Raw genomic sequence first — 140560 nt, forward strand, 5'->3', positions numbered from 1 at the left:
AAGATCTAACAGGGTATTGCACTGATCTAAGGGGTTAGGATAGGTGTTAAAATAGATGCTCTGTTTTGGTTTAATTAACCCTATTTTCTTTAAAATCTTTAAAAACATTTTTATTGGAGTGATGCCTAATGGAATGGAGTGCTCTACCCGGGAAAAGATGGCATTTGGCAAAGTGGGCAATGTGGGAGAGGGGTTCAGCACAGGGACAGTGGTGGGTGTGCCCCTCTAGCCCTCTTCCCAAAGCCACCCTACTCAGTTTCTCTCTGTGTGGCTCCAGTTTGCTCTAAGCCACCATCCCTTCCTGGAACCCAGGGCAGTGGAGGAGGAAATGGCTGGTCCTAATCAACTCTGTATTTGCTACTGGACAACCAAGCATGTAGCTGTCTGGCTGAAGGCTTCCTTGAATATGTGGACATATTATGCAATAAGCACTGACTTGATGGAATCATGTTGCTAACATTGCCTGTATATGATCACCGATTGCCTCCTCTGGAAATCAGAGTCTTAGGGGACATTAAAAGGTTAATGCTTTCTGTCTGAAAATTGCAGAAAGTACATATCGATGTTTTAGAAGAGATGGGATATAACAGTGACAGTCCCATGAGTTCCACCCCTTTCATCAGCGTTTCTCAGAGTGCAGAGTGACTCTGTAATGGGGAGCCTTCACATGACTGTGATGGACTCATCATTGATTTGAATTCTGATCAATACCAGTACATGAAGGGTAAAAACAAACATTCTGTTAGAAGATTGGAGCCAGAGTACTGGGAGACCATATTGAGTTGTATATATGTTTTTATAGTATTCGGATTTACATCTTTCATTATGGTTATAGCCCAGAGATAGTTCCTGACATGCAGACCTATACACCACTCCCAGATGTATTTTTAGACAAATAATTTTTGTTTCTAGTTGCCAAGTTAGTAGAATAATGCTATAATACCAATGACAAAAACATCTATATAATAATAAAAGAGCAATATGAAAATCGACTGAATGGCCAGTGGAACAACCCTCTGGACATTCTTCTGGACGACGTTTCGGATGAAGCTGGGCTGTGAGGGCCAAGGCAGTCGCCAGGCTGGGGCAATGAAGACCTACTCCTGCATGAGTTTCTTGCATAGGGCCTCTAGTGTTTACAATAACTATTATTGTTCTTTTGATTGATATATACTTTTCATTTGCTTTATCTAATAGTATAGAAAGATATGCTTTGAAATTACCTCTTTCTCTTAGAATAAACCAGACCTTAATCCTAGATGAGTGGGAGAGACCACTATTTAATTTATTTTTCTATAACTATATTATAGTTCCCTGGGCACTTCAGATTTTAAAGCATTTCCTAGAATATTTGTAATAGATGAAATTTGGTTACTTTTCTTAATGATGACTGGAGTTCTGATTTTCCAAAAATATGGGGAGGTCTCCTGTATCACTAAACAAATTTGAGTTATCACAAATTTAAAAAGAAGAAGAAGGAGAAGGAGAAGAAGAAGGCTCCCTAACCGGTTTGGTTCAGTGGATAGAGTATTGTCCTGCAGACTGAAGGGTCCCAGGTACCTCGGTTGCAGGTACATCCCCAGTAGGGGGTGTGCAGGAGGCAGCTGATCGATGTTTCTCTCTTATCTCTTCCCCTTCCTCTCTGTAAAAAAAAAAAAAAATCAATAAAAATATATTTAGTAGAAGAAGAAGAAGAAGAAGAAGAAGGAGAAGGAGAAGAAGAAGAAGAAGAAAGAGAAAGAGAGGGAGGGAGGGAGAGAGAGAGTGAGAAACATCAATTTGTTGTCCCATTTATTTAAGCATTCATTAGCTGATTCTTCCCTCCCCCCCCCCGCCCCCAGAGTTTAGAACTTTTAATTTGTCTCATAGCCACTGAAGCAAAATTATGATAAACATTCTGCTTTCCTTTCTACCCCAACACAGACACAAGAAAACTATCTGTAGGGGGGAAAAGCGTTGTACGTGGGAAGAAATAATATAAATTCAAAACTTACCTATAAGGGTTAGCTCTACCATTCATCTCTAAAAAGTTTATACAAATATCCAGACAAAACCAACAGAGTATCTCTTTTGAAATATTACCTAAATGGATTTCCAAATAGACCACAGGACTGGATACCATCTTGGAATGTCCTTAGAAGGCTCTGTCACTGATCAGCTAACAGAGTGAAAACACCAGAGTCCTTTCTTTCAAATGGAAGAAGGAAAGACAGAGATAGAAGAAACTATTCAAACTTCGTCTTCTTTCCTTGTGGCTTATGGTCTCCTCCCCCTCCTCTGCCTCCTTGAAATCTCCTCGATTGCCAGAACCTCCCCAGCCTCTGCCACCAAATCTACCTCGGCCGCCTCTGCCTCCAAGACTCCCAAAGCCACCTTCACCCTCAGGCTTGACCCAGTCCCAATTAACTTTGTTTCCATTAATTTCACCATCTTCCATGCCTCTTTGCTTTGGCATCTTCCTCACTGTTGAAGTTTACAAAACCAAACCCTTTGGAAGAGGCCATCTTCCGATCGATGACTATCCTTGCCTAGATAGAGCCATCAAATGACTCCTTCAATGTCTCTTCTGTAGTCTCCTCAGACAGACGTTTGACAGAGTTTTGGCTGGCTGGCTTGCATTAGGTGATCCTCTGGGTCATTGCAGTTCCAGCCTGATTGCTCTGCCTCGATTTATCTTTTTATTTCAGGAATTTAAAGCTTCTTTAGCACCTTCAAATGAAGCAAATTCTATAAATGCATACGCTTTAGATTTGCCATTTTGGCTCTGGAGCACTTTGATAAAAGTTGCCTTCTCAAATACTTCCTGAAGAGTTTCTTCTGTTGCACTGTAGGAAAGGTTGCTTAAAACCAGAGTTTTTGATTCACCACTCCAAGTGCTGTTCTTTCCACCTCCGTGGTCTTGGTTTTGACCTTTCTCTCAGTATAGTACAGAGAAGGGGATCGCCCATCTATTTCTGTTCCCCGCTTTTCTTACAAGGTTTTCCTGCGTCAGCTTCTGTCTGAAATTCAATATAAGCAATCCCTTTACTCTTCCCATCCTTGCTGACTAATCTGATCTCCATAGCATCTTCAAACATTTCTTTTAATTCATCCTACCATATAAGGCAGATTTATTTATTTATTTATTTATTTATTTATTTATTTATTTATTTATTTATTTATTTTTTTGCCAAAATTGTTCTTGCATCTCAATCTTTTTTACTGTCTTTTCCCTTTGGTTTTTCTAGTTTAATTTCACTGCCAAAGACTTTTAAAACAGTGAGTTCTAAGGCTTTTTCCAGGTCCTCAGCAGATTCAAAATCCACATAGCCAAATTTCCGGGACACACCAATTCTGACATCCAAAGCAGCAAGATCATTTTTAGCAAAAACATGACTAATGCCCATTTTTAAACAGGAGCAGTCTTGCTGAAGTTCAGGTTTCCAACAGAGATTGAAAGCCATAGTTGGTTCTGTGGCCTCCACTTTCTGTTTCTTGGCCGTAGGAGCAGTTTTCTGTTTGGCCATTTCCTTCTTTCATTTTCCAGGTGCTTCTTTGACAAGCTCTTCCTCCTCCTCTTCGTCGTCCTCCTCCTCTTCCTCATCATTATCCTCTTCATCAACTTCATCGTCCTCCTCTTCAGCTTCACCCTCAGCTGTACTCTTAGCCTTCACATGAACAGCTTTTACGGGAGCTTCCTTGCCTTTGGCTGGTGCAATCTCCATAGGTTCTTCTTCAGAGTCATTTTCTTCTTCATCCTCATCTTCATCACCATCTTCTTCATCATCCTCATTATCTGAGGCAGGAGCAGCAGCAATAGTTTTCATCACTGCTGGCTCAAATTCATCTCCCTCCTCTTCCTCCTCCTCCTCCTACTCCTCCTCCTCCTCCTCCTCTTCCTCCTCTTCCTCCTTTTCCTCCTCCTCCTCCTCCTTCTCTTCCTCCTCCTCCTCCTCCTCTTCACTGTCATCATTATCTTCCTCATCACTGTCTTCCTTCTTGGCATTCTTGCCATTCTTTGCTCCCTTGACTGGGTGGCTGCTCCCTTCTTACTAGAGGTTGCTACCGTGCTTTGCTTGGTGTGCCTCCCTTCTTACCAGGTGTGGCTAACACTTTGGCTGTAATTACTGCCTTTTTGTGAGGGGTTTGCATAGCCACTGCCTTTTGCCAGGGGTGACAACTGCTTTCTTGCCTGGTGTGGCAACTGTAATCTCTTTTGTTGGGGAAACCATCACTTTCATTCTTGGAGTTGTAGTAGCCTTCTTTTCTCTTAAATTTAAATTCTTTATTGTTTAAAGAATTAGGTGAGCCTAAACTGGTTTGGCTCAATGGATAGAGGGTCAGCCTGAGGACTCAAGGGTCCCTAGTTCAATTCTGGTCAAGGGCATGTTCCTTGGTTGCAGGCACATCCCCACTGGGAGGTGTGCAGGAGGCAGCTGATTGATGTTCCTTTCTCATTGATGTTTCTAACTTTCTATCCCTCTCCCTTCCTCTCTGTAAAAAAAAAAAAATCAATAAAATATATTTTTTTTAAAATAAATGAAGTATTAGGTGAGTCTCCTTTCCCTCCCATTGACCTCTCCCTGGCCATCCCACCCCCAAACACAAGCCCTCACCCCACTACTGTCTGTGTCCATTGGTTTTGCTCATATGCATGCATACAAGTCCTTTGGTTGATCTCTTACCCCTCACCTCCCGCCTTCTCTCAGAAGTTGTACAGTCTGTTCAATGCTTCTATGTCTCTGGTTCTATTTTTGTTCATCAGTTTATGTTGTTTCTTATATTCCACAAATGAGTGAGATCATGTGATATTTATCTTTCTCTGGCTGGCTTATTTCTCTTAGCATAATGCTCTTTAGTTCCATCCATGCTGCTACAAATTGTAAGAATTCCTTCATTTTTAAAGCAGTGTAGAATTCCATTGTGTAGATGTACCTGTGGTAGTTCTTCTTGCCTTTTTTTCTGAGGAAGGTAACCTTTTCTCTACTGCTTTCATCTTCTTTATCCGACATTTTCTCATCTTCACTGTCTTCTACCTCCTTTGGAGGAGGAGCCATTTTCTTGGGGTCACTTGATTTTTACCAGCCTTTTTGAGCTTCACCATGACGGCAGCTTATGGCGGTGGAGTGTGTGCCCAGAGGAATCAAAGGGCATCGATGATGGCCACTGGTACTGAAGAACTGGAGCACGTATGTTTAGCTACCAGCTAGAGCTCGAAACTTCATTGGTTAAGTCTTGTATGTGCCCTTACTGTGGATTGAACATGCAACCTTGGGGTATCGGGATGATGTTCTAACCAAGTGAAGTACCCAGCCAAGGCTAATTAGCTGTGTTTTTTTCTAAGATGCCTCTTATAAGCAAAGTATCTTAGAGTTGATGAGATAGGGTGTTTAAAAAGGCTAAGGACAGAGCCTATAGCACAGAAAGTGCCAGGTAAGTGTTAATCAGTGTCATTACTAATTGCTTCTTCTGAACACCTGAGCAGCATCCTTCACACTCTTGGGGGAAGGTCCCTCAGGAAGACAAGGTTCTCTCTCTCTCTCTCTCTCTCTCTCTCTCTCTCTCTCTCTCTCTCTCTCATTCCCTCTCTCTCTCTCTCTCTCTCTCTCTCTCTCTCTCTCTCTCTCTCTCTCTCTCTCATCTTGTCTGTCTTTCTCCCTGTCTCCTGCTGAACTCAAACAAGGAGTCATGTTGTATTGGTGTTGGCAGCCTTCCAACGACAATATGAGGATGAAGCTGAAGCTAGGGACCGCAGAGTAGGGAAACACAAACCTGGGCTGCCAATGACATCACTGAGCATCTGGACAGACCATCAAATCTCTGTATGTTTATTTGCAACCCAAAGCATTCATTGATGGAAGTTGTGTGTGTATGTGGGTGTACAAGTATGAGTGTGTGCGTATTTGTAAACATTTTCCCTGAAACACTGGTGGGTTATGAGAGTTCAGAACATGAGCTGTTTTACTAGTGTTTTTATTTGCCCCTGGCCCACTCTAAGCCACCTACGGGATAATTCTCCCAGACAGGCCTCTTTCCCACCCCATGCTACAAGGTGTCTAGGAAGCCCAGTCCAACAGTCTGATTGGTGGGTATCCAGAATGTTGTTCTTCAAAAGTGCTCAGAAGCGCCTGGTACCCCATCTCCTCAGTACCTTTGACATAGCAGCAGACTCTTCTGTCTCCAATCCTGGAGGGCTCTGACTTTATTACCTCTCTTCAGACAATCATTCCTGTCTTCTCTTCTATATCTCTAGGCCAGTTTCCCACCTTCAACAAAACAATCTCTCTGGAAATTGTCACCTATTTCCTCCCAGGACAGCATCTCCCAAAGAGTGGAACACACTAGTGAGATCTTAGGTGGTACAAAAAGGGAACATTTATTTATTTTTTTCAAAGAAAAAAAGTTAAGGAGTGATATAACTAAATTAAGTCTAAAATTGATTTAAAGAAGAATACTAAATAAATGATAGTTGAAGTAGCCCTCAAATATGGCTAAAAACCCCAAATGGTACCTGATCCACTGAGGTTCGGGACACTTGGCCTTAGAGAAACCCTGCACCATGTTTCCCCAGGTGATAGCCTCGATTTGTGTGCTTTGGACACAAACTGGGGTATCACCTGGGGAAACAGTGCAGATTTACCCTCCTTTCCTGGGTCTTCTCTTCATATGCACGGGTGTCCAACACCTAGCTGGCCCAAATGAGGGTTTATAGTGGTCACCAACCAGCCAGATGTCACTGTGAGAAGCATCCAAGAGATTATATTTTCACTGAAGGCCTGATGCGCAAGAGTAGGCCTTCCTTCCCCCTGCTGCCAGCACCAGCTTCCCTCTGGCACCCGGAACCTGGGCTTCTCTCACAGCCCCAGCTTCATCCGGAACGACATCTGGTCTAATTACCCTGTTTCCCCAAAAATAAGACAGTGTCTTATATTAATTTTTTCTCCCAAAGTTGTGCTAGGTCTTATTTTCAGGGGATGTCTTATCTTTCCATGCACTAGGTCTTATTTTCGGAGGATGTCTTATTTTTGAGGAAACACGGTAGCATATTACACTTCTATTATTGAAGACTGGAGACCCAGTGCACAAAATTTGTGCATGGGGGGCGGGGGGGACTCAGCCCAGCCTGCACCCACTCCAATTAGGGGCCCCTCTCACAATCTGGAACTGCTGGCTCCTAACCTCTCACCTGCCTGCCTGATCGCCCCTAACTGCCCTCCCCGGCTGGCCTAATCTTGCCCCAAATGCACTCCTCTGTTGGCCAATTTGGTTCTGATTGGTCAATTTCTATGCCAGTCAGCATCAAAAGCTCTACCTCCTAGGCAGCCATTGGCTACTTATATTCACCCAGATTTGGTTCTGATTGGTCAGTTTCTTGCCAGTCAGTGTCTCTGGGCCTATCAATGGGACCTGATCAGAAAGACAGGGCTGCTTAGCAGCCCCCATAGAGGCCTGGAGAGAAATGGAGGCTTGGTTGTTGGCCAGGAGGAGAGAGAGAGGAAAGTTCTGATCAACAGCTGCCACAGAGGCTACGGATCAGACCCTGCCTCTCTCTCTCTCTGCAGGCTTCTCTCCAGGCCTGATCCACAGCCCCCTAGGCAGCCAGTGCTAGGTTGGGCCAGTTAGTGCTGGGTCCCCATGGCAATGCAGCATTGAGTTCTAGTCTGGTTGAGCCTTTGGTAGTAATAGTATATAGACTATTTAATATATAGACTAGAGGCCCGGTGCATGAAATTTGTGCATGGAGGGTGGGGGGTGTCCCTCAACCTAGCCTGCACCCTCTCCAATTTGGGATCCCTCGAGGGATGTCCAACTGCTCGTTTAGGACAATCCAGAACTTCTGGCTCCCAACTGCTCGCCTGCCTGCCTGTCTGATCACCCTCTAATCACTCCCCTGTCTGCCTGATCAATGCCTAATTGTTCTCCTCTCAGGCCTGGTCTCCCCCAACTGCCCTCCCCTGCCGGCCATCTTGTGCCAGCCATCTTGTGTCCACATGGGGGTGGTCATCTTGGACCACATGGGGTGGTCATCTTGTGTGTTGGTTAATTTGCATATTACCTCTTTATTATATAGGATGATTCAAAGTCAGCTGCAACTCAGAAAACTTCTGGTGAAGTGGCACCTGCAGTCATGTTTCTTAATGCCCATGGGAGCATGGGGTGGGGGTGGTGGCTATGGAGTACTGGGTTAAGCTGTGGAATGCAAGACACCAGAGTTCAGGTCCAAGCTTTACCACTGACTACTTATGTGATATGAACAAACTACCTAATCTCTCTGACCTCAGTTTCCTCATCTGTAAAGTGGAAATGACTAATAAGGAAACATACTTTTGTGCTGTGAGCACTCAATGAGATAAGGAATATATAATGCTTTGAGTGCTTGTAATCAATAAGTGAGGATAGAGAGACAAGTTAGGTGACTCCAGGAGGAAATAATTGGAATGTGGGACATTGTAAAGAGCACCCATCCTGGACTTCTTCAAAAAGTCACCATCATAGAAAATAAATGTATGTCTATGTGGGAAACTGTTCTAAACTCAAAGGGAATACCGGTACATGACAACCAAGGCCACGTCTGAATCTTGATTGAAACGTGGTTGGGAAAACTTAGGAAGGGGGAGGGAGGGAGGGAGGTGAGGGAAATAAAACCTACTATAAAAAACAATCCTGAGGCCATTAGGGAAATTTGAGATGGACCAAGTAGAGGTAATATGGACTTAGGTGGGATGATAGCAGTACTTGAGTCAGAGAATGACCCAATTCTTAGATGTGTGCTTAAGTATTTAGGGTGAACAGTCATCATGTCTGCAACTTACTCTCAAATGGCCCCCCCCCCCGCAAAAAAAAACCCCACAAAAAAACAAAACAAAACAAAAACAAAACAACAACATAAAACACACACACACACACACAATAGGGCAAATTATTAATAATTATTAAATCTAGATGGAGGTAATAGGTGGTGTTTATGATACTATTCTCTCATTTTTCTGTATGTTTGAAACTTTTTAGTAAAAAAGGTTTTGTCAGTCAAAACATCCCTTGTGACAATAGATTCTCCTGACCCAAAGCAGGGCTGGAAACCCATTGGGGTGAGGGTGTGCTCAGAAGAGATGGGACTTCATTTGATGCTCAAAGTTTCTATTGATGGTAGATCTCCCTGCTGAACTGATGGGCATGTTGCCCGCCCCACAGCCAAGCCCTTTACCCCTGCCTTAGAGAGCCTGATTTTTTTCAGGTACCAGTCAGCAATATTCTCAGGGAATTGTTTTCATTTGAGGTTAGGATGTACAGGTCTGTGGGAAGAATGATGGGGGTGGGCTTTGGGAAGTTCCTCCTGCTTGATAAAAACTGAGTTGGGGTTCTGAGATTGGGAGGGGCATGATGAGGGGGATTTGTGGGTAAGGCAGGGCTCTATTTCTTGGTGGTTAAATGGGTGTATGCACGATAGTAATTCACTTATGCTGTATAGTTATGCACTTTTCTGTGTGCAAGTGGCAGAGTTGAGTGAAGATACAGTCACACAAGAAGCACTGGAGCCATCTTGGGACAATTAGGAGGCTGGTCCCAGGATGGATGCCACCATGCTGAGGGGGAGGAAAGAGAAAAATGGCCAAAGTTGTCCCTTGCTGCCATCGCTGAGGCACTGCACTAACCGGGTGTAGCCCTGCCTCTACCCTCCTCATTCTGAGGGTTGGTGTCCTTATCTTCAGAGCCTTTTGGAATTGGATTTCCTTTTGCCTCATCCCAGATCATCTTGGGCATCATGTTGGGGCTCTCCAAGACTGCCTTTGGTTTTGGTCATTCGTTAGGTGCACAGTTTGTTACAGTGAAAGGATCCAAAGCAAAACCAGCAAAGGGAAAAGGGGGAGAAATTCAAAAGGAACCAGGCACAGACTTTCAAGAGTCCTTTCCCAATGCAGTCACACTGGATATACCCAAGTCCCCCAGCAATGGCGTGTGGCAACGCATGCAAAGTGCTGTCCACCTGGGGACCCAGGAGTCCAGAGTTGTTGCGTGGTCTGCCACTCAGGCACTCAGTGCTTGAATGCCTGGCCACAGCGACTGGAACTCCAGGTCCCCAGAAGGAAAGCAGGTGTTCACCCACAAAGGACCTTGTTTGCACAAACTATCTAGACAGATGGTTGGTGTGATTTAAGACCCAAGCATGCAAGACACTTATCAGAACATTTAGAGAGCCTAATTCCCAGGTGCTGGCCAAGGGCCAGTCATGACAACAGGCCCTTCTTGAGAATGTGCAGGGTTTGAGCAACTCAGGTCTGCTGAGTTAATTCTTTTCCGCATAAGTATTATCAGGATCCTCATATAAAAATATTTTTTGTTGATTTCAGAGAGAAGTGGAGAGGGAGATGGAGAGGGAGAGCTAAACACATCAATGATGAGATGGAAATCATTGATTGGGTGCCTCCTGCATGCCCTGCTTGCCCCCAACTTGAGCACTGGTAATCAAGCCACACTGGCTGGCCATTATCCTCATTTTTAATTTGAGGAAATGGAGGTCCAGAGGAGTTTAGAGATGGGCTCAAAGTCACCCGGCTAATAATTGGTGGAGTTCTTAAGTCCTTGTGTTTCTGTTTCAAATGTCTCCTTTCAAGTTGGCCATGCCACCAGGGCCCACTGTCTGGTCAGAGTAACATGACTGTGGGCTGGCCTAGGCTCAGTGACCTGCAGCCTACATGCTTAGAACATCTGGAGATCCCACTGAAATACCTTGGAATCAAAGAGGGCAAATCCCCAAAGGGAAAGGAAAGGAGGAAGACCAGGCAAAGGCATAGACATGTCAACAAATTTCTGGAGGAAATGACTTGTTTGGGAGGCCATTGCCTCTGGAACAGTGAGAGGAGATCCTGGGCCACGGCCTGCAGATGGGCCTGCAGGACAAGCAAGATGAGGCCAGGTGGGAAGTGGAAGGGAGACAGGAAATCAGGGGCTTCACTGGCTAGCTGGCTGCTCATACCCTCTACCTTCCTGCTCCTCCACAGCACAAGCCCAGGCAGCCCAAAATTTGAACCCAGGACCCCAAAATAATGAGACTCTTTTCTACAGCAATGCTTTAGGAATTGTGGTAGAGAGGACCCATTCCTAGAGTGGCTGCTGCTCCCCAGGGGTGCTTGGGTTTTTGTTACAGGGATTAGGGAGAGCATGAGGAGGCCAAATGTCCCATGAGGTGGCCCATAGTGTCCCAGATAGTCAATCCCATGAGACATTGGAGGTAAATAACCTATCTCTAGTTACACAGACTCAGTACTGAGCTCCATTTTACTCATAAACAACATTTACAATTTTCTAAAATGCAAATACTGGTTAAAACAAGGGGTGTTTATCTTTAGCCAGTTTCTCAGTGGTTAGAGCGTTGGCCTGGGAACCAAAGAGTCTTGGGTTTGATTAACAGTCAAGGGCAAATACCTTGGGTGCAGGTTCAATCCCAACTCCACCCCCACCCCCACTCCCCACTGGCTCTAGGAGGCAACCAATCGATGTGTGTCACAGCCATGTTTCTCTCTCTCCCCCTTCCCTCACTCCTTTCTATTCTCTCTAAAAATCAATGGGAAAAAAATATCCTCAGCTGAGGATTAAGAAAGCCAAGGATGTTTGTGCATTGTTTACCGTTTTCTTCTTTGAATCGCCAATACAGTGTGCCTGGGTCTGTTTTCATTTGTGGCACTCCAGACAGTATTCTCGAAGATTCTGCCCCTAGTACAGACCCTAAACCCCATAATTATGTTTTGCAGTTTAATCAGGCTGAGCCTTTCATAATTGTGTTACAAATAACTTTACTGTTATTCTTCCTTTGTATTGCAATGAGAACATTATCTTGAATAAATTTCTTTGTACATGGGTAGATTATATTATCCATAAATTTCATTACAGGGTAGTAAAAAGAGCCTACAAAAACATTTATTATAACACTAATCTATGGTGATAAATATCAGAACAGCTGTTATCCCTGGGTGTGAGGGTGGGTGGTGAGAGGACTGACAATAAAGGGGCACAAAAGAACTTTCTGGAGTGATAGAAATGTCCTCTACCTTGACTGGGTGGCATACAATTATCAAAACTCATCAAACTGCATATTTACAGTGGGTGTATTTCATTGTCATACTAATGTAAATTATGCCTCACTCAAATTGAATGCAACACATACATTTTTAAAATACAGGAATAGAAATTTTTTAAAATACATGTTTGTTATAGAAAGGAAGCTTTGGACCTGCTAAGGCCTTGAAATTAATGAAGTGGATTTGGACAGGCACTTAACACAAAAGTGAGGAAGAACAGAACAGCCTACCTCAGCCAGCACTGCTGTGGACAATGCTGGCTTGGGCACCTTACATAAGATATATAAAAGTTTCAGCTAAGAAATAGATGTAGAGAGAATCCAAGATGGCTGCTCGGGTAGGCAACTAGCCGCAGCCGCACACAACAATTTCAATAAAATACAACTAAAATATAAAATGAACATTACCCAGAACTACAGGAAAGTCGACTGACTGGAAATCCTACAACAAGAAGCAAGGAGAACACCAGAAGGAAGAGCGGAGGAGCTGTAAAAGCCTAAGGTACGGAGACACGCAGCGCGCGGAGAGGACGGAGCCGGAGAGGAGGGAGGCCGAGTGCCTGGCTGGCGTTCCCAAGCGGGAAGCAGAGAAAAGCTCTGATTGTGCTGGGCCCAGCTCCAACTGCTCTGAACCCCAATTCTAGGCCAGACCCTGGGGACCCAGGCTCACCCATAGGGAGCTGGGCTGTAAGGCGGAACCCCAGGGAACAGCGAGAGGAGGTCCCTGAGGCGCGCACAGTGCGCGCAGAGAAGGGCCGGCCGGCTGTGCCGCGGGATTGCCCTGACGGGAAGGAGACAGGGGCTCCAGACTGCTCTGAACGCCACCTCCAACTCCACTTCCAACTGAACTGAACCCCAATACCGGACTCATTGAGGGAGAGCATAGACAGTTTGGCAGCAGGCGAAAATCGAGGGCACCTTTCTCTCAGAGGCGCTTGCAACAAGTACTGAAGGACCCTGTGTCTCAGGAGTCGCATAGGGCGGGGCTGACGAAAGCCAAGGCTGTAGGCTCCACCCTGAAACCCTGCCCCATCAGGAAAGCTGCCTGCGAAAATGCCTAAACCAAATAGATCACAAACAAAAGAAATGGAGGACAAAAAGCGACTGGATATAGAGTTCAAAACCACACTTATAAGGTTTTTCAAGAGTCTCCTAGAAAAGGCCGATAAAATAAATGAGACCTATGAGGATATGAAAAGGGATCAACAAGAAATAAAGAATACATTGTCTGAAATAAAAAATATTATACAGAGTCCTAAAAACAGAATAGAAGATCGTAAGAATCAAGTCAAAGATTTGGATCATAAAGAGCCAGAAGACACTCCTCTGCAGAAGCTAGAAGGCAAGAGAATCCAGAAAATTGAAGATGATGTAAGAAACCTCTGGGACAACTTCAAACGATCCAACATCAGAATTATGGGGGTCCCAGAAGATGAAAGAGAGCAAGATATCGAAAACATACTGAAAGAAATAGTGACAGAAAACTTCCCCCACCTGGTGAAAGAATTGGACTTACAAGTCCAGGAAGCACACAGAACTCCAAATAAAAGGAATCCAAAGAGGACCACACCAAGACAAATCATAATTAAGATTCCAAGAGCAAAAGACAAAGAGAGAATATTAAAAGCAGCAAGAGCTAAGCAGGTGGTTACCTATAAAGGAACACCTATACGATTGTCAGCTGATTTCTCAACAGAAACCATGCATGCCAGACGGGAATGGCAAGAAATATTCAAGGTGATGAATAGTAAGAACCTACAGCCAAAGATAATCTATCCAGCAAAGCTATCACTCAGATTCGAAGGTCAGATAAAGAGCTTCACTAATAAAAAAAAAGCTAAAGGAGTTCATCACCACCAAACCAGAATTATATGAATTGCTGAAGGGGGTTCTTTCAGAAGAGAAAGTAAATAAAGATAAAAATTATGAACAACAAATACGTAACTATCAACAAGTGAATCTAAAAACCAAGGAAACTAAAAAAAAAAATCTGAGGAACAATATTAACTGTTGAATATAATAGAATCAGAGGTATGGAAGGGGAGTGAACTGATGATTCTTGGGGAAAAGGGGAGAGGGAGATGTGGGAAGAGACTGAACATAAATTGTGCACCTATGGATGAGGACAATGGGGGGTGGGGAAAGGACAGAGGGTGGGGTGAGAAGGGGGGGGAAAGGAACATTTGTAATAATATGAACAATAAAAATTTATTTAAAAAAAAGAAAAAAGAAATAGATGTAGAGATGTGTGTGTGCTGAGTTGTAATGTAAATACTTTTCTGATTCTGAACCATAGGCAAGAAAGCTTGGAAACCACACTCTAAAATAGGAGTCACTGCATGTTCAAAATGATCAGCAGTCTTTTTACATCATACCCACTCAGGGCAAAGGTTTCAAATGGTGGTGCCTGTCTGTCACATAGTCTTCCTGATAATTCCTGATTCTTCCACAACGATGACAACATTAATGAATGTGACCACATTATCCCAGCTTTACCTGAGAAGCCTGCCAATGAGGAGCTTGTGTTTGCAAGATAATTTAATGTGTTTCCAAGATAATTAAATGCAGTAGCTTAAGTTCTCATAACAGGAATTACAGGGGAGGGAGAGAAAGGGTAGTGGGCTAAAAAATTTAAACCTTTATCTTTTTCTTTTCTTTTTTTTTTTTAAAGAATATTTTATTGATTTTTAGAGAGAGGATGGGAGAGGGAACAGGAGAAACATCAATGTGAGAGAGAAATATTGATCAGCTGCCTCCTATACTCCCCCTACTGGACATGAGGCCTGCAACCTGGGCATGTGCCCTTGACCAGGATTTGGACTGGCAACCTCCTGGTGAACCGAGTGACACCCAACCGAGTCACACAAGCCATGACTAAATCTTCATCTTTTATAGAGAAAGTCTAAATTTGGTCAATTCAGAATGAATACTACCAAAATGGGGAAAATACAAATCATATCACATACTAAGGGCCAATTTCCCTAATATGTATATAAATTTCCCACAATCAAGAAGGCACAATTCCATGGGGGGAAAATGCACAGAGAATATGAACAGATAGTTCCTGGAAAAGGAAATGAATGTGGCTCTTCACTATATGAGAAGATAGAAGACATGACTTGAAATAAAATAAATACAGATGGAAGCAATACTGAGAAATTGGTAAGCACATAAAGATTAGCAACACCTGTATTGGCAAGATCCTGGGGTGGGGGTTGGGGGATGGAGGGGGAAAGAGCACACATTGTTGGTGAGAATTTCAACTGACAGACAGCTTGCGACAGGATCAGAAATGCTCCTACTCTGACCCAGAAATTCATGTGTAGGAGAATGGCACATGCAGAGAGCACAAAAAGACGCGTGCAAGGGGTTCATCATCACAATACTCTGAAACAGCAAAAGATAGGTAACAACCTAAATATCCCTCAGTAGGGAATTGGTTACATAAGTCATGGTTCTCCCAACACAGCATGATGTGAAGTCATGAAAAACAAATCTATCAATAGTTTCTCACTGTCACCAATGACCTCTGTGTTGCTGAATTCAAAGTTCAATTCTTAGTCCATCAGCAGCATTTTTAAAAATATGACAGAGAATCATTGATCGGCTGCCTCCTGCATGCCCCATACTGGGATCAAGACCTCAACCCTAGCATGGGCCCTGAGTGGGAATTAAACTGTGTGCTCAACCACTAAGCCACACTGGCTGGGCCATAAAGCAGCATATGGCATGGTTAAGCAATCCATCCTTCTTTTTTTGTTTGGCTTTCAGAATACTACGCCTGTTGGATGTTCCTTTGATTTGGGATTTTTGGACTGGAACACTCAGTGTTCCCCTGGGCTTCCCCGGATTCTTTGTCTGTCGGAGTCAAAGAATGAAACCACGGACACAAAATGATATGGCAAAGGTGGCAATTTATTGAAGAACAAGTACAGACTCTCACAAGGGAGGGGGGAAAAAATCTCAACACAGACTCCCACATGGGAGGGGGAAAAGTCCCACCGAGTTCCTTTTTTCCTGGTTTATAATGACTGCAGTTTTTGTGCCTCAATATCCCCTCTGATTTGGCACTGTTCCCCTTTGATTTGGTCACTATAATAACTCCTGAGCTTCAAGGTAAAACCTCACATGAGACATGTGAGGCTCTCCTCCTTTGGCTACTCCCAGTTCCTTTATATTATGGAAATGTAACTTCTGCTGGCTCCCTGCTCCCTTGTCATCTCAGCAGCCTCCTCACTGGTCTCCCTGGTTCTATCTGTCTCTTTCTTGTGTCCGCCTGAGTTGATAAAAATAGACCCTTCCCATGATATATCACAGTAAAAATTCAGAATTCTGGAGACAAAAAGATTTAACAAGCTTTGGTATGTGTGTTGGGGGGGTGGGGGGGGGAAGGTGACAGATCATCATCATCAACAACAACAACAACAACAAATGATCAAAAAACAGAATGGATTTAGAGCTTTCAAGAAGAAGACAAGGAAAGCAATGCCTTCAAAATTCTGAAGGAAATTTCTTTCAGTTCCTGAATTTCTTAGCCAACCAGACCATCAATCAAGGAAGCTGACATTTTCTGATGTGCAAACTCTCAAAAATTGACCTCCTGAGAAACCTTCCTTAAGAAGCTAAAGGAGCCAAAACCGGTTTGGCTCAGTGGATAGAGCATCGGTCTGTGGACTGAAAGGTCCCGGGTTTGATTCCGGTCAAGGGCATGTACCTTGGTTGCGGGCACATCCCCAGTAAGGGGTGTGCGAGAGGCAGCTGATCGATGATTCTCATCCATGTTTCTAACTCTCTATCCCTCTCTCTTCCTCTCTGTAAAAAGTTAATAAAATATATATATATTTTTAAAAAAGAATGCTTATACTTGCAAACTTTAAAACTTAAAAAAAAAAAAAAGAAGAAGAAAAAAGAAGCTAAAGGATGTGCTCCACCAAAATGACAGCATCACCTAGAAAAGGGAAGGACTGGGGTTCTCACCACAGGACAGAAGTGAGCGGAGTCCCCAGGGTGATGGAAATTCCAGTGTGCCAGCTGGGTATCAAGGTTAGAGGTCAACCAGTCCAAATAGACCCAGATGACTCAACAGACAGTCATGTTGAGGACTGTCATCACCAGGAAGCCAACCACCATTGTACTGTCCTGTTTTGATTTTTAACCTGAAGAGATAATGGCTAGGGAAGGCAAACTACATTCTTTTCTCTACTTGCCTTATCCTGACCATGATGGAGACACTGTTCTCTCTCTGGATCCACTGAGGATGCTCACTTCTCCACTACTAAATGTGCTGCTTGGCTCCCACTTGTGAGAGCTTGTGGGAGGCTGGAGTGTTCTCAGAAGTGGAAGACACAGAGCTGAATACATTCCTGCTGGCCATGCAGAACATGGCCCACATTTCAGCCCTGACAGCTACTCTCATTTGTGGTCAGCCATGTGCTTTCTAGGATTCACTCATGTTCACTCATGTCCTTGCCCACTCAATTCACCAGAAAGGGTTTGCTAGACTCTCAAGGTAAGTTGACACCAGATTTTGACCTGGATATGGTCCAGCTCATCCTCTCCCAGTGACTTCTATTTAAGAGTGGACAGCCCCAAAACTCAACCATATGGTGGAAATTAGGTAAAATCTAGATAGTATGTAGTCTGATTAATAATAATATACCAACATAAATTTGTTAGTTTTTCCAAATGTACCATCTTTATATATAAAAGGTTAATATGCTAAGTGTCCCTCCCACTGTCTGACTGTTCGCTATGATGCACACTGACCATAAGGGGGTAGGTGCTCAATGCAGGAGCTGCTGTGCTGTGCACTGGCCGGCACCATGGGCATGGTACTGACAAACCAACATTCAGCTTCCCCCAAGTGGGACACAGGCTCTGCCATCACTCCAGAGCGACACCCCACCAAATTTCAGCCAAAGCTACCCAGACCCCATGGCGCAAAATGTGGCCCACAGCACAGCCAAGCCCAGAAATGATCGCTGTGGGCTCCGGGTAATGACGTCATGTAGCAATACCTGGCTTCCTCTCTGAAATATAGTGGCAACCATACTTTGGTAAAAACTGCTGTTTGAATTTTAGCTTTGCTATCTGACTTCGGCCTTTGATTACTTGCTGAGGAGTGGGAAATTACTGACCTTGCCTGGAGGGTAGAAAGTTACTCATCCCTCCCCCTCCTGGACCTGAAGGCCAAATCAACAGTCTGGGTTAGTCAAGGCTAAAAGAACAGAACGAACCAAGAAGGGAGATTAGGCCATCTGGCCGATACATACAACTGCAAGGTTAAGCAATATAGAAACCAGTCAGCTCCAGCCCCGTGGACCTGCACCCCCCTTTTTTGAAATGTATATAAAAAGCTGGATTTGTAACTGCTGGCTGCTGTCTCTGCCTGCTCCATCCTGGCGGCGGCAGCCCAGATTCGAATCTGTAATAAAATTTGTTATTTGACTCCGCAATTGGCTATTTGGAGTTGTTTCCTGGGTAGGGGTCTCTGCCTCTTGGGTGGTCTCTGCTCCATTCAACACTCTCCTTAACGACTATCCTCCTTGGAGTTTCTGGATATGGTCTAGCTTATTCTGAGGGGGGAGGGGAGGAATGGGAGGACATCTATTCAGCTCCGTGTTTTCCACTTCTGAGAGCACTCCAGCATCCTCAGTGGATCTGTAGGGAGAATGGTGTCTCCATCATGGTCAGGACAAGGCAAATAGAGAAAAGAATGTAGTTTTGTAGTTTACCTTCCTAGACCATTATCTCTTCAGGTTAAATATCAAAACAGAACAGTACAATGGTGGTTGGCTTGCTGGTGAAGACAGCCCTCAACATGAGCTCTCATTTGTTGAGGGTATATTCTGTCCCAGGTCTCAATCCTGGATCTTGTGGAGTCATCACTTCCACCCCATGGTTGCACAGTGTTAGGAGATGCTGCTGCACTTGAGGCCTGAAACCTAGGATAGCCAATGTCTCAGGCAGAGGGATGCATTGGAGACTGTGGAGCCCAGTGGTTAAGGCTGGAGGCACAGGGCCCTGGGGATGAATCTCAGCTCTTCGTCTTATTAAGTGTGATCTCAGGTAGGTGAGCTCAATTTCCTCTTCTAGAAAGTGAGGGTATGAGAGGAGGTGCATGGAATGCACAGTCACACTCATGGGACCTGACACAGTGAGTGGCTAACCAGCTGTCGCCGTGATTACAAGATGAGTGTTCAGGGGGCTGCCCTGGGTCGGCCACAGGAAGCTTCCATATCCAAGATGGTGAGTCACCTTTCCTTCCTGCTACAATTTGAGGCAGGGTGGAATCTCTCAGGAGGTGAGCTGTGCTCTGGGCATGACCCTCACCTTTGGTGGCTCACAGGTCCCCTGACATGTGACGTCACAGTCAGAATGAAGTAATGGAGCACAAATGCTGGGATGAGAGGAAATGGTTCTCTGCTTGCCTCTTCCTCCCAACCTGAAATGCTTCGACCCAGCATTTAGCTGGGTTCCTTCTGAAGCACTGGGGCCCTCAGGGGTGGGCACTGCTGTGTAACCTCAGGCAGGTGGTATGGAAGTTAAGATTAGTTATTATTATTCATGCTTTCAGTAGTCAGTAGGACTCATCCAATAGTTTAACAAATCTTTATTGTGCACCTACATGTGCCAGACAGAGTAGCTCCCTGACTTCCTAATGTTGACAGTCTAGTGGGGGAAGTAAGACAATAAACATAACACATAAGTAAATATTATAGTCAGTTGGGAGGTAATGATCGCATGAGGAAATACTGGGCAGGATAAGCTCAGGGCAGTGGTCAGCAACCTGTGGCCTGCAGGTCAAGCCCAGGCCATCATTGTTTCTGTACAGTTCCCAAGCTAAGAGTGGTTTTTATGTTTTTTAATGTTTGGGAAGTCAAGAGAAAAAGATTTCATGACACACAAAATGTACATAAAATTCACATGTCAGTGTTCATAAATAAAGTTTTATTGGAAAACAGCCAAGCTTATTGGGTTACTTATTGTCTGTGGCTGGTTTTGTGTTATAACCACAGAGTTCAGTGGTTTTGGCAGAGACCAGATATAATTCACCTAGTTTAAACTATTTAATATCTTGCCCTTCATAGAAAAAGTTTGCAGACCTCTCTCTGGCTTGGGGGACTGTGAATGGTATGTGGAGGTGGGTTGTAGTTTAGAACGTCAAGAATAACCTTACTGAGAAAGTGATGTTTGGGTAAAGCCTGAAGGAGGGAGGGAGAGAGCTATGAAGGCATCAGGGGAAGAATATTCCAGGTAGAGGGAACAGCCAGTGCAAGGCCCTGAGGTAGTATGTATCCTCTCTGTTCAAAAAACAGTGCAGCCGAAACCGGTTTGGCTCAGTGGATAGAGCGTTGGTCTGTGAACTGAAAGGTCCCAGGTTCGATTCCGGTCAAGGGCATGTGCATTTGTTGCAGGCATATCCCCAGTAGGGGGTGTGCAAGAGGCAGCTGGTCGATATTTCTCTCTCATCAATATTTCTAGCTCTCTATCCCTTTCCCTTCCTCTCTATAAAAAAATCAATAAAATATATTTAAAAAAAAAGAAAAAGAAACAGTGCAGAAGCCTCTGTGCCTGGAGCATATGAGCAGGGGTGAGTAGTGGGAGATAAGGACAGACGGTGACAGGGACAGAGCATGTGGGGTGGGCTGTGGGGAGGACTTAGGCTTTTCTGAGTAAGATGGAGCCATGGAGGGCTCAGGGCAGGGGAGGGCCATGATCTGACTCCGTGTTAGCAAGCCTCACTGGTTGCATGTTGGGGACAGACTGTGGGGGCAGGACTAGATCAGGGTGACTGTGAAGGGGCTGCTGAAATTGGCCAGAGGGAGATGATGAGCAGAGGCTGGGGCAAGGAGGGAAGTGGGCAGGTTCTATTATATTTGAAGGTGGAGCTGACAGTAATCCAAACGGGGGAAAAGTCCTTCCTAAAAGTGCTCACATTCCAGGCTTTCAAATCAGTCACACCAGGGTTCTCATCCCACCTTGGCTACATTCCAGCTGTGTAATCTTGGGTAAGTTGCTCAATTTCCTCATCTATAAAATGGGGTAAACAACTGGGGTGTATTATCAGTGGGATCATTCATGCACAGCACTTAGTATGAGACCTGGCTCAGGGGGAGTGCTCCCCACAAGGCTGCTATGATAATGAGGATCATTCCCCGGGTTGATCCAGGTCACCGTCCCTGAGGTGTATGTCCCTTTTGGAAGGGAGCTGTCACTCCCCCACTCATCTCATCAGGCTCCCACACTCCTCCTCTGCCCCTTGCTAAGTCAAGGGTCTCATGGTGGCACAATGAGGTGCTAAGCCTTGCTGAGCCTCAGTTCCCCATCTGTAAAATGGGTTTGTAAAATCTGCAGTACAGATAATCAGGGCCATTAGAAGAACCATTTCACATCCAGAGCTCCTGACGAACACCAAGTTCTCAGAAATCAGTAGCTGCTCTGTTTTCACCATGACCATCAACAACAGCTACACAAATCTCCTTAAACATTTCTTCAACGTTTTATGAAAATTTTCAAACACACAGGAAAACTGAAAGATTTTACAAGGAGCACACACATATACCTACTTCCTGGATCCTACCATTAACATTTTACTACTTCTGCTTTCTCCACTCATCTGTTCATTCCTCTATTTATCCATCAGTCCATTTTATTTTTTTATGATGAATTTCATCCTGAAATATTTTTATTAAGATTTTGAAGACTCAGTTTACACTAAGCACTATTTTTAGCATTTCTTTATTCATCTAATTCTCATAGTGGCTCTCTGAAACATATCAAGTATGCGTGTGATATTTTATCCCCATTTTGTAGACGAGGAAATTGAGGCACAGAGAAGCAAAGGACTTATAGCTACTAAAGACTGGAGCTGGGTTTGCACGTGGGCCATCTGGCTTCAAAGCCTTTACTTTTGTCCCTAATGCCATTCTCTTCTCAGGATTGCTGGAGTATGCCCACAGTGGATTGTCATGCAGCCAGTATAGGAGAATGTTTATAAGAGTCCAGTAAGAAATAACACTGGGCTGTGGTATGATCATGATACAACCCAGATCCTATGTCTAAAAAAAACAACAATGCTCCAAGGAGGGGCACTCACTGTTACTAGAGGTAGCTTGGGGGTAAATGGACACTAAGTGATTAAATGAAATCCTTTGTTAATAATAATGGTAGCTACTACTAATTGAGCTCTTTTTGGGCCCCACCCTGTTTTACAGGTTTTACATGCTGTATCTTTCCACGCACTTGTGAGGTAGGCACTGCTATACCCATTTTCGGTATTAAGACATTGAGGCTAAGTGCAGTGCAGGGCCCAGCCCAGGTTCCCCAACCAAGAAGTGGCAAAGCCAGCATTTTAATCCAGGCTTGTCAGTTCCCCAAACCATTAATCTCTTTGACTTTTCCTACTTTCCTATTTTTCAGTAATAAGAAAAAATTACTTTCATCATGAAAAAATACTTTTAAAAAAGAAATTTCCTTTAGAAAGTAGACTTATTTATCTTTATTTTATTAGCCATGTATGTTCATTTGATGAAATTTAAAGCCTTACCTCACAGCATACACAATTCCAGATAGATTGCCAATTAAAATGTAATGCAAAATGATAATGCTTTTGGAAAATAATGTAAGAGAATATCAGCATATTTTGGAGGTATGGATATATTTCTTATGCCCTGGCTTGTGTGGCTCAGTTGGTTGGGTGTTGTCGCATGCATAGAAAGGTTGCCAGTTTCATTCCTGGTTAGGGCAGATGCCTGGGTTGGGGGCTCCATCCCCAGTAGGGGGCATGCAGGAGGCAGCCAATGGATGTCTCACTCTCATTGATGTTTTTCTCTCTCCTTCTCCCTCTCTCTCTTTAAAAATCAAATTTTAAAAAACTATTAATATTTCTTAAATATTATGTAAAAGTAACTATCCTTTAGGAAAAATTGGACTATGATAAAGTTAAGACCTTTTCTGCATTAAAAAATGCCATTAAGCCCAGCTGGTGTGACTCAGTAGTTGAGCGTTGACCTATGAACCAGGAGGTCATAGTTCAATTCCCAGTCAGGGCACATGCCTGGGTTGTGAGCTTGATCCCCATAGGGGCCATGCAAGAGGCAGCCTATCAATGATTCTCTCTCATCACTGACTTTAAAAAAAAACCTTTATTGTTGAGAGTATTACAGATGTTTCCCTTCCCCATCCCCCAACCTCCCCATTATACCTCTCCACATGGTTCCCAACATACATCAGGCCTTCATCACCCTACTGTCTGTGTCCATAGGTAAGATCTTTGGTTGATCTCTTACCATTCCTTCCCATCCCCCATTCCCCAGATTCATCAGTCTGTTCCATGCCTCTGATTCTATTTTATTCACCAGTTTAGTTTGTTCATTAGATTTCTTGTTTATTTTGATTTTTAGATTCAATTGTTGATATATATGTGTTTGTTGCCATTTTGTTACTCATATTTTTTCTCTCCTTCTTCCTATTCTTCTTCTTCTTCTTACTCTTCTTAAAGAATAGTCTTTAACATTTCATGTAATATTGGCTTGGTGGTGGTGAACTCCTTTAGCTTTTGCTTGTTTGTGAAGCTCTTTAGCTGATCCTCAATTCTAAAAGAGAGCTTTGCTTGTTAGAATAATATTGGTTGCAAGTCCTTGCTATTTGTCACTTTGAATATTTCTTGCCACTCCCTTCTGGCCTGCAAAGATTGTGTTGATAGTCATATGGGTGCTCCTTTGTAGGTAACTAACTGCTTTTCTCTTGCTGCTTTTAAGATTCTTTGTCTTTTGCCCTTGGCACTTTAATTATGATGTGTCTTGGTGTGGGTCTCTCTGGGTTCCTCTTGTTGGGACTCTCTGTGCTTCCTCAACATGTAAATCTATTTCTTTCACCAGATTGGGGAAGTTTTCTGTCGTTGTTTCTTCAAATAGGTTTTCAATATCTTTCTCTCTCTCTTCTCCTTCTGGTATCCCCATAATGTGAATGTTGATATGCTTGAAGTTGTCCCAGAAGCTCCTTACATTATCTTTATATTTTTGGGTTCTTTTTTCATTTTGCTCTCCTAATTGGATGTTTTTTGCTTCCTCATATCCCACATAGTTGATTTGATTCTCAAGCCCCTCTACTCTACTGTTGAATCCCTATAAATTATTCTTATTTCAAATACTGTATTAATTTCTAAGTGGTCCTTTCTCATATCTTTGACATTCTCACTAAGATCCTTGAAAGTTTTATGAGGATCCTTGAATAATATTATAACCATGGTTTTTAACTCTATATCCAAAAGTTTGCTGCTTCCATTTCTTTCATTTGTCTCCCATTTTGGCTGCTTCCCTGTGTTTGTTTCTCTGTATTGGAAAGAGCTGCTGTGTGTCCTGGAATTGGTAGTGTGGCCTTGTGTAGTAAGTATCCTGTAGGGCCCAGTGGCTCAGCTTCCCCAGTCTTCTGAGCTGGGCACTCTGTGCATCCCTTTGTAGGCTGTGTGCACAGTCTTGTAGTTGAGCCTTGATTGATATTGGCATCACTGGGAGGAATTGACCTCCAGGTCAATTGACTGTGAGGGCAAGTTTTGGCTACAGTGGGAGAGCTGCTGTGCAGAAGATACCCTCAGGGAGCAGGATTTGCTTTAGTGGGGTTTTGATGTTCACTGAGTCTTGAAGGTGTCATTTATGGGTGTGTAGAGTTGTAATCTGCTATGATCTGAAGCTGTCCACTAGGTAACTGGCTCTAGGCCCTCCAGGGAGGTGCAAAGTCAGCCACTGCCTGGGGCCTCCCACATGAACTATTTGTATTACACTTGGAGGTGCCCAGGCGAGGTTCAATTGTAAAGCAAGGCAGGCTTATGCTAGTGCCAGGTCTTGGGCCTTTTATTGATAGGTTTGGGGCTACTTGACTCAGCCGCAGCTTGTTTTAGAGATTTTAGCAAAGTCTAAAGCCTGAGCAAGGACAGGCCATTCATATGAAAAATCAGTTGCAAATAGGTTGGATGGGGCTGTGAATTGGATGGAGTGGACTCTCAGAGAATCACTAGGATGGAGCAAACAGCCTTGGCTGCCAGTTAGCCCTTTGACCAGGGAGGTCTAAGCACAAGAACAATGCCCCCTGTGAACACCTCTGTCTGGAAGAAAGCCACCCCAATTCCTGCCCCAATGCCAGACCATCCAGTTCCTCCTCATATGTATCTGGGTCCCTCAGTCCCTCAGAGGAAGTGGGACCTTGTAAGTTCAGTTTATGCACTGGCCCTTTAAAAGAAAACCCTGCGTCCCCAGAAGCCTCCATGTCACTGAGCCCCAGTCCCTGCTAGTTTCTACAGCCTGAAGTTATGGGGGCTTCTTTTCCCAGCTCTGGAACCCTGGGCTTGGGATCTGGTGTCGAGCTGGGACCCCTTGTTCCTCATGGGCAGCCTCCACAGAGACAATCTTCCTTCCAATTGAAAAAATGGCTCATGTCGGTATTGATCCAGCACATCCCAAACTTCTGCCCCTCCTACCAGTCTCAGTGTGCTTTTTTCTTCATTTTTCTAGTTGTAGGACTTCCACTCAGCCAGCTTTCAGAAGGTTTTGACTAATGGTTGTTCTGTATTTTAGTTGTAATTTTGATGTGATTGTGGGAGGTGGGAGTACAGGCGTTTACCTGTACTACCATCTTGGTTCTTTGGCCACATCTTGATTTTTCTCTCTCTCCCTCTTCATTCCTCTCTAAAATAAAAAAATATATATATACTTTTAATTAAAAATTTTTTTGCAGTCCTCACCCGAGGATAATTTTCCATTGATTTTTAGAAAGAGGGAAATTCAGAAAGAACTATCATGAGAGAAAAACACATTGATTGGTTGCCTCCTGCATTGAGTCTGGACCAGGGTACATGCCTTTGACCAGAATTGAACCCAGGACCCTTTAGTCTGTAGGCCAATGCTCTATCCACTGAGCCAAATCAGTTGTTTCCTGCATGAGCCTGGACCAGGGCCCAGGCCAGGGAGGAGTCTGCAACTAAGGTACATGCTCTTGACCAGAATTGAACCTAGTACCCTTCAGTCCACAGGCTGATGCTCTATCCACTGAGCAAAACCTGATAGGGAAAAATATATTTTTAAAAATGCCATTAAAAGAGTGAAAAGGCAAGCCATAGAGTCGATGTGTATGGTATGTACAACTAACAAATGGCTGGTGTCCAGAATATATAAAGAACAAATCCATTTAAAAAATGGACAACCCAATAGAAAATTGGGAAAGACACTTGAACAAGCACGTCTTGAAAAAGGATGTCCAAAAGGCCATGAAAAGTGTTCAATGAAAAGTGTTCAATTCTATTACTCATCAGGAAAATGCAAATTAAAACTACAATGAGCTACATCCAACAAAATGGTTAAAATTAAACGTCTAAAATGGCCAAGTGTTGTGGAGCAATGGAAATGCTCTGGAGGGAGAAGAAATTATTACAACTGCTTTGGAAAGCTTTTGGTTGTATCTACTAAATACAAACACACATATACATATTCTTTTTTAAAATATATATTTTATTGATTTTTTACAGAGAGGAAAAGAGAGGGATAGAGAGCTAGAAACATCAGTGAGAGAGACACATCGATCAGCTGCCTCCTGCACACCCCCTACTGGGGATGTGCCCGCAACCAATGTACATGCCCTTGACCGGAATCGAACCTGGGACCTTTCATTCCACAGGCTGACGCTCTATCCACTGAGCCAAACTGGTTTTGGCTGCATACATATATTCTATGATCCAGCCAGTCTGGATTTCATACCCAAGAGAAATGTATATATATTCACATTATGTTGTGAATGTACTAGAACAAAATATGTACTAGAATGTTAAGAGCAAAAAGCCAACAAATAGAAACAATTCAAATTCCCATCAACGGTTTCTGGCAGATGACAGAAATTGCAGTGTACTCCACAATAGACCTTTACTCAGCAAAGAGAAGGAATGAATTGCATTTCCATACTCAACCCAGATGAATTTCACAATCATAATGTTGAGTGAAAAAAGCCAAACACAAGAGTTCATACTGTATAATTCTGTTTACATCATGTGGAAAGTAAGAAAAGGAAGCCCCTGAATTCAGGAAGGCACACTGTTACCTAAGTCAGTAAAATGGGCACCTTCATAGGGAGAGAGAAAGTAGTGCCTGGCAGGAGGCAGAAGGGGCCCACGGGAAGCTGGTAACATTTGCTTCTTCATCTGGGTGCTGGTGACACAAGTGTGTTCCCTTTGTCAAAATTCATTAAGTGGAACATGCATGTTTCAGGTACATTTCTGTATGTGTGTCATGTAAGAGAAAAAAAGATTCAAATAATGTAAAAATGACTTACTAGCCAGTTCGGCTCAGCGGATAGAGCATCAGCCTGAAGACTGAAGGGTCTGGGTTTGATTCCAGTGAAGGGCACATGCCGGGGTTGCAGGCTTCATTCGCAGTGGGACCCAAATGGGGCGTGTGGGCTGCAACCCATCAGTGATTCTCTCTCATCATTGATGTTTCTCTCTTCCCCTTCTTCTCTGAAATCAATAAAAATATATTTTAAAAATACTTTAAAAATGACTTTAAAAGTAGTTTCACCATAGCCTTATCTTAGAAACTGGACAAAACTACTGTCTTAGGTACAATAAGTAATTGGAAGGACTGTTTGTGGTATTTGCTCTGTTTAGCACTGTTCTAAGAGATCTACAGCTCCTATCTTATTTAATCCTCACAACAACCTTTGAGGTAGTTACTATTATTATGTGCATTTAACAGATGGGGACACTGAGGCGTAGTAAGGTATGCTCAAGCTAGATCTAAACACAGGCCACCTAGTCCTACAGTATATGCTATGCTCACCACAAGAGTCTTCACCGTGAACAGTGACATAAGAGCCCTGCGGCATAGCTCAGTGGTTGAGCACTGACCTATAAACCAGGAGGTCACAGTTCAATTCCTGGTCAGGGCACATGCCTGTCCTGTGGGCTCCATCCCTGGTGTGGGGCGTGCAGGAAGCAGCCAATTATTGGTTCTCTTTCATCATTGATGTTTCTATCTATCCCTCTCTGAAATCAATAAAAATATATTTTTTAAAAAAGAGTGAAATAAGAACTAGGGAAGTGGAAGTATGTTTCTCAAAACACAAAGGTATCTAAAAAGAGAAACTAGAAATCATTTGATGGTTATTCTGAGAGTAGGGGAGGGGCTATAAGTGAGCTAGGAGCCCTCACCCACCATGATTCCAGTTGGGCCTTTTAACCTGAGAGGTGCATGGAATCCAGGGTTATGTGAACTTGGATGGGAAAAACAATGACCTCTTTGCTTTCACTACCCTTTAACTTGGCAGTTTTCAAAATGTAGTTTGGAAACCCTGTGAGTCCCCACGTCCCTTTTCGGGGGTTAATGAAATTCAACTATTTCATAATAAGAACTGCTGATGTAATTGCAATTTAGCATGCCTCTCTGCCATGTGGTGGGGAAGTGTGGGGGGAGGGGAAGAGGATGGAGGTGTGTGGAACAGACCACAGGATTATTAGCAATCTCTAGCTTTGTCTTGAAAAGAAAGCACTTGTTTTCAAATCCCATACAGTCCCTGCAGGACTCTCAAACATTCTACACACTCATCAAAACTTCTAAATTAGCATGGTTTGGGAGCTGCCACTAGGACTTGAGGTTTAATGCATGAAAAAAGAAGCATATACTATGCTGCTGTACACCTGAAACGAATACAAAATAATATTAAATGAAAACAGTAATTGAAAGTAAAATAAAAAAGAAGCATATAATTCAACTATAGTTCAATGAGGAATAAGCTCAAATATAAAATCTCAAAAAAGAAGGAATCACATGTACTACTGTATCACATATTTGTTTAAAAAATACTTGTACATCTATAAACAGTATTTGTACATTTGTACTTTCGCTGCTGCTCGAGGAACCCTCAAGCGTCCTTTGTGGCAAGCCACCCACAGCCTTCCAACAGCGCACAGAGGTTTACAAAGTCTCACTTGCTTCCTCCGAGACCGCAGGGCAATGTCTGGAGTTCATGCATTCATACAGAAATAACCGCTGATTCTTATCCAGCCCTCACTCTGGGCCAGGCTGCATTCTTAGCATGAAATTTCATGTGGCAACTAGTTTAATCCTCACAACAGCCAATAGGGTACGGAGACACCCCCCGCTCCGTCCTCCCCCCACCAGTGTGGCTCAGTGGTTTGATTCCCGCTCAGGGCACATGCCTGGGCTGCGGGCTGGATCCCCAGTAGGGAGCGTGCAGGAGGCAGCCCATCAATGATTCCCTCTCATCATTGATGTTTCTATCTCTCTCTCTCCCTTCTAAGTCAATAAAAATCAATATATTAAAAAAAAGAATTCGAGGCCCATGGACGTCGAGTAACCAGCCCCAGGCTCAGAAGCAGCCAGGGCTGGTGCGGAATCCGGGGGCTTAGTCGGCGGAGGGGGAAGAGGAAGATGAAGCTGCGGACGGGAAGGGGATCCCACGGCCCCGGGCGCGGGCGCAGGTGCCGGCATACCTGGGCGCCGAGGGGTCCGTCCGCGGCGGGGGGGGGAGGGGGGGGGAGTCGGGTCCGCATCCCGGGCTCCGCGGCCGCGGGCGGGGCGGGGACCCGCGCAGCCTTCCCCGTCCGGGCGCTCCCCGAGGCCGCTCGGAGGCGGCGGCGGCGGCGGCCCCAACCTTTCTGGGTCCCCTTCTCACGCCCCGCCCCAGGGGAGGGGGGCGGTGGGCGTGGGACGCCCGGACCGGCCGGACCTGTGGGACCCGGGGCCCTAGCTGTCTGCGGAGCCCGTCACCGGGCCGGCAGGCTCTTCCGGGGCCGGACGGCGGCGGTGTGGGCGGCGGGAGGCCTCCGCGCTGCGAACCCATAAATACCGGGCGCGCCAGGGCCCGAGACGCGCGTGAGGCCGACGGCGCCCTCAGGGTGAGCCGGGTCCCGGAGGGCGCCCCGCCCCAGCCCCCCGCCCGGCTCTGCCCCGGCAGGTCCCGGGGGAGCTGGGACCCAACTGGAGCCCCTGGGAGGGCTGCGGAGAGGGGGGTGGGTATAAGGTGGAGTGGGAGGGCGGGGCCGGGGCTCCCAAAGGCAGGATGGGGTGCTGTGGGGGATGGCAGAAGGGCTGGGGCCGCTCCAGGTAGGATGGACTTCTGAGGGATCTGGGGATGGAATGGAGGATTCAGGTCACTAAGACCAAAACAGAAGGCTGGAGGATGGAGTCAAGTGATGAGGTCCCCGAGGGCAGGGCGGAATGCTAGGGATGTGGGGAATCAGGTAGAAGAACCTGGGGTTACTAAAAGCGGAATGGAATCCTGCGGGTGGGGTTGCCAAAGGGAACTCCTACTTGAGCTCCCCTTCTCCCCACCCCCACCCCCCACTCCCAAAGCTCTTGTGCTGAGAGTGAGCTGTGGTTCAGGGCCAGGGCTCCTGGGTTCCGATCCGGGCTCCATCACCTCCGAGCTGTGCAGCTGAATCACCGGGCTGCTCATTTTCCTCAGCTGTGACATGGCTGTTGATCACAGAGGCCAGCACACGGAGGAATGCTGCGAGGCTCCCAGGAGTTAGTTAATCTATGCAAAGTGCTAGGCACCGGGCGAGGAGGCTCTGATTGCGTTGGCTGCTGGGTAGTGATCATCTTTCTGTTTGCTCTCCAGCATCTGGATGACCGTCCCCCTGAAGACCTCCCTTCCGGCCTGCCTCACTTCCAGGGACACTGCCTGACCCCCTCCATTCTTCATCCTCCCAGCCCCTCCTACTGTCCCCGACGGAGTCTGATCTGCTACGGCCGCCATCCCTTCCCCCTCTCGGCCCCCTCCGCCACCACCATGCGCCCCTCTCTCCCCTGCTGGTCCTGCTGTTGTCTGCTCCTGTTGTTCTCCCTGGGAGTCCAGGGGGCCCCAAAGGACCCCAGTGCTGCTCCGGAGCAAGTCCACCTGTCGTACCCAGGTAAGTGTCTGTGACTCCTCCCAGGACACTGCCCAGTGAGGCCCATTGGGAGGGGGGCTCAGGAATCACACACTGATGGCTGTGAGACCGGAGCCTGGTGGCTGGCCTTCCTGAGCCTCCGCTGTCTGCCTCTGTTAGTGGGGATTACCAGCAGTGGCTCATTGGGCTTGTGGGAGATGATTCTGGTGCCCAGCTATAGTAAGTGCCCCCAAGAGGGGTTGCTATTGCTCTTGTTCATTGTGTCCCCACAAGGCTGTCTCCTGCTCCTTGATCACCCGGTGGTGGTGCACTGGTAGTAAGGTCTTGGGCCATGGACCCTTTGCATACAGATTCCCTGGGTTTGAATCCCAATTTTGCTACCTAGCTGCTGTGTGACCCTGGGCAAGCGACTTAATTTCTCTGGACAATAGAATAGCAGTAGTGTGACCTCAGAGTGAGGAATAGGTGAGATGTTACCTGTGACATGGCAAAAAGAAGAAACAAACAAAAACAAAGCTTGGTGTGTAGCAGAGGTTCTCACATGTGTTTATCTCAGCACAGCTACAATTCTTGAGAACCTCAAAGAGCTTTAGTTTATGTGAGTTATATCTATAGCATTTGCCACATTAGAAACCCAAACTGAGGCATTTAGTAATACTTATTGTCATTTAAGTGAATAGTAATAAACCCATCTGCATTAAGGTAATGACATTTTTCATGAAAAATAACTACACTTTACAAAGGAAGGAAATCTAGTGAAAAGAGTGCCATTGAGTTACATCTGTTTAAGTCACTTTAATGCCTGGAGAAGTTTGATCCTCCTCACATCTGCTTCTGGTTCAGACTGTTTTGATAACATGCTGCTTTGGAAGATATCTATGAAGAAAATTTGGTCTCACGCAGACATGTGGTTGAAACAGAGAAGAGGATTTAAACTCCTTAAAAGGAGTTTCAAATAATTGGGGCTATTCCTTTTTTTGCACCAAAACTCAACTCACCTTTCCTTTGTTCCTTCCTTCCCTATTTTCCTCCCTCCCTTCCTAATTATGGTAGCTTTTTATTTTGAAATATTTCTAGACTTACAGAGAGTCGCAAAGATGGCACACTTTCCATACATCTTTCACCCAGCTTCCCTTCCCTAAAATGTTAATTTCGTCTGTGTCCATAGTACCTGTATCAAGCTAAGAACTTAACATTGGTATCACATTACTAACTAAACCATGGATTTTTTTTTTTTTTAATATTTCACCAGCTTTTCCACTAATGCCTTAATTCTAATCCAGGGTCCATTTCAGGATCCCACGTTGCATCTAGCTGCTATGTCTCTAGTCCCCTCCTCTCTGGGACACTTCCTCAATTTTTCCTTGTTTTCTGTGACCATGACACTTTTAAGGAAAATAGTTTCTTAAAGATTAGTTGCAACGTGGAATCTGAAACTGCATGAATGAACTGGCTTTGGCATTTGTTGATCCAGTGACCTTGGACAAGACACTTTGCCTGGAGACCTCTGAGGTAAAAGGAACAACAGTAAAATCCATCTCACGGAGCTGCTATGAAAACCCAGAGATCACAGCTGTCCTTTTGCCCACAAAATGACAGTAGTCAACATACTCTTTGACTAAGTGCATCAGAAGGATAACTCAGTTGACCTCATTTGGGCCTTAAGCTATAGGTACTATTGTTATTCCCATTATACAAAAGAGTAAACTGAGGCTCATGGAGATAAAGAGTCTGACCCTAAGTCACACAGTCTGGAATTTGAACCTAAGCAACTCAAGAGCCATGGTATTTGTTTTAAGACTTTATATTTTGTACTCATTTTAGATTTAACAGGAAATTTGTAAAAATATGACAGAGTTTCTATATCCTCCTTCACCCAATCTCTCCTAATGTTAACATCTTACGTAACCATGGCACTATTTTTTCAAACTATATTTTTATTGATTTCAGAGATGAAGGGAGAGAGAGAGAAAGAGATAGAAACATCAATGATGAGAGAGAATCATTCATAGGCTGCCTCCTGCACGCCCCGCACTAGGGATCAGGCCCACAACCCGGGCATGTGCCCTGACTGGGAATCGAACCGTGACCTCCTGGTTCATAGGTCAACACTCAACCACTGAGCCATGCTGGCCGGGCTGGCATTATTATTAATACCAATTACTTTGGTGCAATGCTATTAACTAAACTACAGATCTTGTTTGGACTTCAGCAGTTTTTTCCACTGATTTCGTTATTTGACATTTAGTTGTTGTGTCTCCTTAGTATCCGCCAATCTCCCGTTTCTCAATCTTTCCTTACCTTCCATTATTTTTTGACATTTTTGAATACTGAGCAGTTATTTTGTAGGACATCATTCACTTTGTGTTTGTCTGATATGTTCTCATGATTGGAGTTAAGTTATGTGTTTTTGTGGCAAATGACCAAGGTGTAATGTTGTGTCCTTAATGCATGATGGCTTATTGCTGTTTCTGGTGATGCTGACTGTCACTGCTTAGTCCTTGGGTTTCTCTGTTGTAAAGTTTTTATTCTTTCCTTTGTTGTTAATAAAAATCTTGGGGAAGATTCCTTAAAACTACAAAGTCATATTTCTTTTCAAACCTGTCCACTAATATTAGTATTTATCATGAATCTTGTCTGAAACAATTATTAGCATGATATTCACCTAATTGTGATTTTGTAATCTTCTAATTCTCTCTTTTCATCTAATTGAAATTCTATTCTAAGGAAAGGCTGTCCTTCCCTCCTCCATTTATTTATTTATTCAATCATTTCTTTATATGAGTATAGACTCATGAATACTTATTTTATTCCATGGCTTAAAATTCTGTACTATCGCTATTTATTTTGTGGATTGTCCCTGATTTGGTCTTTTGCAATTCCTTCAGATTGGCCTCTGTGTTCTTTTATTTTCATTTTATTTTTATTTTTGTTAATTGTCGTCACTCAAGGCTGTTTTTTTTCCATTGAATTTTAGAGGGAGTGGAAGGGAGGATGGGGAAGAGAGAGAGAGAGAGAGAGAGAGAGAGAGAGAGAGAGAGAGAGAGAGAGAGAGAGAAACATTGGTGTGAGAGAGGCACATCGATCGATTGGTTGCTTCCCGAACGTGTCCTGAGTGGGCTAGGGATCGACCTGCAGCCCAGGTATGTGCCCTTGACTGGGAATCAAACCTGTGATCCTTTGGTGCTCAGACCGATGCTCTGACGACTGAGCAACACTGGCCAGGGCAGCTTCTGTTTTCTTTTCACAAAACTCCTTCATTTTTTGAGCACTTCTTCCCTCTCTGGCACCTCTGTATATTTCCTGCTCATTCTGTATATTTCCTGCCCATCGCTGTAATCAACAATTTCTCCAAAGAGCCCTGATTCCTTCCTTTGGAGGATGGGTAATTAGAAATCAAGTTCTGAGCACTAGCTGTGCTCATTGCCACTGAGTTCCTCAGTGATTGTCTCTAGTTCATCACAAATGAAGCTCGGCCATACACGTGGGTATACTTATTAGCACGTGCCACGTCTCTATTTCTGTATCTATCTGTGTATTTATTATGCCGTGGGATTATACTGATACCTCTATCTCAGTCCTACACCAAAGGTTTATTTTTCCTTCTTTCCTTGATTGTAACTTCTTCCTCCAACCCTGAGAACCATAGCTCCCACTATCTGCATACACTTGCTGGTTCAGTGCTAGTATAGACATGAAGTCAAAATTGTTTGCCCGAATGCCTGTGAGAACTCTTACTGGATGGTGGCACTTATGCAGTCCTTTTTCTCTGTCATCTTACTGCCCAGTCAAGACCTATTTCCCACAGTCACCTTTCTTCCCCCACCCTTCAGAGTGGTTACTTTATTCGTTTTTAAATATAGTTACATCCATTTGTTAGTGTTTATATTACATACCACCTTCTCCCTACATCCTGGGTAATTTTGTTAGTTTACTTTTAGGGTATATGAAGGAGAGATGAAACATGACTATAGCTTCTAAGAATTCAGAATTTTTATGCAAAAAAGATCAGAGAGGCATCCTCCCTCTTCATTCCAACTTCCCCAGTTCTCCGTTCTCCTACCCCTTTCTTTCTCATCTACCCCAGGTAAGTAATCCATCTCTTTAGTTTCTAGTATATCCTCCTTGTATTTTCTTTGTACAAAAGAGCTTATCATTGTGTATTGTCTTATTTCTTCCATGCAGAGTAGCTGACTATACTCTTGTATACTTTGCTTTTTAATTTAACTGTATGTCCTGCCATCATTCCATACCCTAGAGCAGGGGTCTTCAAACTACGGCCCGCGGGCCACATGCAGCCCCCAGGGGAGTCTGATCCTGCCCGCCAGGTTTTTTGGGCAGTGAGCGCAGCCAAGGTGTTACAGTAGGAATTAGTAGTTCATATAGTCCGGCCCTCCAGCTCTCTGAGGGACCGTGATCTGGCCCCCACTTTAAAAAGTTTGAAGACCCCTGCAGAGTTCCCAGAGCTTGTCCTCTTCCTTTTGACAGCTGCATAGTGCTCCACGTGCCCATGCTGTAGGGTTTATTCAGTCACTCTCCTACGTGTGGGCCTTTCAGTTGTTTCTGGTACACTGTGCTTGCACACAGTGTGGCAATCAGTCACCTTGTGCGAGTGCATTTTCACGGTGCTGGTGAAGCTTTACCATTGCTGTTGTGACATGAGGGGACAGGGAACCAGATGGGAGGTGAACACTTCACGTTACGCTGTACCTCAGGATATTTTTAAAACCTTGATTTGGTTGCTCATGTTTAAGAATTTGGAACAATCACTTAAAAGTCTGGATTTGTATATTTATCTATATATACTCGGGACATAAAAACCACAGTACAAAAATTTACTCTAAAAACTGACAGGTCTGGTGGCACTGGGCCTGCTTGTTGCATGCAGGTGTCCCCAGAACTGATCGACGGCTGCATCCCCAGAGCTGAGCGATGGCTGTCCTTCTTAGACGGGCAGGGTCTGCAGTTTACCACCCCTCCCCCAACTCCGTACTGTCTTGCTCCTGACAGCTGGCCTTTTCCCCACTTATTTTACCTAGCTGGCCTCTGGCCATCTGAGTTTTTAGCCCCTAAATGATATTATGTATGTAAGATGTTTGGCACAAGGCCTGCACAGAGTAAATAATAATAATAATAGTAATAATAGTAATATCCATTCACTCATATAACCCTAAGCATGCTAGGGCACTGTTTCAAATGCTTTACTTATGTTTATTAATCTACGCCTCATAACAACCCTGTGGAATAGGTACTATTATTATTCCATTTGACAGAAAAGGAAATGGGCTCAGAGAGGCAGAGACTTGCCCAAGGAAAGGACAGCTTGGAAATGGCAGAGCTGGGATTGAATTTAGAAAGTGCCACGACCTCTGTCCTTAACCATGGAGTCTTCAGGAGCTGTTAATCCTTGTCCGCTCTCTCTCCCTGCCCTGCCCGGCCTCACTGCCCGCCCCTCTCTGTTCCTTCCTGCCAGGGGAGCCGGGCTCCATGACTGTCACCTGGACCACGTGGGTCCCCACCCGCTCTGAAGTGCAGTTCGGGCTGCAGCTATCTGGGCCCCTGCCCTTCCGGGCCCAGGGCAGCGTCAGCCCCTTTGTGGACGGGGGCTTCCTCCGGCGCAAGCTCTACATACACCGCGTCACGCTGCGGGGGCTGCTGCCCGGGGTGCAGTACGGTGAGCGGGGCCGGCCGGTGTGGAGGAGGGAACGGGAAGGGAGTGGGACATGGATTAGAAGCTGCCGCTGGCAGGTGCTCAGAGACACTGAATGAAAATGAAGGCGCTGAGGTCCTGGGGTGAAATGGACAGAGGGGCATGGGTCAGACTCACTCAACCCCACTGCCTCCTCCCTCTGCCAGCTGAGGATGGCGGGGTGGAGGAGGCAGCTGAGGATGGCGGGGTGGAGGAGGCAGCTGAGGATGGCGGGGTGGAGGAGGCAGCTGAGGATGGCGGGGGCGGAGGAGACACACGGAGCCCCAGCTGACGGTGACCTCCCCTCCCCAGTGTACCGCTGTGGCAGCGCCCAGGGCTGGAGCCGCCGGTTCCGCTTCAGGGCCCTCAGGAATGGGCCCCACTGGAGCCCCCTGCTGGCGGTATTTGGAGACCTGGGGGCTGACAACCCGAGAGCCCTCCCCCGGCTGCGCAGGGACACCCAGCAGGGCATGTACGACGCTGTTCTCCATGTGGGTGAGGCATTGGCAAGGGTGCGCCTGGAGGAGTGGGGAGGGGCGGGAAACGTGGGGGGAGGCGAAGCCAGGACTGCGGAGGGGCTGGGGCAAGGGCCTGCGTGGTCCTGAGGGGACGGGGATGAGACTGGCCCTAGAGATGGTGTCTGGTTGCCGGACTTACCCGGCTAAAGTCCAACTCCCACCTTAGAGCTACCTGCACGGTTTTCTCCTCTGTTATTACCGGACTAAGACGCTCAGAATTCATGGGACTGTTGTGGTGGCTAAATAAGGTGGCATTGCCCGGCACATAAGTGCTAGTTATTGTCATGCTGTGTGACGTGAGGGACAGAGCCAGGTGGGAGGTGACGCCTGGGGCTGGTGTGGCTCGAAGCCAGACTCAGTGGCCTCCCAGGTCTTCACTAGCCCGCTCTGTGACCTTGGTGAGTGCTTAGCCTCTCCGGCCTGGCTTCCCTACCTGAAATGGGATAATAACACCCGATTCAGAGGGTGTTTTAAAGATTCTGATGACCAAGCATGTAGAGCCTTTGGGACGGTGCCTGGTGTAAAACCATACAGACTACATCCGCCGCGGCGTTCTGGAGGCACAGGATGGCCAGGGCTGCTGTGATCAGCACGGGAGACTGGCCCGGTCCCCTGGGGTCTCAGGGGCCGGAGGTTCAGAAACACTTCAAGTGCACACACGGGTGGTGTGAGGCGGGGCCAGGGAACCGGGCGGGCTCAGGGGCCAGAGGTTGCCCAGCCCACACCTGAGCAACCAGGCTCTCAGTTCGGAGAAAGCAGAGCTAGTTCTGGTCCTCACTCCCCGCCCCCCCCCCCGCCCCCCTCCCTAGGAGACTTTGCCTACAACATGGACCAGGACAACGCTCGTGTGGGTGACGAGTTCATGCGCCTCATCGAGCCCGTGGCCGCCAGCCTCCCGTACATGACCTGCCCGGGGAATCACGAGGAGCGCTAGTGAGGGCCGGGGCTCCGGGTGGGCGTGGGCCTGGCCAATGGGAACAGACAGGTCCCGGTTAGCGTCTCACCTGAGTCCCTCACGCTGCAGCAGCTCCTTTGTGGTCCTGAGAGGAGAGGCGGGAGGGTCTGGGAGCCAGACTTGATATCAGGGTCCTCAGGAGACGGGTGGGCATGGCACCCAGACCCTCCCCCTTTTTACTTCCTTTTTTCAGCAACTTCTCTAACTACAAGGCTCGCTTCAGCATGCCCGGGAACAACGAGGGCCTGTGGTACAGGTAACCTGGGGGAGGAGGGGGAGAAGGGGCGAAGGGGAGGGCACTGGGGACTGACCTCGCTGCCCTGAAGGATGGGAGATGTAGCCCAGACCCTATCTCTGATCTCTGCCTGTTGACCCCTCAGCTGGGATCTGGGCCCTGCGCACATCATCTCCTTCTCCACCGAAGTTTATTTCTACCTCCACTACGGCCGCCACCTGGTAGAGAGGCAGTTTCACTGGCTGGAGAGCGACCTCCAGGTAACGGGGTGGAGGTCCCTGTCACCTCTTGGACCTGCCTCCCCTCTCCTCCTACTGCCACCTCTCACCCTGGCCTTTCTTCCTAGAAAGCCAACAAGAACCGGGCCGCCCGGCCGTGGATCATCACCATGGGCCATCGGCCCATGTACTGCTCCAATGCGGATGTGGATGACTGCACGTGGCATGAAAGCAAGGTGAGGACCCCTCCCGGGCAGGGTGTGAGAGCCGGGAGGGGGTCCGCCGATCACCCACCCCCCACTCTGCTCCTCCTGCCCAGGTTCGAAAAGGCCTCTTTGGCAAGTTGTTTGGATTGGAGGATCTTTTCTACAAATACGGTAAGTGACTGGGGGGTTGGGGTGGAAATGCTCCCTGGCCCCAGTCACTTGGATGCAGGCCTGACCCCCAGTCCACCCTCGCTCTGTCTCAGGGGTCGACCTGCAGCTGTGGGCTCATGAGCACTCGTACGAACGGCTGTGGCCAATTTACAACTACCAGGTGAGGTCCAGGGAGGGCTGGGGGCTGCTGTCAACGGACCCTACTCAGACCCTCTGGCCTGGTCTGGTCTGACTCACCCCTCTCCCTTGTCCCCTTCTCCAGGTGTTTAACGGCAGCCAAGAGATGCCCTACACCAACCCTCGAGGCCCTGTCCACATCATCACAGGATCAGCTGTGAGCAGGGCGGCAAAGGGTGCCTCTGGCTTCTCTCCTCTTGCTATTTGTGGAGGGTCGAACTTGTACCAGCCAGGGTGCTGCGTGCTTCATACAGTCACTATCACTAACTCAACCTAGCAACATGCTCACCATACAGATGTGCAAACAGAGGCTCAGACAGTAAAATACTCATTGACAGTCACAAGTTCAATAGGTGGCAGAGGCTAGGCGCTTGCCCAGGTCGACTAGATAGATCCACGGGCAGAGGGCTTATTATTATTATCACAGGCCTGGTGCACAGATTCGTGCACATTGAAAAGAAATTAATTAGGAGAAATATTTTAGAGGCAGAGGAGGGACCAGAGGAGATTGGCTGGCTGGGAGGAACCAAAGGAGGGCTCTAGGGTGTATTCAGCTCTTCTCACGCAGTCCCTATCGGCCGGACCTCAGCAGCAAGCTAATCTACCAGTCAGAGTCTCTGCCCCCTGGTGGTCAGTGCACATCATAGCGACTGGTTGAACGGTTGAATGAACGGTCAGCTATTTAACATATTAGGCTTTTATTGTATGGGATTGTAATTGAACTCCAGACTTTATTCACATTCCACCCCTTTGTCACTAATGGCCTATTTCTGTTCCAGAATCCCACACTGTGTTTAGTTATTGTGTCTTCTTAGTCTCCTCCGACCTGTGACAGTCCCTCAGTCTTTCTTTTTCTTTCGTCATTCACATATTCACAGACCCTCGTGTTTGGTAGAATGCCCTCAATTCGGGCTTGATTAACATTTTCTCATGCTGAGATTCAGGTATGCATTTTGGGCAAGACAATCACAGAGGTGCTGTCATGGCCTCTTAGCACTTCAGACCAGGGAGTATGGATGTCAGTGTGTCTCTACCTGGAGGCGTTTCTCTGAACCACCAGCTTACGGAGGCATCTGCCGGGTTCTCCACCGTAAAGCTATTATACCTCCCTTTTAAAGTGATAGACATCTTGGGGAAGATCCTTTAGACCAGTGTTTCCCAACCTTCTCTCATGATGAGAATCACCTGGTGGAGTTGTTAAAACACAGATTCCTGAATCCCAACTAAGAAGTGCTAAACTAGAATTTTTGGGAACATATAGGTAAAATTGTATACTTAACTAGTGCTCTAAGACAGATTTTATATACAGAGCACTAAGTTAGGTATGCAATTTTACCTATATGTTCCCAAAAATTCTAGTTTAGCACTTCTTAGTTGGGATTCAGGAATCTGTGTTTTAACAACTCCACCAGGTGATTCTCATCATGAGAGAAGGTTGGGAAACACTGCTTTAGACCATGCACATGTCTTGTTTCTCCTCAAATGTTCATGTCTCCGGGTGTATATACTATATATGCACAAATTTTCGACTGTCAGTGGATCTGCCTGTGTTCTCCTGGGACCTTCCAGTTCCCGCCTTCCTCCCAGGTTTATTATAATCCTCTTGTGAGGAAGAGCTGTCCCTCACCCTCACTTGCTTGGCTAGTTAGCTATTGATTTATACTGAAGTGAACTCATGGGCAATTATTTTATTCTGTGGGTTGTGAGCCAATGCTGTTGACTGTGTTGCTGCTCAGGTTGCTCCAGCTCTGGCCACTGGGAGCTCTTCGGTCAGCCCCCTGTCCTTTCCTCTGAGCACTTCCCACTCTTCGGCACTACAGGGGCTCAGGATCATCTCGTGGCTTCCCTGCCCCCACCTTTGGATCAGTCACTTCTGCAAGGAGAGAGGCTCATTTTACTTATTTTATTTTATTATTATTATTTCTTCATGGCAAAAATGAGATTTTTAACAACACTCGCGAGAGCAGGCACCCATTGTACGGGAACACCAAAAGGCTCCTTTTAAAAGCTGACTCCTACAAATTAGTAAGAGCCTCTGGTGATGAAAACTCAAACAGTACTGCAGGCAGGAGGTGAACACCGCCATCTACACCCCTTCTTACTCCCACTCTGGGTTGTTCCCTCTCTTGCTAGCATTTAGGATATTCTCTGCATGGACAAGTGAGTAATTGTCTACCTAGAAATGTGTTACTGCGTCACCCACTTTTTTAAGAACAACTTGGATCATGCTTCATACCTTTGCAGTCCTCAACCTTGGTGCCCGTTAGAATTACCTGGGAGGTTTCAAAGCTCTGATCCTGGGCCCTCCCCCAGACCAAACACCAGAACCTCCTACGGATGGTCCTGGCACCTGAGTAGTCACTCCAGGAGCAGGAAACAGTGCAGCCAGGCCCACAGGTGATCGCTGTTCTGGTCTGTATTAGCACAGATTGGTTTTCCTCTCACTCAGAATTTTGAAATGATTTCACATGTATAGGAAAGTTGCAAAAAAATAATACAAAATCCCCTTGACCCAAATGTGAACATTTAACCATATTTGTTTTAGTCTCTCTGTATGTATACATGTGTATATATGCACATATATACATTTTATTATTTTAAGATCCAGTGAAGAATAAGTTTCAGAAATTATGCCTCTGTCCCTCTCTGTCTGTCTTTCCTAGAAAACAAGAACATTATCTTATCTCTTATCATTACCGTGTAATAATCAAACTCAAGTAGTTAACCTTGATAATATACTATTACTGTCTGTTCCACAGATCTTATTCAAATTTAGCCATTTGCCCCATTCCTATCCTTTAAATCAAAGCAGAGAATTTTTCTGGCCCAGGATCTAGTTTAAAATCACATGTTCTATTTCGGTGTCTTGCCTTTTTAGCTTCCTTTCATTGGAAACATTTCCCTACACTGTCTTCATTTTTTGTGACCTTGAAAAACTTGAAGAGTATAGCAAAATCATTTTGTAGAATATACCTCAGTCTGGGTTTGTTTGATGTTTGCTCAGGTAGATGGAGGTTAATGCCTTTTTGATAAGAATACACAAAAGTGATACCTTGCTCTCAGGGCATCCTCCTAGGAGCTCGTGGTATCTCTTTAACCCTTTAAGCCTCAGTTTCCCATCTTGTAAATGTGGTAGGGAACTGTCTCATTACTGAGGATGTTCACTCTGATCATTTTGTTAAGGTGTTGAGGCCAAGCAAATATCATGTTATACCTCAAACTTTCACCACTAGTTTTACCATCTCGAGGTAATTCTTGCTTCAGTCAGTTATTATAATGATGGCTGCAAATGGTAATTTTTAAAAATATATATATATTTTATTGATATTTTACAGATAGGAAGGGAGAGAGATAGAGAGCTAGAAACGTCGATGAGAGAGAAATATCGACCAGCTGCCTCTTGCACACCCCCTACTGGGGATGTGCCTGCAACCAAGGTATATGCCCTTGACCGGAATCGAACCCGGGACCTTTCAGTCCGCAGACCGATGCTCTACCACTGAGCCAAACCGGTTTTGGCCAAATGGTCATTTTCTTGAGCTCCCTCACTCACTTGGCATATTCTACTGTAAGAACGAGCATCCCTTTTTGGCAAGTTTAAAAAGCTTTCTTGGAATGTCTGCTGTTCAGTGAGGGTTGAGAGCCTCCAATTTCTTCTGCTTTGCCATTGCATTTTCCCTTTAATGACACATTCTGGCCCCTCTCCGTATCACCCTGCTTTGTAACGGTTGGGCTGCAATGTACTTCACTGAGCTCACTGATGGGCACTTGGTGGCTTCCAGCTTGGGGCCGTGGCAGAAAATGCTGCGTTGGAAGAGTCAAAGCCGTGCACTTTCTAGAAGACCCGGCACAGGTGCCTGGCTGGGTCACAACACTCACTTGTGAGCATTGTTGATGGCAAGTTCTGACTGACTTTCTCTCCATTGGGGGCAGCAGGGTCCTGGCCTGGCAGGTTGTTTCCGCTCCTCTGGGGTCCTCTGCGGCCGGCCGGCCCCGGTCTGAACAGCTGTCCTTGCAGGGCTGTGAGGAGCGGCTGACCCGCTTCACCCTCTTCCCGCGGCCTTGGAGCGCCGTGCGAGTGAAGGAGTACGGGTACACGCGGCTACACATCCTCAATGGGACCCACGTCCACGTCCAGCAGGTGTCCGATGACCAGGTCAGTGAGGGGTGCCCGAGCCACCATCCTGAGCAGCCGGCACAGCGTGCTCGGAGCTGAGAACTCTCGAGCCAGGAATCTTAGGTTCAGATCTTGCCTCTGCTGCTTCCAGCCAGCTGACCTCCAGGAACTTAACTTTGAGGCACAGGTTTCACATCTGCCAGATGGGGATGTTTAAGAGTTTCTGCCTCACGGGATGATATGGGGTTAGTGACTTATTATATATAAAGTACTTAAAACAGCTTTTAAAACCTGGTAAATTCTACAGCTATTTATCAACATGAAGCAGGGAAAGAAAAAGACAGGTGCTGGGAGAAGGGTAAGGGGAGCCAGTACCATGTGTGTGTGGTCCATATGGCTTAAGGTTAGATTACCCAAGTAAGCATGCCCACGTTTCTTTATTTTTGTCACTATAATTTTAAAATAATGATAATCACTGTGATTTGTTGAGTACCAGATTCTCCACACTGTAGCACTTTAGCCTCAACAATCTCATGGGGAGGACTTTTTTCCATTTTACAGATGAGAGAACTGAGGCTCAGAGAGAGAAGTAATTTTCACCCAGCCGGAGGGTGGCAGAACTGGGGTCTGACCCTAAAGACCGAGCTCTTTTTATGACACGTAACTACCATTTCCTGAGTGGCACACACACCAGGGCAGGCTGTTGTGCGTATTACTTTTTTTTTTTAATATATATTTTATTAATTTTTTACAGAGAGGAAGAGAGAGGGATAGAGAGTTAGAAACATCGATGAGAGAGAATCATCGATCAGCTGCCTCTTGCACTCCCCCCACTGGGGATGTGCCTGCAACCAAGGTACATGCCCTTGACCGGAATCGAACCCGGGACCTTTCAGTCCACAGGCCGACGCTCTATCCACTGAGCCAAACCGGTTTTGGCTACTTTTTTCTGTCCTCCCTAGTTCCGTAGTCGGCAAACTCGGCTCTCGAGCCACATGCGGTTCTTTGGCCCCTTGAGTGTGGCTCTTCCACAAAATACCACGGCCTGGGAGGGTCTATTTTGAAGAGGTGGCATTAGAAGAAGTTTAACTTTAAAAATGTGGCTCTCAAAAGAATTTCAATTGCCGTACTGCTGATATTTGGCTCTGTTGACTAATGAGTTTGCCAACCACTGCCCTGGTTAACAGAACATGGAGGTTCGGCTCAGAGTCAGGCCACACGCAGAGTGGCTGCGCTGGGACTGAAGTGAGGTTTGTCTGACTGCCGGGCTTGTGCTCTAACAGCAATAGCCTGCATTTACACAGCCCTTTCCAAGTCTCCCTTCATTCCCACCCCATCAGCAAGGCAGGTACTATTACGATCATTTCGCAGATAAGGAAAGTGGAGGCTCAGAGAGATCTAGCAAATTGCCCAAGGTCACACAGCACATCGGATGCAAAGCTGGCATTTGAACCCAGCGACCTGGCTCCAGAATCTAGGCCTTCAGTCCTTATGTCCTCTGTTTTTGTTACTTGCAGGATGGAAAGATTGTGGATGATGTGTGGTTGGTGAGGCCCCTGCTCCACCGGATGATGTACCTCTAGGGATGGGCCACTCCGAGCCTTGCGGCCTTGGCTTATGTAACCGGACGCTACGCACGCCCGGCTGGGGAGTCAGGGCAGGCCCGACTCCTCTGCCTTCCTGAGGGCCCATGTGGATGAATGCAACCCCGAGGGGCTGGGCAGCTCTCCCCTCCTGGAGAGGTGGGGAGTCCCCAGCGGCTGTGTTCGAAGGGCAGTTGCGGACACAGACAGACTCAGACGCACAGGAGGGTGGCACAGTCCTGCCACTGCCGCCCAGCACAGGGCCTCGGGAATAAAGAGGCTCATGGCTGTGGCTCCTTGGACTCTGCACTTCTGCTGGGGATGCCCGCCAGGGCACACCTCTCCTGCCTGCAGGGGTTGGGGGGCGAGAGGTGTGGCCAGCCCCAAGTCTGAAAGGTGGGCCCAGCCATCAGGACACCACTCTCCAGCAGGTGGCGACGGTGACTCCCCCTGCCCCCCAGGCCTAGCCTCAGTGCACCCATAGCCAGAAAGGGCTAATGACTGTCTTTTTGTGTCACAGTCCCCCAGTCTGGTAATGGCTTATCCTGGAAGCCTTCCAGCTGGGGTGGCTGACAGCCTTTAGGTGCTCACTGACCTGCTGCTTCCCTCCCCTTTTCCTCCTTCCCGTTGTCCTTCTTCCTGTCATTTATTCGACCATTATTTATTGAGCACTTACCATGTGCCAGACTCTGTTCTCCGTCCTGAGGACAAGGGGTCTCTGCCCTCGTGATAGGACAGGGGTCTCTGCCCTCGTGACATTCTATCCCGTGAAAGACGGCAAACCCAATAAATAAGTAAAATATGTAATGGTGTCGCTATTTAGTGATAAGTGTCAGAAACAGCAGGGAAGAGGGATGGAGAGTAGGGGAGGGAGTGAGGCAGGAGCCACCTGGGCCGTGTTCAAGGCAGAGAAGCAGCCAGTGCAAAGGCCCTGAGACACAAACGTGCCTGCCCTGTCAGAGGACCAGTGGGGAAGCCAGTGTGTCTGGAGCAGAGAGGATGAGGGGGGATGAGGTAGTGAGTGATGGGGCGGATGGGGCGGGGCCTGTGGGCCACAGGGAGGACTTCCTCCTTTATCCTGAATGAGATGGAGTCATGGGCGGGCTCTGAGCCGCTGGTGAAGTGCTCTGACCCCCGCAGTCCTAGGCAAAGGCTGAGGCTCTCCGGAGGGTGTCCGGTGACTCCCAGTTCTGCAGGCTAACCTCACATCTGTCCTTCCACTGCGCTCACACATCAGCCTCCTCACATCCTATCCCCGCCCCATCCAGCCCAGAGCACACTGGCTCCTGGCAGTGTCTTTTTTAAAAAAAAAAACTTTGTTCTTACTGTTGACACTATTAATCTGTCCCCACCCCCACCCCACTTTGCCCACCTCCACCCAGCCCCAGCCCCCCTTTCCTCTAGCCATGACCTCACTGCTGTCTGTGTCTGTGGCGATAATTATGTTCTTTAGCTAATCCCTTCACCTTTTTCATCCAGTCCCTCCCATCCCCCACCCCGCCCTCTGACCGCGGAGGGTCTGCTCCATGTCCCCGCCTCTGTTTCTATTTCGTCCCACTTCACCTTGAGCGCACACAGCGCTGCTTCCCCGTGGGGCCCGGGCACAGGATCTCTGCTCTCCGAGTGCCCTCCCCCCAGCTCATCCCGGCTGGCACCTCTGAGGCCTCGGGTCACAGCCTTCCCTGACAACCCAGTTAGCATGCCCACGCCCACTCTGCCCCGCCCTGTGTACTTCATTCCCAGCTCCAGCATTCTACGGTTCTCCCATTGATTTGTTACCGGATCATTGTCAATCCGCCCTGCTGGGCTGGGGGTCTGTGAGGGCCGAGACCAAGACATCTTGTTCATTCCTGGGTCTTTCACTCCATCAGCCTCTCCCAGACCCCTAACACCCCCACTTCAACTGCCCTTTCTGGGCCGGCACTGTCTGGGGGTGGACTATCAGCCAGGAGGGTGGTGTCCAGGCTCAAACCAGCCCAGCTCGCCCAGCACAAGACAGATGCTTAATAAATATTTGTTGCCTTAACGAAGGCTGCCACGTGCCAGATGCCAGGCAATGCTGGGACGGGACAGCAATGAATCAGCCTGTCGGGCCTGGCATGATCTGTGTGCTGAGTGAGGCTGTGAGCACGCCCAGGCGATGGGGCCCTCAGAGAGCGAGGGCCTGGCGAGGGCCTGGCTCGGAGCCAGACGGAGACCCTGCAAATCTCAGCTTTGCCACTTCCTGTGCGACGTAGTCTCCCCTCACTGAGCCTCTGCTTCATCTCTAGCAAAGAACGGCCATGCCTAGTGGGGTGCCTTGGGGTTCAATGAGTTGAAAGCTTTGATGGTGTTGTCCTGGACTCCTCTTTTTTTCATGCCCATATTCCATTACCTAATAAATTCTGTTGGTTTGTCTTTAAAAATTTATCTAGAATGTGTCTCCTCCCATTTGTAAGGCCACATCCTACTCCTACCCACCTTATCTCTCGCCTCCTGATTGGTCTCTCTGCTCCTGTTCCTGCCACCACCATCTGTTTTTCTCACAGCAAAGGCACCTGGGGACTCCGCCTCAGACTGTGTCTCTCCCTTGCCTGAGCCCCCTTGTGGCTCCATCACACTTGGGGCAAAAGCCAGTGTCCTCCCTGTGGACCGTGCCACGTGATCTGCCCCCAGCACCTCCCTGCCTCACCTCCCATAGCTGTCCTGCCCACTCTGCTGCACATCTATCAGGCTACCCTCCGCAGTTTTCACCGGCGGTTCCCTGGGCCTGGGACTCTGCCACCCCCCTCGCCCCGCCCCCTACTCACATGGCTCCCTGTCACTCCTTCAAGCCTCTGATCAAATCTCACTACCTCAGTGACCCTTTCCTGACCACCTGTTTGAAACAATATTCTACCCCCACCTCCCATCCCCTTCCCTGCTTTATTTTCCTTTGGGCCACTTAGACTTTGTGACCTACTATGTAAACACATGTTTGGTTATGTATTCTCTATTTCCTCCACCAGAATGTGAGCCAGGGCGCAGGAGTTTCTGCAGTCCCAGTACTCAATACACATTAGTTGCACATTGTAATTGGTGGAAGGAAGGAAGGAAGGAGAAATAAAGGTAAAATGCTTAACACAGAGCTGGCGCTGAGGGAGCAGGTAACTAATACCAGGGATGACAATGATTTAGGTGAATCAGATTAAAGCCCAGCCCTCAGGGCACCCGCTGCGAGGTGCACAGGAGACAGGCACGTACCGCTGGTTGCAACACCTGTGATATGTGACACGCACAGGAAGTGACAGGTTGCAGGGCCAGAGACTCCGGCTTCTGGAAGACAGAGCTGAGCAAGGCTGAGGGAGGCTGAGGGAGGACTGGGGTGAGTGCTCCCAGAAGCAGCAGCAGGGCCAGGGGTGGCTGGGCATCTGTGCAGAGATAGGGAGTGGGAAGCTGTGGGTGTTTGGATTCATTCATTAACGAATTTTATTTACTAAAGTCCTTCATCGCTCACATCAGCCAGAAATGGTTTCTGTTGATTGTAACCAAACACCGTCAAAGATCTGTGCACTTGCTATGATGCAAGTGCTGGAAGTACTGTGCTGGCCCAGATGCCCTTTTCCTCATTGTGAAACTTACGTTCTACCCAGGGAGGAAAAGGAACCCTGAAAGCATACCCTCAAGTGTAAGTCCAGTGTGGGAAGTAAATTGCTTTAGGAGAGGAGGTGACATTTGAACCAAAAGGTAGGGAGTTGGCCAAAGCAAAGACCTAGAAGAGTGTCCCAAGCAGAGGGGCCAGCGGGTGTAAGGCCCTGAGGCAGGACTGAGTGTGTGTGTTTAAGAATCAACCATGAGGCCAGGGTGGCTGCTGTGGATTGCCAGGTAACATAGGGATGCCCAGTTAAATTTGAACTTCAGATAAGCAATAAATACATTTTTAGTATAAGTATGTTCTGATTATTGCATAGGATATGTGTATCCTAAAAACATGACTTGGGGTTTCTTAAAATTCATTTCTAATTGAAATCCTATATTTTTATTGGCTAAGTTTTTATTGCAACCCGAGGCGTGAACAAGAAAGAAAGCTGAGGAGCTGAGGACAGAGGACATGGAGAGGACAAACGTTCTCCTCTGGCTCCTACGTGCACGCCTGAGGAGACAGCCTCTCTGAGGTCAATAGGGGTCCCTACTCCCCGGGCAGTGGTACACCTCCCAACCCCCCTCCTCCCTTCAAATAAATCCTTCCAGGTCTTTGCTGCTTAATTTCAGCAAATTTAAAAGATGATAATATCCTTATTTTTCTTCAGGAGAGAAAAATAACACACTCAAATTCAATCATGCAAAAATCTATGTATATAAAAGGCTAAGTGATCATCAATCAGCAGGTAGATATGATCCACACTGACCAGCAGGGGGCAGACACTCAATGCAGGAGCCGCTGAGCTGAGGTGATTAGGCAGCAGCAGTTCTTGGGTGACGCACCCAGAACCAGAGAGAAGGGAGCCCAATTCCAGGGTCTGTCACCCAAGAACCACCCTCTCCCAATCTGGGATCACTTGGGGGATGGCAGAGAGCCACCTTCAGACCTATCCCTGCAGGCCAGTCCAAGGGACCCCACCTGCTGAAGGGGCCCCGATCACTCTGCAGATGTCCTTCAAGCCACAGCATCTGGCCAGGGAGGGGGGAGGGACCACAGGAGGTTGGCTCCAATGTATGTCTGGCCCCATCCCCCCCCCTCCCCCCCCCCCCCCCCCCGTCTTGCTCAGTCCTGCCCCACCGGCCACCTCCTAATTAATATCCTTTCAATGTGCATGAATCTGTGCACCAGAGCACTAGTAAATAAATAAAATAGAACCAAAAAATTTCTGCCTGTCCCATTCCTAACAGCTTCTAACTTTAAACATTTAACTTTTTTTCATTACAACCCTGGATTAAAAAAAAAAAAAAAAAAAGTAGAGCCCAGCCTGTGTGGCTCTGTGGTTGAGTGTTGACCTATGAACCAGGAGGTCACGTTCAATTCCTGGTCAAGGGCACATGCCCAGGTTGTGGCCTCGATCCCCAGTGTGGGGCGTGCAGGAGGCAGCCAATCAATAATTCTCTCTCATCATTGATGTTTCTATCTCTCTCCCTCTTTCCCTTCCTCTCTGAAATCAATTAAAAAATATATTTTAACCGAAACCAGTTTGGCTCAGTGGACTCAAGGGTCCCTGGTTCGATTCCAATCAAGGGCATGTACCTTGGTTGCAGGCACACCTCCAGTAGGGGGTGTGCAAGAGGCAGCCTGTTGATGACTCTCTCATCAATGTTTCTAACTCTCTATCTCTCTCTCTTCCTCTCTGTAATAAATCAATAAAATATATTTAAATATATATTTTATATATATATGTATATGTGTGTGTGTATATATATATATATATATATATATATATATATATATATATATATATATTTTAAAATGTAGATTCGATCGAACTCGGTTTGGCAACACGTGTGCTAAAAGTCTAGTGATACAGAGATTAGCATGGCCCCATGTGAGGATGACACACACAGTCGTGAAGCGTTCCATATGTCTCATTTGACAATACAGTATAAACAAATATTATGTTGTACACCCAAAACTAACACAATATTACATGTCAATTATGTCTCAATTTTAAAAAAGAAGGAAAAGCCATAGCCAGTATGGCTCGGTAGATAGAGCGTTGGCCTGCAGACTGAGAGGTCCCAGGTTCGCTTCCGGTCAGGGGCACGTGCCCGGTTTGCAGACTCGATCTCCAGTGGGGTGAGTGCAGGAGGCAGCTGATCAATGATTCTCTCTCATCATTGTTGTTTCTCTCTCCCTCTCCCTTCCTCTCTGAAATCAATAAAAATATATTTTTTAAAAATAAGGAAAATACTAATATATTATATGGGTGAGTTTGTACCCTGCTTTTCTTTCCCACATAAAATAACATGGGCAGAATATCATCTCCATTCTGTTGTTGATTTTTTTTTTTTTTAGTTTAAAAAGTATACTTTATTTTTGAAACAGTTTTAGATTTACAGAAAATTTTCAAAGATAGTAGAGTTCCCATAAACCCTATAACCAGTCTCCCCTGTTATTAAAATCTTCTCCTTAGTGGAATACATTTGTTATAATTAAGGAACCAGTGTTGATATATTATTATTAACTGAAGTCCATACTTTATTCTATTGCATTTTAGTTTAAATATAACTTTATTGAGATGTAATTTAGGGGGCGGGGGGAAAGAGATGTAATTTAGTGCAATTAGCTTCACCCTTTGAAAGTGTACAATCTCAGTTTTGACATGTGCATTCCCATGTAACCACAATCAAGAATCAGAATACTTCCATCTCCCCACTTTCCCTTCTGTCCCTTTCCATTAATCCTTTCCCCTGCCCCCCAGCCTCAGGCAATAACCAATCTGCTCTCTGTCTCCACAGAATCACCTTTCCCAGAATGCTAGCAATAGGAGAGGTACTATGTAACCTTTGAGATTGGCTGCTTCCACCTCGCCTAACACATTTGTAATTCACCCAAGGTGTCCTGCTTACCAACAGTTCCTTTTTATTACTGAGTAGTGTCCCATGGAATGGATCTACTGCAATGTATTTATCTGTTAACCATTTCAAGGACATTTGGGGTTGTTTCCAGTTTGAGGCAATTATGAAAACAACTGCTGTGAACATTCCTATACTAGTCATGGGTATACAGGGGTGGGCAAAAAGAGGGTTTATAGTTGTTTAAATGGAAAAAGACATGCAGATTGTGATTATTACAATAGCTTTATTAACCAAAACAATATTACAATGGTACAGTCTCATAAGTGCTCAAATTGCCGGCTTTAATTATTTATATATTCCTGCAGTCTACTTCCTAAACTCCGTTTTGCGTACTCACAACTGTATACCTCCATTTGCCCACCCCTGTGTATGCTTTCATTTCTCCTGAGTAAATACTTAGGAGTGAGCTCATGGGGTCCTGTGTCTTCCCCATTCTGTGGCTGCATGGATATATTTCATGACATATTTTGAGTTCTGCTATCACCTTATTTTGTTATATTATTTATTTATTCGTGTGTTTATTATATATTTCTTGAGCATTTGTTCTCTGAAAAAGAAGAGAAATAGGAGCCAAAACCCTGAAGCTAGGCTGCTGAGTGACTTCAGAGAAGTTATCTAACCTCTTTTTGCTTCACATTTGTTGAATGGCATAGGGCTGTTGCAGAGATTAAGTGAAATAGTAAAGGGCCTGCTATACAGAAAATGCCCAATAAATGTTTGTAGTCATCATTAGTTAATATGGCTTGGCAGACAGATGGCATTCAATGAGTACATTTGTTGAATGAATTTGAGCCATTCTAAGAACATCAGCTTTGAAGTCAGACTTCCTGGTTAAAATTCCAGCAAAGCTGCTTAGAGGTGGTGGGACTTTGCTCCACTTCCCACCCTCTTCCCGTGCCTCAGTTTCCTGGACTGTTAAATGGGGCTAAGGATCCCATCTTCTAGATAAATGAGGAGACAGCTAAAATCATGTAGTGTTTAGAGAGGGTCTGGCATAGAGAACTGTGAAAAAAAATGGAAGCAACCTAAATGTGCAAGGAGAATTGTTAAGTACAGTATAATACACCAAATTAAGAAACAGAGAGAAGAGAGAGAGAGAGAGAGAGAGAGAGAGAGAGAGAGAGAGAGAGAGAGAGAGAGAGATATGGAGGGATCATACCTCCCGCATGTGCCTGACGGGAGCCAGAAATTGAACCCACGACCCTTTGGCACCAATATTCCAACCACTGAACTAACCGGCCAGGGCAAGAGTAGATTTTTTTCAAGCAAGACAACCTTCCCTTAGTGGAAGGCATGGGTGTCTTATCAGGCAGATTATATCACTAGTGTTGATCAATAAATTCCCAACTGATTGGTTTAAAACTCCACGCATGGGAGAGGCTAGAACTGCAATTAGGTTAGTTATTACGTTTTGTTTGGTGACTGGTTTAGCAAAAGCAACTCCATTTTGCATTAGTCACTTTGACTCCGTGGTTAGAGCGTTGGCCCTAAGACTGAAGAGTTGAGGGTTTGGTTCTGGTCAAAGGCACATACCTCAGGTGCAGACTTGATCCCACAAAATGCGTGGGAGGCAACCAATCCTGTGTCTCTATCACATCACATCAATGTTCCTCTTTCGGTCTCTCCCCTCCCATCCACTCTCCGTAAAGGTCAATGGAAAGAGCGTCCCCGAGTGAGAATTAACAAACAAACAAACAAAAAAACTCCATTTTGGCCCTTTCTTTCTTTCTTTCTTTCTTTCTTTCTTTCTTTCTTTCTTTCTTTCTTTCTTTCTTTTTAACAATAGCTAGCCATTTCATTAATTTCTTATTCGCCAACTCCATTTTTTCTTATCTGTTGTTTATATTTTTAACTTTTGTTCATGTCCTTTACCTATTTTTCTATTGTATGTTCAGCTTTCATATTGATTTTTAAATTCTCATTACAAATGATGAAAGAAAGTTTTGCTTGCCATTCATACGTTGTCACTTCTCTTTTTCCTTGATGATTTGAGATGGATCTTTTTATTAACCCGAATGTACCTCACCTTTCCTATTTCTATCCTTGAGGGTCACCTCTTCACCACCACCTCCAGGAAGTTTTCTCTCTAGAAGGCTCTTTGGAGCTGATCTTTTTGCTCCCAGAACCCCACAATAAGAGGCCCTGAGAGCCCATCCTGAGGAAGCCCCTGGAGCAGGTCTGTCACCAGGCTTGTCCCAGGGGTCTGACAGATTCCCAGCTAAGTTACAAGGATGCTTCCTTAAAAATGAGTTTTAGAGTCTAATGCCTTGCAATTTGTGCAGGGCATTGAAGAGGCAAAGGCTGTACCTGTCTCTCCTCCTATCACTGTGACCCAAATAAAGTGCAGACATTTCAGTTACTAGCTTTGTATGTGTGGGTTTTTGTTCATTTGTTTATTTAAATATGTTTTTATTGATTTCAGAGAGGAAGCAAAAGGGAGAGAGAATGATGAGAGAGAATCATTGATCGGCAGCCTCCTGCATTCCCCCCACTGGAGATCAAGCCTGCAAACTGGGCCTGTGCCCTGAACTGGAATCAAACCTGGGACCCTTCTGTCTGCAGGCTGACGCTCTATCCACTGAGCCAAACGGCTAGTGCTTGTGTGTGTGTGTGTGTATGTTTTTAATGGAAACTCTATAAGGATAAAGAGTTCAAAAGTGTACAAAACCAAGAATGTTTAATGCTGGCGAGGATACTTTATTTAAAAGGCGTATTTCCTCTGAATGCCAGTGGGAGTGTAAATTGGATCTGTTACACAATTTGGCAATGTGTGTCCCAGGCCGTGTGGAGGCAGCAGAGGGCAGTTAGCGAGTGCCTGGGAGTCAAAGCTGGGGATGAATCCTAGCTCTGCCCCTTAGCTTGTGAGGCTTTGAGAAAACAAAATTACTTCTGTAAGCCTCAGTTTCCTCCTCTGCGAAACAGGGGTAGTCATAGCTACTGTTGTTAAAAGTACATGGCCTAGCACCATGCACAGAAATGCTAAAACATGGAAACTGGTTACTATTATTAAATCTTAAAAATGTGCACTTCTGACCCAGCAGTTCCATTTGTGACAATCTATTCAAAGGAAATAATGGTAATAATTATTACTATTTTAATTTTTATTCATCGATTTGAGGGAGGGAGAGAGAGAGAAAGAGACTTGTTCCACTCATATTATATATGTGCCCTGATGGGGGATTGAAGCCACAATCTTGGCATATCAAGATGACACTCTAACCTACTTAGCTACCTGGCCCCCTGGCAATAATTACTGATGTGCACAAATATTTGGCTGCTTTGATTTATTTGTGGGGAGAGATTATTTATAGTAGTAAAATATTCATCACAGCTTAGAAGGTCAACAAGAAAAAGACTAATGATCACCTTGGCCCCATTGCTGAGTTGGTTGAAGCATCTGCCCAAACACCAAAAGGTTGGTGTGCAGTTCCTAGTCAGGGCACATATCTAGGTTATGGTTAGATCCTGGCTGGGCATGCACACAGGAGGCAGCCAATGGGTGTTTCTCACATTTCACATCAATGTTTCTCTCTGGGTGAGGATTTAAACACACACACACACACACACACACACACACACAAAAAAAAAAAAAAAAAAAAAAAAAAAAAAAACCCAAAAGCTAAAACTAATGATCTTGAAGAATACTTAATGGCATGGGAAGATATTGGTGATATTTATAGTCTTGTTTAAAAAGATGCAAAATTATTTACTATTTTTTACATATTTAAAAGTTTTCTATTATAGTTGACATCCATTATTATATTAGTCCAGATGTACATCATAGTGGTTAGACATTTATATAACTCACCAAACGATTCCTTTCATACATAGTTATTACAATATTATTGACTATATTCCTTATGCTATACTTTACATCTCCATGACTATTTTCTACCTACCAATATATGCTTCTAATCCCTCACTTTTTTAACCCAGTCCCCCAACCCCACACCCATCTGGCAACCATCAGTTTGTTCTCTGTAAAAAGATACAAAATTCTTTGTAAATGTGTGTTTATGGTTCTATTTTAAAATGTAGTGAAAAAATACAGAAAAAATGACTCATCATGCATTTATTCATTCATTGCTTTCAAAGACATTAATTAAATGCCTATTATGTGCTAGACACTGTGCTGGGGCAGGGGAGATGCATTAAACATTTAAGAGTATCTCTGAGGAGATGGAATTACAATTCATCCAACCATCCATTCAACAAATGTTTATTGAGCATCTAATCTACATGCCAATAATGCCAGGCGCTGGGCATGCACAATGAACAAAACACAAAAATCCATGCTCTCATGGAGCTGACATTCCAGCAGGGGAGACAACTAAAAATCAACAACTATGAATAGCTAATTATCCAGTATGTTAAAAGGTGTTTTGAGCTGCCAAAACCGGTTTGGCTCAATGGATAGAGCGTCGGCTTGGGGACTGAAGGGACCCAGGTTCAATTCCGGTCAAGGGCATGTACCTTGGTTGCGGGCATATCCCCAGTAGGGGGTGTGCAAGAAGCAGCTGATCGATGACTCTCTCATCGATGTTTCTTACTCTCTATCTCTCTCCCTTCCTCTCTGTACAAAATCAATAAAATATATATATTAAAAAAAAAAAAAAGGTGTTTTGAGCAACAGAAAATAAGAAGAAACAGACAAGGTAAGAGATTTACTAGCATGTAAGAGGAATATTTGCTGCTGTTGTTAGGGTGGGAGGAACAGTCCCATTGATGAGGTGTCATTTGAGTAAAACCCTGAAGGAGCAGAGCGAAGGAGCCGAAAGAATACCTGGGGAAAAGAGTATTCCAGATAGAGGGAACAGCCAATGCAAAGACCTTGAAGTGGAAGAGCACCTGATATTTTTCTGGAAGAGCAACGGCCTGGAGACCAGTGAGTGAAATCATAGAACACGTTGTCCGAGTTTAGTTTGTGATTTCTGGTGTGGTGTTTTGTATTTTTATATGTGCATATATCAAATTAATTACGATTAAAAGTTTATTTAAAAGGTTAAGATCAAATAGAGTCTTGGTAAAGTTCCCGGACTCAGACAGACAGACCGTCGTCCAAAACTCATTATTTACTTCTTGTAATCCCAAACCCCTCTGAGCCTCAGTTTCTTTATCTGTAAAACGGTTATCAATAATACAGCCGGGTTATAGTGAGTATTCAGCAAGACAATGCCTTACTGGGTACCTGGCAGACAGTAATGCTTACGAACTATTTCTGGTCGTTATTGTCCATTGCTGCCTTCCAACCCCTAAACTTCTTTCCGGGAAGGTGGGAAATGACTATTACACGGGAAGACTCATTTCCCCTTTAAGAACTAGCGTGGGCTGGGATCCAACCTCCGAGCACCTTTTCCAAATTTCCCAATCCCAGCTTGGCATTTTCCTCCCGAAGGTCTCCGATTGGACAACCTGCACCAATCAGAGGCTGGAGCGGGCGCTGCCAGGCGCTCAGCTCCGCCCCTAAGCGGGCCCTGCCCCCTACTCGGTCAGCCCTGTTGCTATAGGGACTGGTGGGCGGCGAAGGGGGAAAGCCCCGGATGTTCGTTGGGGAGTGAACATGGCGGCGGCAGTGGCCGCGGTGGCGGCGGCGCAAGAGACCTGAGGGCGACCCGAAGGCACGGAGTTCCGAGCCGAGCAGCTAGGCCGCGAGCGTCTGCGGCGTCGAGCCGGTAGGATAAGCAGTCTGGCCAGGGTAATGGGGTGGTCTGGGCGATGGCGGTGGGAGAAGGTTAACGTAAAGAGGGGGCGGGGCCGCTGGGGTCAAAGTTCACCCGTGGAGGGTAGGGCCGCGCCAAGTGTGGAGGGTCGCAGGTAGAGGAGGTGAAAGGTCAAACTTATGAAGGGGGTGTGGCCAGGAGTAGCGCAAAGTTCGAAATTTGAAGTGGGGGCGTGCTAGAGGGGAATGGGATGAGTGTCAAAAAGGGGGTCGAAATAATAATTTGAGGAGAGGGTGCGCCTCCGATGGTCAAAGGTCACAGTCTTAGGGGTATAGGGGGTAGGTGGAAGGTTAAGGCAGCAACCAGTGGAGCAGATGAATGAGATTTAGGTTGGGGGGCATCTTTTTTGGGATCAAAGGTGAGGCATGGACAAAGGAGAGAAATCATGTTTCCAAGGGTCAAAAGTTAAAACCCAAGTGGGACATATTGCCCGGGTGGAGTGGGGGACAGGACATCTAAGAGAGGTCAAAGGTGATTTTTGGTGGGGGAGAGGGGAGCCCCCTTCCACAAATAATGACAATAATAGCAGTTATAAAGCACTGTGTGTGAGACCCTGTTCTAAATGCTTTCTGCATTGAATCCTGACGACACCCTGAGGCTTTGGTGCCCTTACTAAAGGCCGACTTGCCCAGGGTCACAAAATGAGGAAGTTGTGCAGCTGGGATTCGACCTCTGAAGTTCTGGGCTGAGTTCTATGCCCTACTGCCTCTTAAGTAATCACAATATTGGTTAATATTTAATTTGGGTCAACACAGTGCTCAGTGCCCTGTGTGCCTGGTCGTCTTATACCACAATCTTGTGGAGTGGATACTAAATAGGCCCAGTTTACAGACAGAAAAGTGAGGTTCAGAGTCCAGGCTGGTCTGAATCCCAGAGCTCCTACCCCTGATCACTACATTGCAAATTGCTGAAGGTCTGTGTGTGTGTGTGTGTGTGTGTGTGTGTGTGTGTGTGTATTTCAGAAAGGAAGGGAGAGGGAGAGAGAGAACCATCAGTGATTAGAGAGAATCATTGATTGGTTGCCTTCTTCCCCCTCCCTGTTGGGGAACGAGCCCACAACCCGGGCATGTGCCCTTGATCAGAATCAAACCGGGGACCGTTCAGTCCATAGGCTGACGCTCTATCCACTGAGCCAAACTGGCTAGGGCTGAAGGTCTGTTTTTGGAAGCAGAGGCTGGGCAAGGCTGGGCCACTCCCTGAGCAGGAAAGGATTGTCCGTTTAGCCTCCATGGAAGGGTGTGATCTGGGAAGAGAGTTCCCCTGGGTTTATGGGATGGGGTGTTTGTGGGTGGCCTGGAGTCCAAGTATGTCTAATGGATTCTGGCTGGGAGGGTGTCCTTGGGTGGTACCCTGTACAAAATTGGTGTTTTCTGCACTTAAATCCCTAAGCTCTCATCATGGTCTTCAGTTGCTCCCACCTCATTTCCTACTGCTCTCCCCATTCCTCTCCTCAGTCCAACCACATTGGCCTCTGCTGTTCTCAACTCCGTAGACTTACACCTGCAGGTCTTTGACCTTCTTGTTCTCTGAGCCTGGAATCCTTACCCTCCCTGCCCCTCTCAGTTTGTCACTCACTCACAGCCCTACCAGGACCACCCAGCTCTCCCTGCCCTCAGACACTTTTTTTTCTCCCCAGCCCTCACCCTGTCCTTACCTTGGTTGTCAGCCCCGCCACTAAAATGTGAGCGCCTCATTGGGCAGAAATTGCTCATGTTGCTCTTTCCCTGAATCCCCACCTGAAGCTGCCTGGCTTGCAGAGGATGCTCTGTTGGTGGGGTTGAATGTTGGGTACTGTGCTGGGGGCGGGAACTGCAGCAATGGACCAGACACATGGAGCCTCTGGGGCTCTGTGTCCCTTGGTCTGAGAAGACATAATCTGGGAGGAGCCAGGAGAGTGCCCTGTGCCCCACCCTGGGCTGGGGACTGTGTCCTGGGAACACCCCCTGGGTAAGTTTGAAGGATGAGTAGGATGCATGGGAAACGGCAAACCAGGCAGAAGGAAAGTTCTGTTTGTGAGCAGAGGTCAGGAATGGATACGGGGCTTGTAGGTCACAAGCAGCCTGTGGGCTTACACCTGCAGGCTGTGTGAGACCACTAGGCTGCCCAGTCTGGGAGAAGGGTGGAGCGGAGGGGGATGAATAGCTTCCTGGGTCTGTGGAGCTGTGAGGCAATACTGGGGAGTAGTTCAGAAAGCAGACACTGGAGTAGGGATGCCACTTCTCACCCCGCTCCATCACTCACAGACTGTGTGACCCTGGGCAGCTTATCCTTTCTGGGCCTCAGTTTCCTCTTCTGAAAAATGGGCTTAATGATAGTGGCTACCTCACAGAATTGTTGTGAGGATGCACAGTGTACAGTGTGCCCAAGGCCTGGCACACAGTAGGTGCTGTGTATGCACTAGTCTTGATGTTGCTCCTGCTCCTGCTCCCTTAGAGATGATGGAGGGGCCTCTCTCTACCTGCCTCCAGGCTTTCTCTGGCAGCCACCCTATCCCTGGCTCTCTCGTGTCACTGCGTGGGTGGACTCTCCAGGCAGCTTTGTGAGGCCCGCCCAGCCCTGTGGTACAAGCTCACTCAGCATCTCAGGGCTCAGCACAGGCAAGGAGCGGTGGGGTTTGACATTGAGGACCCACGTTCTGGTCCCCACTCTGTCACTTACCAGCCGTGGGACCTCGGGCAAGAGATTTCTTATGTGCCAGTTTTGTTTCTTAGGATACATTTTAGACTATCAACAAAAATAGAGTTTTCAATATACCAGAACACCGACATCTCCAGCATCCGGCCTGGGACAGAATATGCAGTGGATGCAGTTAAAAGACCCACTCCTCTGCCCACCCTCCCAGTCCTCCCTGCCAGTGGCTGCTCCTGCCCTGGAATTTGGTGTATAGCGTTTCTCTGCAGGCTGTCACACTTTGCTGTCCTTAATTATATTCACAAATTCTAGAGCAATAGCTCTCAACCCCGGCTGCACATTGCTGCGTATTGTAGTCACCTGGAGAGCTTTCAAAACCCTGTTGCCCAGGCCCACAAAGCTGGCGTGGGTTCCTGGTCTGGGGCGGGGCCAGCAATAGTATGAGGGTCTCGTGGCCCGCCGGGGCTGACCACCACGGTTTTACAGGTCATGTAAATGGGTCACGAGGAGCAGTCTGCTTCTCCCATGCAGCCTTAGGGGTGGGTATTTCTTTGTGTGGATGTGTGTAGGTCTAGGGCAGTTATTCGTTTTCCTTGCTGTCGAGTGTTTCTTTTTGTGTTTCTTTTTGTGATTTCTGCCACACAGGGGTTCACTTTTCTGTGGCCATTTAAGTGATTTCCCATTGGGACTGTAACAAATAGCACTGCAGTGAACCTTCTAGAAAGGGTTTCCTTTTATTCTATCAATGGCCAGAGTCTGTCTTGGCACATGTCTTGCTTGCTTCCAAATTGCTTTCCTAAATGTTTGTACCAGTGTGCTTCCCAATAGGACTTGCAGGTTCCCTTTCCTCTGCGTCCTGCTTTGGTCACTTTTGTGGCTCTTGCTGAGAAGATTTATTCAGTCATGAGATGGTAGGTTGTATGGCCTCCCAGGCTGGTGGGGCACAGTTGGGGAGATGGTTCATGTAATGGGCTTAGGTGGGGCCTGACAAGCACCGCTGAACCCAGAGGGCTTCGACCTTTGCCTTCTAGGGCATCCAGGACAGTGACTGCAACTCTGACCCAGCTTTCCTTGGGGGCTTCTCCCGGGGCTGACAGTTGGGGAAGGAAACTATACTGCCTTGAACCTCCTCAGGAAGGAGGCAGGGAAGGAGAAGGTAAAGCTTGGAAGGGAAACCTTGCCACACTCATGTGTCTGACCATTGGTCCCAGTGGTGACCAACACAGCCATTAGCCCATCCCTCTTTCCCTGGCCCATTGTATTATAGTACAACTAGAGGCCCAGTGCACGGAATTCTTGCACGGGTGGGGTCCCTAGGCCTGATCGGTGATCAGAGCCTATCGGGGCTGTCTCTCCCAATACTGATGGGGGCCAGGCCAGCTGGGTCCTGCCGGCTGCCAGAGGGGTCTGCCAGATGGAGAGGGGGAGGGACGGGGGGAGATTGTCTGTGCGAGCGCATTGACCATGGGGAGGAGGGGGGGGGGGGCAGCTCCTGCATTGAGCGTCTGCCCCCTGGTGGTCAGTACACATCATAGCGATGGTCGACTTAACTTGCTGGTTATTCAATTGTAATGTCACTTAGGCTTTTATATATATAGATGAAAGAGAAAGACTTGTCCTCAGGTAGTGACAGCCCAGAGTGGTCGGGGCTGGGATAGGGGAGGCACATGGACTGTAGGAATCCAGAGGAGGTGCCTGTCACAGCCTGGGGAGTCATTGAGAACTTTCTGGAGGAAACATCTGATCAGCAAGAGTCAGACAGGCCTACAAAGAATACAACAGTTAGTGGGTATGGAAAGTCAAAGGCCCTCAGGTCCAAATTAGTTTGGGGTGGTCAAGTATCATCAAGGTGGCAGTATAGGCAATGAGATTGGGGAGGTGGGGAGGATGTGGAAGATAGAGCAGGTGCTTTCAGACTGAGGGAAGGATGGATTTCATTTTGGGTGTAATGGGGAGTCATTGGAGGGCTTGAAGCAATGTCTGATTTCCTTTCATAAAGATTTCTCAGGCTACCCTGTGGGGAACAGATCATGGAGGGCAGCGGCAGGGAGGCCCAAGGGGAGGTACTGTGATAGTGGAATAGAAGAGGGGGCATAGGACGAGAGTGGCGGTGATGGAGGAGAATTCTATGTGCTGGCCAAGATTTATACACATTAACTCATTTGATCTTCACAGCAACCTACAAGGTAAGTACTGTTATCATCTCCATTTTAGAGATGAGTAAACTGAGATCCAGAGAGGAATGTGACTTGTCTAAGGTCACAAAACAGGCAAGTGGCAGAGGCAGGTCTTAAACTCCACGCCTTTGGGCTCCAGAGTCACTGTTTGTTGTGGTTACTTGCAATGATTTGGAAGTGTTTTTTGTTTTTGTTTTTAAATATGTTTTTATTGATTTGGGAGAGAGAGAGAGAGGAAGGGAGAGGGACAGAGAGATAGAAACATCAGTGAGAAATATCTCAATCAGCTGCCTCATGTACAACACCTACTGGGGATTGAGCCCGCTACCCAGGCATGTGTCCTGACTCTGAATCAGTGATTTCATGGTTCAAAGGTTGACACTCAAGCGCTGAGCCACACCGGCTGGGCCCAGGCTGCTCTTTATATGGAAGCTCATTGGGAGCCTGTTCAACCTGCATAGTTTCTGGACTCTGGGTCCCTACCTCCCTCAGGGACGCCCACAACTCCCTTCCCTTTTTTGTCTCTCACCTCACCCCTCCTTGTCCTGCTGGCTCACAGTGAGCCAGACTTCCTGGCCAGACGCCGCTTGGGGTGTCCCCAGCAGCTGTTTCTCCCATCAGCTGAGCGGGTGGCCACAGATGCAGCCAGCAGGAAGCAGTCTCCTTCCAAGGCACAGTGAGGGAAATGGGACCCTTCCCGCCCCAACCACCCATCCGGGGCTGCGGCTCATTGTCTGCCAGCTGCCTTGGCCCACAGGAAGGGGGGGTGGGGGGGGAAAGGGGAGGGGACAAGGAGGGTCAGAAGGGGAGCTTTCCTAAGTCCCAGGAGCCAACTATGGCAGATTTGGCAGAAGCCACTTTTCACTGTAGCCTGTCCCATGGGTCCCTCTGGTCCCACCCTGACCTTCCCCAGGATGCAAGTGATCTGCTGCTGCCCTCAGGGGCAATAGCAACTTCTCTGCCAGGGCCACACAGGCCACACACACCCCTCAGCCTGACCCCACTTTCCCCAGCTGGGGCCCCTGAGGAAGAGACATTCGTAACCCCTTGGGAGGATTGGAGTGCTTAGCACATTGCCTGGCACACGGTAAGCTGGGGTAGGTGTCCTCCTCTGCTGCAGCCTCCTCCTCACCTGCTCCCAGCCTCTGTGACACCGCACTAACCCTGGCTCCCTGCTTACCAGCCGCTGGATGGTGCTTTATGGCCATCAGCACAGCGGCACCGCCCGCAGACCCTGAGGGGGAGGTGTTATTAACCTCATTTCTCTTTTCCTGCACTTTAATTTTAAGAAGACACATTTTTGCTCCATGTGCATGTATTATCTATTCTCCTAAGTAATCACTGAAACACTGAGCCCAGCACAGAAGGGCGTACAGTGACAAGGCCGTCTCTTCCATTCCGGCTGGCTGGCCCTTCCCAGAGGCAGCCATTGTTCCCAGTTCTCTTTTTTGTGGTATTTGTTCCTACATATGTTCTCCCCTCTTTGTTTTCACTCCAGTGGAGCCAACTTCCCATGTTTGTATTCTATCCTGCCCCCATGCATTTTTCACTTTTGTTGTTGTTAAGTATATTTTTATTGATTTCAGAGAGGAAGGGGGAGAGGGAGAGAAAAATAGAAACATCAGTGATGGGAGAGAATCATTGATTGGCTACAGGGGATGGAGCCTGCAACCCAGGCATGTGGCCGTTACCAGAATTGAACCTGGGAGCTTTCCGTCTACAGGCTGCTCTATCCACTGAGCCAACCCAGCTAGGGCAGCATTTTTCACTCTTAAGTTCTGAGTGCTTCCTTGTGCTCGCGGTGGCTGTCATGTCCCGGGACATGCAGATGGCCATTCAGGCCCTTGTGGGCTTTCCCTCCTCTGACCAGGACTGCACGTGCCTGTGAAAGAGCTGTGGATTCTGGAATTGAGCTGGGATCCAGTAGCTTGCTGGCGGTGTTCTGGCCTTCCTGAGAGCATGTGCCCAGTGGCTGGTGGCACCAAGGTTTCCTCACATGCTGGTCATGTGGACAGGGTGTTATCTGATGCTTCAAACTTTGCCTGTCAGATAGGTACCAAATGACTCTTGTGGTGGCTCTGATTTTCACATGAGTAAAGTCTGTGTTTATTGAAAGCCATGTGAGCTTCCTTTTCTGGGAGCTGTCTATTCATGATATTTTTGCTTTCCCTGAGAAGTGGAAACTAAGGCATAAACTGGAAATCCCACAGCAAGTAAGCCTGACTCCAGCTTGAACCCAGGCTTACCTGGCTCCAATTTGTAGCTCTTTTTCCCCCCCTTTCCTATTTGTAGCTCTTAACCTGTCTGACACAGTGGAGGTCATGGACTCTAGAGCTGGCTTTGCCGCTACTTGCTGTGTGACCCCAGACAAATTACTTCACCTCTCTGTGCCTCAGTGTCATCTATAAAATGGGATGTTAATGGTATCTTTTCATACCATAACCTCATAGGGTTGTCTTGAGGTTATAAATGCATAATCACCAGGCAGAATGCATAACAAGTGCTCAAAGACAGTTATCTGGTAGCATTATTACTCAGTATTAGTCTATATTGTAGCGTTCACAGAAAGTACTGTTCTTCTGTGAACTAGCATATTGGATCTTCCCAGCACCCTCAAGTTGTAGATGTTACTATTCCCCTTTCATAGGGTAGGAAATTGAGAACCTGGGAGACTTGCCTAGAGTCACAGAGCCAGCAGGGCTGGGATTTGGCCCCAGGCTGTTGGCTGCTCAGTTTGGCTCCAACCACTATGGCACACCACCTGTGCCTCCCCCTCAACTGAGCCTCCCTCCCGCCCCCTCTGTTGTGTCCTCAGTCCAGGAAGGCTGCAGCAGAACTATGAAGGTGGGGTCATCAGGCAGGGTCCCCACATAGGGCCTCCCTCTTGGGCCCTCCCTACTTCCTCTCCAGGTGTCCCAGCCTGGAAACTCCTGATAAAGCAGCATTGTGCTGTGGTTTCGGCAGGCTTTCTCAGTCTGGTTTCAGCCACTCCCACACCAGAGAAGTGGCCTGCTGTCCTGGGCCTTCCCCCACCTCTCCTCTCTCTGCCCTTCCCTCCTCAGTGCTGGGAATGGGGAGAAAGTAGGACATTGCAGGAGGGCAGGGCTCTTCTGTATATCAGCCCCCAGTGAGGATTCCCCCAGGGAGTTCTGCCTCCTGTCTCCCTAAGAACCCCTCCTCTGCTGCCTTCGAGGGCCTCCGCAGCCCTCTTCCCCTTCCCCCTCACTTCCACAGAATCCTGACTCTGAAATGCTTTCACCAGCTGTACATCCTGAATTCTGGAGTGCCACCTTGCCTGCTTTTGAACTTCACATAAATGGGATCCTTTGCATGTCCTTGCTTGTGTATGCCTTCTGTCATCCTCTGTCCCCATGATTGCATGTATTGTCAGTTCATTCACCCTCCTTGCTGTGTGGTATTCTACACTGTGAACAAACCATAACTTAGTTCTCTGTCTCCTGTTGTACAGGTGTGAACATCCTCTTTGAAAGTGCCCACTGGTGCGTGTGTGCACGTATCTCTCCAGGGAATGGGTGCAGGGTGTGTTGCTCTGGGCAGAGGGTAGGTATCACCTTTAGTGGATGCAGGTTTCAGAGTGCTTGTATCTGTGTACACGGCCAATCCTCACCAACACTTGGTTTTTTAGGCTTTTGAATTAATCTTGAAACATTTTATATTCTGTTCATCTGCAAAAGTAACGTGTGCATGCTATCATTGGATGAGTCCCTTGTGTCATTTTCTCCTCCCTGTGTTCCTGTCCATGCCGGCTCTTACCTGTCCTACCAACAGGAGTCAAGTGCTTATTCCTGGATAAGCCCTGTGCTGGGCCACGGGACCCAGAGTCGAACACAACAGGCTCTCTCACTGATCTCAGTCCCAGTAGGGGACACAGAGACAGGTAAAAAGCCCCATCTTCCCTCAGTGGCCTCATTCGGGTAACAGGCACCCCATCCATCCTCTTAATTGGGCCAAGAATCTGGTATCATCCTGACTCATCTTGCCCTTTTCCTCCATATCCACGAGATCAGGAAAGCCTGTTGCTGTCCTTTCAGAATAGAGCCTGGTGCCTTCCACTCTTCTTTATCATTACCCCCAATTCAACACACCCTCATCTCCCGCCTGGGCCATTCAGCAGTATCTTCCCTCCTCCCTTCCCCGCTGGCTCTGTAAGTCTGCCCTCACAGAAGCCAGAGGGAGCCTGAGTCAGATCATGACCCTTTCCTGCTGGGGGCCCTCCCGTGGCTTTATTTCTCTTAGGAAACGCCTCCAAGGCCCCACAAGATTCTTGTCCAGTTTTTCTTTTTCTTTTTGATAATCCTCACCCAAAGATACTTTTTTCCCATTGATTTTTAGAGAGAGTGAAAGGGTCGGGAGAGAGGGAGAGAGGGAGAGAGGGAGAGAGGGAGAGAGAGAGAGAGAGAGAGAGAGAGAGAGAGAGAGAGAGAGAGAGGGAGAGAGGGAGGGAGGGAGGGAGGGAGGGAGGAAGGGAGAGGGAGAGAGAGAGAGAGGAGAGAAGAGAAACATTGATGTGAGAGAGACACATTGATTAATTGCCTCTCGCACACACCTGACTGGGGCCAGGGGTTGAATCTGCAACCCAGGTACATGCCCTTGACCAGGAATGGAACCCAGGCCAACCCTTTAACCACTGAGCCAAACCCACCAGGGCTGGCCGGCTTTTCTGCTCACCATTGCTATACCATTCCTAGAGCAATCTAGGCTAGGTCCTGTCTCAGGGCCTTTGTTCATGCTGCTCTTTCAGTAACTTATCTCTCTCTTGCCCTCCACCCTCCCCTGCTTGATTTTCTCTGTAGCACTCATCATCACTACTTATATTGCATTGTAATTTGTGGTTTTGTTGGTTTATTGTCCCCACTGTCCATAACTTAGCCTACTATGTCCCTTTGCTATATTCTCAGAGCATGATGTGTAATAGTCGCTCAGTAAACACTGGTGGATGAATGTGAATGAATGAATGAATGAATGAATGAGCTATAGTAAGTCGTGAGTGTCATTGCCAGAATGTAGGATGGCGGACCCGCCCTGGGTGAGGAGTGCAGAGGAGGCTTCCTGAGGAGGAAATGGCACTTGCAGTTACCTTAGAGAGGCAGAGGATAGGGCGCTGGTGGCTGACGGAGCTGCCTGGGCAGGGTCTAGGCGGGAGCATGCAGGGGCACTTGAGGACCTGAAGAAAGACTAACAGCAGTGCCAGTTCTCCAGGTGGTCTGGATTCGAATGTTGACTGCTACTCAAGCCCCTCTGTGTCTCAGTTTCTTTCTCTCTCCAGACCTGAGGTTACTCTGGGTGTCCGGGCATCTCTGAAGTTCTGCTCCTAGCATACTTCCCCAGGGCTTGGCATGAAATATGAATATGATTGTTTTCTTTTTCTTCCCACAATTCTCTGGAGTGCCTGGCCCTTAGAGGCTTCCAGGGACACAGTGGTAGATAAACAGACCCAGTTACTACCCAATTTGGAGCCTGTCTCTTGGACTCTCAGCCTTCTGAGGCACCCCTGTCTGGAGGCAGGAGAAGGCCTGAAGTAATCTTGGGCCTGGGAGTCTTTATTCCGTAGGCTGATTGATTATAAGGAAAACAAATTGAGGGTTTGCATGTGCCAGCCCCAGTGACCCGCACAGCACTTTTGCCTAATCTTTCCTGGAATCCCAGAAGGTGGCTACGACCATCGGACCTGTTTCACCGATAAGGGTGAGAGACACCAGTGCTGTGTGCTTGGCCCACCCTGCAGCCTGGTGCTGAGCAGAGGTGGCGGCATCTCCTTGTGGTGCTAACTCGCGTTCCCCTGGTGGCAGGCCAGGTGAAGGAGCTCTCCACCTGTTGTCGAACACCCAGAGAGCCCGTCCTGTGAAGTACCCTTCATGTCGCGTGCCTGCTTTCCCTGGGCTGTCTGCGTGTTTGTTTATCTCTCTGAGTTAAATCCGAGGTTCTGGAGGAGAGCCTTTGTTTCTAAGATATTATACTGTCTTCTCCCAGTCTGCAGCTTGCGTTTTCACTTTTTTAAATTGTCTTTTGATGAACAAAAATGCTTAATTTTAATGTCAAATGTATCACTCATTTCCTTTGTAGTTTTATGGTTCTGCTTTTCAATTTGTTCTGGAATTGGTGTGTGTATGTGTGTGTGTGTGGTAGGCATCCAGTTTTATATTTCCCACCTAGATCCCCATTTATTTAAAACAGACCAACTTTTCTCCACTGCGGCCCTGATCATAAATCATGTCTGTGTACGTGGGCCTGTTTCTGGGAGCTCTCTTCCTTTCTCACTCTGTTTTCCCATTCCCGTAGCAATACCACACTGTCCTAATTTCTAGTTATAATAAGTCTAGATCATGGGAAAACAAGCTCTTCCACTTGTCTTGGCCATTCTTGGCTTTTTGTAATTTTGTTTAAATATTAGATAAACATCTGTCACATACACAGATATGGCATCAGTTCTTTCATTCCATGAATGTGGTCTATATTTATTTGTCTTTTCTGACGTCTCTCAGAGAAGTGTCATAGTTTTCCATCACAGTCCTTGCTCACCTCTTGTTGGATTATTTTAAAAATATATTTTTATTGATTTCAGAGTGGAAGGGAGAGGGTCGAGAGATAGAAATATTAATGATGAGAAAGGATCATTGATTAGCTGCCTGCTGCACGTCCTCTACTGGGGATCAAGCTCACAACCCAGGCATGCACCCTTGACCAGCATCGAACCTGGGGTCCTTCAGTCCTCAGGCTGACACTCTATCCACTGAGCCAAACCAGTTAGGGCCCCTCTTGTTGGATTTACTCCCAGGTGCTTCATGCTGTGGCGGGGGAGCCTGGGCCTTCTCCAATGAGGCGCCGTGCTCACTAGGTTGGGCCTTGTTGGGTGAGGCTCTCATAACAGCGGCAGGGCCCACCTCCCCCATTCCCTGCTTCCTCCCTGGCACCATCCTGGGTCCCGACAGAGGGCAGGCAGGGTGCCCGCAGAAGAGGTTGTAATTTTCCTGAATGACTTTAAGCCTAATGGACGGTCTTGCTTGACTAATCAGTTTATGGTTTAATTATCTGGAACAGGCTCAGGAATGGGGAGGTGGCGGGGGGTGGCAAGACTGGTATACCCCAACACCCTTCAGTGGGCCAGTTGGGTTTCTCCATGCCTGTGAGAGAAGATGTGGAGGGCAGCAGGTGCGGTTGAGGTTAGGATGGGTCCCTTTCTGCTTAGAATCCTTCCACAGCTGTTGCCCAGGGAGGAGGCCAGGACCCAGTCCCTCTGCTGGTCCATAAGGCCTGCTCCCTTCCCTTGCTGGCTGCATTCACACTGGCTGGCCTTTGTTTAGTGCTCTCACTTCATTTATTCTTTGGGTCTTGGCCTGAAGGTCACTACCTCTGGGAAGTCATGTCAGGCTGCCCCACCAGTCAGAGCAGGTCCAGAACAGGTGATAAGCTCCACCTCCCCTTACCTGCTGTCAGGGTTACTCATTACACCACTGATAAGTGCTTCTCAAAGGGGGTGCCTGGGCTGGGCCCTATGGTTTAGCACTTGAGTTGCAGGGGACCCGAGAGGAGAAGCGGTTCAGGACTGTTGCTCCTACGTGAGGACCGGAGTGGGTGCTCAGGCCTGGAGGACCGTGTGCTGGCTGACGTCTTCTTCAGGGAGACGCCTGGCTGGATTGGACTGGACTGAGGATGGGCTCCTGGGAGTTTGTTGAAGGGGGCGGGGACCTGGAGATGGCTGTGCCAGGCCTGGCTTCATTCCTTGCATTCCTTAGCAGGCCCCAGACTCTTGGTGTCCTAAGGTGGGGGAGGGTGAACAGGCAGAGAGGGGCCTCCTGGGCAATTGACCCTGTTCTGCCCCTTCTCTCCCCTCCTTGTCCCCCCTCCTGCCTGCCTCATCAGTGTGTCCAGTCCCCCCTCAAGCCCCCTCATCCCACACTCAACCTTGGCTACACATTAGAGTCACCTGGTGAGGCCTCAGTACAGGGACCCAAGCCCATACTGTTTGAATCCAAGTCTCTGGCTGTGGGTCCTAAGTGTTGGTTTTTTTCCTTAAAGCTCCGGGTGACTCTAGTGTGATACTGAGCTGGGATGAGAGCCACTGGTCTACAGCAAATATGTATTCACTTTTGTGATGCTCAGGACACTTCTCTAGGCGTCTCACATGGCGTGATTAGGTCATGTCCCCCTCACAGGCACCCTATAAGAAGAAATTACTCCCATGTTATGGATGAGGCCATGTAGGCCCAGAGGAAGCTTCCTTCTGTCCCTGGCAGTGCAGCCTCTGCCATTGTCCTGTCTCCCCTCCACCCCCATCCCTGGTCTGGACTGCATCTCTCTATCTCCCCACCTTCTGTCTTTCTCTCTGTCTCTCTCCCCGCTTCCCACCCTCAGTTTTCACTCTCCCCACCCTCACCCCCACCCTTAACCCCCAGCAGAGGCTTTCCCAGGCTCCCCGTTTAGAGCCAGGATCCCCCTGATGCCCCAGAAGGGAGCTGGTTTCTGCTGGCTCAGGGCAAGGATGGAAAGGATGCAGATGTCATGGTGCGCCAGCCTCCCTCACTGCTTACTGGGATTGGCTCTGCAACCTTGTCGGGAGGACCATCTAGGCTGGTGAACCCTGACAGATCCTGTGACCCTTACCCTTCCATGGGCCCCAAATCTGGTGTCATCTGTTACCATTAACATTTCAGGATCCTATGGAGTGGCTGATGGTTTAATTTCAGCAAAGGTTTATGCTAAGATGTGAAGGCTCTGTATCTGGAGCCTTTATCATTTGATGGGAATGAGGGGGAATGAGAGCCCAGTGCTCCCAAGGACTGGGGCCCCAGCTACCTCTGTGACCTTGGGTCAGGCCCTGAGCCCCAGATGTCTCTTCATTAATTCCCACATCTGGAGCAGGAGAAGGATTCTTGCTGCTTCCCAGTTTAGCTGGACACATTGAGTGGGTCAGTGTGTGTGTGTGTGTGTGTGTGTGTGTGTGTCAGTGTGTGTGGGTCAGTGTGTGTGTGTGTGTGTGTGTGTGTGTGTGTGACGCTCACCAGAGGGCTGCCATCATTATGTCATTATGCTTGCTGTTGCCTCGATTACTGTTACAGTTATTAGAGGCAGGTACATGTTTGGATTAATAGTTAAGATTCACGGGGTGAATGATCCATAATTCTTTGCTATTATGACTAGGTCACATTTCCTGTTGTATAATGTTAAAAGTCTCATAAAATATCATATACTTTAGCTATAAGTATTTCAGACTTTCCTCCAATAAGATATAAGGAATCTTTTTAAAAAAAAAAAAATAGCCACAATACCATTGTCACAGGGAAAAAAAGAAACAAAATAATTCCTTCTTCTCACATTTCCCCAATTGCCGATCACCTTTTTTTCAGTTTGTGTGTTTGAGTTGGAGTGCAGACAAAAGTCAGTGCTTTTGGATTTGGTTGGAATGTGTTCTGTAGTCCCTAAGATTTACTCCTTCAGTTCTTTTGTGTCCTTGCTGTTGGGTCATTTATCTTTCAAAGACCCTAGCCTTTTGTCTACATCTGGCTGATGCTTTTTGTGGTGTCATCTTACATGTTCCTCTGTCTCCTGTGCTTTTGTAAATTGGGACTTAGGTTAGAGACTTGGTTATAATTAAGTTGTGTTTCTTTCATGAACAGTATGTGCCTGGGTGATTTTAAAAATAAATTTGGTTAAGTTTTATAAAAAGTGAGTGGATTGAAAAAAAAAATCTTCAGTTGCTCCTAGTAGGGCTGGTACCCAGAGACAGCAGAGTGAGATGGGGAACTGAAGGACTGGGATTTGGGAATTCCTGAGAACAGAGGGCTCAGTATTAGCTTCCAGCCTGCAGTGAACTGCTGTCATAAACGCACAGCTTTGGCTCCTGCTTTGCTAGGCCCCGAGATGAGAACTGTCCCTGACCCCTTTCCCCTTCAGCCTGGCCTGGTGGTTAAGCCTCAGAGGCAGAGCTAGACTCTGCTCTTGGCCACACTGGGAACCTTTCTCATCCCTTGCCTGCTTCCTCCTGCATAACATGATGGGGAGGGCTGTGGTCAGGACTCAGTGACCATGCGGAAAAGGGCATGGAGCCTGGCGTGTGCTCCGGAGCTGATGTTATGCATTTAGCGTAGACCTCCTCGACCTCAACTGCGTCACCCTCCCCTCCAACTCTCCCTCCCTGCCACGCGGCCTCCACGCGCACATCTTGAAATGTATCAGGCGGGCTCTAATCCTTGGGCCTTGGCAGTGGCCATTCCCAGCTCCCCACATGGCTCCCTCACTTCAGGTTTTGCTCACATGCCACCGCTCAGACCTCCCTGACTGTATTCTCTGGCCCCTCTCTCACTTGTTATATACATTTTTTTAAAATATATTTTATTGATTTTGTACAGAGAGGAAGGGAGAGAGACAGAGAGCTAGAAACATCGATGAGAGAGAGTCATCGATCAGCTGCCTCTTGCACACCCCCTACCGGGGATATGCCCGCAACCAAGGTACATGCCCTTAATCAGAATCGAACCCGGGACCCTTCAGTCCCCAAGCCGACGCTCTATCCATTGAGCCAAACCGGTCCCGGCTGTTATATACATTTTTATTTACTTGTGTATTGTCTTATATCCAACACTAGAATTTCTGCTCCAAAAAAGAGGGACTGTCTAATTCACTGCTGTGTCCCCTGAGCCTAAAACAGTGCTTGACAATTGAGTGCATAATAAAGGATTGCTTAGTGTGTGAACTAATGAGAGAATGAACATGGTTAAGTGAATGAACTTTGGCACAGGTTAGACCTGACTCTGATATACACCGTGTGACCTTCTGCCAGCACCTCTCCTCCCTGAGCCTTTTTCCTCTTTTGCAACCTGGGGGTGTTTGCAGCACCTTACTCCCTTGTTTTGCACCAGCATGCTACCCACATATATGCTTTATAGCTGGCCTCACGGCTGTCCTGTGTCTCCAACACACGGCACACATGAGCCAGCCAGGGCTGTCCCTGCCATGGCCGCACTTTATCAAATCTTAAATAAGGTCTTCTAGTCTGTGTGACCAGCTGTGGTGCCCCAGAACAGTCCAAGGATATGAATATGGATAGGTGAGTCCCCGGGGCCAGGAAGGCTCCATGGGGAATGTAACTCACAAAGGACATTAGAGTGCCAGGATGTGGAGAGACCTGTGTGTTGTGGCCGAGACTGAGGGCTTTGGGGATACTTCTAGACTGATGTCTTCCTTGCAGAAAGCAAGCAAAGAGCTGCAAGGGGCCAAGGAGGACTGCTGCTCTGATTACAGTAGCAGTTCCAGGAGTGTGTGTGTGTGTGTGGGGGGGGGGGGCATGCGCACACATGTGAAAGAGAGAGAGAGAGACAGAGAGGGAGAGAGAGAGAGGGAGAGAGCGCTCGTCTGGTAAGCATAGCTCAGTGGTTGAGTATGAACCAGGAAGTCACGGTATGATTTCCAGTCAGGACATATACCTGGGTTGCAGGCTTGATCCCCAGTGTGGGGCATGCAGGAGGCAGCCAATCAATGATTCTCTTTCATCATTTATGTTTCTATATCTCTCCTTTCCTCTCTGAATTAAATAAAAATCCTATATAATAATCCTATATAATAAAAGCCTAATATGCAAATCGACCAAACGGTAGAATGACCAGTGGAATGTTGGGTTGCTGTGATGCACACTAACCACCAGGGGGCAGAGGTTCAATGCAGGAGCTGCCCCCAGCCTGCAGGCCCCAGGCCAGCCAAGGCGGGTGCCAGCGGGGGGGCCCCCCTAATCACCCTGCCAATCACCCTGCAGATTGGCCCTGATCGCCAGCCAGACTTAGGAACCCTAGAGATCCGGTGCACAAAATTTGTGCCTTCATGGGGGAAGTCCCTCAGCCTGGCCTGCGCCCTTTCGCAGTCGGACATCCTTAGCGACATCCTTGAGAGCAAGCTGAAGGATCCCTACCCATGCATGAATTTCGTGCATCAGGTCTCTAGTCCTATATAATAAAAGGCTAATATGTAAATCGACCAAACGGCAGAACAGTAGGTCACTGTGATGTGCACTGACCATGAGGGGGCAGATGCTCAATGCAGGAGCTGCCTCCTGGTGGTCAGAGCGCTCCCACAGGGAGGAGCGCTGCTCAGCCAGAAGCACTGAGCTGGACTCACAGCTGGCAAGCACAGTGGTGGTGGTGGTGGGGTGGGGGACACCTCTCCCGCCTTCATGGCAGTGCTAAGGATGTCCGACTGTAAGAGGGTGCAGGCCAGGCTGAGGGACCGTCTCCCCCTGAGTGCACAAATTTTGTGCACCAGGCCTCTAGTATATTATAAAAAAATAAGAGAGCCAGTGCACACTTGCATGTGCAGATGCAGTTGCCAGCTGTCAGAATTGCTATCGCTGGTATTTTCTGCATGGCGTGTAAAATATGACGTGTACATAAAAGTGCACAGAACCTCCCTGTTCAGTTTAACGAGTAATTATAAAGCAAACACCATCTATTGACAACCTGATGAAGACAAGCATTGCCAGTGCCCTAAAAGCCCCCTCCTTCATGTGCTCTTTCTAGCATCATCGAATAAATGCAATCATCTTTTCTTCTTTTAATTATTACCTCTTTTTGTGAATTATGAAAGATTTTAGATGTCCCAGGAAAATAGAGAATCACCTGATGGACCTCCTCAGGTCTGATGCACAGTGAGGAGAGAAAACACTCTGGCTATGATTAAAGTCCTCCAGATGCCTTCCCCCAGGTACCCAGAGCCTCACTGTGGTCCCTCCCTGGGCTTCCCTAAATAGTATACTGGATGGTTCTCCAGGCTTTAAAATGGTATAAATGATCCCAGGCTGCCAGTACTTGGCTGCAGCTTGCTCTCGATATTTTGCTCTTGAGGTTTCTCTGGGTGGATAAATGAAGTTCTGTGCCAACAGGGATGCATCCCGTGTGGATCAGAGTTCCCCCACCCCAGCCAGATAAAAGCAGCCTGCCCTGCTGGAGCTCAGGAGGGCACTTGGGGCTCCTCTGCCCTAGGCCCGCAGCCCCCACCCCAGCCTGGCATTGCTTCCAAGTGAAAGTGGGCATTTTAGAGGGTGGGGAGCACTGCTAGCTTTGCAGGTCACCAAATGGAATTCAGTTACAGGTCCTTGATGTGTAGGGGGCCTCCCCTGAGCACCTGTAAGGTAAGAATGGGTTATCACCTGGGATCTGTCCAGAGAAAGCTGGCAATAGATTGGGGGTTGAAGTGGGAGGGTCTCTTCTCTTTGTCTTCCCCAGAGGGCCCTGTTTAGTGATCTCATCTAGCAGTTCATGGAGAGACCCTCTGGGTTGGAGATTATTATCAAAGGCACTGGATCTGGAAGCCTGGGTTTGCCAACTGGCTCTGCCATCTACTTGCTGGGTGACCTTGGGCATATGGCACTCTTAACCCTTTGGCCTGTTCCCCATTTATAAAATCAGATTGTATAAAGGTGATTTCATCTATGTAAAGCATTCAGAAGAAAGCTAGCACATAGAAACCTCTTAATGATCCTAGTTCTCAGTATTATTGTCATTATTACCATTCACTCATTCATTTTGTAGATACTCACTGAGTTCATCCCTGGGCTGTCTGATGCCTGTGACAGGCTGGTGGCCTGATAGCCCAAAGTCCTACCCTCATGGAACTTGAGGCAGTGACATTCTAGAGTCACTTTGGGGAAAGCACAGTCCAGAGTGTCCCAGCTCCAGCCTAGGAAATCAGGGAATGCTACCTGGAGTAGGAGACATCTGAGCTACTGGCTGGGAGAGGAACAGAAGTTAATGTGTGGAAGGCTGTTTTAAGGAGCATGAACAGCATATTCAAAGGCTAAAAGATGGGAAAGGAGCTGGCATTTTAAATAAAGTTATTTTAAATAAAAAATGTTGAGATAATTTTTGATTCACATGCAATTGTAAGAAATAATTCAGAGAGAGCCCTTTTACCCTTTGCCCAGTTTCCCCAGTGGTAACATTTGGCAAGTCTAGAGTTAGTACAAGATCACAACCTGGATATTGATGTGGATAAGGTAAAAATACAAAACATTTTATCACAAGGATTCCTCCTGATGCCTTTTTATAGCTACATCCCCTCCCTGGCCCATCCCTAACTCCTGGCAACACTTATCTGTCTATTCCCCATTTTTATAATTCTGTCATTTCAAGAATCCTACCTAATGCAAATTAACCATCATTCTGCTACTCTTACAAGCCATGTTCCCCAGCCAATCAGGAGTGAGTATGCAAATTAACACAACCAAAATGGTTGCAAACAGGAGGCTTGGGTTGCCCCTGGTGATGGAGGAAACCAAGCTTTCCACACACCCTGGCCAGCCCAGGCCTCCACTCAAGGCTACAAAGTTTCAGATATAGAAGATAAATGAATCCCAACAAAAATGGCTGTGGCCACAGGAGCAAGCAGGAGTCTTGGCTCCACTCAAGGCTACAAAGTTTCAATTATAGAAGATAAATAAATCCCAGACACCAGGGGTTCTGCTTGGGTTACTGGGGGACGAGGCTAGCCTGAAACCACACAGGCCGCACCACGCCCTAAGGGAACCCCCACCCTGATCCAGGACACCCTCCAGGGCAAACCAGCTGGCCCCCACCCATGCACCAGGCCTCTATCCTAGCTAATAAAAGAGTAATATGCAAATTGACCATCACTCCACCACACAAGATGGCTGCCCCCATGTGGACACACGATGGCCACCACAAGATGGCCAGCAGGGGAGAGCAGTTGGGAGGGACCAGGCCTGCAAGGGAGGGCAGTTGTGGGAGATCAAGCCTGCAGGGGAGGGCAGTTAGGTATGATCAGGCCGGCAGAGGAGGGAAGTTGGGGGCAACTGGGCCTGCAGGGAAGGGCAGTTAGGGGTGACCAGGCCTGCAGAGGAGGGCAGTTAGGGGCAATCAGGCTGGCAGGGGAGCAGTTAGGTATCAATCAGGCTTGCAGGGGAGTGGTTAGGGGGCAATTGCCCTCGAGGGGTCCCAGATTGGAGAGGGTGCAGGCTGGACTGAGGGACACACACCCCTGTGCACGAATTTCATGCACCAGGCCTCTAGTCTATATATATATATATATATATATATATATATATATATATATATGTATATATAAAACCCTAATATGCAAATAAAGTGAACAGCGGAACAAACAGCCGCTATGACATATAGTGACCACCAGGGGGCACGCACAGAACATGGCGGGTGTCAGCTGTGGCAGGATAGTGGAGCAGGTGAACGGGGATGCCAGAACAAGGCGGGGTGCCGATTGCTGTCATCCGGGCAAGCCTTTGGTGGTTACTGGAAATCCTTTGCTCCCGTGTGTCATGGTCCCATCTGGCACTCACACCTTTTGCCAGTACTGGCCCCATTTGTACCCGCTGTTAGTTCCTGGCACCGACCCTGATCACTCAGCACCATCAACATCTCACTCACCCACTACTGGTGCCAGCCCAATCACTCCCACCGTCAGTGCATGGGAGTGACAATGGTGGGAGTGGGGCTGCCAGCAAATAAGGGACTGGGGCGAGGCAGGGGCGTGGAGGATGGGCCGAGACCTGCCCTGTGCCCACTGCAGCCTCACGGCCCACAGTTCCTTGCAAGGTGCACAAATTTATGCACTGGGCCCCTAGTGTTATATAAATGGAATCATGCTGTATGTAACCTTTTGGAGTTGACTTTTTCAGTATTCATTTCCATGATATGAATGTACCACAGTTTGTTTAACCATTCACCCATTGAAGGACATCTGGGTTGTTTATAGTTTAAAGCTGCTATAAACAGCCACATACATAATTATGTGTGAATGTAAATTTTCATTTCTCTGGGACAAATACCCAGAAGTGCACCTGCTGGGTAGTATGGTAGCTGCATGTTTAAAGAAACTGCCTCACTGTTTTCCAGCATGGCTGCACCATCTTACATCCCACCAGCAATGCATGGGTGATCTAGTTTCTCTGCATCCTCACCAGCATTTGTTGTTGTCACTATTTTTCCCTTTAGCTGGCATAATAGGTGTGTAATGATAACTCACTGTAGCTTTAATTGGTATTTCTCTAATGGCTAATGATGTTGAACACCCTTTCAGGTGTTTATCTGCCATTTATCTTTGGTGGAATGTCTCTTCCTGTCTTCTGTCCATTTGCTAATTGGATTGTTTGTTTGTTTTTTATGGGTTTTTTAAACTAAGTTTTGAGAGTTCTTTGTCTCTTCTAGATACTACTCCTTTGCCAGACAAGGAGTTTGTAAATGTTTTCTCCCAGTCTTTAGCTTTTTATCCTCTTCATGTGGGCTTTTGCAAAACAGACATTTTTAATTTTGATGAGGTAAATTCCTTTTATGGATCTTGCTTTCGGTATCATGTTTAAGAACTCTGCACCTAGCCCTAGATTCTGAAGATTTGCCTATTTGTTGTCTAAAGTTTTATTGTTTTAAAATTTTACATTTAGCTCTCTGCTCCATAATAAGTTAATACTAGTTGTGCAAATTGTAAAGTTTGGATCAAGATTCTTTCTTTCTTTCTTTATTATTATTATTATTATTATTATTATTATTTTGCATATGGATATCCAGTTATTCTAGCACCATTTGTTGAAAATGCTGTCTTATCTCCGTTGAATTGCTTATGCTTCTTTGTAAAGAAAATAAGTTACCACAGTAAGATACTACTTTATACCCACCAGGATGGCTATTATTTAAAAAATAGGAAAATTACAAATATTGGTGAAGATGTAGGGAGATTGGAGCCCTCATGCATTGCTGGTAGGAATATTAAATGGAGCAGCCACTGTGGAAGACAGTTCAATCATTTCTCAAAAGGTTAACTACAGAACTACCATAGCAATTCCAAACCTAGGTATATGTACAAAAAAAATTGGAGGCAAAGACTTGGACAGGTATTTGTATACCAATGTTCATAGTTGCATTATTCAGAGTAGCTAAAAAGTAAAAGGTTTAAGTGTCTATTAACAGATAAATGAATACACAGAAGAACCAAGATAGTGGCATAGGTAAATGTCTGTACTCGTCGCCTCTCACAACCACTTGAAAATTACAACTAAAATACAGAACAACCATTGTTCAGAACCACCTGGAAGCTGGCTGAATGGAAGTCCTACAACTAGAGAAGTGAAGAAGAAAGCTCATTGAGTCTGGTAGGAGAGGTGGAGGCACAGATCAGGCAGGACCAGCACCCATGTATGCCGCTTTTTTTTAACAGGAGGGAGATGATCTCTGTGGAGACCACCCATGAGGAACAAGGAGTCCCAGCCCCACACCAGACCTCCAGCACAGGGTTCCAGAGCTGGGAAGAGAAGTACCTGTAACTATGGGCTATAAAAACAGTAGTTTGTGGCTGAGTGACCCCACGGTTGCTGGAGACCCAAGTGTTCCATTTAAAGGGTTGGTACACAAACATACTCAGACTCCCAGCATGGGTGGCTTTGGGGAACACAAACACATATGGGGAGAAACTGGGTTGTCTGGCATTGGGGCAGGAACTTGGGGTGGTTTTCTCCCAGATGAAGATGCTCACAGGGGTCATTGTTCCTTTGCTGGAACCTCCTCTTTTGCAGGGCTGACTGGCAGCCATATATGAGTGTCTATCAGCCTGGAGCACACTGTTTGCTGTATCATGGGTATTCCCTGAGACCCTGCCCCATCCAATTTGCAGCCCCACCCAAGTTGTTTGCAGCAGCTTTTCCATACGAATGGCCTTTTAGCCTTTGCTAAAATCTCTCAAACAAGCTGCAGCAGGTGACAGCATGCCCCAAACCTATCAATAAACGGCCCAACCCCAGCACTAGGACCAGCCTGCCTTGCTTCCCAGCTGGGCCTTGCCTGTGCATATCCAATCCCAATACAAATAGAAAATAGCAGCCATCTCAAAATCCCTCTATAGGTCCTGTCAGGTGGCCCCAGGCAGTGGCTGACTTTGTATCTCCCTGGAGGCCTTACAGCCAGTGCACCTGGTGGGCACCTTCAGGCCATAGCAGATTACAACTTTACACATCCACAAGCAACACACTCAAGGGGCAAACTCAGTGAGCACCAAAGGCCCACTGAAGCAAACTCTACTCCATTAGGGTGTTTCCTGAACAGCAGCTCTCCCACTGTAGCCACAGCTGGTCCTCACCGCTAATTGGCCTTCCAGTGATGCCAAAAGCAGTCAAGGCTTAAGTATAAGACTGTGCACACAGTCCACACAGAGGTGCACCTAGAGTGCCCAGCACAAAAGACTTGGAGGCCTGAGCCAATGGGCCCAATAAGATACCTATTACACAAGGTCACTCTACCAATTCCAGGAGACGTAGCAACTCTACCTAATACATAGAAACAAACACAGGGAAGCGACCAAAATGTGGAGACAAAGAAACATGTCACAAATGAAAGAAACGTAAGCAAGCAAACTACTGAATGTAGAATTCAAAATGATGATTATAAGATTGCTTAAGAATCTTAATGAGATTTTCAAGGATTTTAGTGAGAATGTCAAAGACATGAAAAAGGACCAGTTAGAAATTAAGCATACACTAACTGAAATAAGGAACAGCTTATTGGGTTTCCACAGTAGAGGATTCCGATAATCACATCAAGGATTTGGAATATAAGGAAGCAAAAAACACCCAATCAGAACAACAACAACAAAAAGAATCCAAAAATATGAAGATAGTGTAAGGAGCCCCCTGGAACAACATCAAATGTAACCAACATTTGCATTATGGAGATACCAGAAGGAGAAGAGAGAGAGCAAGATACTGAAAATCTATTTGAAGAAATAATGACAGAAAACTTTGCCTACCTGGTGAAAGAGATAGATTTACAAGTCCAGGAAGCACAGAGAATCCCCCAAAAAGAGGAATCCAAAGAGGCCTATACCAAGACACATAATTAAAATGTCAAGGGCTAAAGACAATTTTAAAAGCAGCAAGAGAAAAGTAGTTAGTTACCTACAAAGGAGCACCCCTATGACTTGTCAGCTGATTTCTCAGTAGAAACTTTGCAGGCCAGAAGGGAGTGGCAAAAAATATTTGAAGTGATGAATAGCAAGGACCTACAGACAAGAAAAAGCTACAGGAGTTCATCACCACCAAATCAGAATTATATGAAATGCTGAAAGGTATTCTTTAAGAAGAGGAAAAAGGAGAAGAGGAAGAGGTACAAAATATGAATAATAAAATGGCAACAAATATATATTTATCAACAATAGAATCTAAAAATCAAAATAAATGAACAAATCTAATGAACAAAATAAACTGGTAAGCAAAATAGAGTCAGAGGAAGCATTAAGGGGAGGGAGAGAGTGGTAGGAGATTAACCAAATATCTTAACTATAGACACAGATAGGGTGGTAAAAGGGTGTGGCAGGAATTGTGTGAAGGGAGGCAAAGGGGGGAATATAAGGGGATATCTGTAATACTCTCAACAATAAAGATTTTAAAGAAATAAAATAAGTGGATACATAATTTGTCGGATATAAACATAGTGGAATATTATTCAGTCATATAAAAGGAAGAAGCCCTGGCCAGTCTTGCTCAGTTAATTGGGCAACATCCTGTGCACCAGGAGGTAGTTCCATTTATGGTCAGAGCACATGGTTGGGCTGGGTTTTCAATCCCAAGTAGGGGATGTACAGGAGGCATCCTATCAATGTTGCGGCCTCACATTGATATTTCTTTCCAGAAACCAATAAAAATTATTCTTTAGCCTTGGCTGGTATGTTCAGTGGCTAGAACACCAACCTGGGCACTGCAGGGTTGCAGGTTCAATTCCTGGTCAAGGGCATGAACCTGAGTTGCAGTTTGTTCTCTGTCTGGGTTGGAGCACATGCTGGATGCAACCAATCAATGTGTGTCTCTCATTTCAGTGTTTCTCTCCCCCTAACCCTTCTTTTCAACTCTATCTAAAGGCATTGGAAAAATATCCCCAGGTGAAAAGTAATACAAAAACAAACAACCAAACAAAACTATTCTTTAAAAAAAAAAAAAGGAGGGGGAAGGCAATTTTGATATATGCTACCAATATGAATGGACTTTGAAAACATTATACTAAGTGAGCCGAAACTGGTTTGGCTCAGCGGTAGAATGTCGGTCTGCGGACTGAAAGGTCCCAGATTCAATTCCGGTCAGGGGCATGTACATTGGTTGCGGGCAAATCCCAGGTGGGGGGTGTGCAGGAGGCAGCTGGTCGATGTTTCTCTCTCATCATCGATGTTTCTAGCTCTCTATCTCTCTCCCTTCCTCTCTGTAAAAAATCAATAAAATATATTTTAAAAAAAGAAAACATACTAAGTGAAATGAGCCAAACATGTGGCTCATTGGTTGAGTGTCAACCCATGAACCAGGAAGTCATGGTTAGATTCCAGGTCAGGGCATATGCCTGGGTTGCGAGCTCAGTCCCCTGTAGCGGATGTGCAGGAAGGAGGCAGCCAATCTTTCATCGTTGACATTTCTCTCTCTGCTTCTCCCTCCCTCTCTCTGTAGCCAATAAAAACATATTAAGGTGGGGGGGAAGAAATGAGCCAACCAGAGGAGAAATATTGTAAGATTCTATTTATATAATTTGCCCAGAATAGGCTAATTTATAGAGACTGAAAATGGAATAGAATTTACCAGGGGCTAAGGAGGAGAGGACAGGGAGCTGTTGTTTAATGTATACAGGATTTGCATTGGGAATGATGAAAAACTTTTGGGTAAAGACAGTGATGATGATTACACGACATTGTGAATGTATTTAATGCCATGGAATTATCCGTGTTGCAAACAGCTAAAGTGATAAGTATTAGGTATGTTTTAACAAAGTGAAAAATATCAGTGTTTTAAAATGTTGGTATATTTGTGTGGATCTGTTTCTGAGTCCTCTCTCAGGTTACTGATCTACGTGTTTATCCACACTCCTGATTACTTAGCTGTCTTTTAGGCCTTTATATTGGAGACAGTGAGTCCTCCCACTTTATGCATCTTTTTCAAAATGGAGCTGTTCTGGGGCCTGGCCCTGGCAGTTTGGAGCTCTTCTCCAGCTCCCTGTGTGTAAGATGGCACCATGGTTTACCCAGCTTCAGAGTCACCCTTGGCACCTGCCTTGTCCTTAGTCCCCTCATTAACGACCCTTGCTTTTTCTTGGCAGACATAGCTCTGTCTGTCCTCCTCTCTTCATGTCCAACCATCCTGGCTACCTTCATCATTGCTTGGAGCAGTGATGCGCTCTTGTCACTTGTCCTCATGCCTGCTCAGGCCCGCTTAGTTCCGTCCTCCGCAGACAAGGCAGCCCAGAGTTACATCTTCCAAATGCAGGCCTTCTGGCTCACCGATGGCCTGGCTCCACCACTTCCCTCTTCCTCCAGCCTGTGAGTCTCGCTGAATTTCACATTTAATTTGTGTGATTTTTTTACTCTTAAGCCCCACAGGGCAAGGACCATGCTGCACCCGCCCCCCGGGCTGGGCAGCACAGGGTGGACACGCATTGGACTTCTATTAGTGGAATCCATGAATGTGGGGAGGAAGCTGCATGCTGCTGGAGCTGATGACTGGAGGAGAAGTGTGTTGGGAAATGAGACCGAGAGGTGGCGAGAGCCTGGGAACCTGGGAAGGAGGTAGCTTTAACTGTACTGGCTTCAGTAAGGAAGGTGAGGGACATCAGGTTTACAAAGCTCTCTCTGACCATGCAGAGAAAAGGGCAATGACTTAGAAGAGATACTCAGCAGAAAAGGAATTCTGACTCTTTTGTGAAAGGATGTGCATCCTGCTAAGCAGAAAAAAGCAGAAAACAACTAGGCCGAGGGGACAACTTCACCTATCTGACTGGTAAGGAGTTTGACAATCTCCTGGGCTGTGAGGCCCTCACACTGGACAACTTGGCAGTGCTGAGCTTTGCCTGCAGTTCCACTTCTAGACATTTGACCCACAGGCACACCTATGAAATGGCATCTGTACATGGTTGTCATTGCTGCACTGTTTGTAAGAGCTCAAGGCTGGAAACCACCAATGTGGCCTCATGGTGATTGGTTCAAGGCACCTTGGCCCTTCCACGCAGAACTGTGCTTTGTGGAGATCAAGGTATGGAAAGACTACTAAGATATATATTTTTTTCTATTAAGTTATAATAAGATTTTTTAAATAAAATTAATAAAACAAATAATAAACTATGAATAAATAAGTAAATATAATAACATTTTAAAATAATAAAAATTGTTAGTATACATGCTGGAGAGTGAATAAAGCATAAAGATATACAATAGCATAACCAATTATTATACTTGATCTTAGCCAAAAGGCGGAGAAGCGATAATAACCAATTATTATAAAGGGAAGACCTACATAGCCCTGCCTCCCCAGGCCCTCCCGCCCAGGGCAGCCCCTTCCCTGACTTTCGAGGCAGTCACTGCCTAGCTTTTCTCTTTGGTTTTACCCCCTCTGTATACTTCCCTAAACAGTGTATTTCGTTTTGTCTGGTTTCAGACTTTTTCTGGGCAAAATCCTAGGATGTGTTTTATGTTTTGCTTCTTTTGTTAACATCGTTTTGCTATTCGTGCACATGCAGCTGTGGTCATTCATTGTCACTGTTGTGTACTATTCCATGGAGCCAGTCGACCACACTTTATTACCCATTTCCTGTGGATGAGCATTTGCATTGTTTCCAGTCTCTGGCAGATTCAGATTGTGCTTCTTGAACTTTCCCATACGTGTCCCTGGAGCCCAAGAGCCGAATTTTGCTTGGTAGGCTCCCAGGAAAGCGCTGGCCAGGTCCCAAGTGTGTGTCTTTACCTTTACTAGATGCTGCCAAACTCCTCCTGGTGCCAGCAGCACAGGAGAGCCAAGCGCTGTTCTTGAAAAAAGCAGGTGCAGAATAGTCTGTTGGTATGCTGCCACCTAAAGAGTGTGTCAGTGTATGTATGCACCCGCATACGCATGTGCATTTGTAGGCTCTCTCAGAAAGGACAAAAAAACTGGTAGAGGTTGTTTCTGGGGCCAAGCTAGCACAGGGAAGGGGGCCCGTCCTGTCATTGCTTACCCTCTGGTGCCATTGGCTTTTGAACCACGTGTCTGCATTATTCAGAGACAGACACCGAGATGGAAAGAAAGGGCAGAGATGAAGCCCAAATGTGGCAGAATGTTAATAGTTGGGACTCTGAGTAGTAGACTTTATGGGGGTTCACTGTTTTAGTCTCTATTTTGAGGTATGTTTTTTAGTTTGTAATAAAATCTGTTCCAGTGTGAGAGGATCTTGGACAACTCTCCTGGCCCCTGAGGCCTATTTCCAATGAGAGGCTTGGTGCGCCCTCCCTCCTCCTCTCCCCTTCCCCCTCTGTCCCTCCCCTTCCCCTTTGCTGGCCACTACTCGCTTCCCACACCAGAGCCCAAACCAGCCTATCCAGTTTGGGGAGGTTAGAGGAGCCGCTTCACTTGGCTCATGTCTGGGTGGCTGCCTGACAGGTGCTCCACCCTGGTGGGGGAGGGAGTGGCCTGGGATCTGGGACTTCTGGGGTCCCCAAACTACCCTGCTGTGGCCCTGGGAGCCTCTGGCTTACTGAACAGGTGATGGACAGGAGGGGGCTTGAGGGATTTCCAGGCCTCCTGGTCTGAGTGATAGGAGTCCTGTGGGAGGTGGCCACTGTGGGGGGATGGGAATGGCTCAGGTTTCTGTCCCCATCTGCCTGGACTGCTCACTGTTCTCACTGGGCTCACCAGCAACTGGGCATCTGTCCTGGACCCAGTCACCTTCTCAAACCCGGTCCCTGTCACTCATAGGACCCTCCAGTGAGGAAGCCCCAGGCAGGAAGTTTTGTCTACTTTGTTCATTACCGAGTTCTCAGGGCCTCCAACAGGCCTGTCTGGCATGTGCTAGGAGCTCAGCAGATGTGTGGACCAGTGGGGGAGACAGACATTCAGAGACTGTGACAGCCGGGAGGTAGCACTGGGATAAGGCCCAGAGGGGGCACCTGACTCAGCCTAGTGTGTCAGGGAGGGCATCCTGCGGGAGCAGCTTGTAGCGGGCTCCAAAGGGTGAATAGGGATGAACCCAGCAGCCGACCCCTGTCCCCCAAGTCCTCTATCATGGGTGAGACAGACAGAAAGAAACAAACTTCACACCAGGAACTCTGACCTGGGCCAGCGAAGGCTTCGCAGGGGAAGTGAGATCTACGGCCAACATGGCCCCTTTTTAACCCCCCTCTGAGTGTCTTTCCTGTTCTGGAATGGGGGTTCGAACAAGCTAGCCTGCTGCTCAGAAAAGCTGGTTTCGGGCACTGGCACTGGGACAGGTGGCAGGTGACCAGCTTCCCTGCCTCAGTTTCCTCTGATGTAAATGGGCCAGATAAAGTACTTGTCATTGAGAGCAGCAGTGAGTTCAAATGTCTTAGTGTGTGTAGAGTAGAGCCACTTATTTTCAGAAGGGTTAGTCACATCCTGGAAGGCAGAGCCAGCATGGCACAGCCCTTTCTCTCTCCCCGTTCCCACCATCCATGTCTCCCAGCCCTACACCTAGAGATGGCGATGTGGGGGCATCACCAAGAACTGGATCTTCCCCTTCTGGTTAGGCTGCAAGTCTCGGGCTCGTCCTCATGCATGAGTGGGGCAGAGCTAGAGAGGCTACCTTTGTTGTGTTTTCTCAAAGCTCTTGCTGGACTCATAGCCTGGAAGTGGGGGACCAGAGAATACATGAAGCCCCAGATCTCCAGCCACCTCTCCATAGCAGAGCCCCATCCCTCTGTCCTGCCTTAACCTGGATCATTGTTTCAAACCTCGCTGCCCGCCACTATGCAACACTGCTTGCTTCCCTAACCCCTGGCATCTAGCCTACCAGGGGGAACGAGTTGAGGAGGGGTGCTAGTGGGGTTCTGGCCCTCTGAAGCAAGGCCTGTGGTTGGAGTCTCCTCTGCCTGTGTCCCTGCCTCGCCCTTCCCTCTGCTGGGCATTGTGGTGATGGTGATGTGGCCCACGCTCTTCAGACTCAGCCCCGCCTCCCTCTGTCTCTCCCTCCCATTCCCCCTTCCCTCCTCCCGTGGGCTGGAGCCACCGGGAGCTCAACTTCTCTGCCAGGGCAGGGCAGCGTCACCACCCACTGCCAGAAAGGCTGGGGCACAGAGCCCAACCCGCTCTCTTTGTGGGTGCGTGTGTCGGAGAGCCAGGGGAGCCCCTTGATACCTGCTCCCTGCTCTCCCAGCTGAAAGCCTGTCTGTGGCTCACCCTACTGAGGTGGCCTAGGACTCAGGAAAGAAGATGGTGGAGGTGAGCTGGCCCTGGCCTCAGGCAGGAGGGGCAGATAGGGGAGGGCTGCACTGGGTGTGAGGAGGGTAGTCCTGCGCAGCAGCCTGGTCACCTGAGCCAGTGTGAGCATGTGATCAAGGGGCCACACCTTTCCTGGGCCCAGGAGCAGGGCTCCGTGTTGGTGGTGGCAGTTGTCTCTGCTGAGGCTTACCACATGTCTCAGTTCAGTCCCTGAGCATCTCGGTGGGAGCGCCTTCCTGGGGTCTGATTTGGAGGTGGTGGTTCTGAGGGGCTGGGCCTCTCTAGGTGACTGGACCTGGAGTTGGCCATGGTTGTGCCTGGGTCTGCCATGGGGACTTATTGCTCAGTGTGTGTGGATCGAGGCTTGCATGGGTCTGTGGTCTAACTCTGTCTTGGGGAATGTTTCTGGTGTGTGTATGGGGTCCTGAGTCTGCCTTTCTAGGGAAGTCCAGCAGTTATGATGCATCTGTGGAATTGTGTGTGTATGCATGTGCCTGTGTTTCTGGCTGGTGGCCCAGGTCTGTATCATGCATGCCATTGGCATGTGTCTGTGGGTCTGTTTCAGGAATGCCTGCACCTCTGGGATGTGTGTGGTTTTGGAGGGGTCCTGGGTGCATGGGTGCTTCAGGGACCTGGCTGTGACTGTCCTAGTGTCTGAGCTTTCCATGCTGAGAGCTTCCTCTGAGCCAGCCCCACTTTAACGCTGCTTCCCTCACCTTCTCCCACTGACGCCTCACATTTCTCTTGCACTTTCTCTGTGGGTGCCCATATCCGAGAGGCAGGAGCTGAGGCTCAGGGGTGATGTCCCTTCCCATGCTCAGGCTCTACAGTCGCTGCCTCTGTTGTGTTGGCATGGCTGCTGCTGGCTCTGGCTGCTCAGGGAGTTTCTTGTACCACCACGGTGTGTGTTCCTGTGCGTCTGTGATTGTATAGCTGGATGTTTATGCTGAGTCCGTGTCACAGTCTCTGTGGATGACTGTGCTTCTGTGTCTAGGGTGTGTGTGTGTGTGTGTGTGTGTGTGTGTGCAGGGCAGGGGAGGGCTTGAGTTCCGGGGGCCTGGGAGGGCTCCAGAGTCTCTTTTCTGCCTATACCCTCTCCCTTCTTCCTGCCCTGCCTTAGGGAAGAATGAATGAAGTCTAATCTGATTTCCCCCGTCCCTGTGGACTCACCCACACTCAGGTTTGCTGTGGCATTCATTCCCAGCCTGGGCTCCTCTGGGGGTGAGGGATACCAACAGAGCCCCTTGTGTCTGTGCCCTGTTGTGCCTGGTCAGGAGGGCTGGGGTTGTCAGAGGAGCCTACTGGCCTCCCTTGAACCTCTGAGTACCAGCCTGGGCCCAGCTGGGTAAAGGAAATGGCCTCTTTTCATCCAGCCACACTCGGAGCTATCTCCTCACCACCACCCCCTTTTGCTGGCAGGGCTGGGCACACAGGGTGGCTGATGGCCCCAGGCCCTGTCCTCTTAGAGGCTCCAGTCCAGTGGGAGAGGCAGATGTGTCCTCAGACAGTGGCAGCCCATTACACTCCCCCACTCCAGCCCTAGAGAAAGTAAGACTTAACAGATAGTAAGACTGGCACATTGACTCTGGCCAGGAGAGGAACTTGCCCAGCATCCTCTTTTATTTATTTGTTCCTTGATTCATTCAGCAGCAGCAGCAACAACAATGGCAGTAGTAATAACAGCAGCTAACATGTGGTGAGGACCATCATTCTTCTAAATGCCATCTCATTCTATTGTCTAGACATTCCCGGGAGTTAAGAGACTTGTCCCCCTGCATTTGCAGATGAGGACATTGAGTCCCAGAGAGGTTGAGTTATTTTCTCAGAGCACACAGCTTGGCAGTGGTGGAGCTGGTATCTGAGCCTGGACAGTCTGCTCTTAGCTACCAACTGCCTGCTGAGCCCTGTACTGGCGCAGTCTGCGTGAAGGCCTGGTCGGGAGAATGGCATGTGTCTGGCCAGAATTCAGAGAGCAGGGCTGCTTCTCACTCCTAGACTGCTGACTCCAGGCTCTCCTTCCCAAGACCAGGGTGAAGCCCATAGATCCGCGTGCTTCTGTGGGCTTTCAGCCCCTGGGGGAGACCCGTGGCCTTGTCGCAGCATCCTCCGCTCTGTGACTGGCCTCTTGTCTGTACTCTAGATCTGCTGCCCTTCCTCAGACTTCCAGCCTAGGCCACATGGCTGGGGCGGCCTCCCTGTGGTGGGGAGGACCTGGGATGGACTCCCAATGGGTGCTTCTTGTGTTTGGGACACACACCTGGTTATTTACTAAATAGCCAGCTTCACTCTCGAAGTTCCTTCTCAGGCATCAGGTCAGACTTTCAGACAGTGTGGGATGGGCCTTGGGGCTCCTGTCTGCCCCCAGTCCCCTACACCCTTCCCTGCCTCTCTTCAGGGTCTAGACTCATCACACTGGCAAAGGCAACACTCCTTTGTTCCACTGATATTTACTGAGCCCCTACTGTGTGCTCAGGTCCTACTCTGGATACAGGGACACAGCAAGAGCAAGACAAAGGCCCCTGCTCTCCGGGAGCCGACGTTGTACTGCGGGGAGGGGTGATGCCAGGTAATAATAACTGCCATGGAGAAATATAAAGCAGAGGTGTCAAGAAAGGGTGAGCCATGCAGCTCTGGGCAGAGAAAAGAGTAGGTGCAAAGGCCCTAAGGTTGGAACAAGATTCCTACGTCTAAAACGAAAGAAGAGACCACCCGTGTGGTTGGAGTGAAGTGAGGAGACAAGGTCCCGCTGGGCAGTGCCATGTTAAGTCACAGTTTGAGCAAAGGTGAAGCCCTTGTCGGGTTTTGTTCGTTTAATATTTTTTCAGATTCCTTCCTAGCAGCCTTTCTGATCCTGATTCTGGTTATCACTAGTGTGGCGTTGTCTCTGTCCTGGTTCTTGTCCCATAAACCTCTGGGGTCTGTTGTCTGGAATGGAGGCCTCGGCTGGAGCCAGGGCCGCTGGGAAGCAGGAGGCTGAAGAGGCGTCAACAAGGCCTCTCTGGGTCAGGGTGGGTGCGTCTGTGACCTGGTGTTGGGCAGCTCGGGGCAGAGACTTCCCCTCTCTGGGCCTGTTTCCTGGTTTGGGAAACAGGAAGGAAGAGGACTCTATACCCACCCACCCAAGAACTATTTGGAAGGCTCAGCATGGCCCGGTCTGCATGCCTGGCATAGGCTCAGGCCAGAGTCAGCGTCCCCTCCATCCACCTTTAAGGGATGACCTGTTCTAGGTGCCGAGATCCGGTCATGACCAACCAAAATGTGGCCCCTGCCTGTGTGGAGCCACAGGAGGTAACAATAGACACACTCATCACGGTATAACAGGTTAGGTGATAGATACTAAGGGCCAGCAGTGTGCCAGGTGTTTGGGGGATGTGTTGATGGGCAAGACCAGACCATGTCCCTGCCCCCAGTGAGCTCACACTCCAGCCATTACTAAAGTAGTATCTGTCCTCGGCAAGTCCTACCAACTCGACCTTTATAGCGAGCCCGGAACCTGCCCACTGCTTCCCCTTCCACCCATGTGGTCTCCCGCTGGACTCGCACAACCTCCTCTTTCCTGGACCTCTGCTTCTGTCCTGTCCCAACTGCATGGTCTGAGCTCCTCACACAGTGTCAGGCCCTGTCTCTCCCCTGCCAGATCTTTCTATGGCTCCATCTCACTCAGAAAAAAGCCAGTGTCCTCCCCGTGGTTCAAAAGTTCCTACTGGATCTGTCCCCACCGCCTGCCTGCCCTCCTCTTTCATCACTTACTCCCTCGGTGCCCAGGCCTTGAACACTTAGTCTGACTTCTCTTTGACCGTAACAGGCATGTTCCTACCTCAGGTCATTTGCCCTGGCTGTTCTTGCTGCCCAGTGCTCTTCCTCCATGTGCCCACATGGCTCCCCTTCCCTCCCTATTCAGGTCCCTCCTCAAATGTCACCTTCTCAGCAAGGCCCTCCCAGACCGCATAGGAAACTCTGACCTCCTCTTATCCTCCTGATCCCCGATTCATTTTCTTCTATCACTTATCTGACTTACTATTTTTCGGATTTATCTTATCTGTTGACAGTCTCCTTACCCCTGAAATGTGAATTCTGTCAGGGCAGGGATGTTTCTAGCTGTTCAGGCTACTGCTGTCGGCCCTGCCTTGCCTGGTAGATATCAGCTGTCAGTAGACAGTCATGTTTGGATAGTGGGTTCCTGGGTGTCATGGGGTCATTGTGGGTAGAGTAGGTGTTTGACAAGGAGGGGGGCATGTGTCAGTCCCAGGTATGTGAAAATTTCTTGGAGGAACTTGGCTATGGGGAGAAGCTTGAAGAGTGATTTGGATGGACAGCAAGAGCTGAGGAAGGGTGGGAGGTGGGAATGGCATGGTTTTTTAAGAGGGGCAGAGAGGAGCTTGCTGTCTGCTGAGAAGGTAAGCTGGATTTTCCCTCCATTGTCAGAGCACAGCCCAGAGAGGTAGGCAGTAAACTGAGGCAGGGAGAGGTTTCCTGGAGCTGGTAGGTAACGATCACCGCAGAAGGGTGAGCAGGCGCCAGTGGTGGAAGCCCTGAGTGCAACTGGGGACAGTGAGCGCTTCATAGTCCCCTTCAGTTTGGTGAGGATGAAGGGATAGTTGTGATCCCGGTCACATCCCCTCTCTGCCCCTGGGCCCGTGGGTTCCCGCTGGGTCAGCTCCCTTCACTACCAGGGGAGCAGCTTTACACAGCGCCTACGGCGGGAGGGAGTAGGAGGTAAAAGTTTTACACATGCACACACACCAGGCAGCTTTGTCACACAGTGGCTCTTGCTCTTCTGCCTGTTTCCTCTCATGAAAGGTCAGAGGGTAGAACAAGCCAGTGTGACTGGAAAATCTGAAGCTTTTGCTAAGACAGGTTGAAAATTGCCTGTTCCACATGAGAAATGATTTAATTGAAAAGATTTTTTTTTAATTGAAACAACATTTTAGAGTAGGATGCAAAAATGTGTCTGCCTTCTTGGGATCAAACACTGGACTTCGGAGGTGTCTGTGTCCTGGCTGGTGGCTGCGGGCTTCATGCTGTCCTCTTCCATTCTGTGTGAGCACTGGTGCACGCTCTGCCTCTGGGTTCTCTGCCAGAAGCTGAAGCATGAGAGCAGGGAAGTGGTGTAGTGGGTACAGATGAATCTGTGGGCCCATCTGTGTTGCAGGCATTGGAGTATAGTGGGGAGCAATTGGCTCTAGGGCTCTCGTGGAGCTGACAGACACTGAAGAATTACACACACACACACACAATGTATGGAAATGCAATGAGGGAAAATAAAGCAGAGAAAGGGGGCATAGAGAGTGACAGGACAGCCATAGGGACATTTGAGCAAGATGCAGGTGGAGAGGAGAGAGCCATGTGCAGACCAGTGAGAAGTAAGTTCCAGCAGGTAGCAACCACCAGGGCAAAGGCCCTGAGGTGGGGGCATTTCTAGGGTTTGGAGAATAGTGAGGAAGCCCATGTAGCTGGGGTAGAGTGAGCGAGGGGCGTGAGGAAGGAGAGAGGGGAAAAGTGATGGCCTTGTGAGTTACAGGGAGGAGTCTTTGTGAATCAAAATAGCATTTAAGGATGCTGACTCTGGAGTGAGTAGGACTGTCTTCCAAGCTCAGTTCTGCTGGATGCCCTTAGTGCAGGATATCACTTTGTGAGCCTCAGTTTCCACATCTTCGAAATGGACATGAGAATAACCACTTCACGGAGATTGTAGAGTCGGTGAGCTCAGCATCAGCATCTGTGCAGGGCTGTGAGGTCCTCTTGTGTTGATGGCAGGATCAGTACTGGGGCTGAGCTCAGCGAGCCACATTTGGTGGTAGGGACTGGCTTTCGACACCTTCTCCGCTGTAGCCTGTCCTGCCAGAGGCCTGCGGGAAAGGTGGATAAGGAATCGCAGGGAAGGGGAGGAAGCTGCCCCACTTTGCGCTGCCTCTTGCTATCCCTGGGGGCCAGGGCCAGACAGGTCAGACAGGAAGTAGGGACCCTCCCCCCCAGAAAGGTTCAGGGCCGGAGAGGAAAGACAAGATCTGGGTGGGGAGAGGGGAGAAGGCCAGGACCTGCCTTGGAGATGATGATGATGATGATGATGATGACAATAGCATGGCTACAGCCTGGCCGGTATACCTCAGTGGTTGAAGATTGACCCATGAACCAAGAGTTCACTGATTTGGCCGAAACCAGTTTGGCTCAGTGGATAGAGCGTCGGTCTGTGGACTGAAAAGTCCCAGGTTCCATTCCGGTCTAGGGCATGTACCTTGGTTACGGGCACATCCCCCGGGGGGGGGGGGGGGGGGTGCAGGAGGCAGCTGGTCGATGTATCGCTCTCATCGATGTTTCTCTATCCCTCTTTAGATCTCTATTCCTCTCCCTTCCTGTCTGTGAAAAATCAATAAAATATTTTTTTAAAAATAAATAAAAAAAGGAGTTCACCGATTTGATTCCCGGTCAGGGCACGCCCGGGTTGCAGGCTCAATCCTCAGTAGGGGGTGTACAGGAGGCAGCTGGACGATATTTCTTTCTCATTGATGTTGCTATCTCTCTATCCCTCTCTCTTGCTCTCTCTAAAAATCAAAAAAAAAAAAATGTAAAAACTAATTTATAAAATAAATTATCCTTGGGCAGCTGTGATCCTTGGGCAGAATAGGCAGCTAAGAGCTTTGGTGTCCAACTCTGGGTTCAAAGCCTGGGTGCCCTGGACAGGGGACTCATCTCTGAATCTTGGGGTGCCCATCTGTGAATTGGGGATGATGAGAGTGCCTCTCTCAGAGGTTATCATGAGGAGGGAGTGGGTTTCGGCACAGAGAGCATCAAGCAGGGCCCAGCACATGAAAGTCTCCCAAGAGGCAGCTGCTGCTGGTTCCGAGAATCGGGTTGGACAGGCCTGGGATCTATCAATAATATCCACGCTGCTGCCAAGCTGTGTAACCTGGCCCAGGGAAAGTCCTCGTCCTCCCTCTGCCTTGTGTTTTATCGTTTTTGGGTTGTTTTTTCCCCTGTAACTGGGGTCAGTTCTGTAGCCTGGTCAGGTGTGCAGGTTAAATGAAGGACTCTGGGCTGAGTGCTTAGAAGAGGGGCTAGAACCCAGCAGGTGTGCAGTAAGTGTGTGGGTTGCTCTCTAAGGGGACACACTTCCTTCCTATGCGCAGTTCCTAGGGGCCTGACTATCAGTGCCTATGCTCTCTGTGACTCCTTATACAACTCCAGGAGCTGTAATAACCCACTTTTACAGGCGGAACTGAGGCAGAGAGGCTGAGCTGCCAGTGCAGGGCCACACAGTGAGCTCCCAAGGTGGGTTGGCTCATGCTACTTCATGGCACAGAAAATGAGGTGGCACAGTGTGTAGCAATAGAGCCCAGGTTTGGGCCCTGGGCTGTCTGACTCCTAAGTTCCAAGCTTGTCTGGGAATCCCAGCATCCCCCATTCCTGGTGCAGGCCCCTGCCTTTAAGTAGCAGCTCCTCTCCTCTTTCTTTGAGGCTCCCATAAGGTCAGGAGTTTGGGGACTGGGTGGGAAGAGGAGTGTGGTGAAGGAGCCAGCTGTGCTTGGAGCTGCCCCAGGGTGGGGCTCCTGCCTGATCATTATAAACACGGTCAGTTCCTCTGTTTGTCCTGCCCTCCGAGTGGTGCCAGAGGGAAGGGGTGGCCCCAGGCAAATATCCGGAGGTGTGCCCCGCTACCCCTTCCCCCTGTGGGGTCACTGCCTGCACTGTGCAGAGGGGCACAGTTTATGGGTGGGTGTTCTGGGTTGGCTGCCCCATCTGCCAGGCTGCTTCCTGCCCACGCATCTGGATCCTGAGCTCCTCCCTCTCCTCGGTTAGTAAGGGGTCACGTGACTAGCCCTCTCCTGCGAGGCCTGGCCGGGAGGTGGAGGATGGGCAGAGCAAAGAGTAAGAAAGGCCAAGGGGGAAAGTGAGGCTAGGTCTGGGAGGGGCGGCGCGGAAGACAGTGCAGAGGTGATAGGATATGGGGCAAAGATCTGGGTGACAGCGCAGGGAAGATGGGAGAGGGTCTGGTGAAGGGTGTAGGGTGGGTTAGGGCCACCAAAGGAAGTCTGGGAGGGAGGGCTGTACAGTGTTCAGAGGCCTGGAATCGGGGGAGACACTGAAGGGGCTCCTGGTTTGGTTGGGGCTATAGAAGAAGTTGAGGCAGAAGCAGAAGCAAAGAGGCCCCCTCCCTGACCAGGGCTGTCCCACCCCATATCTAGACAGCTGTGGTCCCTGGAGCATGGAGGACAGTGCCGTGGCTGGGGGAGCTCGGCCCAGATCTGATTCCGGCCACCTGCTGGCCAAGAGGCCCAGACCAGTTGAGACAGGTTAGCTGCTGGGTTCCTGCCCACCGCCCTCCACTGCCAAACCGGTTCTCCTGGAGGCTGTCCATTGAAGGTCCTTCCTCTGAGCAAAGGGTGGCAGCCTATTTGGCCTCACAGAGCTGCTCCCACAGGAAAGGAGTCGCTCTCTCATGGGAGGAGAGTCAGGGGCTGAAGAGGCCACATCCCAGACATGCTTCTGAACGTCCTCATGGGTCATAAGGCTCCCTGAGCTGGTGGCTGACCCTGTGCCAGGCACTGGGAAGCTAGCCATGAGCCAGACAAAATCCCCCCTGGGTGTTTCCTCTCGTCCTTAGATATCAGCTCACAAGCACCTCCTCTGGGAAGCCTCCCTTATTTTCACCCTCCCATCCCTCCAGTCTGGGTCTGGCACTCCCTGACCCCAGCCCCGGCCACTCTGGCTATCAGAAGCTGTCTGTATCACCGCTGTGTCCCTAATACCAACCAGCACAGGCTGGGCACAAAGGAATGAGTTATTACTGAATGAGTGGGAGAATAAATGAATGGATGAGTAAATGAGACGTTTTGTTCCCATTTTACAGATGAGTAACCCGAAGCCCCAAGAGGAGATGGCACCTGCCCAAGGACACTTCTAGCACAGCCAGTGCCAAACCAGGTCTGTGGACTCCAGGGCTCATGGGGGACAGAGGAGCCAGACCTGAGTCCCCTCCTCCCTCAGACACTGCTAGAAGTAACCCTAACCATCAGAATAATAAATAAGGAGAGGCCCTCCTTCTGTGCCCAGCTCTGTTTGCATTAACTCATTTAATTCTCACAGCAGTCCTGGAGGTTGGTCCAGGCACAGAGAAGTGAAGTCACTTATCCAGGGTCACACAGAGTAAGTGGCAGAGAGATTTACTCTCTGGTCATCTGGCTCCTTCCCGTTATTTCTTTGGTCTCCCTGGGAACTCCACCTCAGGTGTCTCCCCTTTGGCCCCTGTGGGTTTTTTATTTGTTTGTTAATCCTCACTATTTTTTTCATTGATTATTAGAGAGTAGAAAGGAGGGGGAGAGACGAGAGAGAGAGAGAGAGAGAGAGAGAGAGAGAGAGAGAGAGAGAGAGAGAGGGGGAGAGAAGGAGGGAGGGAGGGAGGGAGAAATATCATGTGAGAGAGACAGGGAGACACATTGATTGGTTGCCTTCTACATACACCCCAACCAGGGCTGGGGATCGAGCCTGCAACCGAGGTTGTACCCTTGACGGAAATCAAACCTGGGACCCTTCAGTCCAGAGGCCTTCCCTCTGCTGAGCCAACTGGTGAGGGCTATCCCCTTTGTTTGTTTGTTTTTAAATCTATATATATTTATTGCTTTCAGAGAGGAAAGGAGAGGGGGAGGGAGATAGAAACATCAATGATGAGAGAGAATCATTGATCGGCTGCTCCTGCATGTCCCCTACTGGGGATGGAGCCCACAACCTGGGCATGTGCCGTTGACTGGAATCGAACCCGGGATCCTTCAATCTGCAGGCTGACACTCTAGCCAATGAACCAAACCAGCCAGGTTTTTAAAATCAGCTTTCATTTACACTGTGCTTGGTACTATTCTGAATACCTGACTGGAGACCCCAGACCCTAAAAACACGGCCTGTGTTGTCTGTTAGTGTCTGTTGTGATGTGGTCTTCCCAAATGTGTGATCTTGGGGAGGAGCTTCCCTCCTCTGGCAGTGGGAGTGGCGCAGTCAGGCCTCGTGGGCGCGGCGAGGCTCAGTGGCCTTTCGTTAAACAAGTAACCAAAGGAGTGTAGTATTCCTGGCCCAGAGTCCGGGCTGGGGAAGCATGATGGTCATGGCCAGGCCGTTAGGAACAGGTCACTGAGCACACTGTGTGCTGGACACTGTGCTAGGCATGGGGCTGGGACTGGGCAGATGAGACCTGGCCTGCAGCACTGATATTCTAGTGATGCGGCTGTAGACGCTAAGCTAGTAAACACAGGAATAAAGAGCAGAATTTCCAGGAGTTAAATGTGCCATGAAGTAGGGCGTGGGGTGTGGGCTCTTTTATTGGGGTAGTCAGGAAAGGATTCACAAGGACTCTGAGGCCTGAAGGAGGGGAGGGAGGCAGCCATTATGGACACTGGGGAAAAGTATTCCACGAAGGGGACAGCAGTGTGAGGCCCTGGGGTTAGAAAGCCAGTGTGAGCGAGGGCGAGATACAAGTCGAGAGGTAATGGGGCAGGTCATGTGGGTGGGTCACAGGGACGACTCGGCTTCTCTCCTGAGTGAGATGGAGCCATGGGGGCGCTCAGCAGAAGAGAGATGGGATTTGACTCAGGTGCCCATGGGATCCCTCGGGCCATGAAGGACAGTTGACTGGAGGCGGTGGGAGGAGTGAGAGACCAGTTAGGGGACAAGAATGGACAGGACCAGGGCAGGCCAGAGAAGCAGGGAGAAATGGGCAGGTTCTGGTGAGTGGCCCCCTCCTGCAGGCCTGCCGCAGGAGCCCACGTCTGCGCCCTCCTGGTACTAAGCTTGGCGCCATGTTTGGGAAGAAGAAGAAGCGGGTAGAGATCTCAGCACCATCCAACTTCGAGCACCGCGTGCACACGGGCTTCGACCAGCATGAGCAGAAGTTCACGGGGCTGCCCCGCCAGTGGCAGAGCCTGATCGAGGAGTCAGCTCGTCGGCCCAAGCCCCTCATCGACCCCGCCTGCATCACTTCCATCCAGCATGAGGCCCCCAAGGTATGCCGGCACCCCGCCTTTCCTGACCCTCACCAATCCCCACGAGGGACCCCAACCCTTAACCACATACTTGACCTTGTGGCCAACATCTCCTCGCTGACCCCCATTCCTTATGACCTCCAAATACATGCCCCAACCCTCCACACTCATCCTCACCAGTGCTTCCCTTTCATCCACCCCTTTACCCACTGACACCTTACTAGCCTCCAGCCCTGAGAACCCCACACTTTCCTTGATCCCTCCAACAGTCCGTCCACACCAGCTCCGAAGTTGTGCTCTCCCAAGGGCCTCACACCTAGAGCTCTGTGTTCCTGACCCCAGTGCCCTAACTTGTCCTTGGGTCTTCACAGATCTCCATGGCAGAGTGTGTGTGTGTGTGTGTGTGTGGCAGGGGCAGGGGCAGGGGCAGGGGCAGGGGCTTGTGGGGAGAGGGGGTAGACCTATTCCCAGATGGTGACCCCCCTTAAGTGGTCAAGGCTTAGCTGAGGAAGCCCAGGGAAGAGACCTGATCCAGGCCCAGGGTTCAGACCCACTTTTTAGAGAGAGAGACACCTGAGCTAAGGAGTGAGGAGGAGGAGGAGTCCTGAGGCAGATGGTGAGCAGAGGGGCTTTAGTGGAGGAAGAGGCCCATGTGAACCTTGGGATTTGGGTTTGGGATTGTTTGTTTTCTGCCAGCAAACTAACATAGCTGGGATTTGAACCAAGGTCTGTTTAAAGGCTTGTGCTCTTAATCCCTTTCCTGCCTCCACGGTTCAGGTGCTCTGGCATGGCCTGCAGTGAGGCCGCCTGGTGGCGTGGACTTTATCCCCAGGGCAGTGGGAACAGGAAGGGCCTCGGGCCAGGGGAACGAATCAGGGTTGTTCCAGGGGTGGAGGTGGGTGGAGCAGGCTTGCAGATGACTCATCCTCTCCAGTTGCCCAGCCCAGCCTGGCAGGCGGAGGCCCCGGGTCAGTGAGGTGGGTGTAGACACAGTGCAGACACTCTCCCACCAGGTCTCAGTCTCGGGCCCACTGCAGTGTCCCTGTGTCCCACGCAGGATGCTTCTGGATATTTCAAATTGTTTGTTACTTCTTATAAAGTGAGAGATTTCATCTCCAAACTTCTGTTTCTGGCTTCTCCTGACTCATCAGCTGAGGCTGAGTGGCAGGCACTGGCTCTGAGCCCCACGCCCCACCTGGGCCACCAGGAAGAAGAGGCACCTTGTCTTAATTCACACAAAGGTGCCACACAGGCCAGCACTGTCCTGGGGCCCCTGTGTTTTTGCTGCCCAGTCCTCCCAGGCCCTTCCTCCCTCCCCCAGGCACTTCTGACCCTAAGGCCTGACCAACTGTCTGCCAGGCTTCCAGGCTGGCAGCCAAGGCCCAGCAGAGGCAGGCGTAGGCCCCATAGGGGCACTGTGGCCAGTAGGTGGGTTTTGTGGGATCAGTGTTGCTGCACAGTAGAGGCAATTCTGACTTCAGGCTGTCTGGAAGCCCTGGGCCCATGTCTCTGTGTGTCAGTGGTTGACAGCACAGAAGTGGGGGCCATATTCTCTGCTTCCCACAGCCTCCACTCAGCTCCCCCTCACTCCCTCACAGTTCAGCAAATGTTTATTGAGTACCTTCTGCAGACCGACGCTGCTCTAGGTGTTCAGATTTAGCAAGAGCAGAAACCCAATTGCTGCTCGCACACACATTGCACCTGGGGAGCTGTAGGTGTCTTTATATCCACTGATTTTATTTATTTATTTAATTTTATAAATATATTTTATTGATTTCAGAGAGGAAGGGAGAGAGAGAGAGAAAGAGAGAGAGAGAGAGAGAGAGAGAGAGAGAGAGAGGGAGAGAGAGGGAGAAATATCAATGAGAGAATCATTAATCTGCTGCCTCCTGCATGCTCCCTGCTGGAGACCAGCCCTGCAACCTGGGCATGCACCTTTAACTGGAATCGAACCTGGACCCTTCAGTCCTCAGGCAGATGCTCTGTCCCCTGAGCCAAACAGCTAGGGCTCCGCTGGTTTTAAGCGCTTTAAAGAAAAGGCAGGGAAGAGGGACAGGGAGTGTTAGGGGCTGGCATTTTAGATGGTTAGCAAAAGCCTTCCTCTGAGAAGCTGAGTTTCCAGCAAAGACCTGAGGAGAGGAGGAGGGAGCCACGGCATACTTGGAGGAAGATGTTCCAGGCAGAATGAACAGCCAGTGCAAAGGCCCTGAAGTAGGAGCTGTCTTTGTACCTGAGGAACAGTGAGGCCCAGTGCCTGGAGCTCAGTGGGGGACAGGGAACCCTGGAGGCTGTTTCTCAAAGAGGAAGCGAAGACCTGGCTGAGGGTGGTGGGCATGGAGAGGGTGGGCACTGGGTGGATTTGGAACACACACTCCACCCAGCCCCCAAGGGCATTCTCATTGCCATCCCCACTCCTGGGGTACTCTTGCCCTCTCCCTGTACCCAACCCTTGGCTTCCAGGGGAACAGAGAATGGGTTTTTGGGGTTAACAACACTGGCAGGCTGCAGGGGAGGGAGCGCCAAGCTGTGCCCTGGTCCCAGCATCCTGTAATTTCCAGCTCGCCAAGGTTGATTATGGAGCGGCATGGCCTCTGCCCCCCCTTCACCCACAGGGCGGGAGCCTCCCCCAGCCCGGAGCGGGAGAGACAGGAGGTGCTTCAGCTAGCTTCTGGCTGGGGCGTGGGGCGGGGCAGCCTGCCTGAGGGGAGGTTACTCCTTCAGCCCCCCTCCTGCAGCTGACTTCTCTGTGTGGGGGTGGGGGTGGGGAGGGGGTGCTGCGGGGCCTCCCTGGTGCTGCCCACGCCATGGCATTTCTTCATTTGTCTCTGTCTTGTCTCTGTGTGTTGTATTGTCCTGTCCTTGTGTGTTGGTTACACATCCTTTGTCCCCCTCCTACTTGCCCCGCCCCTCTCCCACCACTGACCTGGATGCTGGACCCCAGACCATCGTGCGGGGCAGCAAAGGTGCCAAGGATGGGGCCCTCACGCTGCTACTGGATGAGTTTGAGAACATGTCAGTGACGCGCTCCAATTCCCTGAGGAGAGACAGCCCGCCTCCACCACCCACTCGTGCCCGCCAGGAAAATGGGATGCCCTCGGAGCAGGCCGCCATACCCAGAGAGGGCCCAGAGAAGGCGGGCAGCCAAAGCCGGGTTGCCGGCCGCCGTGAGGGGAGTGGCAGCAGTGGTGACAAGCGGCGGGTGGGGCCGGAGAAGAAGCCCAAGTCTTCCAGGGAGGGCTCAGGGGGGCCCCAGGAACCCTCCCGGGACAAGCGACCCCTTTCTGGGCCTGACGTCAGCACCCCCCAACCTGCTGGTGTGGCCAGTGGGGCGAAGGTGGCTGCTGGCCGGCCCTTTAACACGTACCCGCGGGCTGATACGGATCATCCATCCCGGGGCGCCCAGGTAACTAATCCCCTACCCCAGGATCCCGCATGTCTCCCTCCCCAAAGCTTTTCCTATCCCCACCCACCTACTCCACCCTATGCCCTGCCCACTGTGCATCTCCACCTGACCACCATGTGTCTGCCACAGCCGTCCTTCTCAGGAGAGCAGAGCTGGCCCCTGGCCCCTCCACTGACAGCCTCCTCTCCTTTCTGTTTCAGGGGGAGCCTCACAACATGGCCCCCAATGGGCCATCAGTGGGGGCCCTGGCTGTCCCACAGTCCTCTTCCTCCCGGCCTCCGGCCCGAGCTCGGGGCCCCCCCAGCCCTGGAGTGCTGGGCCCCCATGCCTCCGAGCCCCAGCTGGCCCCTCCAGCCCGAACCCTCACTGCCCCTACTGGCACCCCCGCCTCTGGGCCTCCTGGCCCCCGCTCTCCACAGCGGGAACCCCAGCGTGTGTCCCATGAGCAGTTCCGGGCTGCTCTGCAGCTGGTGGTGGACCCGGGCGACCCCCGCTCCTACCTGGACAACTTCATCAAGATCGGCGAGGGCTCCACGGGCGTCGTGTGCATCGCCACTGTGCGCAGCTCCGGGCGCCTGGTGGCCGTCAAGAAGATGGACCTGCGCAAGCAGCAGCGGCGGGAGCTGCTCTTCAATGAGGTGGGCCTCTGGCCTCCAGGCCTGCCCTCGCCTTCCTCCCATGCTCCTCCACCCGATGGTGTGGAGCTCTGAGGTGGCCCCTCTGCCGGCAAGCTTGTTACAAAAGCAGGCACCCGCTCCTTGCAGAGGGGCTCTGTGGAAGCAGCCTCTGGACTCTGGTGCAGGGTCATTCAGCACTGTGCCCCGTAGCCCGGCCCTCAGCCCCCGTTACTGTGAGCTTCGGTTGAATGGAGCCCTGTAAGCAGTGTGTTCTCACCTCCCCCCATCCCCATCCCACCTTTCATCCCACCTCGGCTCCTACCTACTTGTGCTGATCTCAGCCCTGAGCTCAGACGCCCTCCTCCCACCCCCTCTCCCCACACCAGCCTTGTCTTCAGGGCCACTCAGACCAGCAGAAAAGTGTGTTTGCATGGAGAAGAGAGCACCCTCAGAATACAGGCTTCAGACTAAGCTGCCTTTGTGGGCTGTTGGCTTTGGCAGTGGGGAAGCCAGTCCAGGGCGATCCCGATTAGCAAGAATGGCAGGTGGAACTGGGCTGCTGTGTGGCAGAACCCAACCCCTGGCCCAAGAGTGAGGTAGGAGGACGGCTGGCGGCTGGCGGCCCTCTCCCTACCACGCTGACCCGGCCTCCCTCTCCAGGTGGTGATCATGCGCGACTACCAGCACGAGAATGTGGTGGAGATGTACAACAGCTACCTGGTGGGCGATGAGCTCTGGGTGGTGATGGAGTTCCTGGAGGGCGGTGCCCTCACTGACATCGTCACCCACACCAGGTACTGCCAGCAGCACAACCCTGGCCGCACCGGCCCTGTCTCCCCAGCTCCCTCAGGGGCGCTAGATCCCCCCAGACCTCTCCTGTGACAGGACCAAGTCCCCTCCAGACCCCTTGGGGTGGCGGAGCCAGCAGGGCTGTATCCCCCTCAGACACCTGGCTGGACTGGACCCCCCTCAGACCCTGTTTACCCCAGTTGCTTACCCCTCCCACACAGGATGAACGAGGAGCAGATTGCCTCAGTGTGCCTCGCCGTGCTGCAGGCCTTGTCTGTGCTCCACGCCCAGGGCGTCATCCACCGGGACATCAAGAGTGACTCAATCCTGCTGACCCACGACGGCAGGGTGAGCATTCGGGTGGCTTGGGCTTCCGCTGCCCCTCCCCGCTCCCCCCTGCCTTCAGGGGAGGCTCTGGCCCCCGGGACAGCGTCTTGGGGAGCAGTCAGCTTGTTCCTTGTGCAGCAGTCCGGAGTCAGGTCATTGGGGCCCGGGCTGGCGGGGCTCCGCCATCAGCACAGGACCCTGCACCTGTGCTCTTGCCCTAGGTTCAGAAAGGGGAGAACACGTTTGGGGGGCTGCCACCGTTTGGCCATGTGCTTCTTCCACCCCTGAGACCGAGCACCTGAGTGGGCCGTGGACCCCATGCTGCCTCCCGTCTTCCGGACTGAATGAAGTTCTGAATCGGGTCTATGGACGCGCCAGAGCGCCCAGAACCTGCATTTACACCCCAAGAGTGGACTTTTAGTGGGGGGCCCTTGGCTGTCACCCAGTTCTTGGAGATTCGATCTCCCTCTCCCAGAAAGCTAATCCCGACAACGGCAGTGGCAGTGTGGGGCTAGTTTTCACTGGGAGTCTCGATCTAGGGTCTGTGGACCCCCAAAGACACATCTGTGTCTACAGGAGTGTTTTAGGAACATGTGGGAGCCACCGAAACTTGCACATACTCTGGGCAGGCTTCTGGGGTTGAGAGACACACAGACATCCTCAAGAGTCTGGAAGGGGCCTGTGCCTCCAAAAGAAGTGTGCATCCTTGGTTCTGCGGACCCGGTTGTCACAGAGGCAGGCCGAGTGCCCTCACACTCCAGGGAAGCAGAGGCCCAGGGCGTGAGCTTTGGATCCAGCTCTGGTCTCAACCCCAGCATCAGCCCGGGTACCAGTAGGACTCAGGCCACTTCCCCCAAGGCAGACCCTGAGGGGAAGTCAGAGGTGTGATGTGGAGGCAGGGGCACACCTAAGGGCTTCCTGCCAGAGGCGGAGATCCAGCATGTCAGAGGCCAAGGAATTACACCTCTGACCTCGCTGCCTGCGCCCTGCCCCAGGTAAAGCTGTCAGACTTCGGGTTCTGCGCCCAGGTGAGCAAGGAGGTGCCACGGAGGAAATCATTGGTTGGCACGCCCTACTGGATGGCCCCAGAGCTCATCTCCCGCCTTCCCTACGGGCCAGAGGTAAGCCAGAGGGGCGAGTTGTTCAGCTGTCACACCAGTTCATGCTGTGAACATGAATGGTGGGGTTCAGAACAGCCAGAGTGAGGGGGTGAAGTGGGTCTCAGTCTGGGAAATGGGTCTCCAGGGATGATTTTAGAAGAGGTAGGCATTCATTCATTCTTTTTTTTCTTTTCTTTTTTAATTATTTATTTTTATTATTTTAAAAAAATATATTTTATTGATTTTTTACAGAGAGGAGGGGAGAGGGATAGACAGTTAGAAACATCGATCAGCCAAAACCGGTTTGGCTCAGTGGATAGAGCGTCAGCCTGTGGACTGAAAGGTCCCAGGTTTGATTCCGGTCAAGGGCATGTACCTTGGTTGTGGGCATATCTCCAGAAAGGGGTGTGCAGAGGCAGCTGATCAATGTTTCTAACTCTCTGTCCCTCTCTCTTCCTCTCTGTAAAAAAATCAATAAAAATATATTAAAAAAAAAAAAAAGAAAGAAAGAAAGAAAGAAACATCGATCAGCTGCCTCCTGCACACCTCCTACCGGGGATGTGCCTGCAACCAAGGTACATGCCTTTGACCGGAATCGAACCTGGGACCGTTGAGTCCACGGGCCGACGCTCTATCTGCTGAGCCAAACCAGTCAGGGTATCATTCATTCATTCTTGATTGGGTATTCGTTCTGAGCCAGTCCTAGCGCTTGGCAGTGAGAACAGAATGCTGAGCAGAAGTGGTCACGGTCTTGATTGACAGCAGGTGCAGAGGCCACAAAGTGGCTGGCTCCTGGCTGGTTGGCCTGAAGATGCTTTTGCAAGCATTTAAAAAAGAGAAGTCTCTCAGAGAAGTCCAAATTTCCATTCTCCATCAGAAGACATCAGAGATGTTTGGTCACATGGAGGCCAAATTCCCACAGAGCAACGGTAGGCTGCTCTGCTGTAGGAAGGGCGGCACCTTCGTCTTGGTCGTAGCCCCCACCATTCCTATTAGTACATGGACCTGCGTCCCTGCATCCCCTGCCGCCCTGAGGCTGTGAGCTGCCCAGGGCCCTGAGGGTCCTCCACCGTCAGACAGCAAGGCCTCACCCAGTGCCTGGCCCTGGGACAGACATCCTGGGAAGCACATCTTGGGGGCCTCAGGCTGGAGTGGGTCACCCTGGGAGGGGAGACTGGTGTGAAATTCTGAGGGGACATCTCAATCAGGACAGCCTGTGAGTGACAAACCCTGCTCAAATGGATTTCGCAAAACCTGGAAGCTGAGAGTCCCCAAAATTGTGACAGGCTTCAGGCCTAGCCATCACATGCTCCCTCCCTTCAGGCCCTGATTTTCTCTGCAGGGGTTCACTCAGTCAGGTGCTCCCCTTGTGACAGCAGAGATGACCTCAGTAACTGGGCATGTCTCCCTCCTGTGAACACCATAGGATATTTGGCTTATAGTCTCAGGGTCGACTCTGATTGGTTCAGCTTGTGTCATGTGCCCATTCCTGACACAGTTACTGTGTCCCAACCAACCTGGTCATACCCTTGCCTCCCCTTCCCCCTGCCTGCCCCTGGCACCAGAGAAAACCAGCTGTGCCTAGCAAAAAGAAGGGACAGGCTAGGTGGGCAGAATTCTTCAGGGGGTTCCCTGAGTGAAAGTGCGTGCGCTTGGCAGGCTGCGTGTCAGAGCAGGGGTTCCGGGTCCGGGGCTCGGGCTGCAGAGGGGCAAAGGCAGAACTGGGTGCTGTCCCTCCCCGGGCTTCCCCCAGGCCCTGGCCCACCTGGCACAAGCCCTGCCATCTCTTCCTCCGCTGCAGGTGGATATCTGGTCGCTGGGGGTGATGGTGATTGAGATGGTGGACGGGGAACCCCCCTACTTCAATGAGCCACCCCTCAAAGCCATGAAGATGATTCGGGACAACCTGCCACCCCGACTGAAGAACCTGCACAAGGTGGGCCCTGCGGGCAGGCAGGTAGTGTGAGGAAGATATACAAGCCTGTAGGGTGGCTGGTGTGGCCAGGACTGGGCATTGCTGTCTCCTGGGGTGGCATTTACTGTTGCTGGGCTCAGTGCCCTCCTCGTCGCACAAGTGCTCACCCTGCCCTGACTGAAGGCACACGGCATGGTCAGGCCCCCGAGAGGGGCCTTCCAGGTAGAGCTGTCTGGGGGAGGGGGTGCCTCCAGGGCCCCGCTGCTGACAGCTCCTCACCAAACTGAAAATAGGGAGGAAAGGAGTCCATGGGGCCAAGCTGTAGACACAGGGCACCTCTTTCCTCCCGACCTGGGCATTAGATGTCGGCCAGTGACAGAGAAGAGGCGACTGAGGCCCACAGCGAGTGAGCAGTGGAGCTGGCACTCAGACCCTGCCCTGCCTCCACAGGTGTCACCGTCCCTGAAGGGCTTCCTGGACCGCCTGCTGGTGCGTGACCCAGCCCAGCGGGCCACGGCAGCTGAGCTGCTGAAGCACCCGTTCCTGGCCAAAGCGGGCCCGCCCGCCAGCATCGTGCCCCTCATGCGCCACAACCGCACCAGATGAGGCTCGGTGCCCTGTCCCTGAACCAAAGAGCCCCTGGGGTTACCCCTGCCTTGCCGAAGCCGGTAGGGGGCCGGCCCCTGCTCCTCCTGGCCTGGGAGACACTCCATGTGGCACTGCCTTCGTTCCGGGGCGGTGTGTGGGACCCTACTACTGAACTCCAGTTTGGTTTGTGACTCAAAATACGGGATTTGGTGGGAGCAGGTGAGGCTCCCAGATCCTCCAGGACAGGCCCTCCCTGCGCTTCCCTGTCCCCAGGAAGGACAGGCAGCTTCCCATCACTGGAACTCTGCAGCAGGGGCTGCTGGCGATGGAAAGAACACTACGAGAGAGGCGTGTGTGTGTGTGTGTGTGTATGTGTGTGTGTGTGTGTATGTGCACACAGCAGAAAGTTCAGCTCCTCTGTCCTCCAGACTGCGAGTGGGTGTCTCTGACCTGGCCTCACATACACCCCCCTCTCCCCCTGAGCCATGCGGGGGTCGATCATGAATGTCTGAAGAGTGGCCTTCTCCCTGAGCCCTGCATCTCCTTTCCGTGGTTGGATGGGGAGACAGGTCAGGGCTCCCCCCCACCCCCAGCCTCTGCAGAAAATGACTACTGCACCTGGACAGCCTCTTCTTTTCTAGAAGTCTATTTATATTGTCATTTTATAACACTCTAGCCCCTGCTCCCAGCGGGGACAGATGGTCCCTGTCCTGTGGGGGCACCGGGGACAGAACCACTGCTTGAAGAATCAGGTTCCTGTCCCCTCGGCGCAGCCCCACCTTCCCTCCCTCAAGTTAGTTTTACAATTAAAGCATTTTCTTGATTGGTGTGTGTTTGTGGAGTGTGCAGAGGCCCCTGCCTGCCCACACTGTCCAGGCGGAGGGACTCTAGGGTCAGGAGACGGCGGGCCTGGCTAACCCAGGATCCAGCCCAGCTTCGGGCAAGGGCTATGTCTGTGGGCGAGTGGGGAGGTCCAGGTCAAAGAGCAGCCGGTAAAGCTGCTGCTCACGGGCAAATTGGCCCCGCCCACCCCTTCCTCCAAGCCTGGAAGAGTCAGTTTACAAGTCTGAATGCCGGGATGACCAGTGCACCAAACCTGCGATTTCTGGCAACTTGTTTAAAGGTCTTGAGCATGTTCAGTGGGTAGGGATTAATCCAGGGGTCCTCAAACTTTTTAAAGTGGGGGCCAGATCACGGTCCCTCAGAGAGCTGGAGGGCTGGACTATATGAACTAATTCCTACTGTAACACCTTGGCTGCGCTCACTGCCCAAAAAACCTGGCGGGCTGGATCAGACTCCCCTGGGGGCTGCATGTGGCCCGCGGGCCGTAGTTTGAAGACCCCTGGAATCCTTCTGAGTGGATGCTAGTACATTGCTCAATGGGCAGACGGGCTTAGGGGCTTGGCTAAGGCGGATGGACCAGGGCTGCCAGCTTCCCAGAGACTTCATCAGTCAAGCTCTTCCCTGCAGGCTGACTGGGCCTGGGCCTAAGTCCCAACGAGGGAGGAGTCCAGCTGTTATCGAGTGACAGTGCAGCCCTCCCGGGCCTCGGTGTGTCCTCCCCAGCATGCTGAGAGGGGCTGGGCAGGAGCAGCTTCCCTGGGCAGCGGGGAGCACGGGGAGAGCCCCTCTCCATAGCCCTCCGGTGTCACCAGCCTGACTTGTGGGTGGGAGTGTGTGGTGAGGACGGAGAGACTCCAGCTTGGTCCACTACCACGCTCCTCCACCGCCACATGACTGACTCCACAGCACCCCTCTCCACTGGTCCTGGCCTCCCCCAAGAATGGGGGTGCTGTTTCTGTGACAGCCTGGCCGAGCCCATGCACGGTCTAGGTAAATAATCACGTTTAAACAGCCCAGCATGAGCAGTAATTGCTGTGTGTGAATGTGTCTGGAAAAAATACGCCAAATAAGGAGAAATAACCAAAAATACCAAAATAACCCCTGACACTTTTTTTTAATGCTTTGAGCTTGAATACCTGAACAAATGAGCTGTGCCAGAATTTAAAGGATCAGGTAATTCCTACCTTGTACACATTGTTCCAGAAGAGGAAAAGAGGATAGCTGTCTGAGGCCATCTTGTAGGAGCCTGGAATTCCCATAATCCCCAACACATAAGGGTGGCGAAGAACGAGCGATGCAGCCGCACTGAGTGCCTGGAGGTGCCACTGTAGGCGGAGATGCCCGCTGAGACTGCTCCCACTGTCTTCAGTCACAACCTTCACAGGTCCTTGACTCCCTCTCCTGGACCTGTGCTGTGGCTAAGCTAAGGTGACATTTGCCCCTTAGGCTGTGGGGGAGGAGCCCACAGCCACTCTGCTCCCACTGTGTCTTCAGTCACATAACTGCAGTTTTAGGAATGGCTTTGGGAGCCCTTCCCCCTCCTCCCCAGCGGCTGATGCCCGAGCTGGAGGAGTTCCTCTAGTTTCAAAGAGGATTTAATGCAGGGGTCAATTACCAAGGCACTGGGGAAGCTGGAGGAGCTAGGAACCGAAGTCACTGAAGGAGGAGTCTCCACTGTGGGGCTGTCCAGCTTCCCACCCTCTGCTCCCACGGGAAGCCTCCTATTGGCAGGACCTGAGTGATTCCAGCTGAAAGGGGTCGTGCAAGGCAGCTCGGCCTCCAGCCTCCGTGAACAAGGAGGCACTCGGAGGCCCGTGTGGCGGAGCAGCAGAGTCGTCTGTCCAGATGTTCTGTGCAGGCATGGCACTCCACAGGAGTGTTAACTTATCCACAGCACAGGTCCAGGAGAGGGAGTCAAGGACATGTGAAGGTTGGACTTAACCAAGTCAGAGCATGGTTCTGGACCGGCAGCATCCCTGGGAACTTAATGGGAATGCAAGTTTCTGGGCCCACCGCCCCAGGCTGGTCTCACCATGTGGGACCCGGCTCTCTGTACTCCACGTAACAAACCTGCCAGGGCGTTCCGAGGCCGCCACAAGTTTGAGAGCCACTGAGACCTGTGGTTGGCCAGGGAGTGTGAGACAGCCCTGCCCATTCAGCAGGATCCTCACCTCCTACCTCACGCTCCTCCGCACTGGACGGCGGCCTCTGCCCCTGGTCCAAGCGCACTGCACCACTAGGAGCCAGACCACTCGCCTTGAAGGAAGGGCCTTGTGGTTGCAGCAGGGCCTCAGTGGCCAGAGCTCAGTCAGGGGCCTGCACTCAGAGCAATGAGGTTGAGAAATGTAGTCTATTGTGTCTGGCTAAAAATTCCATTACTATAAAATTGTGCTCCTTTACTCCTGCTTGTTGACTATAAAATTGATAGAGGAAAATATTCAATGGCCTAGTGGCAGAGAAGGATTTAATTTAATATATTTTTTAGAGAAGGTAGAGGGAGAGAGAAAAACATTGATGTGAGAGGGAGACATCAATCAGTTGTCTGCCACTGTTGGTACCCCAACCAGGGATCGAACCCACATGGCATATGCCATGACCAGGAAGTGCACAGGATGGCATCCAAGCAACTGATTCACACTAGCCAGGACTTCTTCAATAGAACGTAAAAGGAACAAATTATGAAGAAAATGAATTTGGTTATATCAAAAATTTGTTCAAGGAAGGACATGAGCAAATACAATAGGTCCAGAATGGGGGGAAATATTTGCAAAGTGTAACACCTGATAAGATTTTTTTAACAAGAAAAGAAAAACCCTAGTAGAAAAATGGTCAAAGGATATATATAAGCAGGTAACTTACGGAAGAAAAACCCCAAAAGGCCAACAAGAGTGCACAGGTGCTCACACAAAAACAGGCAACTTCCATCACTGAGCTGGCCCTTGAACAACATGGGTTTGAACTGCATGGAGTCCCTCACCTGTGGACTTTTTCTCATAAAGAAAAAAAGAAAGGTGTACTGCTTTCGAATCCCCGTTGAGAGTCTGAGGATATGGAGAGCTAAGTCTTTTTACATAGGGAACATGAGCATCTGTAGATCTTGGTATTTTCTGGGAGTTCTGGAATTGGTCAGAACATCAAGCCTCAGGGAAGGTAGGTGACAGTGGGGATAATGGGAAGAGATCAACCAAAGGACTTGTGTACATGCATATAAGCCTAGCCAATGGGCACAGACAACAGTGGGGTAAGGGCATGATGGGGGGGTTGGGGAGTAATGGGGAAATAAGGACACATACGTAATACCTTAATAAGGAAATTTTAGATAAATTTTAAAAAGCTATATTACCAGGCCAGATGTATGAATTACAAATTATGGACATAAAACAGTCATTTTGCAAGACCAAAAAAGAGACTCATTTACATACTATAATGGCTCCCAATGGGAAGCAAAGGAGGAAGATAAAGGTAAAGAATAAGGACCTCAAAGGCCATGCTGAAGATCTCTATAAGCAAGGGCAACCCCATGACTGGGGACAGGGACCTGGGGACTGGTATTTAAAATGGAAATTTCCCAGTGATTCTAACATGCAGCCAGGAAGCAGAATGAGAAGACGGTAGTTTGTTACTATTGACCTCAAACCTCATGCCTGCTTCTTGCCAACACCTCACAACTGATTGAGAAGGGCCCAGGGAGCATTTCACACCTTCCTCCCTTTCACAGATACGGAGACTGAGGTCCCCAGAGGGGAAGGGCCTGCCAGGTTACAGTGCTTAGGAGGGCCACACCTGAACTCACTCTCTCTCTCTCTCTCTCTCTCTCTCTCTCTCTCTCTCTCCCCCCCCCTCTCTCTCTCTCTCCCCCCCCTCTCTCTCTTTCTCTCTCTCTCTCTCTCTCTCTCTCTCTCTCTCTCTCTCTATATATATATATATATATATATGATATATATATATATCAGAGAGGAAGGGAGAGGGAGAGAGAAATAGAAACATTAATGATGAGAGAGAATCATTGATTGATTGGCTGTCTCCTGCATGCCCCCCACTGGGGATCAAACCCACAACCCAGGCATATACCCTGACTGGGAATCAAACTGAGACTTTCTGGTTATAGGTCTATGCTCACCATTGAGCCACACTGGCCAGACCAGGCCTGAACTCTTGCGTCCTTTATTGGCTTTCTGTGCCAGGCCTTGTGCTGGGTGGTGAAGGCTGCAGTCGCAAACAGGATAGATATGGTCCAGGAGGCTAGAGCTCTGATGCTCCGAGGGCCAGACTGGAGTAGCCGCCCACATGCCTTTTAGTTTTGTTTTATATTTTTATTGATTTCAGAGAGGAAGGGAGAGAGAAACATCAGCGATGAGAGAATCATTGATCAGCTGCCTCCTGCACACCCACAGGGGACTAAGTCCGCAGCCCAGGCATGTGCCCTTGACTGGAATCGAACCTGCGACTCATCAGTCTCCAGGACCAACACTCTATCCACTGACCCAAACTGGCAAGGGCCACACAGGCCTTTCTGAAAGGGTTGTCACTATTCAGGCCACTGTGGCCTTATGAAAATTTGGCCTCACAATGCTAAATGTTCTGATTTTTCTCCAGAAATCCTTAGGTTCATGGAAAAACTCTTGAATCTTAAAGATAGGCAACTCACTCAAAACATTTCACAAGATTGTATGGATAGCGAATATTCATCAATATCTTAGTATGGCCCTGGCCAAGTTGCTTAGTTGGTTAGAGTGTCGTCCTCATACCCCAAAGTTTTGATTTCTCTTGGGACACATACGAGAAAGAACCAATGAATCCATAAATAAGTGGAACAACAAATCAATGCTTCTCTTCATATAAAATCAATAACTAAAGCCCTGCTGGTGTGGCTCGGTTGAGCGCCGACCCATGCACCAAAAGGTTGCTGGTTCCAGCCCCAGTCAGGGCACGTGCCCAGGTTACAGGTTCCAGCCCCAGTAGGGGAAGTGCAGGAAACAGCCATGGATGTTTCTCTCATTGATGTTTCTTACTCTCCCTCTCCCATCTTCTCTAAAGTTAATAAAAACGTATTTTTAAAAATGAAAAAAATTTCTTATTGAGCTCCTAATTGTTTGACCTTACTTACTTAACCTGTAATGAGTTGAATGCCACTCCCTTGCCTCCATCCACCCCTACCCCATCCCACCACTGAAAGACATGACCCTACAGAACCTATTAATGTGCCCTTATTTGGGAAAAGGGTCTTTGTAGATGCGATTAAGTTAAGGACCTTAAGATGAGATCATTCTGGTTTGTCTGGGTGGGACCTAAATCCAGTGACATTTGACCCAGAGGAGTGGGCCGTGTGAAGAGCGGAGAGTGGAGTGATGAGGTCCACACACACCACCACCAGGTTTCAGGGGGAGCATGGCCTGCTGACGCTGATTTCAGGCTCTGGCCTCCAGAACTGGGACAGAATACATTTTCTGCTGTTTTCAGCATCCAAGTTTGTGGTAATTTCTTATGCAGCCACGGGAAACTAACAGAACCCAGTAGGGGGTGTGCAAGAGGCAGCTGATCGATGTTTCTAACTCTCTATCCCTCTCTCTTCCTCTCTGTAAAAAATCAATAAAATATATTTTTAAAAAAAGAAAAAAAGAAAAGAAAAGAAAGGGGTAGAGGCTGAGTTTGAACCCAGGCACTTAGCCTGGGAGTCTCCACGAGATCATCACACCACAGCCCCCCAAAGCCTGGGGCAGGGACCCCCTGCACTTCTAGCCTGAGGGACCACAGGTCAACCTGTCTTCCTGGGTGATCAGTCAACTCAACTAGGGCCAGATCCTGAAGAGGGGACTCTGGAAGAAAGATGGTTGCTCAAGGAGAAAGCCCGGGCTGAGAGCAGTGTGGGCTGGGGGAAGGTCCTGGCCACCAGTTTGGGGAGGTGGGGACAGCTCAGAGCCTTTTCCTGGAAGACAAGAGGCATCTATGGAAGTTTGGGGCCTTCAGGATTAAACAAAATTAAACTCCCTTTCTCCTCCCAATCTTCCCAATTCCTTTATCTCTGACTTCCTCTGCTTCTATCTCTTGTTCTTATTTAGTATTTGAACAGTTGACCTTAGCACGTGGCACAAAATTCCAACAGGGAAGTCGCAAAGTCCACCTCCTTCCCTATTGCAGCCTCTCCACCCCTCCCCTGAGGCGGCGGCCGGTACAGCTTCTGGTATCTCCTTCCAGAAAAGCAAGCGCTACCAGGACACACCCACAGGCACCTACAGACGTGCGTCCCACACACGTACACAACTCAGCTGGACGCCTCCTGTGCCTGGCTTTTTCCTTCCTAACATTGTACCTTGGTGGTTGGTCCCGGCTGTTACATAAGAAGCAACCCGTTTACTGGACATTCCTATTGATGGCCATTCAGGAAGTTGGCAGTGCTCCACTGTTCCCATCAACGCCACTGCAGAGATCCGCACGGACTTCATACGTGACACGGGGGCTATTTCTCCGTGGGCCACGCCTTGCGCGCCCCCCCCCCCGCCCCCCGCCCACCACACAGGACTCCCACCTGCCCCTGTCCTTGGCGATGCTTCCTGGGTATTTCTGACCTCCGGATCCTTCCCTGGCTCTGGTCAACCTCACCCCAAGGACTGTAAGTCTCTTTCTCATTCTGTCTCTTTGCTTCTGCCTCTCTAGATCTCTCTACCTCTTCTCTCTTTTTATCTTTGTCTCTCTCCCTCCCACCCTCCTCTCTCCCTTTCTCTCTGTCCCTTCTTATTCCTTCCTTCTACCCCCCACTCATCCCTGCCTCTCTGCTGCCCCCTGCAGGGTGAAGCTGGCTTCCAGCACACCTGCTCCCCACCCCTGTGATTTACATTGAAGGTGGCAACACCCAACCCAGCCCACATTTCTCCCACCCTCAAGCCCCCTCCTGACCTGGCTGGGCTTTCCCATCCCCCACCCTCCCGGCTTCTCTAAGCCCCTGATCTCCAGGACACCCTCCCCCCATTCTCTCTATTATGGGATTAGCCGTGGGACAAACTGACACTGCTAGGGGTGACACTGGCTTTGAAGCAGGAATACCGTGTTTCCCCGAAAATAAGACATCCTCCGAAAATAAGACCTACTTACAGGTTTCCTTCTGAGTGAAATATAAGGCATCTCCCCGAAAATAAGGCCCCCCTAGGCTAAACATGAGAGATTTGGTCCACTGATTCTGAAAGAAATGGAGTCACAAGAAATTCACCAGGAAATTCAGGAATTGGATTGTTATGATGATGTTCCAGAAGATGATGACATGATTGTCATTGAATAAATGAGTAAATTCTTGATACTGTAGGATTCACAGTTTGTCTGGTTTGTGTTGACAACTACCATACTACCGTACCGTATACAGGTAATAAATTTCCTTTATTTTCACTTAACAATAAATGTGTACCGTATTCTTCTTCATGGAAAAATAAGACATCCCCTGAAAATAAGATCTAGAGCATCTTTAGGAGCAAAAATTAATATAAGACACTGTCTTGCCGGGACCGGTTTGGCTTAGTGGATAGAGCGTCGGCCTGTGGACTGAAAGGTCCCGGGTTCGATTCCGGGCAAGGGCATGTACCTTGGTTGCGGGCACATCCCCAGTAGGGGGTGTGCAAGAGGCAGCTGATCGATGATTCTCTCTCATCGATGTTTCTAACTCTCTATCCCTCTCTCTTCCTCTCTGTGAAAATCAATAAAATATATTAAAAAAAAAAAAAAAAAAAAAAAAAAAAAAAAAGACACTGTCTTATTTTTGGGGAAACAGGGTAGTGAGAGCTAGACATGGGTGCAATGGACGTGGTTCCTTGACCAGACAGAGCCTTGCACTCCTGCCAGGAGCCGGGCCTTCGTGCACTCCCTGTCAGCAAAGAGAGCAATCAGTCCGTGTTTTCTCTGAGCTGGGGACAAATAATAAACAAACCCACCCACGGCCCTACCCTGGTGAGTCTGACATTCTCATGGGGTGATAGTCACGACCAAGTGAGCATAATCATATACTTAAGATATTTACAAATCATACTAAGTTCCTGAAAGAAAGAACAGGGTGTGGCTAAAGGGAATAATAGGGGAAGGCCCAGATTGCTGTTGACAAACCAACAGGGAATAATTACCAAGATGTATTGTTAGGTAGGAAAAAAGCCAGGAGGATGTGTGTGCTGTGAAGAGCTGACATTTCAGTGGAGATGAAGGCAGCCATGGAAGCATGGCATGTGACGCCGTGGAGGCAGATGCGGCAGCATGTGCAAAGGCCCTGAGGTGGGAGGAATTTGTAGGTCAAGGGCCAGCAAAATGATGGGACGCCATGAGTGAGGGGGCGAGTGGCACTGCTTTATGGCTGAGAAGCTAAGGCTTGGAGAAGGAAGTCCTTTGCCCAAGGACACACAGGTTTGGAATGAAACTCTCTGAGGATGCCTGTATTGCTTTTATTGCCTCATTCAGCTCCACATTTTGTCTCAGCCCTGACCCTGTCTCAACTCCAGCTCGAACGTCAGCCACCCCTGGTATCACCCTTTGGATGCCCAGGACCTAACACATGTGCAATGGAATGCTTGATTTCCTGCACCGCCCCATCTGTTCTGGCCTCTGTCTTCCCCTCTCTGCAAGTGGTGCCACCTTTTGCCTATTGCTCAAACTGTCAAGGCCAATCGAGCCTTTTCTCTGTCTTCAGACAAGATCCTGAATCTGTCCTCTGCCAGCCACTCTCTGATCCCACCATGGACCTGCCCACCCTCCACTCCCTCCTTGCTGTCTCCCTGCCTCACTCAGCCAGAGAGAGGCTATATCTACCCATTTCCCACTGCACCTTCCCCATGGTTCCTAGAAATTATTACCCTTAGAGAAACGCTCGGGTGAGGATTAACAACAACAGAAGACTGAGCATTTCATCGCCCAGGAAGTCCACTCCCATATGTCTTTGCAGTTCATCCCCAGCTCAGGCTACCCTCGAACTGCTCTTTTTTATTCCAGCTACAGGTCTAGGGCATAAAATGTATGCATGGGTACGGCAGGGCCTTCCGGCTGCTGGCCATGGCCTTCCTTCGTTCCTCACCAGCCCCTGGTGGTAGCGTACGTCATAGCGAGCCATCAAACTCCCGGTCTCACAGCCAAACTCCTGAGGGGACAATTTGCATATTAGGCTTTTATATATGTAGATTACTGTTGTCTTTTCCAGAATTAGATATAAATGGAATTACTCTGGCCATACTCATTTTTTTTTTTTTTTTTTTGCCTGACCTTGGTCACTCTTTGTGATGATTTTAGTTTTGCCCAGGTGGTTGCATGTTTTGATAGCTCCGGCTTTTCCCCCACTTAGATAGTCCATGGTGTGGATGGAGGTCGCCTACATTATCCATTCGCCTGTTGATGGCACACATTGTCCTGATTGGAAGCTATAGTTGACTCTTGAATAACATGGGAGTGAGGGGTGTGCCCTCCCCCTGCACAGTAAAGACCCACACATAACCTTTTGTTGTTGTTAATCCTCACCCAAGGATATTTTTTCCATTGATTTTTAAAGACACTGGAAGTGCCAAGACTGGTTTGGCTCAGTGGATAGAGCATCGGTCTGCAGACTGAAGGGTCCCAGGTTCGATTCCAGTCAAGGGCATGTGCATTGGTTGCGAGCACATCCCCGGTAGGGGGTGTGCAGGAGGCAATTGGTCGATGTTTCTCTCTCATCGATATTTCTATCTCTCTATCCCTCTCCCTTCCTCCCTGTAAAAAATCAATAAAATATTTTTTTTAAAAATAAATAAAATAAAGACAGTGGGAGGGAGGGGGAGAGAGAGATAAAAAATCATTGATGTGAGAGAAACACATTGATTGGTTGCCTCCTGCATGTGCCCCTATGGGAGCAGGGAATCGAGCCTGCAACTGAGGTAGGTGCCCTTGACCAGAATCAAACTTGCCACCCTTCAGTCCCTGGGCCAACACTCTAACCACTGAGCTAGGGCTCCACATATTCCCCCAAACTGAACTGCTTATAACCTACTGTTGACCAGATAACGATAACCTACGGTATTACTGATAGCATAAGTAGTCAATTAACACATATTTTGTATGTAATATATATTATCCTATATAATAAAAGCATAATATGCTAAGTGACCAATTGGTCAACCATTTGCTATGACATGCACTGACCACCAAGGGGCAGATGCTCTGACCAGTAGGTTAGCTTGCTACTGGCTTCTGGCCAATAGGGACTAGGTGAGAGGGCCGGACCACATCCTAGAGCCCTCCCACAGTCCCTCCCCAGCCTGCCGGCCCCCATCGGCCCCATTGGGACTGGGCGAGATGGCTGCTGATCAGCCCGATCACTGGCCAGGCTGAGGGACCCCACCTGTGCACGAAATAGTGCACCAGGCCTCTAGTGTACTATATTCTTACAATAAAGTGAGCTAGAGAAAAAACAATGTTATTAAGAAAATTATAAGGAAGAACAAATACATTTCCAGCATTGATTGAAAAATAACTGCCCATCAGGGGACCCGCCTAATTCAAACCCATGTTCAAGGGTCAACTGTATTTTTAGAAAGTGTTGGGTGCAGGTCTTTGTGGGGACATGGCTTTTCATTTGAGGCTAATCCTAGGAGTGGGATTGCCTGGTTATAGGGTGGGAGGATAATCAGTTTTAAAAGAAATTGTAACATTGTTTCCCAAGTGGTTGCACCATCACTCACGTTTTTTAATGTTTCCTGACACATGCAGGGTGGCTTTGGGGAAGGGTGCCATTTGGCCAGCTGGCCTGTGTGGGAAGGAAACCTCTGAGATGTAATGCCGAAAGCCCCTGGGCTTTGCAGGGCTCTGGCTGTGCTCCTGGATCCCCCAGAATTAGGTAAAAATGTTCCTCATAGTAGGAATGTGGGATGTGAGCTTAACTTTTAGATCCTGAGGTTGGAGGGACTGAGTGGGACTCCTGGGAGGAGGGCCTGAAAATTCACATTTTAAAAAAAGCTCCCTGAGTGAATCTGAGGTTCCTTAATGCTGGAGAGCCTCCAAGTGTGGGGATGTGGGAGGAGGTGGGGCATTCCAGGCGGGAAGAACTTCACCATCAAAATCCTGAGATGAGAGAGAACAGATCACAAAGGCGGGGCCCAGGATCCGGGTCACGGGTGCCTGCCAGAAACCTGGGGCTTGCTGAGGACACTGGGGAGCCATGGCAGGCATAAGTGGGGGAGTGAGTGGTTGGCTTTGGGCTTTCATAGGGCCCCTTGGCTGCCACGGTGTGTGTGTGTGTGTGTGTGTGTGTGTGTGTGTGTGTGTGTGTGTGTCTGCTCTCAGGGAAGGGGTGATGTGGAAACCGTGGCAGGCAGGGGGCAGGCAGAGGAGGGGCGTTGACTTCCACTTTGCAGGCTCTCCCTTGCCCTTATTTTTCGGTGCCTGGCTCCCAGCCACTCCCTGCCCTGCCTCGGAGTCTAACCTGGTAACAGCTCTGACTCTACTGGCCACACCATTCTCCCTCCTCCTCCTCCTCCAATGAGGACAGATGGGCAAGCCACCAGACAGGGTGTGGTTTGATGCCCGGGAGCGTCTCTGGCTGTGGGTTGTCCTGGCCTCTCTGCATGCTTGTCTGGAACCTCCCAGTGCAGTGGGGCTAGGCGCTGTGTGCATAGTTGGTTTGTCCCCTCCCACGGGTCCTTGCTGCCTTCCAGGACCCTAAATCGGCTAATTCCCAGCTTTCCCAGGACAGTTCCTCACTCCCTGCCTCTGAGCTGTGAATGGAGGAGCTATTATCAGTCTCTGCCTCCTGTGGTTGTTGAGAAGTTCAGTGAGTTAAAGACAGAACTAAGTATGGCCATTATTATCTCCTGTCTGCTCTGTGTGGACCAGTGCTTCTCCTTGGGTGCGATTTGAGTCTGTGTCCCTGTGTACCTTATCTAAAGTTCTGTGTTTCCAACACGCCACACAGCAGCTGTGCAATCTTGGGTGAGTTACCAGACCTTACCGTGTCTCGGTTCCTCCTCTGCGAAAGGAGGTTAGCCCTGGTATCTGTTCCTAGGGAGGATGTGGTGATTGAATTCACCACCCCACCTGAGGAGCGCGGAACAACCCGGCACAGACAGCCCTCAGGTGCAGGAGCGTCATCACTGGGGTGAGAACTCAGCTCCCGTGTCTGCAGCCTGTGTCCCCTCCAATCGGGCAGGAAGCTCCCAGGCCTGTGAGCGGCCTCTGCTTCTTCATCTGTGAAACGGGTGGCAACAGCACCCACAGAGGCTGGCACTGAGCGGTGGGGCTCACACAGCCCACAACACGCCTGCTGTTCCTTTCCTCACATCAGCAGCACCTCCTCCTACGGCTTCAGAGGTGAAGTGAGCGTGGACGCACCAGACCGGCCCCCGGCAAGCAGCAAGCACGGCTGGTGCTGTAACCTGTGTGCTCACCTGTGTGGGCTGTGACGGGCAGGATGTGGCCGTGGGCATCTGGCCCTACAGGTTTCTCCGCCACCCCACTTCCTCCACCCCACCTCCACCACCCCACTTCCTCCACACCCCACCTCCTGGCCCACCATCGTTCATCCCTCACCCCAAACTCTGTGTTGCCTGCCCGAGCCCCAGGAAGGGGTGCAGGCACCCCCAAAACCAGATAGTGTTGCTGTTTCCCTCTCCGCTGCTGTCTCAGTGTCTCACCAGGGACCCCCCTCTGGGTGACTGCCTATCTCTGGCTCTAGGTCTCTTTCCGCCCTGTACCCACACCTCGGTTTCCAGAGCAGGAAATGCCAGGGTCCCGAGGGCGCGTCCCAGGTGGGGACAGAGCAGGACCCCCCCTCTGCAGGACCCCTCTGCTGAGAGGGGAGGCCAAAAAAAGGGGTCTCGCCGGGACCGGTTTGGCTCAGTGGATAGAGCGTCGGCCTGCGGACTGAAAGGTCCCGGGTTGGATTCCGAGCAAGGGCATGTGCCTTGGTTGCGGGCACATCCCCGGAAGGAGGTGTGGGCACATCCCCGGTAGGGGGTGTGCAAGAGGCAGCTGATCGATGATTCTCTCTCATCGATGTTTCTAACTATCTCTCTCTTCCTCTCTGTGAAAAATCAATAAAATATATTTTTTAAAAGAAAAAAAGAAAAAAAAAGAAGGGGTCTCCCTTAATTACCTCCTGCCAAGCTGGATATTTTTATAAAAGATATTTTTATTGATTTCAGAGAGGAAGGGAGAGGGAGAGAGAGATAGAAACATCGGTGATGAGAATCATTGATTGGCTGCCTCCTACACCTCCCTGCTGGGGATTGAGCCCCAAACCCAGGCATGTGCCCTTGACTGGAATCGAATCCAGAACCTTTCAATCCGCAAGCCGTCGTCGCTCTAGTCACTGAGCCACACCAGCTGCAGCCATTCTGGATCTCAATGAGGCGGATGGGCCTCCATACAGAGCATTGGCTTCCTTGTCACACCCCGTCCCAGGGCCAGCGCTCCGGGGAGGTGGGGGCTTGGGGATCTGAAGGGCTGAGCCCTGGCCTCGGGTCTGAGGGAGGAGGGACTGGGGGCGCAGGTCCTGCCCCTACACACCCCTCTCTGAGTCTCAGCCGCAGAGCCCCGCCCCTCCTGACCCACTTACCCGCCCCGCGGGGAGCCCCACAGTCGCCGATGGAGGAGGCGCGGGAGGGACGCTTGCGCGGCGGCGGGATGGAGTCCGAGGAGCCCGCGAGCCCCCCGAGCCCCCGCGCGCCGCCCTCGCCGCCGTCCCCGCCGCCGCCGGAGTCCCCGCCGCCACCCGCGGCCCCCGCGAGCCCCGAGGGGAGCCCCGAGGGGAGCCCCGCGGAGCCGCCGTCGGAGGCGCACGCGCGGCGGCTGCTGCTGGAGGAGTGGGGGCCGCCGGGCCGGGACCTGGCCCTGCCGCCCGGCCTCTCCTGGCAGCTGCTGCTGCTGCGCCGGCCGCTCTACCGCAACCTGCTGCGCTCGCCCAACCCCGAAGGTGCCCTCCGCTCTCCCTCCGCTTCTCCCTCCGTCCTCCCTCCGTGTTCCTGCCTGTGTCTCCTTCTGCCCCATGTCTCCATCTCTACGTGTGTCTCTGTCACCCCGGCTCCTTCCGCCCCCCTCCCCTCCTCTCCCCTCCTCTCCCCTCCGCCCCCCTCCTCTTCCCTCCGCTCCCCTCCTCTCTCCTCCTCTCCCCTCCTCTCTGCTCCCCTCCTCTCCGCCCCCCTCCCCTCCTCTCCCCTTTTCTCCCCTCCGTTCCCCTCCTCTCCCCTCCTCTCCCCTCCGCTCCCCTCCTCTCCCCTCCTCTCCCCTCCTCTCCCTTCTTCTCCCCTCCGCTCCCCTCCTCTCCCCTCCTCTCCCTTCTTCTCCCCTCCGCTCCCCTCCTCTCCCCTCCTCTCCCCTCCTCTCCCTTCTTCTCCCCTCCACTCCCCTCCTCTCCCCTCCTCTCCCCTCCTCTCCCCTCCTCTCCCCTCCTCTCCCCTCCGCTCCCCTCCTCTCCCCTCCTCTCCCCTCCGCCCCTCCGCCCCCCTCCTCTCCCCTCCGCCCCTCCGCCCCCCTCCTCTTCCCTCCGCTCCCCTCCTCTCCCCTCCTCTCCCCTCCTCTCCCTTCTTCTCCCCTCCGCTCCCCTCCTCTCCCTTCTTCTCCCCTCCACTCCCCTCCTCTCCCCTCCCCTCCCCTCCGCTCCTCTCCTCTCCCCTCCTCTCCCCTCCGCTGCCCTCCTCTCCCCTCCTCTCCCCTCCGCTCCCCTCCTCTCCCCTCCGCCCCCCTCCCCTCCTCTCCCCTCCTCTCCCCTCCGCCCCTCCGCCCCCCTCCTCTCCCCTCCGCCCCTCCGCTCCCCTCCTCTCCTCTCCCCTCCTCTCCCCTCCTCTCCCCTCCGCCCCCCTCCCCTCCTCTCCCCTCCTCTCCCCTCCGCCCCCCTCCTCTTCCCTCCGCTCCCCTCCTCTCCCCTCCTCTCCCCTCCTCTCCTCTCCCCTCCTCTCCCCTCTGCTCCCCCTCTCCCATCCTCTCCCCTCCTCTCTCCTCCTCTCCTCTCCGCCCCCCTCCCCTCCTCTCCCCTCCTCTCCCCTCCGCTCCCCTCCTCTCCCCTCCTCTCCCCTCCTCTCCCCTCCTCTCCCCTCCGCTCCCCTCCTCTCCCCTCCGCTCCCCTCCTCTCTCACCCGCTCCCCTCCGTTCCCCCTCTTGGTGCCTCCCTGTCCCCCGGCCTCTGCCTCACCAGAACGCACCTGGTCCCTCCCCCCAGGACATGCTCAGGGCTCTCCCTGGGCCCTGGCTCACTCGCCCCTGCCAGACTGGTCTGGCCTGGTGGGTGGCACAGCTTCCTGCCCTTCCAGAGGGCCCTGGGGGCAGGTGCGGGAGAGGGTGGCAGGGGCAGCTCCAGCACACCTGAGGGTGTGCATCACCTGCCATTTCAGGCATCAACATTTATGAGCCAGCGCCCCCTACCGGCCCCACGCGGCAGCCCCTGGAGAAGCTGGGTGAGTGCTTGGGGGCTGGGCCCCGGGGAGGACGCCCCACACACTGCACTTCTAACCCTCTGCTCCTCCTCCTGGCAGGCAACTTCCGCGGGTGGTACATTAGGACCGAGCAGCTGCAGCACAACTGCAGGTGAGTGACCAGGACCCGCCTGCGATGGGTTCCGCCTCCCGCCTTCCTTGTGTGGGGCCTGGAGAAAGGGCTTGGCCTCTCTGGCCTCGGTTTCCGGCTCTGTAAACACAGCCAGTCGCCTGCCCAGAGAATGCTCCTACCACGCACAGCACAGGCTTTGGCCAGGTCTGGCTTACACATAGCAGGTGTTCACAGGTAGCAGCTATTATTGTTCCTCTGCGGAGCCTCTTCCCCTGGGAGGAGGCGAGTCCCTGGCCCAAGAATCTGAGCCCCCTTCTGGGCAGTGGGTGAGATGGTGTAAGTCAGGGGCTCAGAGTCACAGACGCTCTGGGTTGGGACCCGGCTCTGCAGCCTCTTTGCTGTTTGAGGTTGAGCAAGACACTTCCCTTCTTGGGCCTCGGTTTCCCCACTGCAACTCAGGGTTCAGAACGCATCACCTGCCCTGGCTGGTTTGGTTCAGTGGATAGAGCATCGGCCTGCTGACTGAAGGGTCCCAGATTCGATTCCAGTCAAGGGCACATGCTGGGCTTGCAGGCTTGATCCCCAAGGGGGGGAGGGGTGCAAGAGGCAGCAGATCAATGATTCTCATCATTGATGTGTCTATCTCGCTCTCCCTCTCCCTTCCTCTCTGAAATCAATAGAAATATGTTTTTAAAAAGAAAGAATGCATCACCTGCTGAGAGGGTGATGGGAAGCAAGACTATAAGGTGCCTAGTGAGAGCCCAGGCCCATGTCTGCGTACCCTGGAAAGGCAGGTGCTGTGGTCAGGCTTCCTGCTCCCTGGGGCAGGCTGGCCTGGGAGATGCCCAGGAATGCCAGCGTCCCAGAGCCGCCCCCTGTGCCCCCCCAGCTGGACGGTGAAGCATCAGTGTGTGGACCTGCTGGCCGAGGGCCTGTGGGAGGAGCTTCTTGATGACGAGCAGCCGGACATCACTGTCATGGACTGGTACGTGCCTGCACCCCGCCAGGTGCACACAGGGGCTCCCCAAAGCTCAAGCCCCACCGCCCCTCCCCTTTGTCTGAGCCCCCCACCAGGACCCTCCTCAGCCCTGCCCCCCCCTGCGGCCCTTCTCTCTGACACTTTCCGGCTGTGAAATGTGCCAGGCCCAGGGCTATCCTTGCCTCTCAGATGCTTGTCTTTCTCAGGACGATCGTCCTTGTCCTTCAGGGGTCAGGGGCACGTGGCTCCAGCGGGAAGCCTTCCCGACCAGCCCCGTCCTGGTCCCGACTATCCCTGCTGGTCACTGCCTCCCCCTCTGGACTGGGAACCCCACAGGGCAGGCACGGGGCTGTCTGGGTCTGCTGTGCTCCAGGTGCACGGTGGGAAGGGAGGGGGCAGTGAGGGGTGCTAAATGGTGATTGGGGCAAGAAGTTGGGATCGGGATGTTGGGCTAAGGTGGCAGCTGAAGGCGTGCCCCCACCCAGGTTTGAGGACAGCCGGCTGGACGTGTGTGTGTATGAGCTGCACGTCTGGCTGCTGGCAGCTGACCGCCACAGCGTCATCGCTCAGCACCACGTGGCGCCCCGCACCTCTGGGAGGGGCCCTCCTGGCCGCTGGGTCCAGGTGAGACTCCCCGCCCCGCTGCCAGCCCAGACCCGGCCCAAGGCCTCCAGGGGAGGAGGGGAGAGCGGGCTCAGGGGCCCTGATGAGGACGTCTTTCTGTCCCGCCGCCGCCACAGGTGTCCCACGTGTTCCGCCAGTACGGCCCCGGCGTGCGCTTCGTCCACTTCCTGCACAAGACCAAGGACCGCGCGGAGCCTGGGGGGCTGCGGCGCACAAGGGTGACCGACTCCTCCGTGTCTGTGCAGTTCAGGGAGGGCCGGGCTGTGTGACCTCGTCTGCTCCCCAATGTCGGACCTCACACGCCCGAAACGCCTGCCTCCTTGGCGTTCCCCTGCACGCTCGGGCTCCAGGAGGCCAGGGACCACTCCTCCCAAGGCAGTGCTTGGCACATAGTAGGTGCTCAATAAATCCTTGTTGACTAAACCAATCAGCACCTGTGCCCAAGGACTCTGGTATGTTTGCCATCTTTGCTCCTTCCCTGACTATCTCTGCCCACTCCCACCCCCTCTGCTCTGTGATCCTCCAGCACCCCTACCTCCTCCACCTCTCACGCCTCTCTTGACCTCTGATCTCCTCACATACCCCAACTTATGGTCTCTTAGCATCTCCACCTACTCTCTCCCCCACATTTCTTAGCTCTCAGAATTTCCCCAAATCCTCCTCCTCCATCCAACCAAAGTTGTCCTTTCTGATGAGCTGTCCTCATACCTTTCCTTCCCCCAAGACCCTCCATTCTCTTCTTCAGCTTCTCCTAAGAGCCCCCAAACTCAGGTGTCCATCAAGGGCCTCTTCCCTGGGGGTGGGGGTGGGGATAGGTTGCAAATTCACATTTGCAGAAATATGCAAATTTGCACTAAAGTGTCTCCCATGTGTAGGGAGAGGAGGGTTGAGTATTGAACATCCCGTGAGTCCTAGGCTCTGGCCAGGCCTCACATCAGACCTGGCCTCGCCTGGGCTGGCCCTGGAAGGCCTCTGCTGTCTCCTGCATGAATCCGGACTCTGGGGCCCTGGCAGCCAGAGCAGCTGGGGTCACTCAGGGAAGGGCTTTGTCCCCAAAGGTCTGGGCAGCATCAGCAGCGGTACCATTGCATGCCACACATGCTTCCCGTGGAGTGTGTTTCTGTGCACACCTCAATTCGTGTCAGAATCCATGGTGTGTCCCCAGTCAGCGCTGCCCCAGGTAGGCTGATCCTGGCATGACCCCCTGCCGTCTCCCCATGCCACCCCCGTCCTGTGTGGACTTGGGTCCCAAGCACAGCAGATGGCAGCCAGGGGCGACTTCACAAGGACTGTATTGCGGGGAAGGCAGGGTGGGAAGGGAGCAGGCAGAAAGCTCTCTTCGCTTGGGACTGTGACCTTCAGCAGGCCCCAGGGACAAGGCCGGGTGAGGGGCTCCTCATTCTGCAGGGGCTGGAGATGAGGGACCTCTGAGGCATCAGTTGCACCTGCAACAGAATAAAAACTTATCACCAGGAAGTGCCAGCGGAGGGGATGTGGGTGAGAAGGGGCACCTCCAGGACTGGGTCTAGGGATTCCCACTTTGGGTCAGGGACTTAGGGGGCTGGGCAAACTGGAGCTGAGGGTTCTGTGCTCTGGAAGCAGACGTGCCCTGGGGGGTGGGGAGGGGAAGGGAGGGGAAGGGGGGCACCTGCAGTAGATGGAGGCGATGGCGTTGGACCAGTGGCCGAAGATGCCCCGGCGGAACTCCTCCAGGCGCGGGTAGGTGCCTGACTTGAACTTGCGAGTTTTGCCGCCCTTGCCGTTGCGGGACCACACGGTGAGCTCACAGCGCGGGGCCACCACGACGGAGGAGATGATGTTCCTCCAGTCAGAGGGCAGGAAGGGCAGGTCTGTGTCAGACTCTATAGTTAGCTCGGCGCCTTGGCAGCAGTTCTCATAATATGGGTCGCTCTTGTCATAGACCTTGGCGCATATCCGAGGCCCCTCGGAGTTCTTGAGGTCAGCGGCTGCCGGGCAGGCGCCTTGGACACCCGGGATGGCCACCAGGGCCAGGGCCAGCAGCAGTGGGCACAGCGGGGACATGGTGAGGCTGTGGGGCCGCGCCCCTGCACGCTTTTATGCCCCTGACCGTGGGAAGGGACAAGCTGCGAGATTAGGACTCTGAGAGGGAGGCGGAGGGGGAGCAGGGAGACCTTCCCAGTCCAGGTCGCAAACCCACAAAGACAGGTACAGGTGGACATATTCGTATGAAACGCAGCAGCTTAGGAGTCTGTGTGGAAGCAGTTACACAGGAAGTCAATGCACAGGGCTTGCGGGCCGATCACTTGCAGCACAGAAGGGGGCAGGGTTACTAGGTTAGGCAGGAGGAGCTGGGAAACACTGACCAGGAATGAAGCACCCACCCCACCTCCTTCAACACGAGAGGCTGGGGGGGAGGGGGGAGGCTCGGCCTTCAGGCGGGGCAGGTCCCAAGACCTTGGGAAAGTGGAAGCTGGAGATTGGGAGGGGGGTGGAGGGGGTGAGGAGGAGGGACAGGGAAGAGCCCCTTCACTCAGGAGTGGGAGATCTCCCTGTCAAGTTCAGAAACGGAACCTGTGAAGTATAAGACAGGCCTATTGTGAACACTTAAAGCCATAGCAGCCCGGCCAGTGTGACTCAGTGGCTGAACGTGGGCCTATGAACCAGGAGGTCACAGTTGGATTCCAGGTCAGGGCACATACCAATGAGTGATTCACTCTCACATTGATGTTTCTACCTTCTCTCTCCCTTCCTGTCTGAAATCAATGGAGATATCTATATTTAAAAGCAAAAAATGGAAACTATTGCAAGGCCGCCTGTCGGGTGTGGCTCAGTTGGTTGGGGCTGCTCCAGTGCAGGGAAAGTGCTGGTTCCATTCTCTGACAGGGCACCTGTGGGAGAGAGGGCAGGAAACTGGAGGGTTGTAGGTTCAATCTCCTGTAGGAGCATGCAGGAGGCAGCCAGTCTATGTTTGCTCTCACATCTATGTTTCTCTTTCTCTCTCCCTTTCCCTTCTTCTCTCTCTAGAAAATCAATTTTAAAAACACACCACCACACATTGCAAGGCAATGTGCAAAGGCCTGGGGAAAATAGCTAGAAAGGTAAAGAGCCCTAGCTAGTTTGGCTCCCTGGATAGAGTGTCGGCCTGCGGACTGAAGGGTCCCAGGTTCCATTCTGGTCAAGGGCACATGCCTGGGTTGTGGGCTCAGTCCCCAGTAGAGGATGTGCAGAGGGCAGCCAATCAATGATTCTCTCTCAACAGTGATGTTTCTCTCTCTCTCCCTTTCCCTTTCTCTCTGAAATCAATTAAAAAAATATATTTTTTTAAAAGGTAAAGAGTGTTTACAAATTGACAAGATATCAAACAGCCCCCTTAACCCAAGAAGGACAAGCCTAGGAGGGAATGGGAGGGCAGGGAGTTCGATTTCCCACGAGGTTGGAGATCTTGATCTATAAAATAAATAGGATCTATCCAATTGTATAAAAATCTTAAACTTGTATAACAACAAATAAACAAAAACAATAGTGTGATGCAAGAGAAGAGAAGATTCTTGTAATACACAATGAGTGCTTACCAGTCAGCACATTTTGCTGAAAATAGTTCATTCGCCTTTTGTGTAGACAGGGAGTTTTTGCCAGGAAGGATGATCCCATCATGCCTCTGGAACCAGCATGGCCTCCTCTTTGCTGGCTCATGTTTGGCCCAGTGTAGCCTGTACTTGTTTCTTGCCTGCCATGCTGAAACCTGGCCTGCCCAGCATCTATGAGCCAAAGGAAAAGGTAGGGAGCAAGATAGGAAGAGGAGGGAGCCTGGGATCTCAGGATGGGACAGGCCCCGGGCCCTGGGAGCCGGCCCAGGCCTTCAGAGGCTCTTTGACATTCCTGGTCTCCTGCCAGAGGAGAGCAGGTTCACGGATGGGTGAGCTGCTCAGACAATAGTTCAAGTCTGTGGTTCTGTGGGTGAGTGCAAGTCTGGGCCTCAGTTTCCTCATCTGCAAAATGGTAATAATTCTTCCTAAGCTATAGGACTGTTGTGAAGAGTTTAAGGGATAATAGGAAGTTCAAGAGTGAAAGGAGAGGGAAACCAACATGGCGGCGTAGGTGAACAGCTGGTCTGCCGCTCACACAACAATTTAAAAAAATTAAAACTAATACAAAGGATACCTATCATCCAAAACCACGGGAAGGCTGGCTGAAAGAGAGGGGAGTGCAAGTGCTGAAAAGCTGAGGAGCCTAGGTATGGAGGCACTCGAATCTGGCTGGTGGCGAATCGGGCTGGTGGTGGGTGACTGGGAGCCCGGTGCAGCTTTTCTTTCCAACCCGAAAGGAAACAAGTTCCCTATCACTTTGAAATCCAGTTTCTGGGGTCACGTGGGGGACCCAGATGCCTAGAGGGAGAAGCTGGTCTGTTGCCATCGGCCCAAAGTGAGGGCAACTCTTGCAGAGGTGTGCGCAGCAATCATTGTTGACTGTGCTGGATTGCAGGGAAGTGGGGACTTGGAAACACGGCAGCCATCCCTGTTAGCCACGCCCCAACATAGTGATGTCCTGAAACCCACCGCACCCCGAGGCCCCGCCCCACCCTGAGACCCTGCCCTGAGGCCCCGCCCGCAGATCCTACAGACCTGCCCAGGCACTGTACAGCTGCTTTTACATATGAATGGCCTGTATTGTGGCAGCTTAACCATATATAAGCTGCAGCTCCAGCAACAAAATCGCCAAGTCCCAAGCAAACAGGAGAAAACTACCAGTAGTTCTTGCTGTAGCTCCTGCAGGGTGGCTTCAGACAGTAACTGAACTGAATCCCATTGGAGAGCCAGTGTTCCTAGTGATCAATTTCAACCACTCACACCCATAAGTGACACATTTGGGAGACGGACTTAGTGAGCACCGAAGTCCCACTGAAACAAATCGTGTCTCCAGTGCAGCAGACAATGGTGGACCCACCTCAGAGCGCTGGTGGGAGCAGTAAGTGGACCTGTCCACATACCAGCACTTACAATCAGGCCCACTAAGTGCCATAGGAGCAAGTGGCATCATCATTGTCATGAAAGCCTGGTGCACAATAAGGTCTCAACAAATGTAAACCAGCACAACACAACCCTACGTGACTAGCTATTGTCTAGCCACTCAGCCTGGACTCCCTCCCTACTGGCCACCTCAGATGCTGTCTGCACCTTGGCCAGGGCAGTGCAGTGACTAAAGCCAAAGGCTAGAACACAGAAGTGGGTTAAGTTTTGACTCTGTCACCTTGCTGAGTAGCATTGCTTCTGAGTGACATTGTGAACTCACCTCTCTGAGCTTCAGCTTCCTCCTACCTTCAATAGGATAATAGAAAATGATAATAGAAATAGAATATGATCATATAAAATCACTTCCTATTAAAGTAATTTATAACTAATATAGTAAAATATTCATAAACATTAATAATCTGCATAATTGATATTTATGAATGTAACATAAAAAGTATTTAATATGTAATATTGAATAAGATAATAGCATAAATCCTATATAATAAAAGTCTAATATGCTAAAGTGTCCAGTTGTCCCATCAGCCATTCAACCAAAATGTAATATGCTAATGATATGCCAAGGCCACTCAACCACTCACTAAAATATGCACTGACCTCTAGGGGGCTAACAGGCAACTGGTCAACTAATCGCTATGAGGTGCACTGACCACAAGGGGACAGATGCTCTGATCTGTAGGTTAGCTTGCTCCTGAATTACAGCCAATTGGGACTGAGCGAGAGGGCTGGACATGCCCTGGAGCCCTCCCACAGTCCTCCCTGGCTGGCCAACTTCCCACGTCCCTCCCTGGCCCCGATCATGCATTGGTGGAGTCACTCAGCCTGGCATGCACCCTCTCAATCCAAGCTGAGGGACTCTCCCGCCTAGTGCATGAATTTTGTGCACTAGGCCTCTAGTATCCTACCTAATAAAAGAGTAATGTGCAGCCGAAGCTGGTTTGGCTCAGTGGATAGAGCGTCGGCTTTTGAACTGAAAGGTCCCAGGTTCGATTCTGGTCAAGGGCATGTACCTTGGTTGTGGGCACATCCCCAGTAGGGGGTGTGCAAAAGGCAGCTGATCAATGATTCTCTCTCATCGATTTTTCTAACTCTCTATCCCTCTCTCTTCCTCTCTGTAAAAAAATCAATAAAATATATTTTTAATTAAAAAAAGAGTAATGTGCAAATTAACTATCACTCCACTACATCCACAAACCATGCCCACAAGCCACTCCTACCAGCCAATCAGAATGAGTATGCAAATAAACCCAACCAAGATGGCTACAGCCACAGAGAGCAGAAGGGAGGCTTGGGTTTCCCCGGCAACAGAGGATGCCAAGCTTTCCACCTGCCCTTGCCAGCCTAAGCCTCCACTCCAGGCTACAAAGTTTCAATTATAGAAGGTAAACAAATCCAAACAGAAATGGCTGCAGCCATGGAGCAAGCAGGAGGCTTGGCTCTGCTCCAGGCTCCTAAGTTTCAATTGTAGAAAGTAAATAAATTCCAGATACAAGGGCCTCAGTTTGGATCGAAAGGGGGCATGGCTGGCCTGCAAACCACCACAGGCCCCTCGCTCAGGCTGCCCTATGCCCCAAGGGAACCCCCACCCTGATCCAGGACACCCTTCAGGGCAAACCAGCTGGCCTCCACCAGTGCACCAGGCCTCTATCCTATCTAATAAAAGAGTAATATGCAGATTGACTATCACTCCAACACACAATAGCTGCCCCATGTGGTCAAAGATCCTGCCTCCATGTGAATACAAGATGGCCACCACAAGATGGTCAGCAGGGGAAGGCAGTTGGGAGGCACCAGGCCTGCAGGGGAGGGAACTTGAGAGGGACCAGGCCTGCAAGGAAGGACAGTTGGAGGTGATAAACCCTGCGGGGGAGGGCAGTTAGGGGTGACCAGGCCAGCAGAAGAGGAAAGTTGGGGGCAAACAGGCTGGCAGGGGAGCAGTTAGACAACAATCAGGCTGGCATGGGAGTGGTTAGGGGGTTATCAGGCTGGCAGTTAGGGGCAATCAGGAAGGCAGGCAGGCGAGCAGTTGGGAGCCATCAGTCCTGGATTGTGAGAGGGCAGTGGGACATCCCTCCAGAGGTCCCATATTGGAGAGGCTGCAGGCTGGGCTGAGGGACACACACACCCCTACCCCGTGCACAAATTTTGTGCACCAGGCCTCTAGTAAATATAAAAAGCATGAAATATAGTGCCCAGCACATGGTAGTTGCTTAATAAATAGGAGCCATTGTCCTAGCCAGTTTTGCTCAGTGGATAGAGCACTGGCCTTCGAACTGAAGAGTTTGATTCTGTTCAGGGCACATGCCTGAGTTTTGGGCTCGATCCCTAGTAGGGGGTGTGCAGGAGGCAGCCTATCAATGATTCTCTCTCATCATTGATGTTTCTATCTCTCTCTCCCTCTCCCTTCTTCTCTGAAATCAATAAAATATATTTAATAAATAAATAGGAGCTATTATGAGTATTCCTATAATGATTTTGAGGCCCTGGACCTGCCCCAGACCAGATCTGGATCCTTCTGCCTCTTTTCCTTCCAGGACCCTGGGAAATCTAATCTTCAGCTGCTAACTTCCCAGGGTCCTAGACCTGAAGGACACAGGAGCCCCGCCCTCCCAGGTCTGCAGGGCCCAGGCTCAGAGATGGAGGCGTGGTAAGTGCAGCTCGCTTGGACCTTGGATGCAGTTACCTGGAGTTCCACCTGCCCCCGAGGGCCATGGACGTCAGACAGATGGTGACGTGGGTCAGCCAGGAAACCCGGAGAGGGAGGCAGATCCAGGGACAGGAACACAGGACCCATTGGGCCACAGCAGATCACAGCATACCCAATCCAGGCACACACACCTGGGCGGGGGGAGGGACACTCCTTCACAGTCAGAGACTGATGGCCACCAACTCTCATTGGTGACTACTCATTGAGTGTAGACACATGCTGAATACACCATCCCAGAGAAACACAGTCCCAGACCATGTCCCCCACAGAAACACACAGCCACCATCCCCACAAGCCCCAGCCCCAACCACTCCCACCCTACACTCATGAAATCTCAAACTCGAGAACACACTGACAGGTCCATGTGAGTTCATCCCAAAACAATTTTCTTGCTGCTTATTAACACAAATGGGACAAATCGTAGAAAAACAAACAACTCCAGTTTACACATTTTTTTCTTCAACTGGAAGAATGCCTGCCCTTGACCAACCCATGAGGCCTTGAGAAAGTCAGATGGTAAATCAATACCTTTGAACACAATATAAACAGAGGTATTGCAAAGGACTCTGGGAATGCAGTAGGAAGAACACCTGGCTTTGGGTTTTGTTTTTATCTCCTGATATATTTAGATTCATATAATGAGGGGAAAAAATCCTTGATTTGACATTTTTCACCAGACCATAAAAAAGGAGATTGGTGTCTATGTGAAATTGCCACTAGAAGAATAAGAAAGTAGTAGTCTCAATCAGGGTAGTACCTGAGCATAAACATTATAGGTGGTACACAATTTAAAGGAAAATGCTGAGTGCTGCATAAATATAGGAAAATATTCAGATCAATGCTTAAGTTTCTGCTGGCTCATCAGCACTCAGTAATCACACGTCTGCAATAATGTCACTGCATGGGGTAATTTCAGTGGATTAACATAGTCCTTCAGGGCAGCCATACTGTGTGGCTTGGAAATGGTGGTCCTCAAAATGTGGTCCCGGAACCAGCAGCATTGGCACCCCCTGGGGACTCCTTAGAAATGCAGGTTCTGGGACCCACCCAGTCCTACTGAGTCAGAAATTCTAGGGATGAAAGACCAACAACATCCAGGGTAAACAGAGGACCCCAGTAATCATCAAGAAACGTCCTCTGAAAACATTTCATTTATTTATTTAGTGAACATCTACCGAGCTCCTACTCTGTGCCAGGCCCTGAACTGCATGGCAGTGGGACTCAGTGTAACCAAGAGAGCCCAGTCCTGCCCTCAGAGTTCCCAGTCCAATTGCTCTTAAATTTCAGCACTTGCTGTTTTCAATCTTTAAAAAAAAATTATATATATATATATATATATATATATATATATATATATATATATATATAAATTGATTTTACACAGAGAGGAATTGAGAGGGATAGAGAGTTAAAAACGTCGATGATAGAGAAACATCAACCAGCTGCCTCTTGCACACCCCCCACTGGGGATGTGCCCGCAACTAAGGTACATGCCCTTGACCAGAATCGCACCTGGAATCTTTAAGTCTGCAGTCCGATGCTCTATCCACTGAGCCAAACCGGTTTCAGCTGTTTTCAATCTTTTTTTTACTTTTTCATTGCAACCCTTATCCACCAACCTGTACCCTCTCCAATCTGGGACCCATTAAGAGATGTCCAACTGCCCATTGAGACCCGATCCTACTGGCAATTGGACATCCCTCTTACAATATAGGACTGCTGGTTCCCAACTTCCTCCCTGCCTGCCTTCCTGATTGCCCCTAACTGCTTCTGCCTGCCAGCCTGATCACCCCCTAGCCACTCCCCTACCAGCCTGATTGATGCCTAACTGCTCCCCTGCTGGCCATATTGTCCCTAACTGACCTTCCCTGCAGGCCTGATTCCCCCCTACACACACAACTGCCCTTCCCTGCAGGCCCAGTTGCCCCCAAATTCCCTCCTCTGCCAGCCTGGTCATCCCTAACTGCCCTTTCCTGCAGGCTTAATCACCCCCAACTGCCCTCCCTTGCAGGCCTGGTCCCTCCCAATTACCATCTTGTTGTGGCCATCTTGTGTCCATATAGGGGCAGGATCTTTTACCACATGGGGGCAGCCATCTTGTGTGTTGAAATGACAGTCAATTTGCATATCACTCTTTTATTAGATAGGCTAGATGCCTGGTTTGCCCTAAAGGGTGTCCCGGATCAGGGTGGGGGTTCCCTTGGGGCATGGAGCAGCCTGGATGAGGGGCCTGTGGTGGTCTGCAGGCCAGCCATGCCCCCCAGTGACCCAAGCAAAGGCCCTGGTATCTGGAATTTATGTATCTTCTATAATTGAAATTTAGTACCCTTTAGTGGAGGTCAGGGCAGGCCAGGGCTGCAGGAAGCTTGGCTTCCTTCATAGCTGGGGGCAACTCAAGCCTCCTGCTCTCTCCAGCTCTGTGGCTGCCACCATTTTGAGGGGATTTATTTATCTTCTATAATTAAAACTTTGTAGCCTTGAGCAGAGGCCAGGGCCTGCCAGAGAAGGTGGGAAGTTTGGCTTCCTCCATTGCTGGGGAAACTCAAGCCTCCTGCTCACTCTGTGGCTGCAACCATCTTGGTTGGGTTAATTTGTATACTTTCTCCTGATTGGCTGGTGGGTATGGCTTATGGGCATAGAGAAGTTACGGTCAATTTGCATGTTTCTCTTTTTTTAAAAAATACTTTTATTGATTTTTTTTTTTTTTTTTTTTTTTACAGAGAGAAAACATCGATGAAAGAGAATCATTGATCAGCTGCCTCTCGCACACCTCCCACTGGGGATGTGCCCACAACCCAGGTACATGCCTTTGACTAGAATCGAACCCAGGACCTTTCAGTCTGTAGGCTGGTGCTCTATCCACTGAGCCAAACCAGTTTCAGCCTGTTTTTCTTTTATTAGTGTAGATTCCACAAATAAGTGAGATCATGTGATATTTGTCTTTCTCAGATTGGCTTATTTCACTTAGCATATTTTCCAGGTCCATCCATGCTGTCCCAAAGGGTAAGAGATCCCTCTTTTCTACAGCTGCAGAGTATTCCATAGTGTAAATGTCTCACAACCTTTTAATTTGTTTGTCTACTTATGGGCACTTGGACAAAGCCAGGGCTACAAGGGCTGGCCAGGGCTGTGAGGGCTGGCTGGGGTTTCAAGGGCCAAGCTCCTTGCATGAATTTCGTGCACCAGGACTCTAGTATGTATATAAAGGACAAATATATATAATTTATACATATGTAAAATTTTATATATTATATTATAATTATAACTTATGCATACTATATTTTATATATACCGTGTTTCCCTAAAAATAAGACATCCTCCGAAAATAAGACCTAGCACATGGGCGCAGGGAGGTGGGGGGCTGGCGGGCCGGGCCGGGTGGCGGCGTCTCTAACTCGCCGGGTCCCCGCAGTCGTGCGCGGGGCTCCGCCTGGTGGCCCGGGGCCTCTCGGACGCCCAGGCCGTGCTGAGCAGCCTGCCCAGCCCCGAGCTGTTTCCCGGCGTCGCCCCCAACCTGGAGCTGCTGGTGTCGGCGCGGAGGGACGTGGAGGCCTGCGTGAGTGTCCCCGCCGCGTGTCTGCGCCCTGCCCGCAGCCCGGCCGCCGCTCTCCTCTGTGCGTGGAGCCCACCGTCCAGGCACAGTCCGCGTCCCGCTGGGGTCCGAGGGCGGGGCCGGGGCGCGTGGGCCGGGCCGGTGGGAGACGGTCCCTGGGCTCCTTCGTTTACCTCCTGTGCCCCCTGCAGCTCGAGCTGGCGGCGCGGCCAGGCTCCTCGAGGAAGGGCCCGCGGGCAGCCAGGAGGCGTCCGCACCGGCTGAGGGCGGTGAGTGCGCGGGGTGGGGCGGGGCGGTGAGGTGGGTGTGGTGGGGTGCCCCGGGTGGGGTGGGGTAGGGTGGGGCAGAGTGGGAGGGAGTGGGAAGAGGTGGGGTGGGTGGGGCCCGGTAAGGCGGGGCGGGGCGGGGTGTGGTCGGTGGGGTGCGGTGTCCTGGGGCAGCTTGGATCCCTGAGGGGGAAATGGCTGCCTCAGCCCCGCTTCGCCTCCTTCCCAGGTGCAAGGACTCGCCTGGGTGCCATGAAGCCACCATCATCTTCAACCTCCTGCGCCTGCTCGCGTGGGACCTGAAGCTGGCGGCGCGCTCGGGACCTTGCCTCTGAGCGCGGCTGCGGCGGGATCGCAGAGAGAAGAAACAAGCAGTTTCATAAGGCTGGTTAGGGCCCGGCAGGGCTGCAGCCAGTGGGCGCGGCTGCTCAGGAGGCTCTGCTGCCCTGGCCGCACCTGGATGGCCGCACTGTGTGCGCCCTGGAGCACAGGGACAGGACCCAAGAGGACAGCGCGTCCCTGGCAGCAGGGACGGTTCTGCGGAGAGCATCGCCCTGAGACCCTCCGGGGTCTGTGCAGCAGGAGAGACTGGAGAGACTGGAGTCCTGAGTCCACGGGGGCGCGGACCACGTACCGTGGACAAGGCTCTACTTCCCTGGGCACCAGCAGCGCAGAACCAGTGTCCATGCCGTTCCCACGCCGTTTGAGCCCTCAGCGTCTCCTGTGAGATTCTGTGAATCTGTGAAGCTGCATCTCTCCACTGGGGAGGCCTCTGCCCTAAGGGACTTGGCAGTGAAAGGGCCTGGAGTCCTTAGGTTACTGCAGTATTTTGGATTCTGTTACCTGTGTGTCTTTTGTATTTGAAATCCCTGAGCAATGGGCTACTCTGTCTTTCATTATTAAATATTCTTGCATGTACACTGGCTGTTCCCCTGTGATCACTCTGAGCGGCACTTTAAAAAAAAATATTTTATTGATATTTTACAGAGAGGAAGGGAGAGGGATAGAGAGTTAAAAACGTCCATGAGAGAGAAACATCGACCAGCTGCCTCTTGCACACCCCCTACCGGGGATGTGCCCGCAACAAAGGTACATGCCCTTGACCAGAATCGAACCTGGGACCTTTCAGTCCTTAGACTGATGCTCTACCACTGAGCCAAACCAGTTTTGGCTGAGCGGCACTTTTTGGTTAAGAACGCCTAGCCAGGGCCATCAGGTGACTTGAGTTCAGCTCTGACCCTGCCACCAGCATGGTGTGACTGGGCAAGTTACTTCTCTGTGGCCTCAGTTTCCTCACCTAAGCAATGGCCTCATTATCCTTCCTTTGTGGATGAGTCGTGTACATTGAAGCAGCACCTATAAAGCTTCCAGTGGGGGCTTAGGGTGGTCTCAATCAGCGGCCTCTATTAAATAACCACACACACCTCCTTACACAGACGAGTGCACTTCTTCCTTTGTCCAAGCCTGTGGGCTGGAGGTCCTTGCTGCCAACTGCAGGGCTCTTTGTCAAGGTCACACAGCTAGTGAGGGCGGAGCCAGGTTTGAATCCCAGACCCTTTAACTCATGCTGCATGCTCTTTAAAAAAATAAATTTTATATATATATATATATATATATATATATATATATATATATATATATATATCTTTAGCCCTAGCGGGCTTCGCTCAGTGGATAGATTGTCAGCCTGTGGAATGGGGGGTCCTGGTTTGATTTTTGTCAAGGGCATTCTCTCCCTCCCCAGGGGGGCCTCAATGCAGGAGGCAGCTAATCAATGATTCTCTCTCAATATTCATGTTTTTATCTCTCTCCCTCTCCCTTCCTCTCTGAAATCAATAAAAATATATTTAAATATATATAATTAAAAATATTGATTTTTATTGATTTGAGCAAGAGAGAAAAGTAGAGAGAGAGAGACAGAGAAACATCAATGGTGAGAGAATCATAGACCAGCTGCTTCCTACATGGCCCCTACTGGGAACCAAGCACACAGTCTGGGCATGTGCCTGACTAGGGATCCAACCCTGACCTCCTGGTTCATAGGTTGATGCACAATCATTGAGCCACACTGCCCAAGCAGGAGACTTTATTTTTATTTTACTTACTTATTTTTTTAAATAAATATTTTCTTATTGATTTCAGAGAGGAAGGGAGAGGGAGAGATAGAAACATCAATGATGAAAGAGAATCATTGATCAACTGCCTCCTGCACGACCCCTATTGGGGATCTAGCCCAGAACCCAGGCATGTGCCCTTGACTGGAATTGAACCCGGGACCTTTCAGTCCACAGGCTGACACTCTATCCACTGAGCCAAACCAGCTAGGGCAGGAGACTTTATTTTTAAAACGCATGGCAACAATAAGCTTCTTGCTCACTTTACCAATGTTACTCATATTTAAAATGTAGGCAAACTACAGTGTGCTCCTGATGCTATCATGGGTTCAATACTACATTGTGGCAAAGCCTCCGTGATGGGGGAGCATAAAGCTCTCCCCAGATGCAGGGGTGAGGGGGTGTCTTTTTCTCCTTCCAGATCTTCACATGGCTCACTCCCTCACTCCTCACTTTCAGTTTTTGCTCAAATGTGATTTTTCTGGCCTCACTCAGTGCAGCCCCTCCTGCACTCTGCTGTCACCTCACTTTTGTGCTTTCATTTTCTGTTCCCTGATGTAATATTCACTGAGTGCTTACCCCTCGCCACTCCCTCTAGTAAAAAGGCCATGAGCCCTGGCTGGTGTGACTCGGAGGCTGGAGCGTCCTCCCCTGTGAAAGGTCGCGGGTTCAATTCCTGGTCAGAGGACATGCCCAGGTTTGGGGTTCTGTTCCCAGTTGGGACACGTGTGGGAGGCCACCCTTTCACATACATGTTTCACTCTCACATTGATGCCCCCTCCCCTTTCCTCTCTTCCTCTCCCTCTAAGGATCAATACAGTAAAGTCTGTCTGTTTGTTTTTTATAAGAAAGCTCCAACAGGTTTTGTTTAACGGGTTGTTTTTTCACTGCTCTGTTCCCGGCGCCTTGAGTAGTGCCTGGAACGTGCTGGGGGCTGAGTGACACTTGGTGAGTGAACGGGGGCATGGTCACCTCTGAGCAGGACCCCTTGAAGCCCTGGCTCCCCCACTTCCCCCGTCCCCTGGTTTCCTACCACAGACTCCTATACCTGGTGCCTGCGATCTGGACATTAAAGATGTTTGTCAGCTCCCCTCCCCCCACACCCTTCTTTCTCGGTACCCGGTGGGGAGGGAGGGAAGAGCTGGTCTCCTCTCTTAATTCTGGGCAGCTTTGTCCTGCTGACTCTCTCCCCCACCACCCCTCCCGCCCGCAGCAGCCTGCTCCCTTCATCTCCCCCCTCCCCTACAGCCTCCTTCTCAGAAGTTCCAGGTTCTTGGTGGCCACAGCCCTGGAGGGCCTCCCCCTCTGCCTGCAGGGGTGTCCTGCGGAGAGGCAGCCCCTCCTGTGGGGCTGAGGCTGCCCTTCTGCTGAGACCCGGGTGGGACTCACCTCCTGTAGGTGAGCCTGTGTGTCACTTTCTGTTTCACTCCAGCTGCTCACCTGGCTCCAGGCCCCGCCCTGCATGGGCTTCCCCAGCCTGGGGCCTCCCCTAGTGGCAGGTGTGTTTTCACTTTTCCTACATCAGCTGGGATTGCCCGCCTGAGCAGCCCAAAAGCTGCACCATGGAGCCCAGGGAGCATTGCGTCAGAGCCGACCTGCGAGTTCAGCAACACACACTAGCAGCCGGCTGGGACCGGGAAGAGGAGACCGACGCCAGAGACACCAAACGGGGCTGAGTGAGCCCCAGGGACAGCCTGTGAGAGGACGCTTGGATCCCCGCCTGGGACAGAGACCAGAGACCAGAGACCAGAGACCAGAGACCAGGATGAAGCTGGGTGAGCCTCCATGTCATGGCCCATGACCTTCACTCCCCACAGCCCCCACTGTCAGTCCCTGACTCTCTGTCCCCTCCTCTGCCCATCCTTCCCTAACAGCCCTGGCCGGGTGTTGCCCGCTGGTGCTGATGCTGATGAGCACGGTGCTGACCAGCACAGGAGCAGTTCCCGTCTCCATGCCCCTCGGGACCCTCCTGGGTGCAAGGGGCTGCCACGTGGCCCAGTTCAAGTCTCTGTCCCCACAAGAGATGAAGGCCTTCAGGAGGGCCAAGCAGGCCTTGGTGAGTCTCCCCCTATCTCGGCTCCCCCACCCCCCACTGTGGACGACCACCCACCCTTCCCTCTGTGGGTCACAGGCCCATTTGGCTCCAGGTGGCCCTGCACCCTTCCTTCCCCGGCTGGCCTCTGCCCTTCCCACAGTGGCCTCCCCTGCTCTGGCTGCTGTG

General features: G+C 49.9%; 5 protein-coding genes and 2 pseudogenes across 10 annotated transcripts in view; 5 read left to right on the plus strand and 2 right to left on the minus strand.

Annotated features, from left to right (window-relative positions):
- Positions 1-328: 328 nt before the first annotated feature.
- LOC311633783 (sphingomyelin synthase-related protein 1-like) lies at positions 329-899 on the plus strand (annotated as a pseudogene). Its single transcript has one exon. The product of its transcript is annotated as a sphingomyelin synthase-related protein 1-like (transcript).
- A 1326-nt stretch (positions 900-2225) lies between these two features.
- On the minus strand, positions 2226-5083 carry LOC311633784 (nucleolin-like; annotated as a pseudogene). Its single transcript has 4 exons — positions 4934-5083; positions 3903-4246; positions 3171-3845; positions 2226-3092 (listed from the first exon to the last, which is right to left on the minus strand). The product of its transcript is annotated as a nucleolin-like (transcript).
- A 24935-nt stretch (positions 5084-30018) lies between these two features.
- ACP7 (acid phosphatase 7, tartrate resistant (putative)) lies at positions 30019-45627 on the plus strand. Its single transcript, XM_084860880.1, has 13 exons — positions 30019-30071; positions 30683-30974; positions 36427-36627; positions 36955-37137; positions 37970-38093; positions 38309-38371; positions 38496-38610; positions 38697-38804; positions 38888-38945; positions 39038-39105; positions 39208-39279; positions 43141-43278; positions 44757-45627. Exons 2-13 carry the CDS (start codon positions 30854-30856, stop codon positions 44820-44822), a joined length of 1317 nt encoding a protein of 438 aa, XP_084717006.1. The 5' UTR covers positions 30019-30071; positions 30683-30853; the 3' UTR covers positions 44823-45627.
- Positions 45628-56828: 11201 nt separating this feature from the next.
- On the plus strand, positions 56829-107599 carry PAK4 (p21 (RAC1) activated kinase 4). 4 transcript variants are annotated; one of them, XM_084860872.1, is made up of 10 exons: positions 56833-57019; positions 95919-95992; positions 97804-98058; positions 100979-101440; positions 101641-102078; positions 102718-102851; positions 103068-103194; positions 104169-104294; positions 106075-106209; positions 106639-107599. In XM_084860872.1, exons 3-10 carry the CDS (start codon positions 97855-97857, stop codon positions 106792-106794), a joined length of 1782 nt encoding a protein of 593 aa, XP_084716998.1. In that variant the 5' UTR covers positions 56833-57019; positions 95919-95992; positions 97804-97854; the 3' UTR covers positions 106795-107599. The 4 variants fall into 4 exon arrangements, with proteins under 4 accessions (XP_084717001.1, XP_084716998.1, XP_084716999.1 ...); XM_084860873.1 differs by having other exon boundaries at positions 97815-98058; XM_084860874.1 differs by lacking the exon at positions 95919-95992.
- A 13182-nt stretch (positions 107600-120781) lies between these two features.
- NCCRP1 (NCCRP1, F-box associated domain containing) lies at positions 120782-125471 on the plus strand. The gene is made up of 6 exons (XM_084860813.1): positions 120782-121519; positions 122934-122996; positions 123075-123126; positions 123977-124072; positions 124552-124690; positions 124807-125471. The coding sequence occupies exons 1-6, from the start codon at positions 120952-120954 to the stop codon at positions 124957-124959; spliced, it is 1071 nt and encodes a 356-aa protein (XP_084716939.1). The 5' UTR covers positions 120782-120951; the 3' UTR covers positions 124960-125471.
- A 493-nt stretch (positions 125472-125964) lies between these two features.
- Positions 125965-126757, minus strand: LOC311633104 (syncollin-like). The gene is made up of 2 exons (XM_084905350.1): positions 126339-126757; positions 125965-126135 (listed from the first exon to the last, which is right to left on the minus strand). Exons 1-2 carry the CDS (start codon positions 126731-126733, stop codon positions 126126-126128), a joined length of 405 nt encoding a protein of 134 aa, XP_084761476.1. The 5' UTR covers positions 126734-126757; the 3' UTR covers positions 125965-126125.
- A 13347-nt stretch (positions 126758-140104) lies between these two features.
- The window catches only part of LOC311633862 (interferon lambda-3-like), a gene marked incomplete at both ends in the record, with an annotated part of 1450 nt that continues 994 nt past the window's right edge, over positions 140105-140560 (plus strand). Inside the window, 2 exons of the mRNA XM_084906878.1 lie at positions 140105-140114; positions 140214-140395. Of these exons, the coding sequence (XP_084763004.1) occupies positions 140105-140114; positions 140214-140395 (192 nt within the window). The remainder of the gene's footprint in view (positions 140115-140213; positions 140396-140560) is intronic.

This window comes from Pipistrellus hanaki (assembly GCF_964339955.1).
Source record: "Pipistrellus hanaki genome assembly, chromosome: 15".
NCBI classification, from domain to species: domain Eukaryota; kingdom Metazoa; phylum Chordata; class Mammalia; order Chiroptera; family Vespertilionidae; genus Pipistrellus; species Pipistrellus hanaki.

Bases quoted from the DNA above. Each gene is read 5' to 3' on its own strand.
- ACP7 (XM_084860880.1), top strand. From the start codon at position 30,854: ATGCGCCCCTCTCTCCCCTGCTGGTCCTGCTGTTGTCTGCTCCTGTTG. The intron at 37,138-37,969 runs GTGAGGCATTGG...CCCCCTCCCTAG, and splicing joins CGACGCTGTTCTCCATGTGG to GAGACTTTGCCTACAACATG. The intron at 38,094-38,308 runs GTGAGGGCCGGG...TCCTTTTTTCAG, and splicing joins GGGAATCACGAGGAGCGCTA to CAACTTCTCTAACTACAAGG.
- PAK4 (XM_084860872.1), top strand. From the start codon at position 97,855: ATGTTTGGGAAGAAGAAGAAGCGGGTAGAGATCTCAGCACCATCCAAC. The intron at 98,059-100,978 runs GTATGCCGGCAC...GCTGGACCCCAG, and splicing joins TCCAGCATGAGGCCCCCAAG to ACCATCGTGCGGGGCAGCAA. The intron at 106,210-106,638 runs GTGGGCCCTGCG...CTGCCTCCACAG, and splicing joins GACTGAAGAACCTGCACAAG to GTGTCACCGTCCCTGAAGGG.
- NCCRP1 (XM_084860813.1), top strand. From the start codon at position 120,952: ATGAGGCGGATGGGCCTCCATACAGAGCATTGGCTTCCTTGTCACACC. The intron at 122,997-123,074 runs GTGAGTGCTTGG...TCCTCCTGGCAG, and splicing joins GCAGCCCCTGGAGAAGCTGG to GCAACTTCCGCGGGTGGTAC. The intron at 124,073-124,551 runs GTACGTGCCTGC...GCCCCCACCCAG, and splicing joins GACATCACTGTCATGGACTG to GTTTGAGGACAGCCGGCTGG.
- LOC311633104 (XM_084905350.1), bottom strand. From the start codon at position 126,733: ATGTCCCCGCTGTGCCCACTGCTGCTGGCCCTGGCCCTGGTGGCCATC.